General features: G+C 41.5%; 8 protein-coding genes across 12 annotated transcripts; all 8 read left to right on the top strand.

The window, feature by feature from the left end:
* Window positions 1-35,075: 35,075 nt before the first annotated feature.
* On the top strand, window positions 35,076-75,799 carry camkvl (CaM kinase-like vesicle-associated, like). 2 transcript variants are annotated; one of them, XM_079675430.1, is made up of 12 exons: window positions 35,076-35,370; window positions 52,142-52,174; window positions 65,977-66,083; window positions 67,289-67,420; window positions 67,746-67,820; window positions 68,623-68,761; window positions 69,819-69,939; window positions 70,661-70,736; window positions 70,914-71,050; window positions 71,297-71,375; window positions 71,470-71,557; window positions 73,126-75,799. In XM_079675430.1, exons 2-12 carry the CDS (start codon window positions 52,166-52,168, stop codon window positions 74,602-74,604), a joined length of 2,442 nt encoding a protein of 813 aa, XP_079531556.1. In that variant the 5' UTR covers window positions 35,076-35,370; window positions 52,142-52,165; the 3' UTR covers window positions 74,605-75,799. The 2 variants fall into 2 exon arrangements, with proteins under 2 accessions (XP_079531556.1, XP_079531557.1); XM_079675431.1 differs by lacking the exon at window positions 52,142-52,174.
* Window positions 75,800-76,299: 500 nt separating this feature from the next.
* uba1 (ubiquitin-like modifier activating enzyme 1) lies at window positions 76,300-92,481 on the top strand. Of its 4 annotated transcripts, none has more exons than XM_079679035.1 (26): window positions 76,300-76,454; window positions 79,606-79,722; window positions 79,805-79,863; window positions 79,951-80,119; window positions 81,423-81,557; window positions 81,655-81,761; window positions 81,853-81,943; window positions 82,061-82,193; window positions 82,269-82,366; window positions 82,608-82,754; window positions 83,031-83,207; window positions 83,435-83,545; window positions 83,640-83,720; window positions 84,351-84,503; window positions 85,027-85,192; window positions 85,305-85,501; window positions 85,764-85,828; window positions 86,217-86,412; window positions 87,356-87,430; window positions 87,524-87,728; window positions 87,862-87,947; window positions 88,074-88,166; window positions 88,268-88,459; window positions 90,888-90,989; window positions 91,078-91,178; window positions 91,266-92,481. In XM_079679035.1, the coding sequence occupies exons 2-26, from the start codon at window positions 79,606-79,608 to the stop codon at window positions 91,399-91,401; spliced, it is 3,192 nt and encodes a 1,063-aa protein (XP_079535161.1). In that variant the 5' UTR covers window positions 76,300-76,454; the 3' UTR covers window positions 91,402-92,481. The 4 variants fall into 4 exon arrangements, with proteins under 4 accessions (XP_079535161.1, XP_079535162.1, XP_079535160.1 ...); XM_079679036.1 differs by having other exon boundaries at window positions 76,337-76,357; XM_079679034.1 differs by lacking the exon at window positions 76,300-76,454 and adding an exon at window positions 77,907-78,150.
* A 437-nt stretch (window positions 92,482-92,918) lies between these two features.
* arhgef3l (Rho guanine nucleotide exchange factor (GEF) 3, like) lies at window positions 92,919-99,413 on the top strand. Its single transcript, XM_079679041.1, has 13 exons — window positions 92,919-93,125; window positions 93,365-93,413; window positions 93,530-93,580; window positions 94,156-94,212; window positions 94,382-94,489; window positions 94,576-94,734; window positions 95,073-95,135; window positions 95,552-95,648; window positions 96,158-96,234; window positions 96,454-96,711; window positions 97,719-97,889; window positions 98,222-98,414; window positions 98,887-99,413. Exons 1-13 carry the CDS (start codon window positions 93,088-93,090, stop codon window positions 99,132-99,134), a joined length of 1,569 nt encoding a protein of 522 aa, XP_079535167.1. The 5' UTR covers window positions 92,919-93,087; the 3' UTR covers window positions 99,135-99,413.
* Window positions 99,414-99,567: 154 nt separating this feature from the next.
* On the top strand, window positions 99,568-104,991 carry usp21 (ubiquitin specific peptidase 21). Its single transcript, XM_079679042.1, has 11 exons — window positions 99,568-100,489; window positions 100,943-100,999; window positions 101,110-101,227; window positions 101,317-101,431; window positions 101,675-101,794; window positions 101,890-101,954; window positions 102,053-102,240; window positions 103,004-103,082; window positions 103,183-103,290; window positions 103,584-103,698; window positions 104,294-104,991. Exons 1-11 carry the CDS (start codon window positions 100,334-100,336, stop codon window positions 104,382-104,384), a joined length of 1,212 nt encoding a protein of 403 aa, XP_079535168.1. The 5' UTR covers window positions 99,568-100,333; the 3' UTR covers window positions 104,385-104,991.
* Window positions 104,992-105,733: 742 nt separating this feature from the next.
* Window positions 105,734-109,798, top strand: LOC307036251 (rho-related GTP-binding protein RhoA-C-like). The gene is made up of 5 exons (XM_079676386.1): window positions 105,734-105,851; window positions 106,910-107,065; window positions 107,659-107,779; window positions 107,882-108,012; window positions 108,104-109,798. The coding sequence occupies exons 2-5, from the start codon at window positions 106,910-106,912 to the stop codon at window positions 108,275-108,277; spliced, it is 582 nt and encodes a 193-aa protein (XP_079532512.1). The 5' UTR covers window positions 105,734-105,851; the 3' UTR covers window positions 108,278-109,798.
* A 376-nt stretch (window positions 109,799-110,174) lies between these two features.
* On the top strand, window positions 110,175-125,597 carry rbm10 (RNA binding motif protein 10). Its single transcript, XM_079676384.1, has 23 exons — window positions 110,175-110,299; window positions 111,212-111,254; window positions 111,342-111,864; window positions 111,953-112,123; window positions 112,206-112,275; window positions 113,593-113,666; window positions 114,547-114,633; window positions 114,745-114,805; window positions 114,917-115,075; window positions 115,397-115,557; window positions 115,653-115,750; window positions 115,952-116,039; window positions 116,160-116,364; window positions 116,638-116,720; window positions 116,810-116,891; window positions 117,105-117,196; window positions 117,313-117,507; window positions 123,487-123,681; window positions 123,849-123,905; window positions 124,074-124,268; window positions 124,439-124,486; window positions 124,590-124,645; window positions 124,873-125,597. Exons 2-23 carry the CDS (start codon window positions 111,238-111,240, stop codon window positions 124,961-124,963), a joined length of 2,808 nt encoding a protein of 935 aa, XP_079532510.1. The 5' UTR covers window positions 110,175-110,299; window positions 111,212-111,237; the 3' UTR covers window positions 124,964-125,597.
* An 83-nt stretch (window positions 125,598-125,680) lies between these two features.
* On the top strand, window positions 125,681-133,429 carry lrrc23 (leucine rich repeat containing 23). The gene is made up of 8 exons (XM_079676385.1): window positions 125,681-126,963; window positions 131,243-131,352; window positions 131,479-131,599; window positions 131,694-131,835; window positions 131,979-132,109; window positions 132,223-132,359; window positions 132,967-133,171; window positions 133,268-133,429. The coding sequence occupies exons 1-8, from the start codon at window positions 126,877-126,879 to the stop codon at window positions 133,295-133,297; spliced, it is 963 nt and encodes a 320-aa protein (XP_079532511.1). The 5' UTR covers window positions 125,681-126,876; the 3' UTR covers window positions 133,298-133,429.
* Window positions 133,430-134,119: 690 nt separating this feature from the next.
* Window positions 134,120-142,036, top strand: tktb (transketolase b). The gene is made up of 14 exons (XM_079677006.1): window positions 134,120-134,376; window positions 136,858-136,975; window positions 137,083-137,196; window positions 137,312-137,409; window positions 138,447-138,638; window positions 138,995-139,122; window positions 139,212-139,408; window positions 139,547-139,711; window positions 139,946-140,102; window positions 140,181-140,311; window positions 140,404-140,487; window positions 140,597-140,693; window positions 140,854-140,973; window positions 141,132-142,036. The coding sequence occupies exons 1-14, from the start codon at window positions 134,270-134,272 to the stop codon at window positions 141,302-141,304; spliced, it is 1,881 nt and encodes a 626-aa protein (XP_079533132.1). The 5' UTR covers window positions 134,120-134,269; the 3' UTR covers window positions 141,305-142,036.
* Window positions 142,037-143,257: the final 1,221 nt, after the last annotated feature.

The raw sequence follows: 143,257 nt of genomic DNA, 5'->3' as shown, positions 1-143,257 counted from the left end.
GCTGGGCAACACGGACTTTCAACTCCCTCCAAAGATTTTCTATGGGGTTGAGATCTGGAGACTGGCTAGGCCACTCCAGGACCTTGAAATGCTTCTTACGAAGCCACTCCTTTGTTGCCCGGGCGGTGTGTTTGGGATCCTTGTCATGCTGAAAGACCCAGCCACGTTTCATCTTCAATGCCCTTGCTGATGGAAGGAGGTTGTCACTCAAAATCTCACGATACATGGCCCCATTCATTCTTTCCTTTACACGGATCAGTCCTCCTGGTCCCTTTGCAGAAAAACAGCCCCAAAGCATGATGTTTCCACCCCCATGTTTCACAGTAGGTATGGTGTTCTTTGGATGCAACTCAGCATTCTTTCTCCTCCAAACACGTCTAGTTGAGTTTTTACCAACAAGTTCTATTTTGGTTTCATCTGACCATATGACATTCTCCCAATCCTCTTCTGGATCATCTAAATGCTCTCTAACAAACTTCAGATGGGCCTGGACATGTACTGGCTTAAGCAAGGGGACACGTCTGGAACTGCAGGATTTGAGTCCCTGGCGGCGTAGTGTGTTACTGATGGTAGCCTTTGTTACTTTGGTCCCAGCTCTCTGCAGGTCATTGACTAGGTCCCCCCGTGTGGTTCTGGGATTTTTGCTCACCGTTCTTGTGATCATTTTGACCCCACGGGGTGAGATCTTGCGTGGAGCCCCAGATCGAGGGAGATTATCAGTGGTCTTGTATGTCTCCCATTTTCTAATAATTGCTCCCACAGTTGATTTCTTCACACCAAGCTTCTTACCTGTTGCAGATTCAGTCTTCCCAGCCTGGTGCAGGTCTACAAATTTGTTTCTGGTGTCCTTTGACAGCTCTTTGGTCTTGGCCAGTGTGACTGTTTGAGGTTGTGGACAGGTGTCTTTTATACTGATAACGAGTTCAAACAGGTGCCATTAATACAGTTAACAAGTGGAGGACAGAAGAGGCTCTTAAAGAAGAAGTAACAGGTCTGTGAGAGCCAGAAATCTTGTTTGTTTGTCGGTGACCAAATACTTATTTTCCACCATAATTTGCAAATAAATTCTTTAAAAATCAGACAATGTGATTTTCTGGATTTTTTTTTTTTTTGTCTGGAAAAAGTGGGAGGAGATTAGTCTGAATTGGGTTCCGGAGCTGTGCTCCACCTCATACATCGCACTCATTTGCTAGTCACGAGCGGTTCCAAGTCAGTGAGCGTCACATCCCCCGTGAGGCGCTGAAACTGCGCCACACAGTTTCTCCCTTTCTCCAGCTGTTTTCATTGTTTTCTTTCTTTCACATTAACTAGAAGCTTTTCTGCACGTAGCTCACAATATTTCAAATTGGAATATTCATGACAAAAGGAATGCACTTAAGTACATCTGGCTAATTGAATTGATGAACAATCCAGATCGAAAAAAGGGCAAATGTTGACTACAGCTAATTTAAGAGGGGCCTGTATTCTGTTTTTTTCAGTCTGCGCAGCAAAAAGACCTAGATTTAAAAATCACGTCTGTGGTAAGGTGGATGTTGTGTATCCTCATTTTTCTAAATACAAGTATGTACAAAAATATCAAAACATTTAAGAATTCATCATCATTTAAAATGTCTGGAAAAAGTGGGAGGAGAGTAGTCTGAATTGGGTTCTGGAGCTGTGCTTCACCTCATACATCGCACTCATTTGCTAGCCACGAGCGGTTCCAAGTCAGTGAGCCTCACATCCACAGTGAGGCGCTGAAACTGCGCCACACGATTTCTCCTGCTACAGCTGCTCACGTTGACCCATATTTGCTGTTCACTCGCTCACCCGCATCAGGTGATACCCTGCTAGGGTAACTATTTGGCTCTTGTCTCAGACCTTCCCCGAGGTGATTGGTGGAGTGACGAGCACTCAGCTTGTGACCTCTACAATGAGCTTCCAACCACAGAAGTACATGTTGCAGACATGTCGTAGAATAAAGCCTTAAATGTAAACACAAACTTTGTTGTGGTGCAAATTATACCGAATCAAGTAGAGCTATTTTCTTTACACCAGCGAGGCCGTCCGCAGCGTAAAAGTTAAGCGTGAATGTTGTCCAACTTTTACTTTTAAGCTGATGGAATTCAAAGTTCCGCTGTTGAAAAGTAGTATCAACACCAGTGGCATGCTGGGAAACAGAGCTCTTTTCATTGTTTTCTTTCTTTCACATTAACTAGAAGCTTTTCTGCACGTAGCTCACAATATTTCAAATTGGAATATTCATGACAAAAGGAATGCACTTAAGTACATCTGGCTAATTGAATTGATGAACAATCCAGATCGAAAAAAGGGCAAATGTTGACTACAGCTAATTTAAGAGGGGCCTGTATTCTGTTTTTTTCAGTCTGCGCAGCAAAAAGACCTAGATTTAAAAATCACGTCTGTGGTAAGGTGGTTGTTGTGTATCCTCATTTTTCTAAATACAAGTATGTACAAAAATATCAAAACATTTAAGAATTCATCATCATTTAAAATGTCTGGAAAAAGTGGGAGGAGAGTAGTCTGAATTGGGTTCTGGAGCTGTGCTCCACCTCATACATCGCACTCATTTGCTAGCCACGAGCGGTTCCAAGTCAGTGAGCCTCACATCCACAGTGAGGCGCTGAAACTGCGCCACACGGTTACTCCTGCTACAGCTGCTCACGTTGACCCATATTTGCTGTTCACTCGCTCACCCGCTTCAGGTGATACCCTGCTAGGGTAACTATTTGGCTCTTGTCTCAGACCTTCCCCGAGGTGATTGGTGGAGTGACGAGCACTCAGCATGTGACCTCTACAATGAGCTTCCAACCACAGAAGTACATGTTGCAGACATGTCGTAGAATAAAGCCTTAAATGTAAACACAAACTTTGTTGTGGTGCAAATTATACCGAATCAAGTAGAGCTATTTTCTTTACACCAGCGAGGCCGTCCGCAGCGTAAAAGTTAAGCGTGAATGTTGTCCAACTTTTACTTTTAAGCTGTTTGTATTCAAAGTTCCGCTGTTGAAAAGTAGTATCAACACCAGTGGCATGCTGGGAAACAGAGCTCTTTTCATTGTTTTCTTTCTTTCACATTAACTAGAAGCTTTTCTGCACGTAGCTCACAATATTTCAAATTGGAATATTCATGTCAAAAGGAATGCACTTAAGTACATCTGGCTAATTGAATTGATGAACAATCCAGATCGAAAAAAGGGCAAATGTTGGCTACAGCTAATTTAAGAGGGGCCTGTATTCTGTGTTTTTCAGTCTGCGCAGCAAAAAGACCTAGATTTAAAAAATCATGTCTGTGGTAAGGTGGTTGTTGTGTATCCTCATATTTCTAAATACAAGTATGTACAAAAATATCAAAACATTTAAGAATTCATCATCATTTAAAATGTCTGGAAAAAGTGGGAGGAGAGTAGTCTGAATTGGGTTCTGGAGCTGTGCTCCACCTCATACATCGAACTCATTTGCTAGCCACGAGCGGTTCCAAGTCAGTGAGCCTCACATCCACAGTGAGGCGCTGAAACTGCGCCACACGATTTCTCCTGCTACAGCTGCTCACGTTGACCCATATTTGCTGTTCACTCGCTCACCCGCATCAGGGTAACTATTTGGCTCTTGTCTCAGACCTTCCCCGAGGTGATTGGTGGAGTGACGAGCACTCAGCTTGTGACCTCTACAATGAGCTTCCAACCACAGAAGTAAATGTTGCAGACATGTCGTAGAATAAAGCCTTAAATGTAAACACAAACTTTGTTGTGGTGCAAATTATACCGAATCAAGTAGAGCTATTTTCTTTACACCAGCGAGGCCGTCCGCAGCGTAAAAGTTAAGCGTGAATGTTGTCCAACTTTTACTTTTAAGCTGTTTGTATTCAAAGTTCCGCTGTTGAAAAGTAGTATCAACACCAGTGGCATGCTGGGAAACAGAGCTCTTTTCATTGTTTTCTTTCTTTCACATTAACTAGAAGCTTTTCTGCACGTAGCTCACAATATTTCAAATTGGAATATTCATGACAAAAGGAATGCACTTAAGTACATCTGGCTAATTGAATTGATGAACAATCCAGATCGAAAAAAGGGCAAATGTTGACTACAGCTAATTTAAGAGGGGCCTGTATTCTGTTTTTTTCAGTCTGCGCAGCAAAAAGACCTAGATTTAAAAATCACGTCTGTGGTAAGGTGGATGTTGTGTATCCTCATTTTTCTAAATACAAGTATGTAAAAAAAATATCAAAACATTTAAGAATTCATCATCATTTAAAATGTCTGGAAAAAGTGGGAGGAGAGTAGTCTGAATTGGGTTCTGGAGCTGTGCTCCACCTCATACATCGCACTCATTTGCTAGCCACGAGCGGTTCCAAGTCAGTGAGCCTCACATCCACAGTGAGGCGCTGAAACTGCGCCACACGATTTCTCCTGCTACAGCTGCTCACGTTGACCCATATTTGCTGTTCACTCGCTCACCCGCATCAGGTGATACCCTGCTAGGGTAACTATTTGGCTCTTGTCTCAGACCTTCCCCGAGGTGATTGGTGGAGTGACGAGCACTCAGCTTGTGACCTCTACAATGAGCTTCCAACCACAGAAGTAAATGTTGCAGACATGTCGTAGAATAAAGCCTTAAATGTAAACACAAACTTTGTTGTGGTGCAAATTATACCGAATCAAGTAGAGCTATTTTCTTTACACCAGCGAGGCCGTCCGCAGCGTAAAAGTTAAGCGTGAATGTTGTCCAACTTTTACTTTTAAGCTGTTTGTATTCAAAGTTCCGCTGTTGAAAAGTAGTATCAACACCAGTGGCATGCTGGGAAACAGAGCTCTTTTCATTGTTTTCTTTCTTTCACATTAACTAGAAGCTTTTCTGCACGTAGCTCACAATATTTCAAATTGGAATATTCATGACAAAAGGAATGCACTTAAGTACATCTGGCTAATTGAATTGATGAACAATCCAGATCGAAAAAAGGGCAAATGTTGACTACAGCTAATTTAAGAGGGGCCTGTATTCTGTTTTTTTCCGTCTGCGCAGCAAAAAGACCTAGATTTAAAAATCACGTCTGTGGTAAGGTGGTTGTTGTGTATCCTCATTTTTCTAAATACAAGTATGTACAAAAATATCAAAACATTTAAGAATTCATCATCATTTAAAATGTCTGGAAAAAGTGGGAGGAGAGTAGTCTGAATTGGGTTCTGGAGCTGTGCTCCACCTCATACATCGCACTCATTTGCTAGCCACGAGCGGTTCCAAGTCAGTGAGCCTCACATCCACAGTGAGGCGCTGAAACTGCGCCACACGATTTCTCCTGCTACAGCTGCTCACGTTGACCCATATTTGCTGTTCACTCGCTCACCCGCATCAGGTGATACCCTGCTAGGGTAACTATTTGGCTCTTGTCTCAGACCTTCCCCGAGGTGATTGGTGGAGTGACGAGCACTCAGCTTGTGACCTCTACAATGAGCTTCCAACCACAGAAGTAAATGTTGCAGACATGTCGTAGAATAAAGCCTTAAATGTAAACACAAACTTTGTTGTGGTGCAAATTATACCGAATCAAGTAGAGCTATTTTCTTTACACCAGCGAGGCCGTCCGCAGCGTAAAAGTTAAGCGTGAATGTTGTCCAACTTTTACTTTTAAGCTGTTTGTATTCAAAGTTCCGCTGTTGAAAAGTAGTATCAACACCAGTGGCATGCTGGGAAACAGAGCTCTTTTCATTGTTTTCTTTCTTTCACATTAACTAGAAGCTTTTCTGCACGTAGCTCACAATATTTCAAATTGGAATATTCATGACAAAAGGAATGCACTTAAGTACATCTGGCTAATTGAATTGATGAACAATCCAGATCGAAAAAAGGGCAAATGTTGACTACAGCTAATTTAAGAGGGGCCTGTATTCTGTTTTTTTCCGTCTGCGCAGCAAAAAGACCTAGATTTAAAAATCACGTCTGTGGTAAGGTGGTTGTTGTGTATCCTCATTTTTCTAAATACAAGTATGTACAAAAATATCAAAACATTTAAGAATTCATCATCATTTAAAATGTCTGGAAAAAGTGGGAGGAGAGTAGTCTGAATTGGGTTCTGGAGCTGTGCTCCACCTCATACATCGCACTCATTTGCTAGCCACGAGCGGTTCCAAGTCAGTGAGCCTCACATCCACAGTGAGGCGCTGAAACTGCGCCACACGATTTCTCCTGCTACAGCTGCTCACGTTGATCCATATTTGCTGTTCACTCGCTCACCCGCATCAGGTGATACCCTGCTAGGGTAACTATTTGGCTCTTGTCTCAGACCTTCCCCGAGGTGATTGGTGGAGTGACGAGCACTCAGCTTGTGACCTCTACAATGAGCTTCCAACCACAGAAGTAAATGTTGCAGACATGTCGTAGAATAAAGCCTTAAATGTAAACACAAACTTTGTTGTGGTGCAAATTATACCGAATCAAGTAGAGCTATTTTCTTTACACCAGCGAGGCCGTCCGCAGCGTAAAAGTTAAGCGTGAATGTTGTCCAACTTTTACTTTTAAGCTGTTTGTATTCAAAGTTCCGCTGTTGAAAAGTAGTATCAACACCAGTGGCATGCTGGGAAACAGAGCTCTTTTCATTGTTTTCTTTCTTTCACATTAACTAGAAGCTTTTCTGCACGTAGCTCACAATATTTCAAATTGGAATATTCATGACAAAAGGAATGCACTTAAGTACATCTGGCTAATTGAATTGATGAACAATCCAGATCGAAAAAAGGGCAAATGTTGACTACAGCTAATTTAAGAGGGGCCTGTATTCTGTTTTTTTCAGTCTGCGCAGCAAAAAGACCTAGATTTAAAAATCACGTCTGTGGTAAGGTGGATGTTGTGTATCCTCATTTTTCTAAATACAAGTATGTAAAAAAAATATCAAAACATTTAAGAATTCATCATCATTTAAAATGTCTGGAAAAAGTGGGAGGAGAGTAGTCTGAATTGGGTTCTGGAGCTGTGCTCCACCTCATACATCGCACTCATTTGCTAGCCACGAGCGGTTCCAAGTCAGTGAGCCTCACATCCACAGTGAGGCGCTGAAACTGCGCCACACGATTTCTCCTGCTACAGCTGCTCACGTTGACCCATATTTGCTGTTCACTCGCTCACCCGCATCAGGTGATACCCTGCTAGGGTAACTATTTGGCTCTTGTCTCAGACCTTCCCCGAGGTGATTGGTGGAGTGACGAGCACTCAGCTTGTGACCTCTACAATGAGCTTCCAACCACAGAAGTAAATGTTGCAGACATGTCGTAGAATAAAGCCTTAAATGTAAACACAAACTTTGTTGTGGTGCAAATTATACCGAATCAAGTAGAGCTATTTTCTTTACACCAGCGAGGCCGTCCGCAGCGTAAAAGTTAAGCGTGAATGTTGTCCAACTTTTACTTTTAAGCTGTTTGTATTCAAAGTTCCGCTGTTGAAAAGTAGTATCAACACCAGTGGCATGCTGGGAAACAGAGCTCTTTTCATTGTTTTCTTTCTTTCACATTAACTAGAAGCTTTTCTGCACGTAGCTCACAATATTTCAAATTGGAATATTCATGACAAAAGGAATGCACTTAAGTACATCTGGCTAATTGAATTGATGAACAATCCAGATCGAAAAAAGGGCAAATGTTGACTACAGCTAATTTAAGAGGGGCCTGTATTCTGTTTTTTTCCGTCTGCGCAGCAAAAAGACCTAGATTTAAAAATCACGTCTGTGGTAAGGTGGTTGTTGTGTATCCTCATTTTTCTAAATACAAGTATGTACAAAAATATCAAAACATTTAAGAATTCATCATCATTTAAAATGTCTGGAAAAAGTGGGAGGAGAGTAGTCTGAATTGGGTTCTGGAGCTGTGCTCCACCTCATACATCGCACTCATTTGCTAGCCACGAGCGGTTCCAAGTCAGTGAGCCTCACATCCACAGTGAGGCGCTGAAACTGCGCCACACGATTTCTCCTGCTACAGCTGCTCACGTTGACCCATATTTGCTGTTCACTCGCTCACCCGCATCAGGTGATACCCTGCTAGGGTAACTATTTGGCTCTTGTCTCAGACCTTCCCCGAGGTGATTGGTGGAGTGACGAGCACTCAGCTTGTGACCTCTACAATGAGCTTCCAACCACAGAAGTAAATGTTGCAGACATGTCGTAGAATAAAGCCTTAAATGTAAACACAAACTTTGTTGTGGTGCAAATTATACCGAATCAAGTAGAGCTATTTTCTTTACACCAGCGAGGCCGTCCGCAGCGTAAAAGTTAAGCGTGAATGTTGTCCAACTTTTACTTTTAAGCTGTTTGTATTCAAAGTTCCGCTGTTGAAAAGTAGTATCAACACCAGTGGCATGCTGGGAAACAGAGCTCTTTTCATTGTTTTCTTTCTTTCACATTAACTAGAAGCTTTTCTGCACGTAGCTCACAATATTTCAAATTGGAATATTCATGACAAAAGGAATGCACTTAAGTACATCTGGCTAATTGAATTGATGAACAATCCAGATCGAAAAAAGGGCAAATGTTGACTACAGCTAATTTAAGAGGGGCCTGTATTCTGTTTTTTTCCGTCTGCGCAGCAAAAAGACCTAGATTTAAAAATCACGTCTGTGGTAAGGTGGTTGTTGTGTATCCTCATTTTTCTAAATACAAGTATGTACAAAAATATCAAAACATTTAAGAATTCATCATCATTTAAAATGTCTGGAAAAAGTGGGAGGAGAGTAGTCTGAATTGGGTTCTGGAGCTGTGCTCCACCTCATACATCGCACTCATTTGCTAGCCACGAGCGGTTCCAAGTCAGTGAGCCTCACATCCACAGTGAGGCGCTGAAACTGCGCCACACGATTTCTCCTGCTACAGCTGCTCACGTTGATCCATATTTGCTGTTCACTCGCTCACCCGCATCAGGTGATACCCTGCTAGGGTAACTATTTGGCTCTTGTCTCAGACCTTCCCCGAGGTGATTGGTGGAGTGACGAGCACTCAGCTTGTGACCTCTACAATGAGCTTCCAACCACAGAAGTAAATGTTGCAGACATGTCGTAGAATAAAGCCTTAAATGTAAACACAAACTTTGTTGTGGTGCAAATTATACCGAATCAAGTAGAGCTATTTTCTTTACACCAGCGAGGCCGTCCGCAGCGTAAAAGTTAAGCGTGAATGTTGTCCAACTTTTACTTTTAAGCTGTTTGTATTCAAAGTTCCGCTGTTGAAAAGTAGTATCAACACCAGTGGCATGCTGGGAAACAGAGCTCTTTTCATTGTTTTCTTTCTTTCACATTAACTAGAAGCTTTTCTGCACGTAGCTCACAATATTTCAAATTGGAATATTCATGTCAAAAGGAATGCACTTAAGTACATCTGGCTAATTGAATTGATGAACAATCCAGATCGAAAAAAGGGCAAATGTTGGCTACAGCTAATTTAAGAGGGGCCTGTATTCTGTGTTTTTCAGTCTGCGCAGCAAAAAGACCTAGATTTAAAAAATCATGTCTGTGGTAAGGTGGTTGTTGTGTATCCTCATATTTCTAAATACAAGTATGTACAAAAATATCAAAACATTTAAGAATTCATCATCATTTAAAATGTCTGGAAAAAGTGGGAGGAGAGTAGTCTGAATTGGGTTCTGGAGCTGTGCTCCACCTCATACATCGAACTCATTTGCTAGCCACGAGCGGTTCCAAGTCAGTGAGCCTCACATCCACAGTGAGGCGCTGAAACTGCGCCACACGATTTCTCCTGCTACAGCTGCTCACGTTGACCCATATTTGCTGTTCACTCGCTCACCCGCATCAGGGTAACTATTTGGCTCTTGTCTCAGACCTTCCCCGAGGTGATTGGTGGAGTGACGAGCACTCAGCTTGTGACCTCTACAATGAGCTTCCAACCACAGAAGTAAATGTTGCAGACATGTCGTAGAATAAAGCCTTAAATGTAAACACAAACTTTGTTGTGGTGCAAATTATACCGAATCAAGTAGAGCTATTTTCTTTACACCAGCGAGGCCGTCCGCAGCGTAAAAGTTAAGCGTGAATGTTGTCCAACTTTTACTTTTAAGCTGTTTGTATTCAAAGTTCCGCTGTTGAAAAGTAGTATCAACACCAGTGGCATGCTGGGAAACAGAGCTCTTTTCATTGTTTTCTTTCTTTCACATTAACTAGAAGCTTTTCTGCACGTAGCTCACAATATTTCAAATTGGAATATTCATGACAAAAGGAATGCACTTAAGTACATCTGGCTAATTGAATTGATGAACAATCCAGATCGAAAAAAGGGCAAATGTTGACTACAGCTAATTTAAGAGGGGCCTGTATTCTGTTTTTTTCAGTCTGCGCAGCAAAAAGACCTAGATTTAAAAATCACGTCTGTGGTAAGGTGGATGTTGTGTATCCTCATTTTTCTAAATACAAGTATGTAAAAAAAATATCAAAACATTTAAGAATTCATCATCATTTAAAATGTCTGGAAAAAGTGGGAGGAGAGTAGTCTGAATTGGGTTCTGGAGCTGTGCTCCACCTCATACATCGCACTCATTTGCTAGCCACGAGCGGTTCCAAGTCAGTGAGCCTCACATCCACAGTGAGGCGCTGAAACTGCGCCACACGATTTCTCCTGCTACAGCTGCTCACGTTGACCCATATTTGCTGTTCACTCGCTCACCCGCATCAGGTGATACCCTGCTAGGGTAACTATTTGGCTCTTGTCTCAGACCTTCCCCGAGGTGATTGGTGGAGTGACGAGCACTCAGCTTGTGACCTCTACAATGAGCTTCCAACCACAGAAGTAAATGTTGCAGACATGTCGTAGAATAAAGCCTTAAATGTAAACACAAACTTTGTTGTGGTGCAAATTATACCGAATCAAGTAGAGCTATTTTCTTTACACCAGCGAGGCCGTCCGCAGCGTAAAAGTTAAGCGTGAATGTTGTCCAACTTTTACTTTTAAGCTGTTTGTATTCAAAGTTCCGCTGTTGAAAAGTAGTATCAACACCAGTGGCATGCTGGGAAACAGAGCTCTTTTCATTGTTTTCTTTCTTTCACATTAACTAGAAGCTTTTCTGCACGTAGCTCACAATATTTCAAATTGGAATATTCATGACAAAAGGAATGCACTTAAGTACATCTGGCTAATTGAATTGATGAACAATCCAGATCGAAAAAAGGGCAAATGTTGACTACAGCTAATTTAAGAGGGGCCTGTATTCTGTTTTTTTCCGTCTGCGCAGCAAAAAGACCTAGATTTAAAAATCACGTCTGTGGTAAGGTGGTTGTTGTGTATCCTCATTTTTCTAAATACAAGTATGTACAAAAATATCAAAACATTTAAGAATTCATCATCATTTAAAATGTCTGGAAAAAGTGGGAGGAGAGTAGTCTGAATTGGGTTCTGGAGCTGTGCTCCACCTCATACATCGCACTCATTTGCTAGCCACGAGCGGTTCCAAGTCAGTGAGCCTCACATCCACAGTGAGGCGCTGAAACTGCGCCACACGATTTCTCCTGCTACAGCTGCTCACGTTGATCCATATTTGCTGTTCACTCGCTCACCCGCATCAGGTGATACCCTGCTAGGGTAACTATTTGGCTCTTGTCTCAGACCTTCCCCGAGGTGATTGGTGGAGTGACGAGCACTCAGCTTGTGACCTCTACAATGAGCTTCCAACCACAGAAGTAAATGTTGCAGACATGTCGTAGAATAAAGCCTTAAATGTAAACACAAACTTTGTTGTGGTGCAAATTATACCGAATCAAGTAGAGCTATTTTCTTTACACCAGCGAGGCCGTCCGCAGCGTAAAAGTTAAGCGTGAATGTTGTCCAACTTTTACTTTTAAGCTGTTTGTATTCAAAGTTCCGCTGTTGAAAAGTAGTATCAACACCAGTGGCATGCTGGGAAACAGAGCTCTTTTCATTGTTTTCTTTCTTTCACATTAACTAGAAGCTTTTCTGCACGTAGCTCACAATATTTCAAATTGGAATATTCATGACAAAAGGAATGCACTTAAGTACATCTGGCTAATTGAATTGATGAACAATCCAGATCGAAAAAAGGGCAAATGTTGACTACAGCTAATTTAAGAGGGGCCTGTATTCTGTTTTTTTCAGTCTGCGCAGCAAAAAGACCTAGATTTAAAAATCACGTCTGTGGTAAGGTGGTTGTTGTGTATCCTCATTTTTCTAAATACAAGTATGTACAAAAATATCAAAACATTTAAGAATTCATCATCATTTAAAATGTCTGGAAAAAGTGGGAGGAGAGTAGTCTGAATTGGGTTCTGGAGCTGTGCTCCACCTCATACATCGCACTCATTTGCTAGCCACGAGCGGTTCCAAGTCAGTGAGCCTCACATCCACAGTGAGGCGCTGAAACTGCGCCACACGATTTCTCCTGCTACAGCTGCTCACGTTGACCCATATTTGCTGTTCACTCGCTCACCCGCATCAGGTGATACCCTGCTAGGGTAACTATTTGGCTCTTGTCTCAGACCTTCCCCGAGGTGATTGGTGGAGTGACGAGCACTCAGCTTGTGACCTTTACAATGAGCTTCCAACCACAGAAGTAAATGTTGCAGACATGTCGTAGAATAAAGCCTTAAATGTAAACACAAACTTTGTTGTGGTGCAAATTATACCGAATCAAGTAGAGCTATTTTCTTTTCACCAGCGAGGCCGTCCGCAGCGTAAAAGTTAAGCGTGAATGTTGCCCAACTTTTACTTTTAAGCTGTTTGTATTCAAAGTTCCGCTGTTGAAAAGTAGTATCAACACCAGTGGCATGCTGGGAAACAGAGCTCTTTTCATTGTTTTCTTTCTTTCACATTAACTAGAAGCTTTTCTGCACGTAGCTCACAATATTTCAAATTGGAATATTCATGACAAAAGGAATGCACTTAAGTACATCTGGCTAATTGAATTGATGAACAATCCAGATCGAAAAAAGGGCAAATGTTGGCTACAGCTAATTTAAGAGGGGCCTGTATTCTGTGTTTTTCAGTCTGCGCAGCAAAAAGACCTAGATTTAAAAATCACGTCTGTGGTAAGGTGGTTGTTGTGTATCCTCATTTTTCTAAATACAAGTATTTACAAAAATATCAAAACATTTAAGAATTCATCATCATTTAAAATGTCTGGAAAAAGTGGGAGGAGAGTAGTCTGAATTGGGTTCTGGAGCTGTGCTCCACCTCATACATCGAACTCATTTGCTAGCCACGAGCGGTTCCAAGTCAGTGAGCCTCACATCCACAGTGAGGCGCTGAAACTGCGCCACACGATTTCTCCTGCTACAGCTGCTCACGTTGACCCATATTTGCTGTTCACTCGCTCACCCGCATCAGGTGATACCCTGCTAGGGTAACTATTTGGCTCTTGTCTCAGACCTTCCCCGAGGTGATTGGTGGAGTGACGAGCACTCAGCTTGTGACCTCTACAATGAGCTTCCAACCACAGAAGTACATGTTGCAGACATGTCGTAGAATAAAGCCTTAAATGTAAACACAAACTTTGTTGTGGTGCAAATTATACCGAATCAAGTAGAGCTATTTTCTTTACACCAGCGAGGCCGTCCGCAGCGTAAAAGTTAAGCGTGAATGTTGTCCAACTTTTACTTTTAAGCTGTTTGTATTCAAAGTTCCGCTGTTGAAAAGTAGTATCAACACCAGTGGCATGCTGGGAAACAGAGCTCTTTTCATTGTTTTCTTTCTTTCACATTAACTAGAAGCTTTTCTGCATGTAGCTCACAATATTTCAAATTGGAATATTCATGACAAAAGGAATGCACTTAAGTACATCTGGCTAATTGAATTGATGAACAATCCAGATCGAAAAAAGGGCAAATGTTGACTACAGCTAATTTAAGAGGGGCCTGTATTCTGTGTTTTTCAGTCTGCGCAGCAAAAAGACCTAGATTTAAAAATCACGTCTGTGGTAAGGTGGTTGTTGTGTATCCTCATTTTTCTAAATACAAGTATGTACAAAAATATCAAAACATTTAAGAATTCATCATCATTTAAAATGTCTGGAAAAAGTGGGAGGAGAGTAGTCTGAATTGGGTTCTGGAGCTGTGCTCCACCTCATACATCGCACTCATTTGCTAGCCACGAGCGGTTCCAAGTCAGTGAGCCTCACATCCACAGTGAGGCGCTGAAACTGCGCCACACGATTTCTCCTGCTACAGCTGCTCACGTTGACCCATATTTGCTGTTCACTCGCTCACCCGCATCAGGTGATACCCTGCTAGGGTAACTATTTGGCTCTTGTCTCAGACCTTCCCCGAGGTGATTGGTGGAGTGACGAGCACTCAGCTTGTGACCTCTACAATGAGCTTCCAACCACAGAAGTAAATGTTGCAGACATGTCGTAGAATAAAGCCTTAAATGTAAACACAAACTTTGTTGTGGTGCAAATTATACCGAATCAAGTAGAGCTATTTTCTTTTCACCAGCGAGGCCGTCCGCAGCGTAAAAGTTAAGCGTGAATGTTGCCCAACTTTTACTTTTAAGCTGTTTGTATTCAAAGTTCCGCTGTTGAAAAGTAGTATCAACACCAGTGGCATGCTGGGAAACAGAGCTCTTTTCATTGTTTTCTTTCTTTCACATTAACTAGAAGCTTTTCTGCACGTAGCTCACAATATTTCAAATTGGAATATTCATGACAAAAGGAATGCACTTAAGTACATCTGGCTAATTGAATTGATGAACAATCCAGATCGAAAAAAGGGCAAATGTTGGCTACAGCTAATTTAAGAGGGGCCTGTATTCTGTGTTTTTCAGTCTGCGCAGCAAAAAGACCTAGATTTAAAAATCACGTCTGTGGTAAGGTGGTTGTTGTGTATCCTCATTTTTCTAAATACAAGTATTTACAAAAATATCAAAACATTTAAGAATTCATCATCATTTAAAATGTCTGGAAAAAGTGGGAGGAGAGTAGTCTGAATTGGGTTCTGGAGCTGTGCTCCACCTCATACATCGAACTCATTTGCTAGCCACGAGCGGTTCCAAGTCAGTGAGCCTCACATCCACAGTGAGGCGCTGAAACTGCGCCACACGATTTCTCCTGCTACAGCTGCTCACGTTGACCCATATTTGCTGTTCACTCGCTCACCCGCATCAGGTGATACCCTGCTAGGGTAACTATTTGGCTCTTGTCTCAGACCTTCCCCGAGGTGATTGGTGGAGTGACGAGCACTCAGCTTGTGACCTCTACAATGAGCTTCCAACCACAGAAGTACATGTTGCAGACATGTCGTAGAATAAAGCCTTAAATGTAAACACAAACTTTGTTGTGGTGCAAATTATACCGAATCAAGTAGAGCTATTTTCTTTACACCAGCGAGGCCGTCCGCAGCGTAAAAGTTAAGCGTGAATGTTGTCCAACTTTTACTTTTAAGCTGTTTGTATTCAAAGTTCCGCTGTTGAAAAGTAGTATCAACACCAGTGGCATGCTGGGAAACAGAGCTCTTTTCATTGTTTTCTTTCTTTCACATTAACTAGAAGCTTTTCTGCATGTAGCTCACAATATTTCAAATTGGAATATTCATGACAAAAGGAATGCACTTAAGTACATCTGGCTAATTGAATTGATGAACAATCCAGATCGAAAAAAGGGCAAATGTTGACTACAGCTAATTTAAGAGGGGCCTGTATTCTGTGTTTTTCAGTCTGCGCAGCAAAAAGACCTAGATTTAAAAATCACGTCTGTGGTAAGGTGGTTGTTGTGTATCCTCATTTTTCTAAATACAAGTATGTACAAAAATATCAAAACATTTAAGAATTCATCATCATTTAAAATGTCTGGAAAAAGTGGGAGGAGAGTAGTCTGAATTGGGTTCTGGAGCTGTGCTCCACCTCATACATCGCACTCATTTGCTAGCCACGAGCGGTTCCAAGTCAGTGAGCCTCACATCCACAGTGAGGCGCTGAAACTGCGCCACACGATTTCTCCTGCTACAGCTGCTCACGTTGACCCATATTTGCTGTTCACTCGCTCACCCGCATCAGGTGATACCCTGCTAGGGTAACTATTTGGCTCTTGTCTCAGACCTTCCCCGAGGTGATTGGTGGATTGGTGGAGTGACGAGCACTCAGCTTGTGACCTCTACAATGAGCTTCCAACGACAGAAGTAAATGTTGCAGACATGTCGTAAAATAAAGCCTTAAATGTAAACACAAACTTTGTTGTGGTGCAAATTATACCGAATCAAGTAGAGCTATTTTCTTTTCACCAGCGAGGCCGTCCGCAGCGTAAAAGTTAAGCGTGAATGTTGTCCAACTTTTACTTTTAAGCTGTTTGTATTCAAAGTTCCGCTGTTGAAAAGTAGTATCAACACCAGTGGCATGCTGGGAAACAGAGCTCTTTTCATTGTTTTCTTTCTTTCACATTAACTAGAAGCTTTTCTGCACGTAGCTCACAATATTTCAAATTGGAATATTCATGACAAAAGGAATGCACTTAAGTACATCTGGCTAATTGAATTGATGAACAATCCAGATCGAAAAAAGGGCAAATGTTGACTACAGCTAATTTAAGAGGGGCCTGTATTCTGTTTTTTTCAGTCTGCGCAGCAAAAAGACCTAGATTTAAAAATCACGTCTGTGGTAAGGTGGTTGTTGTGTATCCTCATTTTTCTAAATACAAGTATGTACAAAAATATCAAAACATTTAAGAATTCATCATCATTTAAAATGTCTGGAAAAAGTGGGAGGAGAGTAGTCTGAATTGGGTTCTGGAGCTGTGCTCCACCTCATACATCGCACATCGCACATCGCACTCATTTGCTAGCCACGAGCGGTTCCAAGTCAGTGAGCCTCACATCCACAGTGAGGCGCTGAAACTGCGCCACACGATTTCTCCTGCTACAGCTGCTCACGTTGACCCATATTTGCTGTTCACTCGCTCACCCGCATCAGGTGATACCCTGCTAGGGTAACTATTTGGCTCTTGTCTCAGACCTTCCCCGAGGTGATTGGTGGAGTGACGAGCACTCAGCTTGTGACCTCTACAATGAGCTTCCAACCACAGAAGTACATGTTGCAGACATGTCGTAGAATAAAGCCTTAAATGTAAACACAAACTTTGTTGTGGTGCAAATTATACCGAATCAAGTAGAGCTATTTTCTTTACACCAGCGAGGCCGTCCGCAGCGTAAAAGTTAAGCGTGAATGTTGTCCAACTTTTACTTTTAAGCTGTTTGTATTCAAAGTTCCGCTGTTGAAAAGTAGTATCAACACCAGTGGCATGCTGGGAAACAGAGCTCTTTTCATTGTTTTCTTTCTTTCACATTAACTAGAAGCTTTTCTGCATGTAGCTCACAATATTTCAAATTGGAATATTCATGACAAAAGGAATGCACTTAAGTACATCTGGCTAATTGAATTGATGAACAATCCAGATCGAAAAAAGGGCAAATGTTGACTACAGCTAATTTAAGAGGGGCCTGTATTCTGTGTTTTTCAGTCTGCGCAGCAAAAAGACCTAGATTTAAAAATCACGTCTGTGGTAAGGTGGTTGTTGTGTATCCTCATTTTTCTAAATACAAGTATGTACAAAAATATCAAAACATTTAAGAATTCATCATCATTTAAAATGTCTGGAAAAAGTGGGAGGAGAGTAGTCTGAATTGGGTTCTGGAGCTGTGCTCCACCTCATACATCGCACTCATTTGCTAGCCACGAGCGGTTCCAAGTCAGTGAGCCTCACATCCACAGTGAGGCGCTGAAACTGCGCCACACGATTTCTCCTGCTACAGCTGCTCACGTTGACCCATATTTGCTGTTCACTCGCTCACCCGCATCAGGTGATACCCTGCTAGGGTAACTATTTGGCTCTTGTCTCAGACCTTCCCCGAGGTGATTGGTGGATTGGTGGAGTGACGAGCACTCAGCTTGTGACCTCTACAATGAGCTTCCAACGACAGAAGTAAATGTTGCAGACATGTCGTAAAATAAAGCCTTAAATGTAAACACAAACTTTGTTGTGGTGCAAATTATACCGAATCAAGTAGAGCTATTTTCTTTTCACCAGCGAGGCCGTCCGCAGCGTAAAAGTTAAGCGTGAATGTTGTCCAACTTTTACTTTTAAGCTGTTTGTATTCAAAGTTCCGCTGTTGAAAAGTAGTATCAACACCAGTGGCATGCTGGGAAACAGAGCTCTTTTCATTGTTTTCTTTCTTTCACATTAACTAGAAGCTTTTCTGCACGTAGCTCACAATATTTCAAATTGGAATATTCGTGACAAAAGGAATGCACTTAAGTACATCTGGCTAATTGAATTGATGAACAATCCAGATCGAAAAAAGGGCAAATGTTGACTACAGCTAATTTAAGAGGGGCCTGTATTCTGTTTTTTTCAGTCTGCGCAGCAAAAAGACCTAGATTTAAAAATCACGTCTGTGGTAAGGTGGTTGTTGTGTATCCTCATTTTTCTAAATACAAGTATGTACAAAAATATCAAAACATTTAAGAATTCATCATCATTTAAAATGTCTGGAAAAAGTGGGAGGAGAGTAGTCTGAATTGGGTTCTGGAGCTGTGCTCCACCTCATACATCGCACTCATTTGCTAGCCACGAGCGGTTCCAAGTCAGTGAGCCTCACATCCACAGTGAGGCGCTGAAACTGCGCCACACGATTTCTCCTGCTACAGCTGCTCACGTTGACCCATATTTGCTGTTCACTCGCTCACCCGCATCAGGTGATACCCTGCTAGGGTAACTATTTGGCTCTTGTCTCAGACCTTCCCCGAGGTGATTGGTGGAGTGACGAGCACTCAGCTTGTGACCTCTACAATGAGCTTCCAACCACAGAAGTAAATGTTGCAGACATGTCGTAGAATAAAGCCTTAAATGTAAACACAAACTTTGTTGTGGTGCAAATTATACCGAATCAAGTAGAGCTATTTTCTTTACACCAGCGAGGCCGTCCGCAGCGTAAAAGTTAAGCGTGAATGTTGTCCAACTTTTACTTTTAAGCTGTTTGTATTCAAAGTTCCGCTGTTGAAAAGTAGTATCAACACCAGTGGCATGCTGGGAAACAGAGCTCTTTTCATTGTTTTCTTTCTTTCACATTAACTAGAAGCTTTTCTGCATGTAGCTCACAATATTTCAAATTGGAATATTCATGACAAAAGGAATGCACTTAAGTACATCTGGCTAATTGAATTGATGAACAATCCAGATCGAAAAAAGGGCAAATGTTGGCTACAGCTAATTTAAGAGGGGCCTGTATTCTGTGTTTTTCAGTCTGCGCAGCAAAAAGACCTAGATTTAAAAATCACGTCTGTGGTAAGGTGGTTGTTGTGTATCCTCATTTTTCTAAATACAAGTATGTACAAAAATATCAAAACATTTAAGAATTCATCATCATTTGAAATGTCTGGAAAAAGTGGGAGGAGAGTAGTCTGAATTGGGTTCTGGAGCTGTGCTCCACCTCATACATCGCACATCGCACATCGCACATCGCACTCATTTGCTAGCCACGAGCGGTTCCAAGTCAGTGAGCCTCACATCCACAGTGAGGCGCTGAAACTGCGCCACACGATTTCTCCTGCTACAGCTGCTCACGTTGACCCATATTTGCTGTTCACTCGCTCACCCGCATCAGGTGATACCCTGCTAGGGTAACTATTTGGCTCTTGTCTCAGACCTTCCCCGAGGTGATTGGTGGAGTGACGAGCACTCAGCTTGTGACCTCTACAATGAGCTTCCAACCACAGAAGTAAATGTTGCAGACATGTCGTAGAATAAAGCCTTAAATGTAAACACAAACTTTGTTGTGGTGCAAATTATACCGAATCAAGTAGAGCTATTTTCTTTTCACCAGCGAGGCCGTCCGCAGCGTAAAAGTTAAGCGTGAATGTTGTCCAACTTTTACTTTTAAGCTGTTTGTATTCAAAGTTCCGCTGTTGAAAAGTAGTATCAACACCAGTGGCATGCTGGGAAACAGAGCTCTTTTCATTGTTTTCTTTCTTTCACATTAACTAGAAGCTTTTCTGCACGTAGCTCACAATATTTCAAATTGGAATATTCATGACAAAAGGAATGCACTTAAGTACATCTGGCTAATTGAATTGATGAACAATCCAGATCGAAAAAAGGGCAAATGTTGACTACAGCTAATTTAAGAGGGGCCTGTATTCTGTTTTTTTCAGTCTGCGCAGCAAAAAGACCTAGATTTAAAAATCACGTCTGTGGTAAGGTGGTTGTTGTGTATCCTCATTTTTCTAAATACAAGTATGTACAAAAATATCAAAACATTTAAGAATTCATCATCATTTAAAATGTCTGGAAAAAGTGGGAGGAGAGTAGTCTGAATTGGGTTCTGGAGCTGTGCTCCACCTCATACATCGCACTCATTTGCTAGCCACGAGCGGTTCCAAGTCAGTGAGCCTCACATCCACAGTGAGGCGCTGAAACTGCGCCACACGATTTCTCCTGCTACAGCTGCTCACGTTGACCCATATTTGCTGTTCACTCGCTCACCCGCATCAGGTGATACCCTGCTAGGGTAACTATTTGGCTCTTGTCTCAGACCTTCCCCGAGGTGATTGGTGGAGTGACGAGCACTCAGCTTGTGACCTCTACAATGAGCTTCCAACCACAGAAGTAAATGTTGCAGACATGTCGTAGAATAAAGCCTTAAATGTAAACACAAACTTTGTTGTGGTGCAAATTATACCGAATCAAGTAGAGCTATTTTCTTTTCACCAGCGAGGCCGTCCGCAGCGTAAAAGTTAAGCGTGAATGTTGTCCAACTTTTACTTTTAAGCTGTTTGTATTCAAAGTTCCGCTGTTGAAAAGTAGTATCAACACCAGTGGCATGCTGGGAAACAGAGCTCTTTTCATTGTTTTCTTTCTTTCACATTAACTAGAAGCTTTTCTGCATGTAGCTCACAATATTTCAAATTGGAATATTCATGACAAAAGGAATGCACTTAAGTACATCTGGCTAATTGAATTGATGAACAATCCAGATCGAAAAAAGGGCAAATGTTGACTACAGCTAATTTAAGAGGGGCCTGTATTCTGTGTTTTTCAGTCTGCGCAGCAAAAAGACCTAGATTTAAAAATCATGTCTGTGGTAAGGTGGTTGTTGTGTATCCTCATTTTTCTAAATACAAGTATTTACAAAAATATCAAAACATTTAAGAATTCATCATCATTTAAAATGTCTGGAAAAAGTGGGAGGAGAGTAGTCTGAATTGGGTTCTGGAGCTGTGCTCCACCTCATACATCGCACTCATTTGCTAGCCACGAGCGGTTCCAAGTCAGTGAGCCTCACATCCACAGTGAGGCGCTGAAACTGCGCCACACGATTTCTCCTGCTACAGCTGCTCACGTTGACCCATATTTGCTGTTCACTCGCTCACCCGCATCAGGTGATACCCTGCTAGGGTAACTATTTGGCTCTTGTCTCAGACCTTCTCCGAGGTGATTGGTGGAGTGACGAGCACTCAGCTTGTGACCTCTACAATGAGCTTCCAACCACAGAAGTACATGTTGCAGACATGTCGTATAATAAAGCCTTAAATGTAAACACAAACTTTGTTGTGGTGCAAATTATACCGAATCAAGTAGAGCTATTTTCTTTACACCAGCGAGGCCGTCCGCAGCGTAAAAGTTAAGCGTGAATGTTGTCCAACTTTTACTTTTAAGCTGATGGAATTCAAAGTTCCGCTGTTGAAAAGTAGTATCAACACCAGTGGCATGCTGGGAAACAGAGCTCTTTTCATTGTTTTCTTTCTTTCACATTAACTAGAAGCTTTTCTGCACGTAGCTCACAATATTTCAAATTGGAATATTTATGACAAAAGGAATGCACTTAAGTACATCTGGCTAATTGAATTGATGAACAATCCAGATCGAAAAAAGGGCAAATGTTGGCTACAGCTAATTTAAGAGGGGCCTGTATTCTGTGTTTTTCAGTCTGCGCAGCAAAAAGACCTAGATTTAAAAATCATGTCTGTGGTAAGGTGGTTGTTGTGTATCCTCATTTTTCTAAATACAAGTATTTACAAAAATATCAAAACATTTAAGAATTCATCATCATTTAAAATGTCTGGAAAAAGTGGGAGGAGAGTAGTCTGAATTGGGTTCTGGAGCTATGCTCCACCTCATACATCGCACTCATTTGCTAGCCACGAGCGGTTCCAAGTCAGTGAGCCTCACATCCACAGTGAGGCGCTGAAACTGCGCCACACGGTTTCTCCTGCTACAGCTGCTCACGTTGACCCATATTTGCTGTTCACTCGCTCACCCACATCAGGTGGTGATACCCTGCTAAGGTATCTATAGGTTACTTACGTAACCCCAGTTCTCAGAGTAACATGAAGTGAGATGTCTCACTATGGGATGCGCCTCATCGCGGAGCAAACAGAAGCATTAATCTCATTACGCCAATCCTGATTGGCTGGTGATCTTGACGTCAGCGTCAGGGAATCCACCCCCTATAAGTAGCTTGCGCTACGCCGCATGCGTCATTCAAAATAAGCACCTCTTCTCGCTTCACCATAGCAAGGAGGGCCGTCTGGTGAGACATCTCACTTCATGTTACTCTGAGAACTGGGGTTACCTAAGTAACCTATAGTTCTCATTCATAACACTCCGTTCGATGTCTCACTATGGGATATTGTAGCTCCCGAATTGCCAGACGAGCTTATCTCAAAAGTCACCAAGACCAACCAGAACTTAACAGTTAGAGCTGTAACTCAGCAGGGGGCCCAGCACTGCATGGGCCACACTGGGAGCAAAGACGTCTAATCTGTAAAAGCGGACAAAAGTGAGCGGCGAGGACCAGCTCGCTGCTGCACAAATGTCTTGGATGGAAACACCCCTGAACAAAGCCCAGGATGTAGCCAGACCACGAGTCGAATGAGCACGCAAACCCGAAGGTGCCTGCAGACCCTGACTCGTGTAAGCCAAAGCAATTGCCTCCACAATCCAGTGAGAGAGCCGTTGCTTAGTAACAGGCTTGCCCTTCTGAGGGTTAGCCCAGGACACAAAGAGTTGGTCATTATGACGAAACTCTTTTGATCTTTCCATATAAGTGCGTAAAGCACGGACTGGACATAGCAAATTCGGCTGCTGTTCCCCGGAGGGACACAGCGGCGGAGGAAATGCCTCAATGTCAAAGGGGGTACATGAACCAACCACCTTAGGTATAAAGGCAGGGTTGGGCTTCAGCAACACTCTCGTTAACCCTCGGGCGAACTGAGTGCATGAAGGATGTACAGATAGCGCATGAATGTCACTGACTCGCTTGGCGGATGCCAGCGTCAGTAACAGCACTGTCTTGAGTGACAGGTGCTTCATGTCAGCTTCTTCCAGGGGTTCAAATGGGGCTCGAGTGAGCCCATCTAAAACCACTGTCAAGTCCCATAAGGGCACCAGTGACCTGGAAACAGGAAGGAGCCTGCGAGCTCCCTTCATAAAACGGCAGACCAGAGGATGCTGGCCGGCCGTCTTACTCTCAAACCCCACATGGCATGCAGCAATAGCAGCCAGGTAGACTTCGATCGTGGAGAAAGCTCTGTGTTTATCAATTAGGTCCTGTAGAAATGATAAAATCACTCCCACAGGGCATTGAAAAGAGGTGTGCCCTTTTTGAAGGCACCAGTCCTCAAACACCCTCCACTTACAGTCATAAAGAGACCTAGTGGAGGAAGCAGGAGGACCGGAGGCCAAATGTGCGCGAGCGCGTCCACGCCTAATGGTGCGTTTTGATCGCGCATTGAAAAGAAAAGCTGACAGTGAGCATTTTCTTTTGATGCGAACAGATCTACCGCGGCTCGGCCGTAACTCACCCACAGCTGGCTCACAACCATTGGATGTAGAGTCAAGTCTGCATATAGTGGTACACCCCGGGACAGCAGGTCTGCCCCGAGGTTCATCACACCCGGTACGTGCGTCGCTCTCAGAGAGAGGAGACGGCCGCAGCTCCACAAGATCAGTTTGCGTGCCAGCATGTGTAACTGGAGAGAGCGCAAACCCCCTTGTCGGTTTATATACGATATTGTGGTCGTATTGTCCGTCCTCACAAGGACATGGTGTCCTCTGAGAAAAGGCAGAAAGCGTTTTAGGGTGAGGAACACCGCTAAAAGCTCCAGGTAATTTATGTGCGACCGCTGGAGGTCTCTGCTCCAGAGACCCCTCACCGGACGACCTTCGTAAATACCTCCCCAGCCTGTCAGACATGCGTCTGTGGTGACCACCTTCCGTGAAAGGACAGCACCCATAGGCACGCCCCGTACCAGAAAAGTCGGGTGCAGCCAGTGGCGCAGTGCCATTACGCATTTCACAGTAACCATCACTCTCCGTGCTCCGCGCGGGGTTTAGTTTTAGAGCGGCTACCCAGCGCTGAAACTCCCTCATGTGTAACCGTCCCAGCCATACAACCAGGATGGCTGACGCCATGAGCCCCAGTAACCGCAGGCATGATCTGAAAAGAACATGTTTGCGCAGCTGGAAATGAGCGAGGCAAGCTCTGAAAGCTTTCACTCTTTCCGCTGACAGGCGGGTGTGAACCCAGGAAGAGTACAGTCTGTGCCGGGCACAACATGCTCTTTTCTGTGTATATTATGAAACCCAGGTTGAGCAGGTGCTTTACGAGGACATTTGTCTGCGTAATAGCCTCCTGTTCCGACTGTGCGAGAAGCAGCCAGTCGTCTAGGTAGGTTGCCAGGCGAATACCCTGTTGTCTTAACGGGGCTATCGCGGCTACCGTACATCGTACAAACACTCTTGGACTGAGAGACAGACCGAAGGGAAGTACTCTGTATTCGTAAAAGTTCCCCTGAAATGCGAACCTCAGATATTTCCTGTGTGGGTAATATACTGGGATGTGGAAATACGCATCTTTCAGGTCGACTGATGTAAACCAGTCGTTTTGTCGCACGAGACGCAGCAGAGATGTGTGAGTGAGCATTCTGAATTTGTATCTTCTTAGATATTTGTTCAGAGCCCTCAAATCTAGTATTGGCCGAATTCCGTTCCCTCCCCGTTTGGGAACGAGGAAATACTTGGAATAAAAGCCGCTCTGACTCTGCTCGGCGGGTATTATAGATATAGCCTCCTTTTCTAGAAGTGAGAGAATCTCTCTTTCTAGAATGTGGGCTGACTCCCCTCGGGCCTGTGAATACAGAACGCCCGAGAAGCAAGGGGGGGTGACAGCGAATTGGAATCTGTAACCCTGTGTAACTGTCTTGAACACCCAAGCAGACGTTGTGAGCATCTTCCACTGTTCGCTCCTTAGAGCCAGCGGAGATGTCACGTCTTTTGCCCTCTGAGTCTCTATTTGTTGTGTTATGGGGCCCTCTAGTGTCTGAACACGGTGGTACCCCGATTTGACAGTCCCCACCGACACTGCGCATGCGCGTGACGGAGGTGCCTTCACAACCCCAGCCGGCACTGCGCCTGCACGTGACGGTGGTAGCCTCACAGCCCCAGTCGTTACTGCGCATGCGCGTGGCGGCGGTGCCTTCACAGACCCGTTCATCGTCCGCCTTTTGAGAGAGGCCGTAGCTGCTCTCAAAAGGGGAACAAATGGCGGGCTGTTTATTGGTTTTATTGTTTTCTCTTTCATTTTTCTGAGCTGCGCCCTCAGCCTGAGGCAAATGCTTTATCCGAGAAAACAGAGCAATATTGTGACATGTGTTTTGGTGCACTTGAGGATGGCTTTGAGGCATCTCTCGAGGCAGCGGGAACACATCTGGAGCTGGGGAACCTTCCAGCTCCGTCACCGAGGGAAGAAGAGGAGGCTGTCAGGCCGCCAGCTTCTTCTTCCTCGCCTGCTGGCCGAAATTCCGGGTTGGCTGCGCCTGGGCTGCAGCCGGAACCGGAGACTTTCTGGGCCAATTCGCCTTCGTCTCCTGCCTGGGCTGGGGACTCGGGGCGGGCCGTGACCTCTGCTGTTTCGGTACTTTAAACCGAGCAGCTGAGGTAGCTTGGGCGAGGGACTGCCGCTGTGAAGGCAGCGGCTGGACCCATCGAGGAAGACAGAGGTGGAGGGCCTCGTCTTCCTTCTTCTTGGACTCGCATCTCTTCTGCATAGAAGCGAGCGCAGATCCAAAAATCCCCTCGGGAACGATGGGCATGTCCAGCACATCCTCTCTTTCCCGGTCTGGGAGGTTGGTGAGATTGAGCCATCTAGCTCTTTCCTGCACCACCATAATTCCCATTGCCTTTCCCGTGGCCTGGACGGCGCAGCGTTGAACGCGGAGACAGATGTCCGTGATCGCGGCTATCTCGTCCAGTACTGCCGGTCCAGGATTACTCGATAGATCCTCGCAGAGCTCCGCTTGGTAAGCGGTTAGCAGCGAGGAAATGTTCAAAGCCCTGGCAGACAATGCTGCGGCTCTGTAGGACCGTTCAGTCATGGTTGACTGGAACCGGCCCGCCTTTGCCGGCAGCGTGGGGTTCCTGCTCGGTGTAGTCGCCATCCTCGGGAGGAGGTGAGCTGCCACCAGCGGTTCCATCGGCGGTATGCGGAGCAGGCCGAGCCTCTCCATACCGTCGCAGTCTAGGGGAGGAGGCACCCTGGATTGGGGCCTTGTTGTTGAAGGGCCGGTCTCTCCACGAGACCGACACCCCATCCAACATCTCCGGGAAGACCGGCAGGAGTTGCCTCTTTGTCCTCGTTGCTTGGGGCAAATGTTTCCCCTCGTAACGGGACCTGTAGGTCTCCTTGGCCATTTCGGGCCATGGGATGTCTAGTCTGGCTGCGGCACGCTGACACATGTAGTGGCAATTTCTTATGTTACTTTATATGGTAAAGCCGAATGATTATATTATGCTTAGAAATTGTATTGGAGCAACTCAACCTGTTGAACCACAAGGGAGCATCCCGCCAAGGTCGCCAAGGTCGTACCTGAAGAATGCGGTCCTCCCTATGGGAGGATTGTAAGATAACAGTTTTCTGTCAAAGTCTTTAACTTTATTACCTCCTGCACAGCATCAGTCCTCTATAAAACACACACACACATTATACCCTGTGTGCACTCCTGCAGACTACTCTATACTCTGTGAGACATGTACCTTTGAAGCGCTTCAAATAAAGAACCAACGAAAGACAACGCTGCCTGCTTTCACCAGTTTATTATTGATTACTCTCATTGTACATCTTTACAGTATTGAAGAGTTTAAAATATCCACGACACACACGGCCTGCAGGTCTATACTCAGACAGGGCGAAGCTGGTGTGCTATCGCCCGGGAGAGCAGCCATCGCTCCCGGCTTTGCAGCCTGAGCTGATGACACGAAGACATCATCGTCTTGCTCATCAGAGTCGGACAGGAGGAATCCAGAGGTTTCATCCTCTTCGTCCTCCATGTAGTCCAACTCCGGGACATCATCCGCGGGCGAGACCATGGTGAGGTCCAGTTGGGAGCCCCAACTTGACACAGCGCGGGGCTCCGCTCGCACGTCCCTCGCTGCCACCGAGTCCCAGCCTGACACGGCGCGGGACTCCGGTTCTGCAGCTGCCACTACTGATGAGCCCCAGACCGACACAGTGCGGGGCTCCATCTCTGTGGTGGGCGCCCCCGTGTCCTGATTTCCGTCCGGTAAATCAGAGGACATGAGGGAGTCCTGACCCGACAAGCTAGCTTGGCGTGCTAGCCGTCGGCGGAGGCTCTTGATGGTGAAGCGGGCACAATGTCCGCACGAGCCGGGGTTGTCGATAGCCTCCTGGGCGTGTTCCAGCCCGAGACAGGACGAGCAGACCTGGTGTGAGTCTGTGCCTGATATCTTCAACCCGCAGCCACAGAGCCGAGCCTCCGAGTCCCTGACTCCTCTGGTGTGAGGGAGAGAAGCGTCCATCTCGGTCGCCGTGGTGACGGCGTGGAGAGGACCCGCTCGTAACAGGTACGTTGCTGAGAAAAAATACTTCCCCAACTGTCGTTAATCCGGAGAAAAAACGACGGTGTAGAATTTTATTCTCAAAGAATATTAACTGGTGTGTTAATACCCTTTTTATCTTCCCCTCCTCTGGTGTGAGAGAGAAAAAGAAAAAACGTCCTCGCTACCGTGGTGTCGGTAGTGAGGGAAGACAAACTAGCAACACGTGTGTTGCTAGCTTGAAAAAATCAAAACCTTACCTTTATTCCCGAGGAGAAAACGGCGAGGTCGATTTGCAATACTAACTGGTGTGTTGGTATTAACAGTCTTCTTGCAGAAGTATATATAGAAGTAGCCGGCGAGCGCCCGTCGACCGAAGTTAGCTTGGATAGCTTGGTTCAGTCTGTGGACTGTTAAGCTAGCCCGGCTACCAATATAGAGATGTGCTCTGAAGCGAGAAGAGGTGTTTGAATGACGCATGCGACGTAGCGCAAGCTACTTATAGGGGGTGGATTCCCTGACGCTGACGTCAAGATCACCAGCCAATCAGGATTGGCGTAATGAGATTAATGCTTCTGTTTGCTCCGCGATGAGGCGCATCCCATAGTGAGACATCGAACGGAGTGTTATGAATGAGAACTATTTGGCTCTTGTCTCAGACCTTCCCCGAGGTGATTGGTGGAGTGACGAGCACTCAGCATGTGACCTCTACAATGAGCTTCCAACCGCAGAAGTAAATGTTGCAGACATGTCGTAGAATAAAGCCTTAAATCTAAACACAAACTTTGTTGTGGTGCAAATTATACCGAATCAAGTAGAGCTATTTTCTTTACACCAGCGAGGCCGTCCGCAGCGTAAAAGTTAAGCGTGAATGTTGTCCAACTTTTACTTTTAAGCTGTTTGTATTCAAAGTTCCGCTGTTGAAAAGTAGTATCAACACCAGTGGCATGCTGGGAAACAGAGCTCTTTTCATTGTTTTCTTTCTTTCACATTAACTAGAAGCTTTTCTGCACGTAGCTCACAATATTTCAAATTGGAATATTCATGACAAAAGGAATGCACTTAAGTACATCTGGCTAATTGAATTGATGAACAATCCAGATCGAAAAAAGGGCAAATGTTGGCTACAGCTAATTTAAGAGGGGCCTGTATTCTGTGTTTTTCAGTCTGCGCAGCAAAAAGACCTAGATTTAAAAATCATGTCTGTGGTAAGGTGGTTGTTGTGTATCCTCATTTTTCTAAATTCAAGTATGTACAAAAATATCAAAACATTGGCTCAGAATTCTTTTATTAATTAACACTCAAATAGGAACTCAAATGTTATTGTGGTGCAAATTATACCGAATCAATCAGGTGAATTTTTTATACCAGCGAGGGTGTTCGCAACATCAAAGCCTAAATGTTGTCCAACTTTTTGTTTCACAGGCTTTTTGTATTTTAAGTTTTGCTGTTGAAGAGTAGAATGAAAACCAGTGGCATGCTGGGAAACAGAGCCGATTTCATTGTTTTCTTTCTTTCACTTTACTCGAAGCATTTCTGCATGTAACTCACAATATTTCAAAAGTGAGTGAAAGAGATGCACTTTAGTGGGCTACATCTGAATTGAATTGGATTTAAATATTTTATTGAAAACTACAAACTTATTGCGACAGTGTTTTTGAAAGTAAACACTTTCTTACATTTGGTATAGTTCTTGATAATATAAATGATAACTTTATGGTGAATGCAATATTACATAGTCATAAAAAACATGAAAGCATTAACTCTAAAAACAGTCCTTCACAATAGTTAGGAGTTACAAATACCCCATGGGCGTCAGTTATTCTCCCATATCTCACATCCCATAACTCCCTACAGTGACTTAACTTGATCACTAGATGGCAGACAAACACAATCTCGAATTTAGTCTCCAGTTAGAATAGTGATGCTTGTGTGGATGCATCCATTGATATCATTACTTTGTTTTCCACAGGCATGTGTACTCTGAAAAGTGTAACTCACCTGAGCATAACAGTTAAATAATAATCCCAAGTAAAGTTCAGTGGTACAGGTGTAAAATGAACACAGCTAAATGTCACAACATTAATAAGCACAGCTTTGTGAACACGTGTACGACAGCTACGTGGGCGGCAGTAAAAATTCAGCTACCATGGTCATATAATAACCCTGTGGCCAAGGCAAGGTCCTTTTCACAGAGAGAGATACCACAAAGAAAGAGTGGATACATCTTTGAAAAAGGAAAGATCTATTGATATGAGATTTATAAAATTCCAAAGTGAAGCACTTTTAAGTCAGTTTTATGCTGATCCTTTCTCCCAACATCAGTTGCAAACATGTTTACGTACAAATTCAATTAGCCAGTGCTTCATTGGGATATCAGGCAGTTTACCATGTTCTTTCATCCAGGGTTACTGCTCCCTAAAAATAAAAGGCAGCCTATTTCATCTACGGAGAGAGATTTTTCTGGGACCATTTTTTCTTTTGAGTAACGTTGGTCCACCTCAGGAGGAGGAGGAAATAGTTTGACCCAAATGATTGGTGTCCTTGAAGACACTCTTATTAATAACCTCAGGAATCTGGAGACCACCTCTCCAATCCTCCCCCTCCTCACTGTAGTGATTTTCCCTTTCCTTTTTTCTACCTTCTTTTTTGTCCGTGCTCCTTCACTCTCATTCACACAGACCAGTTAGGCCCCCACAGGACCTAAAATCAATTGACAGATCGGACAGAGCTTAAAATAATCAGCCTAGTTGTGAGAAGAGGTCTTAACAGTAACATGTGTCGTAGCTTACTTCCTCACTTCCTCCTTGTACTGCTTGCCCTCCTTCTCTGAGTGTGAGGACTGCCAGCCATCTCAGGACTCGGTGGCAATTGTTTAATTTAAATATATATTTTTATACATGAGTGGGCAGACATGCATTTTAATCTATTTACCTTTTCTGACAGGATGTCTTTCGTTTGATTATGTTTTTCAATGGGGTAAAATGACTGTTAAAGAAGAACAAAGAACTAAATTACTCTTTGAACATTTTTTTTAAATAAGCCACTACCTATATGAATCCCTCAAAGGTGAAACAGGGTCAGCAACCTGTTTGACCCCCTTCATATCAGCTCTTCCATGAAAATAAGACAGATTACAAATTGACAAGTAATACTGTACTCTGTAATTACTACATTTGTATTCTGTTATTTAAACATTTCCTATGGAGTTTCCCCCTAAAACTGCCTATTTCCTGAATAATGATTTAAAAGTTAAAATAAAGGTTATTGTCACTTCTTAATTGGTGATCCCTCAGTAAATTGTGACCCCCAGAGAGCTGATGAAATATCATCGATATTCACCTGGGATAAGAATAGCATCTGGAAGCCTATGGCCAACGCTGAAAACATCCCAGTCTCACTCATTTGCGTAATTAACGACAACGTTCACAGTGATTCATCGAGCAGAAACTTCAAACAATCCCTTTCCCCTCTCTGTATCAACCTTTAACTAATGAGTTCTCCTGCCAGTTGCGCTGCCATGATGAGATAAACATTGGAAAACTAGCGTGACCCGTGTCTGATGTAAAAGACACATTTGATGAAAATAATCCATTCCAATTCTTGTTTTTTCCTCTGTGTTCTTTTATTCTTTTCATGCCACAGTAAGTCCATTCGTTCAAAATCTTCAGGATGCTATTGATTTTTAAAGGTATGCAAATGTTTCTGAACCCATTGCTAAAGTCAATGGATTGGGAAACATCAATAGTTTTCCTCAACTCAAATGTAGCTGCACCAATTAAGGACAACTTCATATGGTACATTAAGCATGTGAGATCAATCATTCTATATTATTCATCTCTCAATGTTGGATTGTGCAGACATGCACCTTGCCAATGGATGAAAGAAGCTGGAACCTCATTGAGAAACAGCACACTTTAAATCCTGCATGACTGTGATTGAGATTGTAGAGATAACAGAAAGGCATGTGTTAAAAAAAAAGAAAATGAATCAGAGGTTTTAGTTTAGTCCTTATAATAAACAATTGAGTCTGTTTTCCTTTTTCTTCATTCTATTTCTCTCTCTTTTCTCTCTTTCGCTATAGCTGTCAGAGGAGGAGAGGAGTAATTACATCCTGCCGCTGACCCACACTGGCCTGCAGCCCAACAAGGAGGACCTGTGGCGGGCCACACAAAAAATGAAGAATCAGAGAATAAAATATGTATTATTAGAAACATCAATATCAAAAATAGGAGGTAAAGTAGACGAAGAAATAGCAGAGGAGAAGAAAGGTAAGAGAGTTACAGAGAAAGAGAGTCTGAATGACAGAAAGAGGTAGAAGAAGAGAGGCGAGATTAAAGGATAGGGGGCAAGCCGGATGGCAGAGGGAGAAAGGGAGGGTAAGCTTCCGACAAAAGGAAGTTGGAGACAATCCAGTTAAACACATGGTGAGTAAGCGCATGTGCGTGTGTGTGTGTGTGTGTGTGTGTGTGTGTGTGTGTGTGTGTGTGTGTGTGTGTGTGTGTGTGTGTGTGTGTGTTTGCCTGGATTCTCGTACATGGAGCAACAACGTGTAAGGGAGTGCAAGCAGTTGATGGTCACAGCACTAATAGCATTAAATTACTTGATGCCAAATCTGAAATATACGCGAGAAGACTAGATTGCGGGCTGTTCTAAATTAAGCCTCCAAGGAGAAAATGTGCATGTAAATCCATGTAACAAATCATTACTGTGTGTATGCACAACAATTAAAAACATTGAAATCAGAGATTCAAGGCAACTGAGTGGATGCTACGACAGCTTGTAAGGATGAGCGCGCATGCACACACAAATTGAAGTGCGCTCAAGTCAGGATGATTATTATTAGAATACATCAATTGTTGTTACCCTCTATTCAAGCCAGTAAGGATTATAATAGTTCATGTGTTTTGAAACTCAGTAACATTTATCCACACACAGGCAAATTCACTGAATTATGGCCAAATGTGACAGAAAGGGAGAGCGGAGAAAGCAATGGATTGGAGATAAAACAGGGTTAGTTGAGAGAAAAAAGGGAAACAGAATAGGACAAAGACAGTGAAGGAGAGCCAGAGCTCTGAGCTCTCCTTCTACATGGCTCCTGGCCTGGAAGCATGCCGGCTCAGAATGGCACATTTGGCACAGGGATGTTTGCTCTGAGTCCTCAAAGCTACAATGCATTTTACTTTTATCCCAACAGCTGTGCTTCCTGCTTCGCTTTAATGGCACAATTTAGCTGACCTCTTCTCTCCGTCTTACTAGAACCCAGGCTCGGTGTAGTATTTGTCTTAAACAGCGAGTGTTTCTCGGGATACACCGACTCATAGTGATGAATCATAATCAAACAAAATGGTTAATCCCTCACCTTGGTGTCTTCTAGATAGGAGTTCTGATCTGATGCTTTAACGGCCAAACTCTGATTCTCGTGGAGAATTGAGAGTCGTCAATATCCTCTTGATGACCTCTTGATTTTATTTGACAATTTTAATATCAGTGGTCGAAAGTAACTGGGTACATTTACTCTAGTATTTTACTCGAGTATTTTCATTTTTCTGCAATTTTTTACTTTGGGGTTATTATTGTATTTTTGCTTCACTACATTTATTTTCAGATAAATGTTTTACATAAAAAAAAGACTACGGTTTGCCCTGTTACCTTTTACCAGAAAATGTTCTAGTCAATTTCTTGTCCTAGTGTATTGGTACTTTAACTTAAGTCAGCAATCTGAGAACTCCGTCTAGCACTGTCAAATACCCAGGAGGCAGACATGAAAAAAGGAACACCTGGCATTATAACACAATTGGATACACAGCCCTGGCCCTGCATATACATCATTTTTAAATATAGTATATATTTGGATACTGGCATTATTAATCCAACTTGTCTTAACATGCACCAGAAACACCACTGATAAGATTACAGGCTGATATTGCTATATTATCTGCATGCACACACACACACACACACACACACACACACACACACACACACACACACACACACACACACACACACACACACACACACACACACACACACACACACACACACACACACACACACACACACACACACACCTTTTTCATCAAATGGAAGCTGCAGAAGATTCAAGGTCTCTTGTGAATGTCTGTGGGAAAAAACTGTAAGCATCTGGATAAACAGTCATAACCGTATGTGTGTGTGTGTGTGTTTGTGTGTGTGTGTGTGTGTGTGTGTGTGTGTGTGTGTGTGTGTGTGTGTGTGTGTGCGTGTGTGAGAGAGAGAGAGATTTGGTAGGCTGATATAACAGAAAAGAGATAACTGTTGCCTCTGCATTCACCTCTCTCCCTCCCTCTCTCCGTCCCTCCTATCCTCCCATCACACATGCCCCCCCCCCCCCACACATGCACACAATCCCCTAACAAGCATGTGCACACCTCACAGACACATAGAAACCTATTGGTTAGCTCCTGCGTCATTACAGTAGCCATCTGTTAATATTCAGGCACACATACACCGACTTGGCTGTGTGTATGGATCCAATATGTAAACACACGCTCACATGCGCACACACACACACGCTCACACGTGCACACACACACACACACACACACACACACACACACACACACACACACACACACACACACACACACACACACATGGCATATCCACCAGCACACACATTTACCCAAGATATATCTCACCTTGGTGATCTTTACTGCCCTACACGCCCTGCTAGTAGTGTGAGGGATATTATTTAAAGCTTTATATTTACATGGATCAGTTGGGAGAAAAGTTTCCCCTCCCTATATTCTCCCCTTTATTGTCCTCTTTCTTTTTAATTTTCTCTCCATCCCAAGCCACATATATGTGTCTGTTTTTCGGCGTCTGCCAAAGACTGATGTCATTGTCCACCAGTGTACTTTCAGTGTGTGAGATGAAAGGATGAATGTTGAGGTATAATCCCACGGTTTAATCCCAACTACTCTCAATCCACTGCATGCACACTGGACAGCTGGAGAAAGTCCTCACTCTGACACACAGTTTTGTTAAAGCATACAAAAAAACATGATGGGTTTGGAAGGGGGAGTGGACGACACGCATTTTGGGCCTCCAACAGCCTTTAATAATGATCTCACATTATTCAAATATGCCCACCTGCTAGGCTAAAAGAGAGAGAGAGAGAGAGAGAGAGAGAGAGAGAGAGAGAGAGAGAGAGAGAGAGAGAGAGAGATGAAAGATTATATATTTCTCATGGGTGGGAGACAGTGAGTGAGTGAGTGAGTGTGAGTGGGAGGGAGGGCGGCAGTCAGAAACAAGCAAACTAATTCTCAGCGAAGAACAGACCGTCGTGCCCGAGCAGGAGCCGCAGATAGTTCACCTCTCTGACGCTCTTTGCACATCAACAAAGAAACGTTTTTAAGCGCTATTTCTCTTCTTCCTCTTCTTCTTCTTCTTCTTCTTCTTCTTCTTCTTCTTCTTCTTCGTGTCCAGATATCAAGTAGGACCAGAGTTTCCGTTTTGGATACGGGGCTGCAAACACACGCACCCACACTTCTTCAAGCAGCGACAACTCAAGGTAAGGCATTAACTCAACGTGAGGTGAATTACTTTTGCTTTAAGCACTTGGCGGTAGAAAAGCAGTCGATAAAGGGATAAAAGGGATGTTTTGTGCCGTGCTGCTCATGCTGTTCATGATACTCCCTTTGCGGAAACCGCGCGTTAAACAGCTGCAGTGTAATTCTCCCAACTGGCACAGAAAGCAGGAAAAGTGTCTGTCTGCTCATCGTGCCAGGATAAAGTTAAACGAGACACGGTCTGTATTATGTAGAAAACATCATTTTTTGAGTTTTGATACATGATTCTGCCTGTAGGCTACCCGATGCAAAGTGTCTATAAAGAGCGACTGCAAGGAATTTATTGTACTTTATTATTATTATTATATTCCTATAATGTTCAGGCGTGTTGTGCAGAATTACAGTAAACAATATAGTTTAATGAGGATAGACACCAACTTTGGTTGGTTAAGAAAGATACCGTATTTGACGCGCACAGTTACAGGTCTTCATCAGAGTAATTTCACAAAAGGTGGTCCTAGTCATTTTGTCCCCTAGTGAAGTTTTCCATGCAAAGATAATGGCTGTGTCTACAATAGTATTGAAGAAAACGAGTTCCTATCTGAAGTCAAAGTAATGCAAAGCGTTCACATGTTCCATCTCACACCCTTATCACTGCCTGCTTCTGTGAAACTGCATCCTTAGCTCTTCCAGTTATTCACTTGTTAATTATGCATTAAACAGTCCAGAAGCAAGCACTTTACTCTCCCCATACTAGCTCTGCGTATTGACTGCAGGCTTTTAAGTTTTAAGTGGGCATTTGAAATATCTGATAGCACAGTGAGCTCAAATGTTGAAAGAGAGGCTACTGTTTAATATATGGGCCACATCATTGCTTTGGTGGAAGAGGGGCAGCTGAGGTAAGTTTGAATAATTTCCCATAAACGCATCAACAGGGATTAAATGTTTATCAAAGCCACTACAGAGAGTATAATATCATATATCATTGTTTTGCTATGAAAGCAGAGTCCACCCCCTACTGGCCTCATTAACTTGCCTCATGTGAGCTTGGGCAATTTGATGAACGGGGAGAGCAGCAGAGAGGAGAGACAACATCACAGAAAATCTAGTGCAGGCTACTACACTACTGCACCCAAGAGAGAGACTAAAGGAGGTTGCTGAACTAAGAAAGTGAACAAAACGGCTGAGAGTGAGGCTGGGAATGACAAAAAGGGGGGAAGGCGACAGAAAAAGTGGGGGAAAAAATGTGGTCGCTCACATTTCGTCTGGTAAGAAAAGCTTGCTCTGATTTTATATAACAGAGTGCAAAGAACCTCTATCAGACAACATTTCTCTCACAGTTCACACCTGTCTGCTGAGCTGTCAGCCTCACAGTATGCACCGTCACATCATGGTTTCACCCGGATCAGACCATCTGTGTGTTACCTGTACAGCTATCTATCTATCTATCTATCTATCTATCTATCTATCTATCTATCTATCTATCTATCTATCTATCTATCTATCTATCTATATCTTCAAGTCTCCTTCCCCTCCTTTGTCCACGGTCCCTATAGAGCAAACCTGTAAACTGCAGTATTTTATGTTTGAGCTCGTCTCCTCATTTAGAGTTGGTGGAAAGGCTGCAGCCTAAAAGACAAAAGGCTTTTTAAATCATTGTGTACTTTTTCCTTGTGTACTGTACTGTTCATGGAAAAAGCAAATCTGCTGTCCTTGGATTTCAATGCACAAGCCAGATAACTGACAAGCCAACACACACATAACCAAACAGAGCTGGTTTCAGTGATACACTGTATGTTTGTGTTCATGGACTTTCTGCTTTGTGTACACCAACTTGATTTTTTGGTGAGAATGGAAGATGCCAGTCTGAGGTTAGAACCTTCACCTGCACGTTGGGCCTGCTGCCTTTCTAAAGTCTGGGGATTCATTTGAAGAGATTCTTTATCTGACTGACCTATGATGTGCACTCAGTAAGAAACATTTTGAGCATATCGGAAGGATGTTAACCGACCGAACGGATGGCTTTGTTAATCATCTTGCAAAGTTATAAAAGAGAACTTGGATGTAACAATTTGGAAGATTATAGCTTTGCATTTTAACATTTGAGTCACAATTTAAGTCTTGCTTTTGACGTGAATGATTCGATCCTGTTTGTTTAGTTGACTGCTTGTCGGATTTTAAGCAGGAAATCAGAACATGAAATACTTCTTTACACTTTTGGAGAATTTTGTGATGGGAATGGTTGTAGTTTCTTGTATTTTCAGCAGATCAAAATTAAGATAAAATACATTTTTTAATCATTTTCTGCATTAGGAATGATCTTTTGTGTAGAGATTAAGTTCCGGTATTCTGATTGGTTATGAAGTTGGACAAGTTGGACATCCTTAGTAGAATAATCTGCTGACTTCTCAGTGCTATAGTTTAACACCAGCAGGGTGGATTTATTCAGTTAACAGGAAAATGCTGACGTGGTCATATAATCAAAGAGCTATACATGCTTGAAATCTATAAGTATTTTCATTTGGTTTGAACTCAATTAAATGGAAGAGTGAGTTGACTGCACAGTGCACACACTAGCCTCCCTACATCACTATTATTGATTACAAAACACTTCATAGAGGCTGAACAATGTAGTTATTACATTACATGAGTTATTACAACACTGATCGAATGCCAGTAGCTCTGAAGTAATGTCGTTATGATGTAAAAGCATCAAAAAGGATGAGGATGTAAGAGACTATGTTCCTGTTTAGAGTAACATTTGTAGTATTGATCAACTCACATAAAGTATTCCTCCTTGTTGAATCACTGCAGACTGAACAGAGAGGTCAAAGGAAATGTATTATTTAAAAGAGAAAAATATGAAATAAAATATAAAAACCTCAACATTGATTATTGATACGATTGGTCAATGCTGAAGAGAGTGGGGGCAGTATATCTATAACAGTGGATTATGTATGCAGCGCAGAGATAGGACCTAAATGGAAAAAATAGGACGCGTTTATTTTATTGTGAAAAGCTTAAGCTCACAGGCTTAAATAAAGAGTCCAAGGCTGCAGCCGAATAGTACAAAACTCAGCTCCTATTGTCTCTATCCCTATTGTCTCTATCCCTATCATCTCTATCCCTATCGTATATCCTTATCATCTCTATCCCTATCGTTTATCCTTATTTTCTCTATCCCTATCGTCTATATCCCTATCGTCTCTATCCCTATCGTCTCTATCCTTATCGTCTCTATCCCTATCGTCTCTATCCCTATCGTCTCTATCCCTATCGCCTATCCTTATCGCCTATCATTATCGTCTCTATCCTTATCGCCTATCCTTATCGTCTCTATCCCTATTGTCTCTATCCCTATCGTCTCTATCCCTATCGTCTCTATCCCTATCGTCTATCCTTATCGTCTATCCTTATCGTCTCTATCCCTATCGTCTCTATCCCTATCGTCTCTATCCCTATCGTCTCTATCCTTATCGTCTCTATCCTTATCGCCTCTATCCTTATCGCCTATCCTTATCGTCTCTATCCCTATTGTCTCTATCCCTATCGTCTCTATCCCTATCGTCTCTATCCCTATCGTCTATCCTTATCGTCTATCCTTATCGTCTATCCTTATCGTCTCTATCCCTATCGTCTCTATCCCTATCGTCTCTATCCTTATCGTCTACCCTTATCGTCTCTATCCTTATCGTCTCTATCCCTATCGTCTCTATCCTTATCGCCAATCCTTATCGTCTCTATCCTTATCGTCTCTATCCTTATCGCCTATCCTTATCGTCTCTATCCCTTTTGTCTCTATCCGTATCGCCTATCCTTATCGTCTATCCTTATCGTCTCTCCCTATCGTCTCTCCCTATCGTCTCTCCCTATCTCCCTATCGTCTCTCCCTATCGTCTCTCCCTATCGTCTCTCCCTATCGTCTCTATCCCTATCGTCTCTATCCTTATTGTCTCTATCCCTATCGTCTCTATCCCTATCGTCCCTATCCTTATCGTCTCTATCCCTATCGTCTCTATCCCTATCGTCTCTATCGTCTCTATCCCTATCGTCTCTATCCATATCGTCTCTATCCTTATCGTCTCTATCCTTATCGTCTCTATCCATATCGTCTCTATCCTTATCGTCTCTATCCCTATCGTCTATCCCTATCGTCTATCCTTATCGTCTCTCCCTATCATCTCTCCCTATCGTCTCTCCCTATCGTCTCTCCCTATCCTTATCCTCTATCCTTATCGTCTCTATCCCTATCGTCTCTATCCTTATCGTCTCTATCCCTATCGTCTCTATCCTTATCGTCTCTATCCCTATCATCTCTATCCTTATCGTCTATCCTTATCGTCTATCCTTATCGTCTCTATCCCTATCGTCTCTATCCCTATCGTCTCTGTCCTTATTGTCTCTATCCTTATCGTCTCTATCCCTATCGTCTCTATCCTTATCGTCTCTATCCCTATCGTCTCTATCCTTATCGTCTCTATCCTTATCATCTCTATCCCTATCGTATATCCTTATCGTCTATCCTTATCGTCTATCCCTATCGTCTCTATCCCTATCGTCTCTATCCCTATCGTCTATCCTTATCGTCTCTATCCCTATCGTCTCTATCCTTATCGTCTCTATCCCTATCGTCTATCCTTATCGTCTCTATCACTATCGTCTCTATCCTTATCGTCTCTATCCCTATCGTCTCTATCCTTATCGTCTCTATCCCTATCGTCTATCCTTATCGTCTCTATCCATATCGTCTCTATCCTTATCGCCTATCCTTATCGTCTCTATCCTTATCGCCTATCCTTATCACCTATCCTTATCGCCTATCCTTATCGTCTCTATCCCTGTCGTCTCTATCCTTATCGCCTATCCTTATCGTCTATCCTTATAGTCTCTATCCCTATCGTCTCTATCCCTATTGTCTATCCTTATCTTCTCTATCCTTATCGTCTCTATTCTTATCGTCTCTATCCCTATCATCTCTATCCCTATCGTCTCTCCCTAATCGTCTCTCCCTAATCGTCTCTATCCTTATCGTCTATCCTTATCGTCTATCCCTATCGTCTCTATCCCTATCGTCTCTATCCCTATCGTCTCTATCCTTATCGTCTCTATCCCTATCGTCTCTATCCCTATCGTCTCTATCCCTATCGTCTCTATCCTTATCGTCTCTATCCTTATCGTCTCTGTCCTTATCGTCTCTCTCCCTATCGTCTAGCCTTATCGTCTCTATCCCTATCGTCTCTGTCCTTATCGTCTCTATCCCCATCGTCTCTATCCCTATCATCTCTATCCCTATCGTCTCTATCCTTATCGTCTCTATCCCTATCGTCTCGATCCCTATCGTCTCTGTCCTTATCGTCTCTATCCCTATATTCTCTATCCTTATCGTCTATCCTTATCGTCTATCCTTATCGTCTCTATCCCTATCGTCTCTATCCCTATCGTCTCTATCCCTATCGTCTATCCCCTATCCCAGGGGTCAGCAACCTGCGGCCCTTGAGCCGCATGCGGCCCTTTAAGCCCTCTGCTCTGGCTCCCTTGAGCTTAGACAAAAATAATAAGAAAATAAAAGTATTTGTAGTACTATTTATATTTTGTTGCACGGTTGAAAATGTTTCGTATCTTGTATTTTGAGGTGATACTGTGACACATAAATAAAAAACAAAACGGTTTTAATTAGGTCAACTAAAATATGCGTCACATCCTGCTAAGGTCCTTTCTTGGAGGCGCTCGCGCGGGGATCCCCGGCTCGATGAGCGAACTAATGGATAAATCAAAGAAAAGTACAGGAGGAACACAGGATTTAATTCTGTGTGGACAGAGTTATATGCTTTCACAGCAAACGATGCTGGTTTACCGGTATGTTTGATATGTAGAGAGAAGTTGTCAACGGTGCTGCAGCCTTTACGTATCGAGGAACAACAAGGGAGAGGAAGAAAGCTGACAATCTTCAGTCATAATTCAATGGGGTATGTAATTTATTTCAGAAAACACTTTTTTTTAATATTCCATGGAATGCTCTTAACGTCCCGATAGCAATGAATATATTAAATGCTTTGACAATAAATACATACAAAAATTAATCTCTGGAAGCCGTAGCGCTGTAAAAAGTACGACCAATAATTTTAGCCGACCCGGCTAAAATAACTGGATGGCCTACCTGCCTGTCAGCCTTCCATCTGTGCACAAACTTATCTCGTGGCCTCATTGATGATGCGCGTTCGTGTGTGTTGGAGGAGTGAATCTGTAAGAAAGTCTGAAGGAAGAGGCCTTTTTTTCCCGGTTGTGTATTTTCAAATTCTAGCACACACGAGCTGATTTCTCCATTCTTACCTACCCTACCTTTAACTCTTTTTAGGGTGCAGCTATATGTTTTATTTATTTCAAAGTGGGCCAATTTTAATAATATTTTTTTCCTTCAAATGTGCAGAGGACTCCCCAAGTGCTGTGTTTAATTTATTTTAAAGGAGGCCTGTGTATTTTTTGTAATTCTCCTTATAGGAGTTCTTTGTTTCTTATTAGAGGTTAACAGTTTTATATAATGTAATAAATAGCCTAATAAATGCAAAAAAACTGTAGTTTTTGTCTGATATAACAAGAAATACAACTTTATTAGCTATCAAGCTATGAAATATGTTTTGCGGATCCAGACAAAAAAATGTTGGGGAAAAAGGAGCAAAATTGCTCTTTTTGTCAAAAAGGTTGCAGACCCCTGCCCTATCCCTATCTAGACCCTCCAGAGAAACACGGGCAAAAATCCTTGATTATGTGGGCTAACATCCTTGATTATGCGATTAAACATGCAGTGTTTTTATGTGCTTTTATGCGTTGAAATTGCGGGAAGTTGCAAAATATGCGGAAAGTTGTGAAATATGCTAAATATATTTTTTTAAATATTGGGCTGTCTTATTTATTCTCTCACACACAACCTGCCACTAACGTTAAACCCCTTTACTATTCATTTAAGCAATTGGGCTATTTTAATCTCTCTCTCTCTCTCTCACACACACACACACACACACACACACACACACACACACACACACACACACACACACACACACACACACACACACACACACACACGTCTCCGTCTCATTCTGTTTTCATTTACTTGTTCATTATCTGACCAGCTTCAATCTTGTAGGCTACTCACCTCGTTTCTTGTAGCCCTCGAAAGCGTTTGGGGGGTTGATGCCTCGGTGAACGTGAGTTGTTTGGCTTTCTTGTCCGCAGCAGCAGAAAGCATTTTCAAATGTTTGAATGAATCAAAGTGGGTCGTCACCGTCGATTTTCTCTTATGCTCCAACACACAGTTGCACGCGGTGCAGAATAGTTTCCCCCCACTTTGCCCGGTCTTTAGTAGAAATGTTCGTCGGTAAATGAGATGGATCAGATTTTTTCATCTTGTTGTTTTCTCTCTCGTGTGAGTTCCACACGTTCACTCTACGGTGTTGTTTACATTCTGTGATGCGCGAGCTGATGACATCGCGTCATCATCATCACTACTTCACGTCAAGACGAGTTAACTTTTTTTTTTTTTTACTTTGTGTGGAAAAATGCAGGGATTATGCGCCCTTTTAATAAATATGCGCCCTTTTAAAAATCTGCGCCATTTTGCTGATTATGCGGTAAATTATGCGATCGCATAATCGCGTTTTTCTGAAGGGTCTACCTATCGTCTCTATCCCTATCGCCTCTATCCCTATCGTCTATCCCTTGACCTCTGTGTGAAACGTCACGGAGTTAAGGGATAGTGGATAAGAGAATTCAAAAGGATTTAGGAGAAGAGACTGCGGTGCTTTGAGAATCCGTCTGCACTTTCCCTATCTGACGTGTTTATGATGCGCCAGCGGACGTCATGAATGTGCGTCTGCTGGGGAAACTATGGAAACTACAGTTTCTATACAGCGGACTACAACATGGATGTTTAATAAGAAACACGGACTACTGTAAACTCATCTAGAGACTCTGCACCGTGCTCTGATGCTGTTGCTTTATGCTTTATGAACGTGGACAACAGAGACACATATTCTTCATGACCAAAGTTGGAATTTAAATAAAAAAGGAAGGGGAAACTTATGCTCGTCACCCTCTCCCTCCGGTCCACATTAATACAAATGATCCCAATACGTATGATTGTATGAAAAGATCTTAAAATCAATACAAATGTATTTATTATAAACGTTAGTCCTTAACATATGTGTATATCACCATTCAAACATCTTTTAAAAGTTGAACAGACCCCACACAGCTCAGTAAAGACTGTGAAATGTTGACTTTATTTGATAATTTCAGTAAAAACTAACGTTCATATTTCTCTTTTTGATTATATTACTGATGAAAGTTCAAAACAAAGCACTTTGGCAACTTACCACATACGTTTTAAAAAGCTTAATATGCACCGTAACTTTCATTATATAATTTCTCGGTTGTTTCCGTGAACGGCCGAATGTTGTGTCACGGCAAATGTTGCGGCCGCGAGGCATTGTGGGGCAGAATTTTCTCCTTTCCTTTCGTAATGGAAGGTCCAGTGTTTCCTACGCTAAAGGAGGTTATAAAGGAAGTTTCAAACCTCCTTTCCTATCATCTTGACTAGAGAATTCGAACGACTCTTATCATGGCAGCCACTGAGGTACTTCTGGGTCATTTCACTCCGTTAGGATGGTTCTTAAGCTAAACTGACAATTCGACCGCAGCCCAAGTTGAGTAACAGGTCTCACAGGCAGGTAAAAAACAGGTAGCAGACGGGCTGCATGAAACATTGCAATGATGACAAACTGGCAAGGAAGGAAGACATTTGGCTGTCACTGGTAGAGCTGGATCTAATTTGAGGGAATGGGAAGCAGGGTGAGATGGCCAGGCAGAGCTGATAAGGGAAGTGGGAACAGCTGTGAGAAAGATGTGTGTGGGGGTCAGGTGATTTGGAAAGGAGGAAAAGTCTGGCTGTTGAATCAACAGGAGTTCGGTAATAGTCTTGAGGAAGTGGATGAAGAGGGGAACAAAAGGCAGAATGTGAGATATGCGGCCCTCGCCCAGAAGACGTAAGCCATTCTTTTCACAGATTTATAATTTCATCAATATGAAATCTAATAGCATGGCTTGCCTAGATGGTGGTGCAATGCGGGCATCAATATCCCATTATAATGAAATGCCATAATGGCTTTTAATGGATGTAGTAAACACCCTCTGATTCTTCAGTGGTTGAATGTGAATGTTTCCCACTGAGACTCTGCGGCTGAGGCGCAGAGAAAAGAGTCCCCGGCTCTGCTGCAATCTGAAACCTCCGTGTCCACGACAACAGGGATTTCTCCTCACAGCAGCCAGCGTTGGTTACAGATGGTGATGGTAGAAGATTAAGAGGTGCATCTATCCATCAACATGACTTGTGGAACCCCCTGTGCAATGTGACACAGTGTTCGCTCCCTGCCACCAGATTTTGGTGGCACGTAACGGTCCTTAAGTGCCCCAGGGGCTTGGAGCTGTTTTTGACAAGGACATGGCAAACATAAGCCAAGCAGAAACTAAATTAAGGTGAAGAGGATGAACCGGCACACAATAGAGGTGGGAGCAAAAACCCTGGTTATTTCCCCCCCACCACCTATGTTACATAAACATGAGCTTGAAGCTGAACTGCAAACACAGCATATGTTTATTTTTCCCTTAACTGAGCCAGAGGTTTCTCATGTCATCTGCTTCATATCCTCCAGCTGAGCCTCTGTCCCCTGGTGAACCTCAAACTTATTCTTTTTTTTTTTTTAATCATATTTTTGATTTAAAAAGTGTTCTCTGGGAAACAATACTCTTGAGGAATATAGCCATATGGCTACATCTGCAAATATGTTTCTAAGCATAGGGCGCTTTGTGTGTTACATCATTGTACCATTTCCACGTATTAGTATGAAAGTACAACTGACTCCGATAATGTGATGTCACACCAATCGAGGTAAAAGCTTTAGTTAGCGTGTCATGTCATCTATTTTCCCAGAGGTATGCTATTGTAGTGCATTATGCAAAAGACAGAAAACATTAGTTAACCTACTCTCTTGTCATGCATATTTCAGAATGATCGGAACTGGTCACGCACCACCAACCAACCCACACACACACACACACACACACACACACACACACACACACACACACACACACACACACACACACACACACACACACACACACACATGCACACACTATTGAATAATCATATAAATATTACAGGAATACTTCCAGCAGCAGTGTGTTTATATGATCCTCACGCTCTCAAAGACTGCACATAATTGTACTTGTATCATAAAGGTGACACTAAATACAACATAAAGGCTTAAATATAGATATAAATATTATAGATTATAGAATAAAATAGATACAGGCAAAAACAAAGAAAAAGGCACAATTTAAATCCATCGGATATTTCAGCACCACGGACAGCGCCATGATTTCAACATTACACTGCACTGATATTTCAGAGCCACAGCTTTATTGTTTGGTGGAGAAAAAAAACAATATTTAATTGTATATTTGTCAGCCTACTTTTTTCCGGTTGTTACTCTTTCAAATTATTTTTTAAAATAATATGAGAGTTTAAGCAACACAATATTTAAAATGGCACCAATCCCAGATTGAGATCACTGCCAGAATTGTACCAACTGATCCACAGGCCAGGGATCTGTTCACCAAATTTCAGCCAAATTCATTTGTAATTCAGTATTACATGAGTTTTACCTTTACCCATGGATACACAATAAGAACGGATTATATGATTATATGAATACTTTCGTGACGTTTCGCTCTCTCAAAAGTTGGGCCATTTTGTCTTCATGCGCCAATGAACAACTCTCATAGGAATGAACGAGGCCCCGCCTCCCACGCTGTATCCAGGGTTGCGGTCGGATAGTTTAAAAATCAGCTACTAAGTTCTAACCCTATCTCCTATTCCTTGGCCTCTGAGTGAAACGTCACGGGGTTAAGGGATAGTGGATAGGAGAATTCAAAAGGACTTAGGAGAAGAGACTGCGGTACTTTAGAGAATCCGACTGCACTTTCACTATCCTACGTGTTTATGATGCGCCAGCGGACGTCATTTTGATTATTATACTGATGAACGTTCAAAACAAAGCACTTTGGCAACTTACCACATACGTTTTAAAATGCTTAATAAGCACTGTAACTTTCATGATATAATTTCTCCGTCATAATCGTTTGTTTCCGTGAACGGCCGACTGTTGTGTGACGGCAAATGCTGCGGCTGCAAGGCATTGTGGGGCAGCATTTTCTCCTCTCCTTTCGGTTAGGGAGGTCCAGTGGTTCCTAAGCTAAAGGAGGTTATAAAGGAAGTTTGACACCTCCTTTCCTATCATCTAGAGAATTCAAACGGCACTTATCATGGCTGCCACTGAGGGACTTCCGGGTCATTTCACTCCGTTAGGAAGGTTCCTAAGCGTAATGGACTATTCGACTTCAGCCCAGTTCTTATAGAGAGGCGAAGTCCCTCCTTTTCCGGGGGAGCTCCATGGGACCTTATTTCGGAAAAAGTATCTATTGAAGTCAATGGAGAAAGAAAATTTATCTTTCGATCCCGTTTGAATTGTGCCACAAATTACACATATGATGTTTGTCAATTTTGAAAGATAATTTTGCAAGTCAAAAAAATTAAAATGTGTCGTGAAACTGTGAAGTAACACTTTTTTTTTGGTGTGAAACCGCTCAATGAACTACATCTCCCGTCTCGCACCACACACCAAGACGGCCGTTGCGTTGGCACATTTCACCTCTTTATTTCAGAATGAGGCGAAAAGTATTAAAAGAGGTGAAAATCACTACAAGTCTGGGCGTGTCGAGAACTGTACATTACACACAAGGGGAGTTAGTCGGTTCCGTAAGAGCCAGCATGCGGGACCGGCTTTACCAGGTTTCGGTGAGTATCACAAGTGTAATGTGTAACATTAATGACATCACTTAGGCGACTCTGGGATTTGTATTCTTTCTAGTTGCGTATTTTTCATAGTCTAATATTTCAACAGTTTTACGACAAACTATGACTTACATGGAAATTATTTTTTAAGATTGAAAAACATCATATGTGTAATTTGTGGCACAATTCAAACGGGGTCGAAAGATAATCTTTCTCTCCCCATTGACTTCAATACATACTTTTTCGGAAATAAGGTCCCATGTGTCGGAAGTAGATGGACGGGACTTCGCCTCTCTATTATACATCCATGATATTGACAGACTGATATATCTTTTCCAAATTGGCACACTCCTTCAAGGCTCAAAGTCAAATGTTAACCATCTCTCTTTTAATATTTTATTTTGAATGCTAATTTTCTTATATTGTTATATTTCTTAAATCAATTTCAACAGTAGGTACATTTCAATATTGTCAAACCTAAACACACAATTAAAATAATTTTGGAATAAATGAATGTATTTTTATTGAAATACAAGTTTAAATGTTGTCATTTACAGCTGCTTAGCGATACTTTTGGTTCATTAAAAAATATCCTCATTCCCTGTAGTTTGTATTTTATTGCAGTGAGAGCATCTCCTTCAAACAACTGTGATTACTCAAGTGTCTTGTCAAAAACTCACACAGATAAAGGGTGTGTTTTTCCTATGCTTTGTCGTAGTATGCTGAATAAACCAGTATTTAAAGCCTCGTAAATACATATGTGAGGAGAACCCATGAATTAGTAAGGATTTATCCTTTCCCAATGGCACTGTAGTGTGAAAGAAAAAAAGAGAGAGGGACTGTAAGCAACACAGAAACAGAGGGGATTGAAAGGAAAGACAGATTAGGGGACAGAAGGGCAATGAAGATGGAGAGACAGAAAAGAGTACTTCATTAAAGTGGCATTCATTATCTGCGATCTGTATATGCTGTCCTCTCTTTCTTGACATCATCATCCGTCATTCTCCCTCTCCTCTTCCTGTCCCTGTTTTTCCTTTTTTGTGCCTCATATCTTATCCTCTTTCTCTGTCTGTCACATTTCTCTTTCCTCTTACTGTAGGTCATCTCTCACTTCCCTGTGCCTCTCTTGTCATCTTCGCACCTTGCCTTATTTATCTCGTCCATTCCAATCTTGTGTGAGTGACTGCCGTGGCCTTTTATAAGGAAGGCATTAGGAACAGAGAGAGGAGAAACAATCCTGGCGTGGTTTTCCTTCCTCTAAATAGCCTCTAACATACTCCACCTGGCCCAGTTTCCCCCTGTCTGTCCACTCACCTGTTAATTGGGGGTTTTCGTCTTGCTGGTCCAGACAGAACAGAGCTAAATTGGGAGCTTTTGGCTCTCTGTTTCTTTGAGTTCAGCAAAAAAATGGTCTAAAACTGGGCTAGAAACTGGGCCAGCAAACAGTAGCTAGGACACAGATCAAACAAAATGACTTAAAAGATACAAATGAAACCCACAAAACAACTGAATGTAATCCTGCTATCAATTCTACTGATTAGAAGAAAAGAAGGACATACGTAATTATAACTTTTGCACCAATCATTATGAGTAACAGTCACTTATTGCTCGCTCTTTATGGTCGTCATTAGGAATTTTTTATTTGTTTTTCTGCCACCATCCTCGGCTACATCGCCCCATTACGTAACACCCCAAGCTGTTGTAAAGATGCATCCAACAAGCCACTGCTTTATCAGACTGTGGCTCCCCCTTGGATCGTAACGATGGCTGCCAAAACAACTTCCCCTCAACTCCTGGTAGCCTTTCTCCTGAACAGCGATATTATGTAGCTAAGGCGAGCTAAGGACGGTTGCGGCACAGCACGTTTTTAATTGAAAACAATTACAGTAGGGACTTTGCACCAGAGGGAATGGTTAGTGTTGATGGAGACAGATACAGGCAATTAAACATACTGGGAAAATAAGGGACATTTAACATGCTTTTTTCATTGGATCAGCAGGGAGGAGATAAGTGGAAAGGGTCTCCACTCTCTCCACCTGTGTTAATTGCATGGATTGAGTCAAAAGTTCTCGTCCTTTCTGGTGAAGGCTGATACTAAACATAGAGACGGATAGGAATCAGGAGGAGTTGGCTGTGGAGAGTTCAGCAGCTGAAATAGCAGCTCCATAGCAGGGGAAAAGAAAAAGAGGTCAGAACTGATCCGGATTTATTGGCTCAGCTGGTCATAAAGGAGGCTTTATCCTCACATTGCATTATGCAAGACAAGATCTCTACGAGCTACAGGTGAAGGATGACTGCTCAGCAGACACAGATTCTCTCTCTCTCATTTTCCTCCTCCCGCATGCTCTCTGTATATTTTCTCTCTCTCCCTCTCAGGATGGATGAGTTTAATACTGAGGTGGTTGGAAGTGCATTCTTTACTCTGACTTGTGGAATTAATAGCAAGCTCTCCCCCTCTGATCCCCCCACATCTTCTCCATTACCTTGCCCTCTGGCCTTTGCCTTTTTTTCACTTCACCTCTTCTTCTCCCTGCTCTCTCGTTCTCAGTCTGTACCATTACTGAGGCATCACATTGATTTCTTAAATGGGTCTAGCCATCAATAAGAGATACCTTTTTAAAAGGTATTGATGCCTAGTCTGACTGTCGGTGTATCATTTCTTCACTCGTTCTCTCACTTTATGCCAGATGCTCGTACATGCAGTACCAGAGCAGCCTAGGCACCTCGGGCAGGATCTAAAAGGAGCTTCCAAAACAGGAGATATGGTCTTCTCTGTCTTTTAACAAAATACCAAAATAGATCTGGTGCAGCAGTGGATAATATTGTTGGTTTCGCTCATTCATGAAGCACAAACTCATGAGTTTACAGTTTCATTGAGGACAAACAACCAACTGCCATCTAATTGTATGATCAGTGTGCATGGTTTGTTCTTTCACTACAGTAAAATAAGTATTTGTCATTACGATATAATATGACCACACGCTTATATGCATTCAAGTAATTAAATATATCAGCATAACTAATGGATAATCTGCTCACAAAATACAAAAACCCTAGGAAAATGTACAGATGGTCTTAATGCTTTGAAGAGACATGTTACTGAGACTTTGGCAAACAAGTGTCGGTGGGGGTGCAAGGATGTGTGGGCTTTTAAGGAAATAACCACTCCAGTTTACCTCACCAAAAAGAAAGCTAGGAAAGCAATAGCAAGTAAAAATGGCGAGGAAAAAGCAACTCAATTGGAGAAAATCTAAGCATGCTCTGCCTTTGCTCTGACCTGGTTCCAGTTAATCCGCCTACTTTACACGATGAACATTACCTCCACACTGTATTTATAGAGCCTTTTGCTCTGTGTTTTTGTGTGTAAGCCGATGCGTATATGAATGTGATTTTGTACATGATTGTATAGTAAATGTATTAGGCCATGTCATTTAGGGGCATTTGAAACCCTTGTTTAATACAACCATCAATCCTTTAGGCTGCAATGTGTCACATATATACTGGTCCGAATTTAAAGGTCCTCTATTGTACTGTTTTTCATCAATATATTATAGTTCTCAGATATACACAAAATATGTCTCTGACGTGTTTGGCTCCAAACACCAAACAGATCATGCATTGTAGCATCCCATAATCCCCTCTGTTTCAGCCCTGTTTCAAAAGTGCTGATTCTCTGTCTGTTACTTCAGATGAAAATAAGAAGCCACTCCCCACGCCCCTCTGTGAGATATTTGGTTAAAAAAAACACAATGATGCTCTAGGAGGAGATTCAGGGGATAAGGTTTTTTATTTATTCAGTTTTGTTATATCACTTGGTTCTTCAAAAGGGGCTAGTGAGACACTCCAGCGGCAAATTATAATTGTATGAATAAAATAGTAGAGATTAAATGCTGACAACGATTTATGTAGATAAGGTGCCTCGGAATTGCACATTGCACCTTTTAAAGTTGGAGAAAACTGTTATTCACACAGCCATAAGTGGTTTGATCCATGAAAATAGAAATGACTTGCCAACATCTTTCTTGAAAAATAATGTAAATTATTTATGGCAAATGTGATTATTGCTAGCGAAAAGTTGATCCTTAAAGGGAAGTGAATGCTTTGGGACAGGCTGGCTTGATTGACAGGTGCCACCTTCATGGTTCAGTGTTGGCCCCTCAAAGAACCCAGTGAATGAAAGATTGTTTATTAGCCATGTTAGCAGCTCTGTAAGGCTATCCATTAAGGTGCTTTGAGCTAAATGCTTATGTCAGCATGTTAACAGCACCATAATATGACTAGGCCCAACTAAAGATGTGTTAAATGTTGTTAAAATTCATTGCGAGGCTGACAGGAAGTTTAATTGCAATCCATCCGGTAGTTCTGCAGTAGTCAAAACATATTACATTACATTACATGTCACTTGTTAGACGCTTTTAGCCAAAGCGACTTACATACTCAGTACTGTGGGCAATCCCCACAGGAGCAATTTGGGGTGAAGTGTCTTGCCCAGGGACACAACGACATGCTGACTGCAGTTTCATATTTCCCTTAAAAGTGGTAATGTACATCTCATAGTGAATGTTTGAGGCGATAGGATAGCCATAAGTATCTGTACAAAATGTTAAACCAGTCCATCAAATGGTTGCTGTGGAATTCCAGTCCGAAACAAAGTGACAACCCTATTGATAGAGCCACTTAGATTAAGTTATAAAGTGCAATAAACAAAATCTTACAACATAAATGGAACTCTTTTTGTGTTAAGTAATAACAACATGACGGTGTTAGGTAAATCAATGCAAATTGTATGTAAATTCAACATAACTGCGTTAAGAAAATACAACATAACTGTAAGATAACTTGTCTTTTTTCCATTTACTTAGCCTAGTTTCGTGCAACCGGTTGACATGACTAGAGTAAGTACATTTGACATTTCATTTCTTTGTGTGTATAGCCTCTTAACTAAGTTTGAGTGTTAGTCCAACAGCTAGATGTCTAAGTCCTGTTCTTCACTCCCTTCTCCTCAGCATCCTCCCTCAAACAGACAGCCATTACCTACATGTAGGACCTGCAATCAATAAAGCAAAATGTATCCTTAGAGGCATTAAAGACGCCCGCTCCTTAGAATCATGAACTTTAGTTACATGTGCACTTTTGACCCATAGAGAAAAGAACATTTCCATTCCAGCCTTTGATAAAACAGAGACTCTTGTGCTAAAACTGTACGCCAGGAGAACATTGTACACACGCTCACCTCCAGTCAGCTCCACAGGTGTACTGGATGCTATAAGGTGTGAGCAGTATACCCACACACTGTTTAAAAATAGAGGGGCCTGACATTCCTACACAAAGCTTCACAGCAGACACCTCTCTGTTGAAATGATCTCCATCCTTATGATTCTTATCCAAAACTTCAATCACCACTCCTTTCTTCTCCTCCTCCTCCTCCTCCTCCTCCTCCTCCTCCTCCTCCTCCTCCTCCTCCCTTCTCTTTCCTCCCTTTTCTCTCACCAGGGAAGGGATTTATCTTCTATAATTCTTCCATCATACTGAATATTTCACAATAGCATTTTTCCCATACACACATTCACATGCTGACTTTCTCATAGAAATGTTCTCAATTTCATTCCCTCACTGTCTTCACATCTGTCCTCTTCTTGCTTGTCTCTCTTTCATTCTTCCATCTTTTTGTCAATGTTATTCTTCTGAATGGTCCTCTTTGTCTGTCCTTAATGCTCACTATCCATTTGTAGATGCTCACTTGGTCTCACATTCAAACACACCTACTGCTTCCTCTTTGTTTGTAAACACAGGTTACTTATGGCGGCAAAGTTCACCACTATATAAACTGCAGCGTATTTATCACCAGACAGGTTGTCCTTAGCAATTTTTACATTTAACTTTTCAGATAGGTGCTAATGTTAAAAGAGTCAGCACATCAATGGAAATTGCGTGGGAATGGTACTCATCTATGAATCATTTGTGGTATGCAGCAGTAGTCTATTTCCTTGTGTGTGTGTGTGTGTGTGTGTGTGTGTGTGTGTGTGTGTGTGTGTGTGTGTGTGTGTGTGTGTGTGTGTGTGTGTGTGTGTGTGTGTGTGTGTGTGTGTGTGTGTGTGTGTGTGTGTGTGTGTGTGTGTGTGTGTGTGTGTGTGTGTGTGTGTGTGTGTGTGTGTGTGTGTGTGTGGTTCATTCAGCCCCCACAGTTTGGATAATATGCTTTTGGTCTCGAAAATAAGATTCTTCTTTTAATCATCATTGTTAATCAAAGCTTTCTCTCTGTGTGTTTTTTCCAATGCCTCTGAGGCTCTAATCCAGCCACAGAACAACAATGCCTGGGCGAACATGTCCCTTCTTCTCCTTCCCATTCATTGTCTTTCTGTGATTGCAATGACATTCACACAAGTCAGACGTTTTATATCTGGGAACACAATTTAATTGGAGACGTGTGATGTCTCATTAGAGGACCTGGTTGGCATTTCAAAGTTTGAAGCAACTACACAACAGCTCGGAGTGTGCCTTTGGCTACTAGAGTTTACAATTACTGCTCCTGAACATTTGAGAGTAATCAGAGATGCAGACTATATCTGGAGGTTATCCACCAGGATAGGGCTGCTCGATTATGGCAAAAATCATAATCTCGATTATTTGGGTCAGTAATTGATATCACGATTATCCATTTACTTTGAAAACATCAATTTATTGGATAATTTTTTTTTAACAGTATGTTTTTAACAGTTGATTACCCTGAACTTTAAGTATAATTCAACTGAAAAATCAACAAAAAAAATGTAACAATAATAATAAAAAAATAATCATTTTATTTGATTACGTTGTTTTCGTAATCGTTGCAAGCCATAATCGTAATTGCGATTAAAATACACCAGGCAGCACTGATACCTTAGTTATTATTCTGATGTGAAATCAGAATGTAACACCTCCACATCTTGACAGGATGATCTGCATTCATATGTAATACTTATGCTTGGAGGTTGTTTTGTTACTGTGATGTAAAACATGCACAGATTATTTATTATGGTATGTGGAACTTAACTCACAAAAACAGAAAAATTGAATAAATAACCACATCAATGGCCCCGAGTTTAAACAAACCATCAGTATATGTAAAGACAAATACAGCTAAATTACATACAGTCTATATTGACGGCATTGCATTTAAAGTGTTTATAATATTGGCTTACATTTGTCTGCCCTTAGGAATGCCAAAAGAAAGACAAAAAGGTGAAGACAATTACAAAAGTTTTAGGTATTGTTACATATTCATTTTGTGAAATCAGGACCCAGATATTTCCTCAACACAGATTTCAAAGCTGTTTCCATGCAATCCTTTCCCCCTGAGTTGTAATATCATCTTTGAGGGTCTTCTCACCTCAGATTGAAGTTAAAGCTCCACTCCTCCCTCGTCATGCATTTCTTTCTGCGACAGATGGAATTTAGCCATTGCTTTCTGGATGAAGGGTTTTGAAATTGGAAATCCTTGATAGGGCGCAGACATGAGTGGACCGCTAGTGCAAAACGATGTTTAGAAAGTAATTCTCTGACCTGTGTGTGTTTGTGCATGTGTGTGGGGAGGCTCCATCTGTGTGTGATTACGTGCTGCTCACATGCTCAAGCCGAATCATGCCCGACAGCCAATCTTTCATCATCATCATCCTCTTCCTCACTGATACTTCGTTCTTTTTCATGTTCGTCTTTCTTCTTTTGTCTTTTTTCTTAACCTTCTCTCTCTCTGTCTCTACCCCTCTAACTTTCCCACGAGAGCCACTGACCTCATTTTCATCTCCAGACTCGTGCTTGAGCAGGCTTGTTTTCATCTCTCATCACATATGCAAACGTGCAGTGGCGCAAGTGCAGATTTGTAGTTCAATTTGACAGTATGTGCAGATTATGATTATCTTTCTAAAAGCCTCTAGTAAAAATTGAGGTTGGCTTTTTTTGCTTTACACCCTGTGCAACAGCGGACCGGCATCTAAAGTCATCTGATATGACTTTTTCTGCCAGCTTTTCTATATGTAGCATCTACGTGTGTAATGGAAACATCTGTGTACTTAGTCCCTGTTATGCTTCCCTGTGTGTGTGTGTGTGTGTGTGTGTGTGTGTGTGTGTGTGTGTGTGTGTGTGTGTGTGTGTGTGTGTGTGTGTGTGTGTGTGTGTGTGTGTGTGTGTGTGTGTGTGTGTGTGTGTGTGTGTGTGTGTGTGTGTGTGTGTGTGTGTGTGTGTGTGTGTGTGTGTGTGTGTGTGTGTGTGTGTGTGTGTGTGTGTGTGTGTGTGTGTGTGTGTGTGTGTGTGTGTGTGTGTGTGCCTTCAGGGTTCAGATCACTGCAGATGTGACATGGGGGGAAAAAATGCACCTTCCACAAACTGAATAAAACCTCAAATAGCAGAGCTGTCACTTATTCCCCTGACACTGGAAGGCAACTCATGTAAAGGATCAAATGAGCAGCCAAATTATACATATATGAAAAAAGAACAAAGCTTATGAACACTAAACTAAACTCAATCTGGAGAGAATACATTTCTAGAATAGGGCAGAGTTGAATTAGTGATTGTTCTTAACATTTAATGATAATGTATTATGCAAAGCACTGTCGGCCATTCTATTTGACCAGTTATTCAGTCAGGTCAACTGAGAAAAGTTCACATGCACATTTACAGGCTTATGCTGTGCAACAGGTAGTAGTAGGGGGAAACGCATGTCACCGAAACACCTGACCATCTGTGCTAACTGTTTTATAAAACACAAAAAAGAGTCATGCAGTTCAAATCGTGTTTTTTTTTTTTTTTAAGTTGCGGTCATTGGTGCAATTCTGTTCTGTAGAAGTTTTTAATTGACTATGTATATAATAAGCTGTTCATAACTGTATAATCATACAGGTGTGTTGAAGGACATGCTAACTGTGGGACATTTTACTTTGGAGCTTTATGATCCTCATCTAGCATCTCAGCCAGTGTAGATGTAAAATGAGCTACGGAGAGGGAGGTTTATTGTGAGGTGAAAGTGGAGGAATGGAGTAAAAGTGAAGATGGTTGAGTTGTCTTTGTTGATGATGAGCTGACAGTCACTGTGTGTGTGTGTGTGTGTGTGTGTGTGTGTGTGTGTGTGTGTGTGTGTGTGTGTGTGTGTGTGTGTGTGTGTGTGTGTGTGTGTGTGTGTGTGTGTGTGTGTGTGTGTGTGTGTGTGTGTGTGTGTGTGTGTGTGTGTGTGTGTGTGTGTGTGTGTGTGTGTGTGTGTGTGTGTGTGTGTGTGTGTGTGTGTGTGTGTGTGTGTGTGTGTGCGCAAACTGAGGTGTGAATTAAGCCTCTCAATTGAAGTCTTTTATTTTATTTTTTAAGAGGCACTCTATGCGGTGTGTCTAAAGGGGCCATGTTTGGCCACAAAAGGATTGAATTAATGCAGTCGTGATCAATGAGAAGACACACACACAAACACACACACACAAACACAAACAAATAGATACTGGGAAAGAAGATGGATGCAGTATATTTGATTCCCCAGAAACAAACAAGGAAGTCCAGCAAGCAAATCCGTGGCTAGACACATGAACATGTAAATGTGTGTTTGTGTGCATTAGTGTCTGGTTGTGTTGACAAAAAGAATGAACAGTGTTGGTGTGTGTGTGTATTTGATATACACAAGTGTATCTCCAGCATCCAAAAGTGGATAGAGTGTCACGCACATTAGCGACGCTCCCTTCTTCACACTGTCCTTCTGTCTGTTCAGGGCGTTTACGTTGCACTCTGCGAGGTGCTCGTGTGTCGGCGCTGACACGAGTCTTGTTATTCACCATTTTTATGTTTGACACGTGAGCCATGTGCGACATGGTCGTGTCTGCCTGACAAAGCAAATTATTCTGCACCACAAACTTTTCGCATTAAGTCTATTTTTCACAACCTGCAAGCATGGGTGAAGCACGAAATATACATTTTTTTTTTTTATCTCTTACTTGTAAATGTTGTTTGTACCACAAGTAATTTTTACCATTCAGAGATATGGCATAGTTTTCCTCAAACTAAAATGTGCAATTTAGGTTCATAAGGATTAAAGGTGGGGTAGTTAATTTTGGAGAAACCAGCTCGAGTGGGCTAGAATTTGAAAATAAACCGCCGGAAGAAATCTGCTACTTCCTTACAGAGCCCCTCCTCCAACACACACGGACTCGCACATGACCAATGAGGGCAAGAAATAAGTTTGTGCACAGATGGAAGGCTGACAGGCAGGTAGGCCATCCAGTTATTTTAGCCGGACGGGCTAAAATGATTGGTCGTGCTTTTTACAGTACTACGACTATCGGGATGTTAAGAGCATTCCATGGAATATAACAAAAAGCCGAGCCCGTTTCTCAAACTCACCTACCCCACCTTTAAGGGTAAGCATTGTCTTTATTGTATTCCAACGCTCAGCTCAGTTGTAGCTAAGTAAAGTTCCTTTCTATTTCTCTTCTATGTTCTCAATCTGATTTGGGATTGATAGACAAAAACACTACCTCTTGTGTAAATAGTAGGGATGAAAATAGTTTCTGGGTTGCGATCGTTCACAATGTTTGAATTATACATTTGTCTCACAACCAAAACAGAAACTGACATACTAACTGACGCAGGTCACAGATCAGGGGCCAGGGCAAGTTGGTTGCTCCTTAACAGCGTTTGTGAGCGAGCATGCTATGGCTCATGTAAGGATGACAAGCTAACAAGTACATATCAGCATTTTCAAAAACCTTTTTCCCCGTCCTCATTGTAGAGCAAGTCCAGCTATAGCAAATCAACACAACTGAAATGGGAGAGTGTTTGTAAGAAATTTTATTTCCCGGGATAGAAAATGCCAGCTTGGTTTTTGATTGAAAGCTAAAATAAAGAAAACAATCTGTGTTTTTAATTTAAAAACAACATTATTGTTTACACAGATGAAAAGACAAGGCCAACACCTCAAACAGAAAACTGACTCCTTCAAGAGGCAGCACAGGTGCAACACTGCTTTACATAAGCAGTGAGAAGCATTCACCAAAACACAGAAATATGTGCTATGACCAGTCTATGGCTACGACACACTGGGCGTGACGCGAGCTTTCAAAGAATGGGACGTATTGATTTTAAATTGTATTAAATGCACTGTTGTGTCCTGGCAGTATGTATGTCCTTGCTCCACGGAGAAGCACACAATTCTCTGAAGGCACATGTTCTCACAGCTCAATAATGATTATTGTCGTTCCTATAAGGGATGTGGATGCAACGAATATAACAGCTTTACAATCTTGTACAATACGATAGCCCTACCGGTAGATTGTTAATCCGCTCTCTCTTAACTTTCAATTTGATATCGGTAAATGTACACCTTTTATAGCACATCTTAGCTATATACTTTAATGATGGACTCAAAACATCCAGTCTTTGACTCAGTATTTTAAAAAACTGAACATTAGAGGGGGGACATTTTGCAGATTGTTGTTGGATGGCATTACACTGCACAGGTGTTCATTTTGTTCCATTCACACCTCAGTGGTGAACACAAGTGTTTTTTATAGTTAAGTCAACCTGGAGCATTTTTTGCCACTTGTCAAACCAAACAGCTGTTAAATAGATTGTGGCGCAAGTATGAATCCTAAATCCAGGGATTAGTTAGTTTACATTCCCTCATCTCGAAGTCAACAGTTTTTTAACGTGTTTGTGGTTAAATGCTTTAAATAAGGGCAGTGGTTACCACAAGCTTAAGAGATTTTCAGGTTTTGTTACAATATAAAATAGGTGTTAGCGGCAATATGTTGTGTCTGTGAACACAGATTGTTTTTACTGCACAGCATAGAAAGTTTAAGACAGACCAGACGGTTCAAGTGATTGTAAGGAGAGACAGTGAGCAGACTCATGCTTTTGTACAGTCACATTTCTGTAAATTCTCTCAATGTGTAAATGTATCCCCGCTTATGATCCTGCACTCACCTCCCCATCACTCACTGTCTTGCTCGCTGTCATGGAGCTCTGATTTTATTTATCTTTTTGGATTTCACAAAACCCAGAGAGGCTTGTTCCTGCCTCTTTTTTTATGAGACTCTATATGTATGAATGTTTTTTTTTTTTACTTATCTGCACCTAGAAGTACACACACACACACACACACACACACACACACACACACACACACACACACACACACACACACACACACACACACACACACACACACACACACACACACACACACACACACACACACACACACACACGTATACACACACACACACTATCCATCATTCAGTGTGTGTTATACATGCATTGTCTGTGCCTCCTGGTCTTGCCTCTGGCTATTCTGGTGTCAGAAAGTGCAAGACTGTCAGCCAGAAATTCCATCATCACCATAAGCAACACACACACATATACACACATACGCAGACTTCTGTCAAAAACAACAACAAAAGGCCCTATGTGGCCCTTCTCCCTGGGGACACACTTACTGTGCAAGACCTGCACAGATCCACTCTCCTAATGAGGGGACAGGAAACAGAGGACACACAGGGGGAACAGCGAGGTGAGGAAGGAAGTATTTCTGACAGTTTAGAAACACATGAATTTTACTGTGTGTGTGTGTGTGTGTGTGTGTGTGTGTGTGTGTGTGTGTGTGTGTGTGTGTGTGTGTGTGTGTGTGTGTGTGTGTGTGTGTGTGTGTGTGTGTGTGTGTGTGTGTGTGTGTGTGTGTGTGTGTGTGTGTGTGTGTGTGTGTGTGTGTGTGTGTGTGTGTGTGTGTGTGTGTGTGTGTGTGTGTGTGTGTGTGTGTGTGTGTGTGAAGATCTTGGTATATTTCACACGTGACGTGTCTGCATTTGGAAATGGGTTTCTCTCACTTTCTTTTTCTGGGCATATGTTATGAATTTTCATTTGAGCATTTCCTTATTAAGCCTGTTTCACTCCTTGTGAATGCCTTCCAGTCACACACACACACACACACACACACACACACACACACACACACACACACACACACACACACACACACACACAAACCTTCAATGAGAGCCGTTCTGTGAGCAATAAAATAAGGGAAGTAGTGTTTATAACAAGCTTGAAGAAGACCCCATGCTTCGAACTCAGTAGAATACGCAAAAGTATGGGTATGGGTCTCGAACACACACAAATACCAGCCATTATGTGTTATACACACGCTTAAGTCTGTTGACTGTACATTTCTGTCAGTGTGACTGTGAGTCAGTGTGTATTAAGAATAATGATCCATTCATCCTTTATTTCACTCGTGTCCTGTAGTACACTCGATTTTAACAAGCACAGTAATTCCAATAATAATTGGCACTTCATATGCTTCTCCTTTGCCTCTGGCTCAGTTCTCCCCTCCTGTGTACTCTGTCGCGTCCTCCAAACCCTTTTATTTGTCCCACTTTCACTCCACAGCTTCCTGATCAGGCCTGGGACCAACCTCGGGCTGCAGCGTGCTCCACTCAATATCAAACACACTTGTGAACGCAGGCAATGAGCTTGGAAGGAATGATCAACAGTTTAATAACATTATATCTTAACGGAAATAAGTTTTAAAGGCCAACATTAATGACAATATTTAGTGTTAGCTGCGTCTACAATATTTATTGTCTAATTATCTCCTAATTATACTCACTGCAATTCTTAAACAAGGTTGTCAATCTTATTAGAAATTCCTCTAGGGAATTTAAACCGTAAGCACTATACAGATGCTGTCTATTTTGGCCATGTTTTCTTTCTGGGTTGAGTCAAGTAAATCATGAATGGTATTGATTGATCAATACAGAACAGGCTGCAACTGTCATGTCTTGTTATGCACACATAAAGACACACACAAGAAACACATCAATGTTTTTCAAAGCAGAGACCAAATATGCGGTAATCATCATTGCAAATCTTATTAAAACCTGATTGTAATGTTGGGCTTAATTACCCCTATGAGGGCTTTCTGGAGACAGAAAATACCGTTCATTAAATTGCAAGTGTTGTGCATGTGTGAGTGCCTCTTAAATGTATTTATTTCATTTTCTTGCTCACACGAAACATACACCAAGGGGCTAGTGCAGTAGGATTAGTGCTTGTAAGGTGCGGTAAAGGCAGACAAGTCCACAATCTTCCTCTCTGTTTTTCCCATTAGTGTAACAGTTAGAACATCAGGGGTTGCCACATCAGTCATAACCCCTGATGTTCGTATCCGCCACCTCGGTGAGGAATTGCCATGATTAAACCGTTCTCATCTGAACTCTACTAAAACAGGAATGGATGAAAGCAAACAATGAGATAAAAACCACGTAAAGGAAGTGAAAAGAAGAAAAAGGAAAAGCAGGAAGAGAGAAAGCAGGCAAGAACAAAGAGGAAGTGAAATTACCCCGCTGTCTCCTTGAAAGGATGAACACATTATTTTTGTGGTATACACACCTGTGTCCATGCTCCTGCTGTTAAGATTGGGTGACATGTCAAACACTAATGAGACACGTATATATTCAGTATGCTCCTCAGTCACATAAGGACTGACGTATAGTGACATGCACTGATCATGTATGTGCCTAACATACACGTTAAGATGTACACGTGTGGTGTACATCGCTAGTATTTGTGTGTGTGTGTGTGCTTGTGGTGAAACGTGTGTGCTTGTGTGCCTGTCATCTCTTGTTTACACAGGCGTAAGTAACATGAGGTCAGCAACAAGACCCTCTGCTACTCCAACTATTCTCCTGAGGCGAACATTGACATGCTTGTTATATATATTTTATGAACACACACTCACACACAGCCTGTTCATCTTATCGGACCGTAAATCTGTGTCACCTCTCAACAAAACTGATGCGACATGACTTAATCGCGTTGTGCAGATATCAGGATTTGTATGGTGGTGATGCTGATAATGTTTGTGATGTTGTTTAGTATTGCTGGGCATCTGCATGACACTGAGTGATGAGGACACACCCAAGCACTTGAATGATAAAATATAAAGACTGTGGGCAGCAGTTTTGCCATTTTCAATTATTCTCAGTTTACTGTAGAGACGCATTACAAGCCAAACTACAAACGGCAGCTTGTCACACATAACATAGCGCCTCTGTAAGAGACTGCTTCTACTTTTCTCATTCCTTTTTCCCCCTGCAGTTGGACTGAGCACACGCTTAATAGGAAAGAGAAGAGTGCCAGTAAATAGCAGATTTTCTTAGAATAACCTTGACACTGAGAACCTCTGAAACGCTTCCCCTCTGAGCTGATATAAAGAGATTCTATTCCTTTTGATTCATTTTTTTTTTGCCTTGCTGGAGCCTAAACACAACACTTGAGAAAAAGCACGAAGACACACTTATGCACAGAGACTTGCACAAGCAATTTGAGGCTGAAGATAACGTGTGATGCCTTGGTGTGCCTTCACACCTAAGCCTGTGTGTGCCTGTGTGTTAATGGGTGAGCAGTTCAAAGGTATATGCAAATTGTAAAACGAGTGAACTGTCAACAATTGCATGGTTTGATTAAGAACATGTATATGTTCTTGGATGATCAAGTTCACTTTTTTGACAAATCTGTAAAAATGGCACATTTATTATTTGGAGATAATTCATAATTTCAGAAAAATAATAAAACTACAGTTAAATTACCTGATCAGTTATTTACTTATGAACGAAACAACATAACAAACATGACACTGGATGTTCCCTCAATTTCGCAAGCCATGTACGGATAATTTTGTATGTATAGCTACAGAAATTATTTAATAGTATTTGAACACTTTAATAATTACTGCAGTGAAACGTCACAGCTCAATTTTAGTAATTCAAATCAGCCCCTGCTGCTGAGAGATCAGTAGTCTCTGTTTATGGTGGGAATGTTGCATTGCATTCCAATGCTTTCATTTCATCTCTGATATTGTGCTACTTCCATAGCAGATATTTAGAAAGTGTGCATATTTGTTTTGTGGACAGGTTTCCCATTCAGCGTACTTTGAAATGCTTCTCTGACTTTGGGGACAGCCCTTATACCCTGATAAAAATGGGTCACACTCCACATTATCAAACATAGCCTGTTGGCACATACCTACGCATTCACCCACCTGCACATACAGACAGATTCACCTGTGCAAACATTCACACTCACAAAGTTGTGAAGCTGTGAGGTGGAGAGGTACTCTCTATCTGCCTCTGCACTTTTACACTTTGTTCTCATGTACAGTCTTTTCTCTATCCTTTTCACTTAGTCACAGTATTTTCTTGCCTTTCTGTTCCTATCGTTTCTCATTTCTTTCTTCATCGCTTGTCTTTTTCTCTCTTACCTTCTCACCTCCTTTCTTCTCATATTTTCCCATATTCCCTCCTACTCTGTGTTAACTTCAATGTTCGTACTGACTGAGTATTCTGCAGGTATATGGTGTTTTTAAGGCATTTTAGTTTTTAGGGAAAGAAACAATCACCATGCAGTGGCACAAAAGAAGAAAAAAAAATCAAAAGAAAAGGCTAGATCATAAATTGGCTAGCTCCACATCAAACCACAAACAGCTAGCCAATATTCTGAGAACAGCTACCCTTCAATCCTTCAGGGAATACATATTGAAAAGGTCCTTTTAAGTTTCTACTAAAGTTGGACCCATTCTGACCCCAGAGGAAATTTTTTCAAGAACATTGATTCCTGGGTATAGATTTAAAATATGCACTCAAATATTTTTGCAGTATTTCCTAATAATAATAATTGGGAATGTGATGATGCTCTAACAAAATCAGAGAGAATTTCTATAAAGTGAGAGAGAATATGGTGGCCAATAGGGAGATTTTCTTTTTTTAGAGCAAGCAAAAAGCAGTGTAAACCAACAGTGTTCCAAAGTTAACATCTCAGAAAGTGATTGGCAAGCTCCTTTGCTGACATTTGTTGCTTGGCGGTTCTCACAATATTTCAATGGGGACATGTTGTTCCTACAGAGATGGACATGCTCCATTCACATCACGCCAGCATCACCTTCACCGCCCTGGCCATAACCATGGGAATGTTGTTGTGCTTACATAATCTTCTGGCGCGACTAGGCTTTTTCAATCCATCGCTAAATTCCCCCTCAGTTTCACTGGAGCATTACGCTCACACAAGGATGCACATATGGACACACATGAACACACACACAAAGACACACACCCTTCTGCTCAAACTCATATCTGCACATGTGACATATCCACATCAACCCTTGCTCTTTGCTCAGACACGCAGACTCGTGCATCCACACACATATACACAAACAGAGTATACCAGGGTACAGATTAGAGATTAGGGCCAGCAGTGGATTTACACAGTACTCTCCAGCCCCGCCTCCATCATAGATCACAGGCACCTCTGGCCCTATCATCTACTATGGCGATGCTTTACACACACACAGATGAAAGAGAAAGGGAGGATTTCTACATCAATGATAATCATTCCTTAATCCTAAATTAGCACCCGCGAAAAAGTCATTACCTTTGAGAATTTCTATTGTCTCCTGCTACTTAATACTCGTATCAAAATCCCAATGTTTCCATTGCCTTTCTTTCTCCATTTCTTTCCCTCACTTACACACACACCACAATCCTGCAGTCTCTACCATCACTAACATTAACCACAGCTCCCCCTCCTATCCTATCACATATTTCCTGAATAAGTCAATTCCATAAATGTGTCTTGACATTGTCCGAAGCGCCTAAGAGACATGAGGAAAACAATCTCCATTAAGGGAAAGTCAGGAGAAACATTAGAACATAATGATGGGAATTGGTTTTGTCAGGTATCTAGGGGAGGAGGAGGACCATGAATATAGATGGCTGAAGCTTCCAGGGAATCTGTCTCTTAGCAGATGGAGTGTTAAAGGATGTGGGTGAGGATTGCCTGAGGACTGTGGTGAGATGGTATATCGATTGCTGATTCACTATCTAGATCCTTGATTTACTACCTGGGCGTTTGGGACCTCCTGTGGGGTCACAAGCTATTTTAGGACGGACATGATAAGAGAGATGCGTTGGAAAAGTACATACTGTATGTACAGGTTATATATACTCGGTCATTGGAATGTATGCTGTTCAGTAGTGCAATCTTTCCGGCTCACAGCGAGAGTTACAGTAAGGTTAAAAGAGAAACTCAAAGCAAGTTTAAAAGGTCATGAACCACTGATCTAGATCAAAAGAGAAATCCAAACACACACCCACCCATAAACAGACGACAAACAAAAATCTAATGTTTCTGTCATTAAAAGCCAGTGCTCTCAATGTTACTCAGGGCACCATTGATTGCAAAGGAAGCCAGCTGCTGTAGGGACACAGGGACACTGCCCTTTTATAAATAAAGTTTAACTTGAACTTGACAGACGTTGCATAGAATCTGCAGACTTTAGCAGAGTAGAGAGAAGCTTAGTGGGTAGCTTAGTATCTGTTGACAAGGCTGGCACGCAACCAGGCTGCCAGAAGCGTTAGTATCCAGATTAGTTGAGAAATTGACTTGGCTGTATCTGTGCTTTTCCAATATACTGCATATTCTCAAGGCTAATAGTAAGGACACTCCCTTGGTGCCTCTGACTTCAACCACTGGAGGCTTTCATAATGTTTCATCAGTACCTCTTTTCCCCTTTAACATCCTTGTCTATGCTGCTTTCTGCATTCCTTTTATCTGTCTGTTACCTAAAGGTGTAACCAAATAATTAATGTTTAACTTACCCCTTTATAGTGCAATGATTGAAATGTCTTTTATTTTTTAGGTGAATGCCGTAATGCCATTTGGGTGCCTTGCCCTGCGAGATGGGCGGAATTACAATAGCCTGTCTGATGTCACGGACAAATATGAGATTGGACAGGTCCTTCGAGCGTGAGTACCATAACACTCTATGCATGCTCCTCTGTTGCCTTTTCCCCCATCTCTCCCTTGTAGAATTCATGGACACATTCCAGTATTCCCTAATAGTCTTTATTCCCTTCACGAATTATTTCAAATTGGATCATTTTCCCTGCAGATTTGGTTTGGCATATCAAACGTTTTCACTGAAGGAATGACAGAAGGTAAAGCATGAGGCGAGTGTGTAACAGTCACATTTATTCAAATTTTAGCCAGCCAATTGTCCATATATTTTTTGATCATGACAGATCGTGAAACACTGTAATTTATTCCATTTAAATATTCTGTGTCATGCCTAAAAAAAATATTTTTGGACATATTGTCAAAGCGCTGTGAAAATCATTGCCGCTTGACTGACCGAATACTGAAAGTTTACTTCTCATGAACACCTATCCTTGACACATTAAAGACACACACACACACACGCGCACACACACACACACACACACACACACACACACACACACACACACACACACACACACACACACACACACACACACACACACACACACACACACACACACACACACACACACACACACACACACACACACACACACACACACACACACACACACACACACACACACACCCCAATCAGTGTAAGAGGCCATATGGCAACATCAGCATCTGGCCTCTGAGATTTCTGCTCATCTTTTATATAACACACACAGACAGACACAAACATACACACATTAACTTCCCACATTTGCTGTACAAATTATGTTTACATTTTGAAATACTTGAATGTATAGGACTTTTCATAAATAATCTACATTAAATAAAAAAGAGAGGGAAGAAAGCGCCCTATTCGAATCTTCTCTGACTTCACTGTATTGAGCATAAAACATTAAATGTGTAATGTTGCAGTTTAGTTTTGCATCGCACAGCTTCATAAAATCCATTTAGCTGAAGCACTGCATGCCCCAAGGCTAAAAAACAGACGATGCCCAGCACATAGCAGCGAAAGACCTATTTAAGATGTGTTATTCATGACCCTTTATTCTAGTCAATGACTCTCTCCACCCAATTAAATTCTTTCCCTGTATTTCACAAAAACATTCAGTGTACTTTGTCTCCCTATTATGCTGTGCCTCTCTTTGGCATTATTCTAAGATGTGATCAATTCTACCTTTCTCTGACTATCTGTCTTTCTATTTTTCCTTCTTGTGTAGGAAGGAGTTCTGCGAGCTGTGCCTGGCTAAAGACAGACAGACAGACAAGGTGTTTGTCTGCAAGAAATTCCTCAAGAAAGACGGAAGGAAAGTCCGCAAAGCTGCCAAGAACGAAATCATGATCCTGAAATTGTAAGCAGTTGGTCTGTGAACAGATGGATGTATGATGCAGAGAGGCAGAGAGAGAGGGAGATTGAAAGACTGATTTGTTATTTTAAATTTCTGTTCATAATTCCAGTCACACAATCCATGCAATTACCATTATTAATAATGTAAGCCCAGGTGTTTGTAACTTCTTCAGCACTGTTTTTGAAGTATCTATCCAGCTAAAAAAGATATTCCCTTTATGTTGTTTTTATATAGAGCTATTTAAAAGCAAGAGAATGTTTAGCATCCTACAAATGCATGTGTGAAGCTTCATTCTTGTATGTGCACTTACTCCTTCCTGCTTTTCCAGGGTCAACCATCCAAACATCCTTCAGCTGATAGACACATTCGAGACCCGCAAAGAATACTTCATCATCCAGGAACTGTGAGTGTTTCGTTTACTGTTTCACTTAATATCTTTTTGTGTAACCATTTCCCGACGTAGTGTACTTAAGTGTGTATTTCTTAATTGTGTATTAACACACACAAATCCATCAGCTAGAGGGTAGGGGTCGAGTCTTTCCTTTTATTACTGTGTGCTCTGTTGCTCCCTCAGCAACAGAGGATGGTGTTAGTTTTATGAAGTATTTGCTCTTGGTAACACTCAACATTATTCATTACTCCTGAAGCCCTGCTTGGCAATAACAGGGTCTCTTCAGAGGGCTTCGGATCGATCTCCGTCACTTGTGACGAGTGCATTTTTTAACATTCGCAACTTTATTTGAAAGCAATAACATTAAATGGCGCTGAGTGGACAATTATTTCCCTTCTGTTGTTGTTATAAAGCAAAACAGACTCTCGAAGTGATGGCAGTCTGTTTATGAGTTGGTGACTGTTCACATCTTACAAGCCAACAGCCCTCCTGCTGAGGGCGATACGTGATGATCACACCCGTCATTTATACACACTCTGAAGTTAACCAAGTCTTTTAGAGAAATGACCAAGGCTCTAATTTTTAATTGCTCTGCAGCGCTTGCTTTTGGCCAATAGAAACAGATTGCCTTACTAATGAACAAAAAAAAAGAGCTCAGGGCTTTTGATAACTGTGTTACTGAACGCTTAAAGTGAATTATTTTGTTGCAACATGTGGAAAACAGTCACACCAACTTGCATTCATTTTTATTTGTTTTTTTGTCGATATGTGTTCTGATGTGTTCATGTGGGCATGTGTTTTTGACTCCACACAGTGCCACAGGGGGAGATGTATTTGACTGGATTCTGGACCAAGGGAATTACACAGAGAGAGACGCATCCAATGTCATCAGACAGGTCCTTGAGGCCGTGGCGTACTTACACTCTCTCAACATAGTGCACAGGAACCTGAAGGTACTTTCTTTAACAAAAGCCTTGTTTGAGTGCAAGGCACCTATTCACCACTCAAGGCATTTTATAGTGTATCTCTTTGGATACACATGAGAGCATTGCTATGCCATCTCTGTTAATGACTCAACATTTGATATCCTTTTAGCAAGGGAGTAAAGACTATCTTTATGGCTTAATGCAATAGTGATACATACATCGAGACAGATTAATGTCTTTAGCCACCATTATCAACCCATTAGGATGGAATTACATCATGTCTCGGCCTTCAGACTCCCCCCACTGGCAGAAGCTGGAATTTTGTTCAGGTTTATTGTATATACACTACATAGTCTGCACTCATTTATCTTCAGAACCCATTACATTTTATAAAAATGACTTTTTCAGATTAGTGCAAGAAATTACATATGGTTGTTTTTTAAGAAACTTTATGGGATCACCAACGATGATGATCCATTACTTCTCACTGGTGCATCATATACTTTTCTCATCTTGATTTGAACATGCTAGGCATGTAAAACCAAGACTTCAACTTTAACATAATAAATCCCATAGGAACATTTATTTTTCAGCAACCTAACTACAGAACAAGCTTAGATTTGAACATAAAAGATGATAAAATACATAAAACATACAGTTAAAAATATAAATCATATGCTAAAATATCCCACACAAGCTATTATAAAGCAATATACTGTATATCAGTAATTGCACAATATAAAACCTGGTGCACATTCAGAAATCATTATCTCTCCCAATCTCCATCCACCAATATGTAAGACTAATAACGAGTTGACTCAAGCCGCACATTTAATAATTTTATGCCAACATTTGTTCTGTTTGTTTGTTCTGTTACCTGTCAAGAGATTGTCAAGTAATAAGAGGAACGATAAGGGCCTCATGAGGTTGAACAATCATTGCTGAGTTTCTTTACAGATGGCAAAAGTATTATTTTTTAATGTCTGCTGATTAACAGTTGCTATAAGGATTGAACATGTTTTATAGTGTGTAGGGCTGCGTGTATTTGTGGGAAAACACCTAATTATGTTCTTCATTTGTTTAGCTGGAAAACCTGATGTATTACACAGAAAACAACCACAACAAAGTAGTTCTGCGGGATTTCTACCTGTCCAAGTTTGAGAATGGACCAATCACAGAGCCTTGTGGGACACCAGAATATCTGGGTAAGAGACTCACCTGCTTTTGTGGAGGGTTTTTTTCCCCCATGTGGTTCCCAGGATTTGAAGGTATTGTTGTTCATTATGAGGGAGAATGGAAGGACAGAGCATGGGCAGAAACTCACCTTCAATCTGGCATGATTCAATAACAAAACATCTTTATGATGACTGAACATCCCCTTTATTAATAAAGAGGTTTTCACAGTTAGTTATAATAATCAAATCAGGAAACATCTCCAGTCAATCCTCAGTCAGCCTCAAGATGTATTGAACATGTTTGGCTGGTGAAAGTCTTCTCAGATGCTCTGTTCCTGCCCACTGTCACTCATGGAGTTTTTTTTAATATATAACTTTACTTTGTTATGTTTCTCTGACTCTCATCTATGCATACTTCCTTGCTAACACACTTTACCATTTTCATGTCTTGACATATTTTTGAAAAACAGTCATGAGTTCCAGTTAAAGTACCTAACTCTCTCACTCTCTCTCAAGTTTATGTAAGGGCATTACACAACTATGCTTTGGCCTTGTTCTTTCCAGTGAAAGTTCAGGATAGTTATTCATAATGCTGAGCTTAATTAGACAAATAAAGAAAGAAAATGGAACAGAGGCCCGGGTGGTGTAGAGTTATGAATGCCGTCTGAAGGTTCATAAATGAAATTCCAGCCATATTAATCTCTCTTCACTCTCTCTCTCTATGTCTGCTTTTCTCTTTGCCGTCTCTCAGCTCCTGAAGTGGTGGCTCGTCACCGTTATGGTCGTCCTGTGGACTGCTGGGCTGTGGGTGTCATTATGTTCATACTGTGAGTCTCCATCAAAGCTATGATTCAACAACACGCCTGATTAACACTTAGCTGCAAATACATTTCATTAAAAAAAATGGCTTTGTTGTTTGTAATTCACATTTCCTGGAGTTATCTGCATGGTTTTAAAATAAATTCCCTTTCTCTGTCTCTTTATGCATGTTCTCCTTTTTGTAGCTTATCAGGTAACCCACCTTTTTATGATGAGACAGAGGAGGAGAACACAGATCTACATAATCGCATCATCTTCTGTCGCATCGTTGCTGGTGAATTTGAGTTTGATTCTCCATACTGGGATGACATTTCGCCTGCAGGTACATAGCTCCACCACACGATGGCAATAACAACCAGTGGAATTTTTAAAGGCATTGGATGTGTTGGTAGTCAGTAAATAATTGACTATTCTACCGCAGTCTACATTTAAATGGAGCTTTTAGTTGCAATTGTTTTTGTATGCCTTTTAATCAAAGATCTAATTGTCCCAATAACTACTTTTTGATTATTTCCGAACTTGTTAGTTGAAACCTTTAAATTGACTTTTTGTATTGTTTCTCTCTCAGCTAAGGAGCTCGTCTGTCGACTCATGGAGGTTGACCAGATGCTTAGAATCACAGCGCAGGATGCACTTTGGCATGAATGGTAATTGTTTGCACATAATCACAGAGCACACGTTTTGGCACATGTCCACCGGGTTAGTTCTCACTTGTAAGATGTTTTTTGTCACCTATGACAGGATTGCAGGGAATGGTGCATCCGAGAAGAATCTAAAGGATGGCGTGTGTGCCCAGTTTGAGAAGAACTTTGCAAAGGCCAAATGGCGGGTATGTATTCACTCTTACTCTCTTTCTATAGTAGTAAATAAATGTTGTGATAAAATAACCTAGTAAGCAGCAGAGGAAAAGGGGGGAACAAGATTAAGGCTAGGGCAAACAAATAAAGATGACTAGCATGAAGCATCAATGATTATGATTATAATTTATCTATTTTTCATGTTGATTGCACATGAGGTACTTTTAGCTCTGCATTCAACTCTGCAGAGGTATGTCTTACATTTGCAAATGATATGGCGGTGGTTATAAGAGGACATGGGGGTAGTAAATGCTGAGGACCAAGAAGAAGGAAGTCAAGATGGCAGCGCTGACCTAACAGCATAAGTAACAGTTATAACCCTCTTTTCTCTTTCCCCATGTGGTTCCCAGGATTTGAAGGTATTGTTGTTCATTATGAGGGAGAATGGAAGGACAGAGCATGGGCAGAAACTCACCTTCAATCTGGCATGATTCAATAACAAAACATCTTTATGATGACTGAACATCCCCTTTATTAATAAAGAGGTTTTCACAATTAGTTATAATAATCAAATCAGGAAACATCTCCAGTCAATCCTCAGTCAGCCTCAAGATGTATTGAACATGTTTGGCTGGTGAAAGTCTTCTCAGATGCTCTGTTCCTGCCCACTGTCACTCATGTCCTGTCCCAGAAGAGATCCATCCACTCTGTCCCACTTTTCTTCATTGGATTTAGACCAAGATGTTCAAAGTGGCTCGCTCTACTCCTTTCTTACTCCTCATCTGCACTAGTATATGAAACCAGATTGGTAAAAACAAGTTTATGTTCCACAATAGGGAAAGGGGTTTGCTCATTGTCGGTATTGTTTTTTTGTGTAGATAAGGAGAGGGAGAAATAGAAAGGATATAAGGGATGTAGGCCACTGTGGACTGTTGAACCGCAGTGATTTGATCTCTAAGGCCCTCTGTCATTCCTCTTACGTGAATCCTGGTTCATTGACCCATACTGTACCTCAGTGTTACATTCAAGTCATACTTGAAGCTGTACAAAAGCTTCTCAGTCAAACCATATTGTATTCAGTGATGTGTCTGTCCAAATGGCTTTTCACTTCCAGAGAATCGATTCCCTGGTTTAAACAACTTCTAAGCCTACACATTTTCTTTAACTCCTTAAGTGTTTGTAAATCATAATAAGTCAGATGGGTGTAACAGTGACTGAGATTTACACCCATCTTTTCACTTACCTTTTCCAGACAACAAGCAGTCAAGGAGTGGCTTGGAGTGAGTGAGTCTTGAGATTGTTTTAAACCAGGGTACAAATGTATCATAGCCTCCTGGAAGTAAACAAATGGCACCAATCTTACTGTCACATCTCACGCTTATTATGATACTGATAAATCATGGTGCCGTGACAGGCTTTTTGTCAAATACTTGTTTTCCAATCTTATGTTATTTGCATTGCCATAACCAAATATAGGATCAACGCTTTTCTTTTATTTAACCAATATGGGTGTCAATGAAAAAAAGCAACATACTGTAACTCTAATGCCTTTAACACCTATATCTTCCTCTCCTCTTTTTTTCATCTGTCTGTGTTGCAGAAAGCGATCCGTGTCACCACCTTCATGCAACGATTGAAGAATTCAGAGGCCCTGAATGACAGTTCAGCCGAGGCTCAGAGCACAGAGGAGGCAGGAGATAGTGAAAGAGTGTTGTCCCATGGGACAAGTGATGAGGGAGACAAAGGAACAAGTGATGAAGGAGTGACATCAAGCAGTGTGTCTTTAGAAGTTACGGTTGAAAATACACCGCTGGGTATAGAAAAGGATGAGGGGAGGAGTAAGGTTGCAGAAAATCAGGATGAGGCAAAGAAAAGTATAGGCCCATCAGTAGGAACTTCCCCCTCAGATGTTCAGGAGCCTCTCTGTCAGAAAAGCCAATCAAATGCAGCCCTCAAACTCGCACAGGAGGAGCTTGACAAGGTTGGTGCAAAGAAAGCAGCAGGTGATGGAACCAGGAAGATGGCTGCCAACTTGGGTCAAGGTAAAGTTGTTCCAGAATCAAAACCAACTCCCATGACGACGCCTGACCCCTCCAAGCTGTCAGACGGGTTTTCAGGGACTAACCTGAACAAAAAACACACCTCCGCCTCCCCTGATCCTAACAGTAAACGTAAGATGGCTGCAACGCTCCATGGCCCCACACCCAAAGCCTCTGCTGCTGGGACAGCCTCACCAGACAAGAGGCCAGCAATGCAGAAGGACCAGAGGGATGAGACTGATGGAAGCTGGTGTCAGACAGAGTTACCTGAGGCAGTGGCAGAGAGGTCAGTGGTAGTCGCTCAAACAGTGGCACCTGAAACTGGGGCTGATGCAGGACGAGGAGTTAGATTAAGGGGTGAGGATAGCCCCATGGTGAGAAGGGATAGGGATACTAGGGCAACAGACACATACAGCGCTGAGTTCAGCATGGCAAGGCCAGGTCCTGCAACAGGACAGGGTTGTTACACAGGCAGCTCTGCTAGTTTGGGCCGTCACGCCACTCCATACAACCCAGAAGTTGGGACTGTAGGAATGGGGATGGCAGGGAGCTATGGGAGTCCATACAGTTCCCTATATATGACTGGAGGAGGAATAGGGATGTATGGGACTGGGCTACCACATGGAGCAGGCGGGAGCAGCACTACAAGCGACTGGCAAATGGACAGTGTGATTGAGCAGATCGAAAAGCAAATGGCCGCCGTGCTTGAGAAGATTGAGGGAGACATGCCGTCGCTGCTGGAGCAAATCAGTGACTGCCCTGCAGAGCCGCTACGAGCCAGGAGCACACACGCCTCTCCTGCCACCTCCCGCGCCCGCTCCTCACAACATACCACGACTGCAAACTCTGCAACTCCACCGCCTCTTCCAACCTCTCCCAGGCCTGCGCTGCCATCTCTGCCTCACCTTACTATCCCTCCTCCCTCCTATCCCCCACCCTCCCCACCCCAGGCTATAGGAGAGCAAGAAATCAGGGAGGGACAGAGGGATGCTGCTTCTACCAACCAGTCCACTGGAGCTGGGATGGACAGAGGGCTATAAAACAGTTGTCCATGATACACAACCGATGGAACATTGGATTTATGGTTCAAATTTCAAGGGGTTTAGAGACACTGTCTCCCACCCAAGTATCATCCACTAACGCAAAAAGGAAAAGTAACCATGGACGGCTGTATGTTCCTTTTGAGAATACTGGTCTGAGAGAAAAATTAACTATGGCATTTAAATACACTCATGACTTGAGTGTAGGAGGAGTAGTACATCTCTCTGTATGAGAGCTGCAAAAAGAAAGATCATAAAAGCAAATCCAGATTGTGCACATCAAAATGCTTGCAACACAACCTTGTTATACTCAAATCTAAGCATTCAGCGCAGTTTGCAAATCCTAAATGTACACAAGTAAGATATTGTGGTACAATGATCAGCTTATAGTGCGAGTTATTTGGGAGGGGGAGTGTTATGTATAGTAATATTTCCATTATTCCTTACAAAGTGTAAATAAATACAAAGAACTTGGTTCCTGATTCCTGCTTTCATCCTATGTTGTAAACTTCCTCATAACTAAACTGACATTTACTTCTTTTTTAAGCAGCACATCCTATGTCATTATTTTCCATTCCTTTTTATTTATGTAGCTATTAATTAAACTAGTGAGGCTGCAAAATCATAAACTATCAGTCAAAGAGTTGTACGGAAGTTCGCCATTTCATTAGCTGCTGCAGATTGAGATTTGTTTTTATTATATAGCCTATAGTGTATTTAAACTTGAATTGTCACTCGAAGTGTTGTGAGTTGCTCCACACCTGTTTGAGAGCTTGATAAAAATTGAGATGCTAGTTTTCAAAGGCTTTCCAATAACACACACACACACACACACACGCATGCACACACACACACACACACACACACACGCATGCACACACACACATGCACACACACACACACACACACACACACACACACTTCATAATTCTCCACAGTTTTGTCCATGGAGTTTGTTTTGGTTTTTCTCCAGTTTTGTCATGCATTCAATTGTTACTGTTGATTTGATAATACTGTCTATATTTGCTCCTTTTTTAACATGTAAAAAAGTATTTATGGAAGTTCATTCTGCTTTTGGATCTATGTAATACCAGGTTCTGTGCTTTTCTCCTGAACAAGTCTTTAAATCCACTATCCTGTCTCTGTGTAAACTGTGCACTGTTTGCAAGTCTTTCAATAAAAAAAATATGCTTTATATCGTTCGTTTTTTCATTGATTAAAAGTTATTTGACAGGAGTTGATTCAACTCTAATAGCTGTTTTTAATATGAATAGCAGCATTATATAAATGGAATCACGTAAACGCTTTTTATTGCTAAAGCTGAAAGAACCGTTATCCAATGATTTAACAGAGGCATGATAAACGCCATGCCTACAACTCCCATCATGCCCTACGGGATTTTTGGATTAGTCTATACTTGTGGAAGCATGGGGGTGAAGGAAATAATTGTTAAAAGTTAACATGCGATCAAACAATGAACTAGTGTAACATTCAATATACTTGATTCTCTAAGTAGTGTGGAACAAGATTACAGAATAATAATTCAATGTACTTGTGATACATGTATTTAAATCAGTTATGGATGAACCCTCTTGAAGAGAATGGTGGTTGTGCCTGTAACGTGCACATGTTGCTGCTTTGCTTTGCTTTCAACTGAAATAGAGTGAGGGGAAACGGTTCTGGAACAGCCGGTCAGGCAGCCGTCCAGCGGAAAAACTCACACAGAGCCACATTTTTCACTTTGCAATCCGCGGTACTGTTAAATTGTCCCATTCTTTGTTAGTTTTTTTTTTTGCTTAAATACAAACCGATTTTAATACTGCAGATCAGGCCGAGTATTATCGGATGTGGTAAGTTCTGCACACTTGTGAAAGCTCTTTTCTTGATAGTGTTAGCCCCAGCTAGTTTGCTAACGTTAGCTAGTTAAGCTAACATAGCGGCTGGAAGTAGGAAAAAGTCGTTGGGTGGCTATATAGCTTTAAAGCTAGCTGCACATAAGCTAACAACTACGCAGTCGTTTGATCTGCGTTACTGGTTATCGTTTACGTTAGTTGTTGTCGGCTTTCTGGACAATTTCAGCGTTGCTCCTCTGCTTACCGTAGCATAGAAACTACTGGCACGTAACCGTTAACTACATATTGGAATTCGCACCTTTATGTGCACGAGACTGCTGTTTCAACTAATGTCCTGTGATGAATACCGTTAACAGTAGCTTGAAAGCTAGTTGGCTACAAACACCAGATGCTCGCAGTGTTCAGAAGCAGACACAAGCTAACTTGCACCACGCAGTGTTTGTAAGACCACACTGGCAACAATTCACCTTCTATATATGTATTTTTGATAACGTTACGATAGGAAGATAATTGATGCTACCACAGCAACTCATTATTGGAGAGGTCTCCTTTTAGCTTGCCAAGTTGGGATGTCTGTTAACATGACATTTATTATGTTCTTTGTTTTGAACTCTGTTGGAATGGTGGAAAATATTGTGTTTATCATTTCGCAGCATTGATGTGAGAATGGGGATCCCCTCGACATGTGTACCCGAGAATATGCGGCCCACTCTTTTCCTGGGCCTTTGTCATTTGCCAGGCACCCCCTCCCCCAATTCTCCTCCTCTGCAAGGAATGCTCACCCCCTAACCTCAATGTGACAGAGGGCCCAGACGATCAGCATCACTAGGGCTAGCAAGTATCCTACCTGATGTAATACCTGGCTCAGTTACCATTGGAGCAACATCAGACTTGACTTGAGTTGTGCTGAACTCTGATAAAGAACCACATCTCTAAACTACAATACTTCAATTGTCGTTCAATGAGTCTCCAATTTGGTATAGCGTTCAGATTATATTGTGTTTCATGGTGCATTTTGTCTTTTGTAAGTTGTGTATATGCAGTGTAGTTCCACAACGAGGCGACTTTTCAACACAAAGCCACAGTCACAAATATGCTGTTATTGTTGTTGGATTTCATTAATCAGGAATAGACTGGTCTACACTTTTTCAAAATGCTAAAGTATAGTCCGTGTAGGACCTTTGCTTTCTTTAATTTACGTCAGACATGCTCTGCTCGTTATTTCTGTAAGAATTGCAAGATTTTCCTTCCAATGATCGCTGGTGGTCCTGCAGTTCATTGTACAGTAACATACATGGCATGCGTCTTCTGGTTAAAGGGGCGGGATGGATGCACGTTGGCTTATGTTAGGCAGCCAATGAGCGGAGCTCCTGTCCGAGCAGCGTGCTCACAGCCTCCCTTTCCTGTTGAATATTTCAGCCCATGCGTCACAGCTCCTCCGCCCCTTTCTCCCATCTGCCATTTTGGTTTTGTTCCCGTATGCAGTCGCAAAGCCAGCAACGCAATTACATAGACGAGACTCTCAGCACAACGACATAGTGACTCGACAGTATACCGCAGACCCTCCTAATCCTACACCGCGTTTCTTTTCTTTGTTCGAATCGTCCAAATTACAACCATCGATTTTACTGACATCTAGATACTGCGGGAGAGGAGCGGGTTCGCATTGGGAAGGGACCGAGAAGGATTATTGGTAAGAAAAGAGAAATCAATGGAGCACGAGTGAAAAGGCTAGTCTTACATTCGCAAAATAATCTTATATTGGGCGATTAATTTGAATGCTGGTTTTTGTTGAGTGTTGGAAACACGATCGATATTAATAAAGGAGCTATGCTAGCTAGCTGACAAAATGAAACCGTTGCTGTATTTTGCGAGTAGGTTGCATATAGCTACAGCTGCTAGCTGGTAAAGTTGTGTTCCGCACTGGGGGAAATGCAGGCCTAGGCCAAGCTGCTAATGGATAGGCTGGCTGGTGTTTTCTTGCCTCTAAGTTATTTATGTTGCGACTGTGTTCACTTCGCCAAATCACTTAACTGATTAGTGGCAAGCAACGAACTTAATCGGTTTCCTCTTGTTTGTGTGTAGGGACATTCATGCACCGTGTTCTTCAACGTTAAAGGCTTGATTTCGTCAGTTAACATATTGTATTGCTCATTTGATTTGCTGTATCATTGTTTGCCTTCATTTTAGTTTAACAGTGACGGTTCAGTAAAATACAACGTTGGGTTTTGATTGGTTATATCGTTATTTATTTAACAACTTTGGTCAACTCCCTTCATTATGCTTATCTGTAAGGACGTAAATAAACGGTTACGTCTGACTTTCTCGACGCCTGTACCGTTAAGTTTAGCTGCATTGGATGCGGAAATTGTGTCCGATCATGAATGCCGTGCAGTGAGAGGATATGTTCGAGAGATCGCGGCCTGTTTCACTTCCTAAAGCGGCTGGGTTTGTCTCGATTGTTCCGTTTATCACAATGTACTTGGATGGCTTTTAAAGATAGACCTTTTTTTTTGTTGACGCCCTTTTCATATCGCCACACTGAGGATCGTTCAAACGGCATTGTATGGACCTTGTGTCCACACCTGCAGGCCGCCGTGAGGTGTTGCTCACTTTACCGCAGTGAAGTTGTAATGATTCAGCTCTTTTTGTTGAAACGATGTTGGCGGTCCTTAAATACCGGTATAATGGACAATAGAAGTACATAAACAGGCCAGCCCTGTCTCCGAGCATGAAAATAACTGATAATGCTGCTATTCATGTCTCTTCCCGGGCCCAGTTCGTTTTCTAGCAGATTTGTGTTTGGCCAGCAGCCAGCCCAGCTGCTCCCTAGACCAGAAATCCTCTTGAACATGAAGGGGATTGGGCAGCATTCGGCTTGGATACGGCTGATATAGAGCCGTAGCATTTAGATATATATTTTGCACTTATTTGAAAACCTCCATGAAATACAAACATGCTGACACTGAGTTTCTTCACTCTGTTTGATTTACATAATTGTTGAAACTGTTGACTTTACATTCGATACATAACAATTGTAAATTAATAAATAAAATCTTGTTCATTGGAAATTTTAAATGGCAACATTTTATTATCTTATCATGCTTCACAATAGGCTTTAACGGTTTGTGTTTGTTTTGATGTGCAGATGTCCAGCTCGCCGCTGTCCAAGAAGCGTCGCTTGTCAGGAACAGAGACGAAGACGGGATCCCATTGCTCCTCATCCAACTCTGTCAGAACTGATCTGTCCCATACACCTGCCAACGTGAGTACAAACACATACATACATTATACTGTTGGTAAAACATGTTACACAAACTGATGGCAATCCCTCTGTGTTTTTTCAGGGCATGGCTAAGAATGGCAATGATGCTGAGATCGATGAAGGCCTGTACTCCAGACAGCTGTAAGTCAACTGAAAAGTGAAATTGACAAACTGGAATGGTTGTTTAACTAAACAGTTGTTCTAATGGTGCCTTATCTCCTTCCGTAGTTACGTGTTGGGCCATGCTGCGATGAAGCGCATGCAGAACTCCAATGTCCTTATCTCTGGTATGAGAGGTCTTGGAGTAGAGATTGCCAAGAACGTAATCCTTGCAGGAGTGAGGAGTGTCACTGTGCATGACCAAGGAGTTGCAGAATGGAGAGACCTCGCCTCTCAGGTATGAAGAAGCGTGCACAGATATTATTTTGCAAAAATACACGGATGTTTCTTTTGAGAAATGTTTCCCATTTATGGTTTTCAGGCAGTCATTGGTTCACTCAGCCATTATACTTTATTGCAGATTCAGCAGTTGTGCCTTAGTCTTTGAGCCTGAATCCAAAGTACAGTTTGGTTCTATCAGTTATGAGTCACTTGGTTTGTAGTATTGTTGCCATCCAAAAAGAGTACTGCAGCCACCCCCACCCTTGCTAACCATAGGCTGACCCAGATTGATCAGTGCGTTGCCTCTCCCATGGTCAGCTAGAGTGAAGAGATTGTTTGTTATTCTGATCTGAGTTTTGATGTATTTATCCAAAGGCCATACAGGTCATTGTGAATTGGCTGGCAGAAGGTTATGGTTGCATATGTTTGTAATACCCGAGTTAACTCTTGTGCTCTCAAACATTTCTATTTCCGCCTGTGCCATTTGCCCCAGTTTCTTCTTCATTCTGGCTGAATTGCATAGCATATTTCTGTCATCTATTTAATCAACCACTTAATCTCTGGCCACGTCCACACTTGCTACACTTGAACAAAAAAAAACACATCCCCTCTGATGTATTCTTTTTCACAGTAGGAACATTCATTGGGCAACTAAAAAATGGAACTCTGCGTAGAAAATATCAGCCAGGTGAGTCTGACTGAGGCAGGGCTCCAGACTCACTTTATTCTGGAACAGTCCCGAAAAATCCTTTTAATTACAGTAAATGTAAACCATGCCTGAATCAAAATAAAAGCAATTCAGCTACATTGCATAAGTTGTAAGCTTCTTCATTGTTATAAATAGAGTCCAAAGAAATGTCAGGAGAGGAAATATTTTTATACCATTTCTCCTTATTACACAGTAAAATACATCCGTTAAAGACACTTCATTGAAATGAAACCGAAATAAAGTAAAGCGGTCGGTCAAGTCTTTCCACTGTTCCAACGCTCAAACTGTGGTTAAAATCCTTTCATGCAACCAGGTACTCGTCAAAAGTGATGACTCAGAAGGCTGCCTTTCCCCACTTTCTTTGCTCTGCCATTGAGGATACCAGCTGAGTGGCTCACATTGTTTGTATGCAGACCACTTAATAGGCTGTATTTTGAGCCCTAATTTGACAGCGAAATGAAAGAGAGGGAGTGATAGGAAAGCGTTCTTCCGCTTGAATTGGGTGACGAACCTTTCCAAAGATCTTGTATGCAAGTAATCATATTTGGCTTATTGAATATTTAACTTGGTATCAGTATTTCCCTGACGTTTTGTATATTATTGTTGCCAGTTTTACCTGCGGGAGGCAGACCTTGGGAAGAACAGGGCAGAGGTGAGTCGGCTGCGTTTGGCTGAGCTCAACAACTACGTTCCTGTGACTGCCTTCACCGAAACACTCACTGGAGACTTCATGACCGATTTCCAGGTATGACTTGGCTAGAACCTAGTGCCTAACTGATTCTCAGAGCCAGAAAGGAAAGAAAAATGGATGCTAACGGGTATTTTTCTTTTTTGTGTCCCAGGTCGTAGTGCTGACTGACTCAAATATAGAAGAGCAGCAGCAACTGGGAGAGTTCTGCCACGCCAAAGGGATCAAGCTGGTCATCGCAGACACACGTGGCCTGTTTGGGTAAGATTCTGACTTTTCTACTTCATATTCTTTCCTAATGCAGAGTATACATGTGTCACTGTCTAATGCTGTGTGATGTTGTGTTTTACAGCCAGCTTTTCTGTGACTTTGGTGAGGAGATGTCAGTGTTAGACACCAATGGAGAACAGCCACTTAGTTCCATGATTTCTATGATCACCAAGGTTAGTCTTTACATCTGGCCTAAATCATTTTTCCAGCTACTTGCTGCGCTTGACAATCAGAAAAAGCTTTACGTTTAACATGATTTGGACAATGTTCTTCATTCTTGGTTTCTCCAGGACAATCAAGCGGTTGTGACATGTCTGGATGAGACTCGCCATGGCTTTGAGAGCGGAGACTACGTCACCTTCACAGAGGTTCAGGGTATGACGGAGCTCAATGGCTGCTCGCCAGTGGAAATTAAAGTTCTGGGTAAGTCCTGTTTCTATGTGAGAGAACCACATGTTTTGGTTAATCTTACATTGACATGACTTCTTCCCTGTGCAGGACCCTATACCTTCAGCATCTGTGACACAACTGGCTTCATGGATTACATAAGAGGAGGAATCGTCTCCCAGGTCAAGATGCCCAAGAAGATTGCTTTTGTAAGTCACTTCCAATCTCCACACCTAATTATGTTTTCGTGACATGGTGATTTTACAGATTATTTTTCAATCATAGAACTTTTGGAGTTTCACTCTTATGTGCATTTCAAAGTCTGTCTTACATGTTTTGCTCCTGATCAGCAAAGGGGCTTCTAATTGCCAAATAAAACCCCTCATAATTTGCTAGTGGAACATTTTAACTAGTCTAACCTTACTCATCTCGTTTGTCTTTCTCGTGAAGAAATCCTTCTCTTCTTCCATGGCTGAGCCTGAGTTTGTGCTGACAGACTTTGCCAAGTTTGATCGCCCAGGACAGCTGCATGTGGGCTTCCAGGCTATCCACGCCTTCCAGAAGAAACACAACCACCTTCCTGCACCCTGGAACAAGGTAAATCCTACTCGTGTCTTTTATAAATACCACAGCTGCTTGAAGAATCTTAGATTTGGTTCACTTACTCAGTAGAAATCTCAACAATTTTAACCATGTTAACTATTATTGGATTCTAACGTTGTTTTTATTGTGAAAGTTGTTGTGAGAAATAATTAAATAACTTCATAACTAAGATAACGCAGAGTTTATTTGCAGCACTGCCTTTCAAAATATAATATCGGTCGGTGAGTTGTCTTAAGCCTTTTGTAACATGCAAATGTGTGTTTACTCTAGGCTGATGGTGAGGAGTTCTTGACATTGGCCAAGGAGGTCAACGCTGCCCAGACGGGGTCAGCTAAAGTGGAGCAGCTGGACGAAGCTCTTATCAAAAAGCTGTCGTTTGTCGCTGCTGGTGACCTGGCCCCTCTCAATGCCTTCATCGGAGGTCTGGCTGCACAGGAAGTGATGAAGGTCAGTTGCACACTGGGTTTAAATTGAGGTCGATTCGGTCCTGAAGTAGCCACTTTTGTTTTGTTTCAATCATGTTTTCAGTCTCTCGGTATGCTACGGTGTATGTTATTGAAATGCATTATCAGTCATTCAAACCCTTCTGAACATGTACTAACTAACCAGTTGAATTATTTGTTATCCATGATACATTCTTTAACTGTGCCCTTAAATGCTTGTTGTTCCTTCAGGCGTGCACAGGAAAGTTTATGCCTCTTATGCAGTGGCTGTACTTTGATGCCCTGGAGTGCCTGCCTGAACAGGAAGGAGGAGCCGAGCTCACAGAGGAAGAGTGTGCCCCTGTAAGTGTTCAGCTTCCCACACTTATACTGAGGAAGGATGCTCATGATGGTGGCAATAAATAATGGTGTTAACGAGCTCTGTCTTGTTTCCCAGAGGAACTGCCGATATGACGGGCAGATTGCAGTGTTCGGCACCAAGCTGCAGGAGATGCTTGGCAAACAGCGCTACTTCCTGGTGAGTCTGCCAAATAAAAACACTTTGCAGGACCACTTCTTACAAATTGTTGCTAAGAGAGTCTGGGGATATTTGATATTTTGTGTCAGAATCCCTTTATAAATCCAAAAAATGATCAAATCTGCTAACAAGTATTATCTCTATAGCCCAAAAAGAAATGTATTCAGCCTTTTATTCCAAAGCAGAGTACACATAGGTAGCTTTTCTCACTGAGAGGTTTTAAGCATTCCAGGTTGTTCTTTTTGTATCAAATTTAAAAAAACCCTGAAACAGTACTAAGTCACATAGCCTAGCAAAACCGATGAACCCTGGCTACTGCCATCTGCACACGTCACTTTATTGGCCGATGCAATAGGAGAAAATAAGGATGGTGTATATAGCTAATGCAGTAGTTGTTCTCCGATGATGATCTAGCCATGCTAATACTGATGCACCCTGGGTGTAACTGAGTGCTACTCTGCTTCTCACGCTGATGGTATCAGTGTGTGCTGAGGAGAATTTATAAATGGGTTTTAAATGGGACTTCTTGGTCATGCATTCTCAGCGATCATGTGGTATTCATTTATTATTAAATGTTCCTACTGTGAAAGAACGGATCAATCAAAGGGGATGTGGTTTTAATCATTCCAGGTTGGAGCCGGTGCCATTGGCTGTGAGCTGTTGAAAAACTTTGCCATGATTGGACTGGCATGCGGGAAGGGCGAGGTCATTGTGACGGACATGGACACCATCGAGAAGTCCAACCTCAACAGACAGTTCCTCTTCAGACCCTCCGACGTTACGGTCAGTACCATCTACGCCATATTGATCAACCGGTCTCTTGATAGATACGGAAATCTATCTATTGATTTAGAGTTCCAGGCAGTGCTGCATATGGGTTTCTTGTGTATTGTAGCTGCTCCTGAATGCACTTCCTTTAAATGCTGTTGATGGACAATATCCTGAGGAAACATTCAATGGAAAAAACCGACTACTTAATCGATCATTGTCGGTGTATTGTTTTAATCAATTGCCGGTACCTTTTTTAGTGACCGATAGGTATAAGAACACTATTATTGATAAGTGACTAGTCTTGTTTCAGTTTAGCCAAGGGTCATGTTACCAAAAAAGTTGTGGTTTGAGGAGCCTTAAAAAAACAAGTGCTGTAGGCCGTAACTGTTGTTGGAACGTTAGTACTGGTAGCAATGTAAAGATTTGTGTATGTTCCATAAGTCAGTAACGATTGAGTCATCGCTGTACTGGAAGACCTGCTAGTTGTCATTTTTCATGAAAGTGAAAGTAAATAAATGTTTTTATGTGGTTACAGAAAATGAAGAGTGACACAGCTGCAGCTGCAGTGAAGCAGATGAACCCCTCCATCAGGATCACAGGCCACCAGAACAGAGTGGGCCCCGACACAGAGAGGGTCTACGACGACGACTTCTTTGAGAGCCTTGATGGCGTGACAAATGCACTGGACAATGTTGACGCACGTAAGGAACACAACTCTATTTTAACTGCTTCCTTTTATATAAAATCAAACCAAAACATCGTCCTCTTTATTCATGCTGTTTCTTCTGCCTTGTGTTTGTGCCCGGCGTGTAGGTATGTACATGGATCGGAGGTGTGTGTACTACCGCAAACCCCTACTGGAGTCCGGTACTTTGGGTACCAAAGGCAATGTGCAGGTCGTGATCCCCTTCCTCACAGAGTCGTACAGCTCCAGCCAAGACCCACCTGAGAAGTCCATCCCCATCTGCACCCTCAAGAACTTCCCAAATGCCATTGAACACACACTGCAGGTCAGTAGAGCACAACGTATGAAATGTGTAAAGAAATATTGAATATACCGACATAGCTTTTGTAAATCATTATTTAATGATTAAACATGAGAACTGCAGTATTTCAAAAAAATTTCCCCAATATGATTAAATAGAAAAATAATTACAATGCTATGCCAGAGATGATAACACTACCTTAAAGAAACAGTTTCTTGTTTTACACTTGTACTGTAAATGTGATTTAATGAATTGAGTGGTAGAGTAATGTGTTCTCTCTGTGCAGTGGGCCCGCGATGAGTTCGAGGGACTATTCAAACAGCCAGCGGAGAACTCCATACAGTACCTCTCGTGAGTTAGCTTCCCCGTCATGTCAATATGATATCCCTGTAGTTACCTATGCATATGACCTGCTTTTTATCAAGAACGTTTTTTTTAATAATGTATCTTGCAGTACTAGTTTGAGCTGTGTTTGTTTTTTCTTATTGATGTCTTCAGTACTTGTAAAAGCTATCCTCATGACTGATCTACAACCTGTGAACGAGCTCAGCACAGTCCCCACAGTTTTTGACAAAATCCCACATTAACATTTATTTTTAAACTGATTGAAAGAATGTTACGCTGACAAAGTGTCATAGTTTTACCTCGTATACGTTCATGGGACAATTGAAATTGAACAGGTGCCTCTTACCTGGTTTGTAACCATCTTATGAGGGTTCTTGGTGACTTGTTTTTGCAGAGATCCTAAATTCATGGAGCGTACTCTGAAGCTCCCCGGAGCTCAGCCTGTGGAGGTGCTGGAGGCCGTTTACAAGAGCCTCGTCACAGACTGCCCCCACAGCTGGGCCGACTGCGTCGCCTGGGCACGCAACCACTGGCAGTGCCAATACAGCAACAACATCCGCCAGCTCCTGCACAACTTCCCCCCCGAGCAGGTACATATTCCGCTCTCTGCACGATGAATGTAACCGTTCAATTGGAATGCTTGTGTTCTGGTCCTGGGTTTCTCACCTCATTCATATGGACTCTAACATAGCTATATGCCCTGGTAATTTATGTTTATTTAAATTGCGTTCCACGAGTCTTAGTTATTTATTAGCTTTTTCCTCAATGTTATCAGCTTGTAAAATTGCCTTTGTTTTAGTCTCCTGAAAAGTCAAATCTGGTCTGTAAAGTTTCGTTTTTAAAACACTAATGTACCGACTGGGGACCCACGATTGCATTTTTCAGCCAGTACCGGTGTTTAGAATAACAATTTAGCAGATGTTTTATTGCTTAAGTTTTGTTTTTTATTCCCTTTTTGTGCTAGAGAAACAGAAAAATATAAAAAAATATATAAACTGCCTTTCAAGCCATCATCACGCAAACATTCTTAAAAAATAACTTGCAAAAGCTTCTTTAGTCTGCTATACAATTACCAACTTAAGGAGACGATTTTCAGTATTAAAAGTACTGTGTTTTACCAACCATAATCTATAACCTGTAATTGTTGTTATAAGTAAGGTTGATCGTTCTAATCCTTAAAAACGACACAGGGGTTTTTGTTATTTGTATAAAATAAAAAAAACCTCTGCAACAGTACTAAGTCAAATAGCCTAGCAAAACCGATGAACCCTGGCTACTGCCATCTGCACACGTCACTTTATTGGCCGATGCAATAGGAGAAAATAATGATGGTTTATAGCTAATGCAGTAGTTGTTCTCCGATGATGATCTAGCCATGCTAATACTGATGCACCCTGGGTGTAACTGAGTGCTACTCTGCTTCTCACGCTGATGGTATCAGTGTGTGCTGAGGAGAATTTATAAATGGGTTTTAAATGTGTGTGTGCATTCTCAGTGATCATGTGGTATTCATTTATTATTTTTGGCCTTCAGCTCACCAGCTCTGGTGCCCCCTTCTGGTCCGGCCCCAAGAGGTGCCCTCACGGCCTAGACTTCAGCACTAGCAATGTAAGTATGGTTTTCTATCGTCATTCTCTGAGATGTTCTGTTCTGAACTTATCTCTCCTCTCAAGATACTGACCAATGACCTTTGTTTAATAGGAGCTGCACCTGGATTATGTAGTGGCAGCAGCCAACCTGTTCGCCCAATCATACGGCTTGAAAGGCAGCGCTGATCGTGCAGGTGTGATCAAGATCTTGCAGGATGTCAAAGTGACCCCCTTCACTCCTCGTTCAGGGGTTAAAATCCACGTCTCTGATCAGGAGCTGCAGAACAGCAATTCCTCTGTTGGTAAGATGCACACATGTATGTACCAACAAATCATTTAAAGCATTACACTTTAAGATCTTCAGCCGAAGAGTTGTTTAGGCAAATCACTGGTGTTGTCGGGTCATTTTGAATGCATTGTGACACTTTCGCAACTGCTCTTTTTTCATAGATGACTCCAGACTGGACGACCTGAAGGTCCAGCTGCCTTCCCCCGAGGCTTCCACGTTCAAACTGTGCGCTGTTGACTTTGAGAAGGTAGACGTTCTTTTCACCTCTCTGTGTTTAGCTGGAATAACTTGCATGCTGTGAGTCCTCAATGCAAACATAACCTGCACTTATTTTAGCTCTATTGTTCTGACTGTCGTGCCTCCGTGTTAACAGGATGATGACGCCAACTTCCACATGGACTTCATCGTAGCATCATCCAACCTGAGAGCAGAGAACTACGACATTCCCCCTGCAGACAGACACAAGGTGGGGAACTGCTTTTCATACCTTTGAGTTTAACTTTTAGTTTCGTTGCAAATGAAGCTCCTTGAAACAGTAGTTTTAACTTTGTTCTTTCTCCAATACAGAGCAAACTGATCGCTGGCAAGATCATTCCTGCCATCGCCACGACCACGGCAGCTGTGGTCGGCCTGGTGTGCCTAGAGCTCATCAAGATTATCCAAGGACACAAGAAGCTGGAATCATTCAAGAATGGCTTCATGAACTTGGCTCTGCCTTTCTTCGCCTTCTCTGAGCCCATCGCTGCTCCCTCACACAAGGTAGGCACTGCATGTTTGGTTTGCCTTTCTGTACTCAATATGTAAAGTGGCATCTTTGAACCACTAATATACCAATTCAAACATAGTAAATAGATGTTTTAAACTCCAATGATGATCTAGCCATGCTAATACTGATGCACCTGCCTGGGTGTGATGAGTGTGACTTGCCTTCTCATGCTGATGGTTTCAGTGTGTGCTGAGGAGAATATGTATTATTAGTAGGGATGGGAGCGATTAATAGAATATTCAAAATTATTCAGGTATTCGATTACGAGTTATGAATATATATATTATTATTTTTTGGAGGGGTGCCCTAAGTTGATTACATATGATCAAATGGAATAATTCAATGTATACGACAGTGCCATAGCTAAGTGTGTTAGGCAGTGCATGACATTAAGGATTTTGGGAGATGGCCCTGTGGGCCATCTAAGCTAATTTACAGATGGCCCTGAGCCCAATAGAGATTGCCCTGAAAAATGCGCGCGGACGAAATGACGCACGAAGGGTTTGGGGGGCCTCCCCCTAGAACATTTAGATTTTTGCAGGTCTTAGATGCTGTCTGGTTTATTCTATAGACTAAATTATAAGATGAACCACCACAATATTACAATTTCAATTGTATTCTTCATTTCACTTGTTTGTGTTTGCTCGCTTGCATGCCCTGCATATCTATAATAAATACTTAAGTTGTTTGTCAAGACACTTTCCATCTGATGAAGGCAAATGCCTTCCCAGATGTAAAAAAGTAGAAAACATTAGATGCAGTTATAACTGCCAAAACAAACATTATTTACGCTATTATGGCCCCTGTTCAAAATGTTTGTAATGTTATCTACTGTAAGTTGGTCGAAGGAATGCCTCCTCATCCAGAAGCTGACCGAGCAGACCCGAGCAGCCGAGTGCATCCGCGAAGCACACACAATGGCGACGTCAGAGTTCCCGTTAGCAAGCAAATCTAAATCTCTTCGGTCAAAATGTCCGGTCAAAATAATTTCCCTTTAGCGCAATACCGCTTCAGTTGCGCCACTTATGTGACAGACAAGAAGAGTATGTGACAGACAAGAGTAGTCAATTCTAATGTGTAACACTTAATGTGGAGAAAGAGATGTCCTGTATGGGTTGATTGTGCGTTGATCTGTTGGTAATGCCTCGGTAATGTTCGGGTAGGCATGTAAACAAATGCATAATGCTGCGCTATACTTTGTGGCCTCACCCAGTTGCATAGCGACACTTATTGTTTAGGTCACGGTGTCTTTTAATAAGCAGGTAGTCATATCATTAGCTAGAACTAGCTGGATCTGATCGATATGGACATAAACGCGAGTGAAGTCTAATCTGACGGGAGAGAGAGATCAGCTGCTGCTGACGAGTCGACACGCAGCTCTGCATGATCATGCAGCGGTGAGCGGACAAAACACACACTTCAGGTTAGAATATCACACGTAGCTATTTTAATTACCTCTCAAACTACCTAAACTAGTTATAGCTTTGTTTAGTTTTACTGTCGGGTCACTCATTACTGGATCCGCGAGCTGCATGATACTGGTATAAGAGATTGCCCGATCGGGCAACCAGCAAGTGAGGCTTCATGGCCCGAGCTAAATACTAGATGGCCCCGGGCCATCGGGCAGCCCTTAATGTCGAGCCCTGGTGTTAGGTCTAAAGGTGTGTGTTGCTCCGCTCACCGGTCCCTCACAGCGGGCAGAGCTGCAGGGGCTGATCTCTCTCTCTCTCGTGTCCGGTTATACTTCACTCGCGTTTATGTCCAAATCCATCAGATCTAGCTAGTTCTAGCTAATGATATGGCTGCTGCCCCTCCCTACACGCAGACTCAAACCTCATCTTATGCCCAAATTCTAGCTGAGAGGGTCTTCTCTACAGCTGGCCTGATTGTGAATTGCCTCCACCTCTCCCCTGAGTAGACATGCTCATATTCTTAAACAAGGATGAGTATTGAATAGCTGCATTCTGTGTATAGGCCCTGTTATAGGTTGTTGATCTCTGTTGTGATAGGGTTACGTTACCCTAACCCGTTATGTTGTTCGTGTCTGATCCCTCTGTCATTTAAAAACCAAGTTATGTTTTAAGCATGAAAGCTGTTGGCCTATAGCTGTCAACTGTTCAAACTGTGATCACCAGTTCAATACATTTGACAAATTCCACTTGGTTTCTATACTTATTTGAACATGTTTTTATTTATTTTTCAAAATGTTATCTTTTTTTTATTTTTTATTCTAGGATATGTACATTTCGGGTTAATCGGTTCACCGTTTTTTTGGGGGTCGAATATTCAAATATACATTTGCTTTCAAATTCCCATCCCTAATTATTAGATGTTTGTATTGTGTCTTCTACCCCTCTAACTGGGTGCTGTTTGTGATGTGTCATGATTGGCCTTAACCCATTACTCTTGGTGTTCTTACAGTACTACGAAATTGATTGGACGTTGTGGGATCGCTTCGAGGTCACAGGATTGCCGCCCAACGGGGAGGAGATGACACTCAGACAGTTCCTGGATTACTTTAAAGTACGTCATCATCCAGTCCTCTTCACTTCACCACCTCGTGGTGTCTGTTGCACCCTTAATGAAACCTCTATGTTACTCTTCTTGTCAGACTGAGCACAAGTTGGAAATCACCATGCTTTCTCAGGGAGTGTCCATGCTGTATTCCTTCTTCATGCCTGCTGCCAAACTCAAAGAGAGACTGGACCTGCCGTGAGTATACTGTCTCGATGCACCTCAAGACAAGAAGCCCACATTGTGAGTGTTGTAGTCCTAATTGTTTTCTTCTGTGTCCTCTAGGATGACGGAGATTGTCACCAAGGTGTCCAAAAAGAAGCTGGGCAAGCACGTGAAAGCCCTTGTGTTTGAGCTGTGCTGCAACGACCTCACTGACGAAGACGTGGAAGTGCCCTATGTCAGATACACCATCCGCTGAGCTCCACACTGAACCCACCCACATGAGGGCGGTTGTTGCAGGGGGGGGGGGGGGGGAAGGGTGGGGTGGGTGTTCTAAGTGAGGAGAATGGGTGGTTGATCCAGGTCACCTCTATTGGATCAATCGGTTTGTTTTTTTGGGCCTGTGGTTTGTGTAAACCTGTGCCTGAGTGTACATAGCCCCAGTAAGCTGATTTATGGATACTTGTCTGTGTGTTAGGGATCCACTTGTTGCTCGGCTGCAGGATTAGGCGTCTCATTGGAGGAAAGGAGCATGTATACTGGACCTTTTTGATGTTTCTCAGTAGCAGAACCTCTCCGCTCAGTTCAATTCTAAGCCTTAGTGTTCTCTTGGTACTCCATAGCCCAGCTAGTGTCCCTGTGAAACATCCTCACACTCTTTAATAGCCTTCAGCACTAAAGGATGGCTCTTTTCATCCAGCCCACTGACAACCCCCCTCCACTCTACTTGCTCTCTTCCCTCCTCAAACCCCTGTCTTGTAGACCTGGTCCCAGGTTTCAGTTTTGTTCTTTTTAAAGATGCACCTCATTAAATAAAAGTTCAGCCAAGAATCCCTAAAATAGCAATTTGTGTTTTGAGAATCCATTTCCCCCCTGATCATATCACATGGCCATAGTTCTATCCGAGACCCTACATTTGAAACCCTAGAAGCACCTGAAGACACGGCTAAACCTGAGTCAACAGCCTCTCCTCTGGAGTCGGCAGAATAGGAACCTTTGTCGTTTAAGACGTCCCTACGCCACCTCATCTAGCACTCTGAGGCTCTTGCACATGACATCAGTTTTCTTCTTTTTTCTCTTTATCTTTCATGTGTTGTGTTCATTTTTATTATTATTTTTTGGGTTGGGGGGCGGGGGCGGGCGCAAACAACTTGTTGATCATTAATTGTCTTCTTTCTACTTTATTATCTCCAAAAGACATTACAGTATCAGAGCAAGGCAATGAGATGTATCTTGAAATGAGAGCACTTAGTGTGATAGTGAATAAACATGTACAAAAAAAAGGCTTTCTCTGGTTGTTTGTTTTTTTCTGAGGTTTAAATAAAAAAAATGCAATGCAGTGTGTGACGTGTCGGGTATTTATGTGTTTTTCCTGTGTGACCTGCTTCTGGCACTTTATCAGAAGTTTCACTACAGGTCATATCCCGGAAACGGCCCGCATCAGCTAAATGACTACCTGTGAATTTAAAATGAAAAACCATAATCATGTTTTCAATACACACATTTCTATAGAAAGACAAATAAAAAAATAACGTGTTTATAGTTCAACTTTTGAAAAAGAGCACTTCATATTTTCTGTTATGAGTTTGCTCGCTTCCTCTATTGTCAGTGAATGTTTTTGATTAAATCAGGTCCTTTGAACCACAAAGTGTTCTAAAAAATGTGATTTATTAGTTAATTAAATTAAATGATATTCAATAAGTCACATTTTAAACAATGTGACGAGCCGGTGCATGAAAATGAGCAGCCCTAAAGGATGTGGTTGGGTGCGAGATGAGGAAGAAAGTGAAGAGGAAGGAGTGCAGTTGACTCTGACAAGCTTCCTGCAAACAACTCGCTGAGTTACACAAACGTAGAAGAGACCGGAGTGCATTTGGATTATTTGAACCTCTCATTTTGGGAATGTGTAATGTTTCTGTGAAGATGCATTGAAGACTAAGACAAGATGGAAGTGGAGGAGACAGTTGAAACGAGGACTTCCTGGTATGATACCTTTTGACAGTCGCCTTTATCTGTGGTTTCAAATCTTAACCCGTTGATATTGTTCAGTTAACTTTCTTTCAATGTCTTTTGATATAACTTGTAGCACATATCTGCCAAATAAATCAAGTAGGCATGTGACACTGACTTCCTCAGCTATTTAGTGTTGTGTGTTAGTGATGAGATGTATCTCAGGTAAAAGAAGGTAGCTGAGTGGCTGTTTGGTTCTGCCCTTTTTTAAGGTCCACCGCACAAGGGGAGGCACACTCTATCCCCTGTGACCATGCCGGGGTAAGTCACCCAACATCTCATTCATTTTTTTAAGGCCATTATTTCATTCTAAACCCAGATGTGCACTCTTCTTAAAACCAATAATATTCATTTAACATACATTCCTGCTTTTATAGAAAAAGAGAAAACAAGACCCGGCACCTGGACCTGCGATCAGAATCAACGAGGTGAGGCATATCTGACACGCACCATTTAAACTGCCTCTTCTTCATCTTACATCTCTTCTGAAGTCTCTCTGTAGCGGAAGTTAGTCAACCTTACCTTTGTGACCACAATACTGAGAGCTGACAGAGTTATGATTCAGAACATGTTCAGCTGTGCGGTTGAGAAGAGGAGGTTCTCTGAATTCCATTTAATGTTGATTATAGGACGTATGTTACATTTCAGCAACTGTTATTTTGCTTTTTTTTATCAGAAGACGCTTTTGATGTAATCTTTATCTTGCATATAATAAGCACACAAAGAGATACATTCTTTACTGAAGGTATTTTAATCCATCTCAGTCTGACACTTGAGTGAATTTACAGCTGATGTGGTTAGTGTGGCAAAAACAGGCAGACATCTTGTATTTACTATAGAAGCACAGCTTCAACCTTCTTCCTCTTTGAAAGAGTCACACAGGAAATGAGAGATCTGCACCATGCAACATCTCACCCCTCTTGAAATCTCTCTCCTTCCTGAACACCGTCATGTCTTTCTCAATTCACTTTGAGCCTTTGTGTGACCTGTTATGCATTATCAGGATGAAGAGGAAGATGAGGATGATGAGATGATGTCCGAGCACATGAGGGATTCAGAGGTAAGGTGTTTTTCCTGTGCATGTGCCAGATGTGTGTTACGTGATTTTAAATTAATCAAATGTACAACCTGTAAAGGTTTGAATAATGGCACTGTGATAAGCTTGTGGACCATTTTGTCTAAATATTAAAAGCTGGAAATGTATGTTTTTAATGTTGATTTCACTTTAGGAGCCCAGTAATAAAAGGGTGAAACCTGTGGTGAAGTCAAATAGCCTAACAGGCGTCATAACCCCGGTGAAGACCCCTGCTCTGAAACGCATAGGACAGTCCATTTCGGTAACAATGCACAAACACATTCATATACCTGTTGTTATACAAAAACAAAAGCTAACGGTGTTAACGTTCACTGCTCTTTTCAACAGCGGTCTATTAGCTTTCGTACAGAGGCTCGACCTTTGCCCCCGGCTGCCATGCGCCCTCGCACAAAAGCCTCGTCTTTTCCACGCCGACGCAACAGCCAATGCTGGAGCGACACTGTGGAGAGCCATGACCTCACTGCAAAGGAGATCAAAAGACAAGAGGTGCGAAGGCCAGTGGGTTTGACCTTAGATCAGCTGCAGAAACTAAACTAGCACAGGTCTTATTATTGCAATGTTTTTGCGGGGTATGTGGGTCGCGCAGGGGAAATGGGGTTGCAGTGTGCCACTAGTGAGCCCTATATGAAGCAGCGCTACCCAACACGATGATTATGAAAGAGGATGTGAGCTGGCACTCCAGGCTCAACTTCCTTTTTAGAACAATCAGCTGTGAGATTTCATACTGTCCGTCTGTAATTTCACATCACATGCAAGTGTGTGTTTGCATGTGTGAATTATCTGTACTTACATCCACATGTTGGTTTTTCACGTGTGTTCTGCAGGTGATCTATGAGCTGACTCAGGGGGAGAGACAACTCATTGATGATCTCAGTCTGGTCAAGAAGGTACGTGTGCACTAAATAAAAGCATATTTTACCCCTGGAATTATTACTACACAGGCCCTGACACAATATGTAAAGGGAAAGAGACTAGACAGACTAATAAGAGGTACGAGCCGCCCCCCCCCCCCCTTTGAAAAATGACCAGAAAAAATCTAAAACAGCTAAAAAGAAACACAAAATGATGAAAAGAGGCACTGAACCACTACAAAAAGATGACCACAAAGAAATTGCAAGGAGACACAAAACCACCACAAAGCATGTGTACGAGGCGCCTATAGGACCATTGAGTCATAATCCGCCCCTGCTATTACTTTATATCAGAACACATTCTGCTGATTTCACCCTTTGAACCGCTTTAGGCTGCTGCATTAACCCTCTCCTTTAGGTACCTTTGCTTACTGTTCTCTGTGTGATACAAGGTGTACTATGAGCCCATGCTGAAGTTGGACATCCTGACAGAGAGTGAGCGTGGACAGATCTTTGGTACGCTGGACTCTCTCATTCCTCTCCATCAAGGTAAACCGTGTTTCTGCTTTGAACTCTCCATTATCAGCCTCTTAGTTTCCTAATCATGTATAAGGCATTCAGAGCTAAATACAAAATCTGGGTTAATATTGTCGCTTGTTGGATTTCATTGTTTCATTATTGTATCTGTTAACTTCACACCCTGTATATTCAAATATTATAGTTTTTCTTTCATAAAATGCATGACAGTGGACCAACACTGAATTGAACACTGTCACAATAGATTTAGCAAATATGTCCCAGATGTCGACATACAGTACATTTTGTGAATGTGGTGACATTGATGTGTTGAAAAAGACCTACAAGAAAAGCCTCTAAAGGATTACTTTATTTAATTCACGATGCCTGGCATAACTGAGTGAGAGATTGCTGATTATGCTTTTTTAGGTAAAGGAACAGGAAGAAGTTTAATGTTCATCTCTCTCCGAGCTGTACTTACCCTGGTATTCATTTGGCAAATATCAATACAACAGTTTGAGTGTATTTTTATTTCCTCCCAGATCTTCTGAGTCGCCTTGAGCGGCTGCGGGGATCAGAGAAGACAGTCGGGCAGGTGGGGCCTACTCTAATGGACTGGGTGAGTATTTCCATGGTTACCAAGGACTGATAGAGAATAAGAGAAAATGGCACAGCCTCCTTCACTCTCTCTAGTTCCTGTATTTACTCTATCATGTTCTTCTCTAAACCGGAGCCACAGAGTTCAGTCTGGTTTTTTAACTCACCGCATGTTTCTTCTCATTGCTCATCACACTTCCCCTCCTCCCCTCTTCCCCTCCTCCCCTCTTCCTCTCTGCAGTTTCCTTGCCTTGAGGCCTATGTTACGTACTGCTGTAACCAGGTGGGCGCTAAAGCCCTGTTGGACCAGAAGAAGCAGGAAAAGCCGGTGGAGCACTTCCTGCGCCTTTGCCAGGAGTCCTCGTTCAGCAGGAAACTGGACCTCTGGAACTTCCTGGATCTCCCTCGGAGCCGCTTGGTGAAATACCCCCTGCTGTTGAAAGAGATACTGAAGTGCACGCCTCCAGAGCACCCGGATGAGGACTCATTGCCTGATGCTGTGAGTTAGAGATACACAAATTCATGTCCATTTTTTCTAAAAGGATCTATATTGTCTATACTTTGGCTTTTAAGACAAGATGTGTGCTGCTTTAAATATACCAGTGTTTTCTTGAAATTTGCTGAAATGTTGTTTTTACATACCCAAAAATACTCTTATTGCCTATTTCATTATATTCACAATTACTATAATAATAATAATAATAATAATAATAATACGTGTATTTATTATAGCACCTTTCACAGAAATACAATTCTCAAAGTGCTTCACACAGTCATACTCAAAAACAAAACACAGACCACGTAGAGTCCCGAAAGTAACAAACATAAAAACATAACACATCACACACATGTTCACACAAACAAAAGCCAAAGTAAAAAGATGGGTCTTCAGTTGTTTTTTTAAAAGCTTCTCCAGAGACTGCAGAGCGGATGTCTATAGTGGTTAAAATGTCTGTATTAGTAGCACTAGACACGACATTTGTCTGGCTGACTGTGGACACACTTACACAAATTATTAAGACCGAAGACTGTAAATCAGTCAATAAAAAAATATTATTTTGCATTTAGGCTTTGTAACCTTTAGGTTTTTTCTCCTATAATGAAATCCATGAGACTGAAAATTGTGAAGTCCAGGCATTCGGCTTTAGCTAGTAGTTCCTTCATAATGTAAAACACTTTGCACATTGGCGCCTCCAAATGGTAGCAAAATATATTGTTTTCTGAAACATGACCTGAGGTGATCCTGTGATGTGACATAGTTCAAAAATAAAATGGTCTGTATCTGTATTTATTGAGGGATGATACGTTTAAAAAATATGTTAAGTAGACAGTTTTTGATTGAATGCCTTTAGTATTATTCTGTGGACATTAAAGGCTCACAAACAGGATTTTACTATTGTAAACATATCTTCCTTTGCTGAAATATACATGGCTTAATCGAACCCATATCTCAACTCAAAATGTATACCTTAAATACATTCATTTAAGACTATCTGTTGTGTTCAGTTGGACATAATCCAGAGCATCGTGGCTGAGGTCAACAAGAAGACCGGAGAGGCGGAGTGCCAGTTCTACAGGAGGGGTCTCGCATACATTGAAGACAGCCAGAGACTACAAGAGATTCAGCTGTCCCGCTTCCTCTACTGCCACGGAGAGCTCAAGAACAACAAGGGCCAGGTAGCACCTCTATTTATAGACCTTTGGTTATCCTGAGGTTGTTGTTTGCACCTAAACATAACTTACTCTGTATACAGACCTTTGCTTCTCTCTGCCTCACTTAAGGTTGTTATCTTTTGCTCTTAATACAAACCTTGTATACAAACCTTGTACCTTACCCTTTATTCTTGCACTGTGTATGGTCTGCTTTTGTTACCTGGCCCAAGATATGACATTATATCTCATTAATAGATGCATTTTGACCTACATTTTGTTTATAGCTGTTCAAATATGGTAGTAAATATTTCCGTTAGGCCATACCTCTGACTTTGCATATGTGTGTCCTCTGTCAGCGGCTGCATGTATTCCTGTTTGAGCTGGCCCTGGTGCTATCCAGGCCGACGGAGGACAAAGATGGAGGTCAGGTGTTTCATGTCTACAGACAGCCTCTGCCCAATTACTTGATAAACCTGGAGGAGATCCCAGATGGGGAGCCTGGTGGAGGGGGGCCCTTCAGGGGAGCCTTTACTGGAGGAAATGACAAAGGTAACATACTTATAAGATAGATCAATATTTATATATTTATGGATAAACTATACATGAAAAAAGGTCAGTTTCAAGTTCACATTCACAAAGTAACATTGAGTTTCTTTGTTCAAAACCCGCAGATATTAAATATATAAAGATATACCACAAAAGCATTAAGTGGTCTTTATTTAGAATCTATGACCAGCAAATAGTTTGTATCAGTGATGAATGACCAAAGTCAAAACGATTTTTGTTCTATTGATAGAATGATCAATTGTTTCAGCAATTATTTGAGCTGTTATTTTCATATTGATTATTATTATTATACGTTTTGCCATGTTTCTGGCAAAATGAGTATTACATATTCAATTTTGTCTACAACAAAGCCCATAGATACAGAGAAATCAATGCCACATTTCTTGAAGTGAAACCGACAAATGTACTTCCACTTAATTTACTCCCTCCTCTCCTCCGTCTCTCTATCTCCCAGTGAAGAACTGTTTCCGTGTGAGCAGCAGGGGGCGCTCCAAAGCTCACCCTTACAGCCTGCAGGCCAACGACTCCTTCAGCAAGCAGCAGTGGATCACCTGTCTGCGGCGGGCCATCGTCCAGTCCCGGGACAGGACCACTCTGAGCAACCAGTCACAGCTCTGCCTCCCCCCCGACCCCATCCTGTGTCACATAGCCGACCTCAGCCTCAGCTCGGACACAGACATGGCCGACCATAACAGTCGCTGAAGACCAGGAGGCCCGGGGAGTGTCTTTCTATCTGTACATTGACATTGGAGAGAATCAAATATGGACTGTTAGTGAAAGATCATTGTGCTTGGACAGACATATAGAATTTCCTGCATGGATTTTGTATTTTCTTTCATTTGCTGAAGTATTGTGTATTTGTGGTGATGATAACTGTACAGCTTGAGAACAGTATTTTCTGAATGTGAATTTACAGCGTAAAACTTTTCCATAGATTCTTTCTGTTTAATTTTTTACTAAATAAACTGACACTTGAATGTTTTTCTGAAGTACACATGGCAAAGTCTGCATACACTTATCTAAGTATAGCCAACAAGATCCACAAAGAAAAGATTAGTGATGATTATCCTCCCTCTCTTTCTCCCTCTTCCTTTCTCTCCCCCTCTCTCTCTGACACCGGTGACAGGGCAGGACAGAGGTAGACTTTCAGTTCTAGCCTTCAATACACAGTGAAACAGTAGCCGTGCCCTTATGCATTTTTAACAGCTCAGCAGGTGATGGGAACAGTTTGGTTGGGACAGTTTGTCCACAGATAGAGTGACCAAATAAACAGGTGAGTCAAAACGGCTTTTATGATTTTACTAATGCTGCCATGTTTGTCAGAAATGATTTTCACACTTACTTTGTTTACAAGATTGTACCATTTATCTACGCCTAACAACAATGACTTGGCTAGCTGCGACAGCGGATCAAAACATAACTTTGTTGTGAGATTCTGCATATTCTGTTTCATGTTGTATATTCTTAAGGTAATGTGCACTTGATGGGAGTTCTCTAGAATTGACCTCTCTTTGTAAAGATGTGCCCTGAACCTGATATGTTTATATCTGGCTGCATTGAGGTGTCTGTCAGACCTTGACTTTCCTAGCTGTTCTGCAAGCTGTAAATATGAGAGGGAATTGCAAGATAGATCTATTCAAAATAAGGATTTACCTTTAAGGGATTCTCGTTCACAAATCAACCCTGTTCTTTCCCCCTCAGCTGTTAATGACACTCCTTGTCATTTCCCTGGAAAAAAAGAGGACTTTCTTTTGAACTACAATCACAGTCTGCTCACCTTTAACACTGCCTGCGAATAAACAGAGGTGGTGAAAACCGCCTGGCGTTTTTCATTTTGGGAAGCCCTTCTTTATGTCCTAGAAGACACAATACACGCTTCCAAAGTGTAGTAGTAAAATAGGATGCCCGGAGCTAGTGGTGTCAATGCTGAGGGGTCTTGTGAGGCCCTGTGTCGAACCCTTGTCTCCCAGAAGGGCCTGCAGCGAGAGACGGCTGACATCTCCCATTCTGTCCTCTACACCTCACTGATGGGCCTGCTTCTGGTCACCGACAACGAGGTGAGAAACACAACAAAGCATAAACCCTTGATGTATGGTAAAACCTTTAAGTCTTGCACTTAAAGGTCGAATTCGGGACACTGGAGAGAAAAACATAAACAGATCGAGATTGTGAAAAATAATTAATGGAGAGTACACGCTGACACACACGTGTTTAAGCAGCTGTCAGCACTCCTTGGTCTCTAATAGGATGAATGCTTCAGGCTGACCTCCTTTTAGCCTCTCTTGTTATGCTGTTGGGATAAGGAGGCTAAATCTGTTCTACCAATGTTGTACATTCACTGACACGGCAGGGTTAAGAGAGAGAAAAGTAGCATGGTTTACAGACACAGCCAGGGGTGAAATAACAGGACAAATATGCACCTGAACACACGTGTACAAAAATGTAAATAGGGTGTATACTTGATGACAAAGTTTGGGTCAATAGCTTCTTGTGTTGTCATTTTTTCCCAGAAAGAGAAGCTCACCGTAGGAAATGGAAGAGTTGGCCTTAAAAACATAGGAAATACAGTGAGTGCTTAGTAATGCATTGTGGCCTTAATTAAAGTCCTTTATGGCTAACTAATAATACACTTTGCCATAACAAGCTCACTTTCCCTTTTGCTTTGTCTTCAATTTAGTGCTTCCTGAACGCAGTAATCCAATGCTTGTCTCACACGCATGGCCTTCGGGACTACAGCCTCCTCAAGTCCTACAAGGATGACAAGTTCTCCAAAGAGGAGACTAAACTCATGGAAGGTAGGTTCCTCTCTCCTGTCGTTGCCTCCTCTTCCTGCTATGTTTTCATTTGTACTCATTTGTTATTGCTCTTTGTCTCCCTGTGCCAGCCTTCTCTCAGGTGCTGTCAGGCCTTTGGGATGTAAATGAAGGGGACAGAGTCGTAAACCCACGACAGTTTTACAACATTTTTAAAGACGCGGTGCCTTACTTCAGTGGATACAGGTGAGATTAAAGATGATGTTTCTCTTTCCCTCAAGGTTGTCTTTCCATTAGACTTACATGCAATACAATATCCATGTGTGCATCAGCACAACTGTTTCAAGGACAAGACAAGAACAGTAAAACAATTCAATTCAATGTTTACTCTTCTACAACGTGTATAGATTGGATTTGAAGCAGAGTTCATATAGAAATAGCTTCCTTAATTAGTGACAATAAGGAGTATTTCCTCTGTGTTTAACCCAGTCAACAGGATGCACAGGAGTTCCTCAGGTTCCTATTGGACAAGCTGCACACAGAAATCAATCGCAGACCCTATGTTCGAAGAACAGGAAAGGAGCCTGAGCAAACATTTGCCAGATTTAGGTTTGTATAATTATGTGGGAAAGATTCTGTCCTTAAAACTTTGAATTATTCATGTGATCACATCTCTTTTTCACGCATGTCTTGTTAACCTTTAGGATTTCAGAAGAGGCCGCTGCCATGTGGAAGAAACACTTGGAGAGAGATGACAGCAGAATAGTAGGTAAGGAGAGCAATGCAGTCATCGTTGTCCATCAGAATACATTTAATTAAATTAAATTAAGGCAACCCTCTGGTAATTCCTCACCCCCCTCCTCATAGACCTGTTTTCGGGCCAGCTGAGGAGCTCGCTGCATTGCTCCGTGTGCTCCCACTCCTCCAACACATTCGACGTGTTCTGTGATCTGTCGCTGCCCATCCCCAAGAGGAGCTCCTCTGCGCAGGTCACACTGAGGGAGTGCCTGGAGCTCTTCTCTCAGGAGGAGAAACTGGACAAGGACAATTCCCCTGTAGGTTAACACAAAGTAATGGATTACAATTGATTGAAGTGTCTCACATTTCGGGGTGAAAGGTCAATGAATAAGGCACTGTAACCTGGGAATGGTTTGTTCCAAAACTGAATTTGTGTCCATCTGTAGCCTACACCTTTTGTACTCTTATCTATATAAATCATTGTTCTTACTTTTATCCTTATTTATTTTTATTTATATTTGCACATGAAGCCAAAGAGCTTATGCTGTGTCAACGGAAAAACAAAGCAAACAAAAACGTACTAAGATGGGTAAAGGAAATATAAATGTGTGAACCCCGGTCAAATGGAAATATAAAACAAAAAAAGTACTGTAGACATACAATTAAGTAATTTTTTATTTGATTTCAAACTGTTGCATTTCATGATATATTGATATTTAAAATGATTACAGTTAGATGATTTAAAAACCTTTTCAAAGACCAGAGTTTGAATGAAGGTCTGAGAACAAATGCATATTTGAAAAGTATTAAAAAATACTTCAACTTTCTAAACAGATTGACAAAGTTAGGACTAACTAGTACTACCTAACCTATATTGCTTTACTTACCTCACTACTGTATCAATAAAAGAGTAATGCAAATAAGAAGTCAAATAACAGTACTGGGGAAAAAAAAAAAAATACTTTCATCAATATTCCAGATAATTTTTATTAACTTTTTTAAACAAATAGCTTATGACAATGGACCTTGTGTATTTTGAAATGTTTTAAAATGTTGAGGTGTTTGTTTTTGTGATTTCAGATGTGTGAAAGGTGTAACAGGCACACTGAGTGCACCAAGCGGCTTTCCATCCAGAGGTTTCCGCAGGTTATTGTGATACGTATCCTTGACCACAGCTCTTACTCAGTGTATTAAGCTTGTTATAAGCAAGTGATGATTTAGTACATGACTTTATGATGGTACTTAACAGTCTCGATCAGATCTGAACCGTTTCACCACATCTCGCTGGTCTATCAGTAAAAGCACAGTGTATGTGTCCTTCCCTCTCACTAACCTGGACCTCGGACGCTACGGGCCTGTCGACTGTGGTAACCAAACAAAACCTTTCTTTAGATTATCCTTGTTAATGTCTAATGTATTCAACCATATTAATTACTTCCTTTTACATGCAATCATGAATGTTACTGTTAAATGGTAATAAGGACATAATCAGCATGTATTCAACATCTTATCCAGTCATCTTGTGTTACTCTTTGTTTGATAATTAAGTTCTAGACTATTTGTAACAATAAGTAGACGTTTTCATTGTTTACATAATTGAAACTGATCAGTTCTCATAAATGGAATAGATAGGTCATATTATCTCTGTATGTCCCCACAGGTCCAGTTCTGTATGATTTATATGCAATATGTAACCATGCTGGTACAGTGAACATGGGCCACTACACAGCCTGCTGTTCGGATGAAAATGGTTGGTGCTTCTACAACGACTCCAGGTGAGAAACGTCCTGCACACAAATAATTTTGTTTTATAATGCCCTGCAAACAGCATTGTCTATATGTACAAGAGCCTGCTGTGTCAGTAGGTCATCTGTATTGAGACATCTCAAGTGCTAGTAGAAGTACTGGGATGTTTTACTTATTGTCATACAAATAAAGAACCACAAGTAAATATATTTGTCATGCATATTGGCCCTTTTAAAAGTCATACATTAAGTTACTTGATTAAGTATATTATTGCATTAATCAGTTCATCTCAGCTGGTAAAGGTGGAGCTAATTTTAATTGTGTATATACTGCTGCTGGGTACATGTTTATTTATTAGTTGATTTGTATTTTGTATTGGCTAATTATGTGTATCTGTAAGGTAACTAGTACCTGAAGCTGTGAGAAAAATGTACAAAAGGTACATTATTGTCCTACAAAATGTAGTGATATAAAGTAGCATACAATGAAAATATTTAGGTAAAGTACAAATACCCTCAAATCGTACTTAAATAAAGTAAATTAACTTCATTGCATTACACTACCGTTTACTAATATAAACCTGGAACTGTTTCTCATGATTTATTTCCATCTTCCCAACTACAGTGTTACTCCAGTCTCAGAGAACCAGCTTCAGACCAATCAAGCCTATGTGCTGTTCTACCAGCGCAGCAACAGTACCACCATCAGGAAATAGACCCGACACTGGCTGAGCCAAGCAGCCAATCAGAGCAACCTCCAGTGTCCATAGAAACAAATAAGCAGCAGTGCTGGCATCTATGGGCAGCTCAATCTCAATGAGCATGCCCTCAAATAATCTCTAAGGAGGATGAGGGAGATGCCATGCTCACTTTAAAGAGAGCTTGACGAGGCAATCTCCCCTCCTGAATCATGGAGATGCTTTTGAAGAGTCTCAGTGAGAGACAGAGGCAGCTCAGACACACTTCAGCCTTAAGAGTGTCTGCCCTACTTCTCAGGCAGGAGTGAGCGGTGAACTTGCACACAATACATAGCTCCTGATGTTAAATAATTATGATTCATGCTTGTGATACACCCGAATAAACAAAAATACATATTTGGTAGAATACAAATAGGCAACAAGTGATGACCCAATATAATTGCATTTCATTTAAATGTGTGATAATAAAGGGCACATGACTCAAAATGAAAAGGTCTGTAGTGTATGTTTCCTCTGACAGTTAACCCTGAAACTTGAAAACATTGTGGACTGTTTTTCCCTCCAATAGAATTATAATTTCTATGTTTATATAAATGTATGTATATATTTTTTTTACATTTGTGCCTCAAATGACACAATTGAATGTAATGCATAATTGATTTTTGAAACATCAATAAAAGATCACTGAAAGCATCTGAGCAATCAATTACAATTAAAGAAACACCCAGATTTCCAGGGGACAGTGTACAAAGCTAAAGCACATTAATTATTCACACAAATATTTTAAAGAAGGTGCGCCAATTAATTGTTTTTGTAGGAACAATTATCTTTTAGGAGTTGCTAGGTTTATTTACCAATACAAATATATATATATACTGTTATGAATATGAGATTAAATAAATAATTTAATTATAAATAAATATTAGGTTATTAACACAGGCCCAATATGCTTTGCCGTTATTGTCATTCAATTAATTGTAAGCAAACAGAACTAGGGACAGTAAGACGCTGTATTTGGTTCCGAAACATTATTTATTAGAAAAATGTAATGTGTTTGTTTGATAGTTACGGTTTTAATTTGCGAAACAAAAATGAACTGGTTTATTAGGTAGTGTTTTATATTTGCAAACCACACGGTGTCTGCTAGTGAATCATAGGGCATTTGTAAAACATTGTTTGTGGACTGTGGAGTTATGGCAGGAAATTGGCTCCATGGGAGAGTCAATCTCAACAAAAATAATACTCCATAACACTTGGTTCATTGAAATATAAAGAAAACAGGGATAAAATACACATATGGTTTTGATTGCCTTCTTGTTTTTAAAATGTTTAATAGTGGTGCCATGTTGTTGTATCTTCAAGTTGGAAAAAGGTGCCACAGCCTACCGACAAATGACGTACTTGTGCACATGCGCGCAGTAGCAGTGGGCGGAGTTTTCCAGTCGGTCAGGAAGAGGAGAAAGGCGGACACAGAAACATCAAGCGGTAATCTTACTCAGTTATAGCTTTTAAACTTTAATGCCGATTCTTGTTTCACTCAGAGAACTATCACAGCGGTGCAATGAATGCTGAAGATATGATTTCAGAGAGAAAACCTTTAATGACAGTGATCCTAACCACGGGAAACACCGTTAGCTTTCTTGCTAGCTAATGTTAGCTGGTTTGACAGGCCCGGACTGCACAGTCTTTCATCAGGAATGGGAACACAGCACGGAAATGTCTCATGTTTACACCCTCAGCCTCCCTGTGTGCTAGTCGGGTCGTTTTAAGTTGGATGTACCTTGTGAATCAGGGTATTTTAGTGAAACTCTGAGATAAGGAGACCGGTGTTCTAGCGTTGCTAACGTTGACTGAGCTGTTACTTCTCACGTTATATGGCAACCATGGTCAGAGGTGGGAGAAATACTCAGATCTTGTAAAAGTAGAAGTTCCAGACGGTAGGAATTCTCTGTTACAATTAAGAGTCCTGCATTCAATGTGTTATTTAAGTTAAAGTACAAAAGTATTAGCATCAAAGTACCACAAGTAAAAGTACTCCTTTATGCAGATAGGCCCATTTCAAAATAATGCATTTTTTTTGTTCTGATTATAATTATTGATGCATGAATGTGTTTATCAGCTAGTTTTAATGACTTTGTATACTGCAGGGTAGCTAGGTAATGTTACTCCAGGTGTAACTAAAGTCTTGTTTAAGTGTTGTTTATATTTTAAATCATTAATCCAAATCTGCAAGGTAACTGAAGATAACAGTACATTATTAATCTCTGAATTGTAGTGGGGTAGAAGAAGAAAGTAGAACATTTTGAAATACTCAAGTAAAGTCCCCTCAAAATGGTTGTACAGTACTTAAGTTAATGTACTTTACCCCACTGACTATGGTGAACTGTTGATAAAACATAGGAAGCATTATAATTGTAACGTTGTGTTTAAAGTTCTTATTCATCATGATCTTGAATCATTGCTCATTTTGTAAAGGTACGTTTGGGTTTTATTATTGCTACATTTTATTAAAGTATGTCCTTGTTTTGTACTGTTTTGAACAGATGGCTGCTATCAGGAAGAAGTTGGTGATAGTTGGGGATGGAGCGTGTGGAAAGACCTGCCTGCTCATCGTCTTCAGTAAGGACCAGTTCCCCGAGGTCTACGTCCCCACTGTGTTCGAGAACTATGTGGCCGACATTGAAGTGGATGGGAAACAGGTGAGACACAAAACACTGAGGACACTAGGATCTGTGGCGTCCAAAGGGCCCTTGAACATTTTGTAATACTTAATTGAACTTAATTATCACATTCAGGATTTTTTAATACAGTTTTGTCTTCATTTAAATGTTAACCAGTTAGGGGGAAAACTAACTATTCAAAACTATCAAATGTCCAAAACAGGTCAAAATCATAATTTCCACATTCTCACTTTTGAAAGCATCAAATGTTTGGAATATTTGCTGGAAAAATGATTTAATAATTGATTAATTATTAGAATAGTGGCTGATTAGTTTTCTGTAAGTTTCGTTTCAGTTCTACTTTAAATTGGATTGTGTGTCCTATTATTAGTACAAGAACCAAAGACTTTCAGTTCACTATTATTCAAGACTAAGATACACAGCAAATATTGATCATTATTTATGAATATTTATTTATTACCTGAATATGCTTTCTATTTTATTCTTTTGGCTGTCTTACTATTTAAAGTATAAGTCATATATCATTATATTGTAACTTAAATGTTGAAACTGCCTTTTTTACTTTTTCATGATTCATTTATGTCCTCAAATGTATCTCTCTCTCTTCTCAGGTGGAGCTAGCACTTTGGGACACAGCCGGTCAGGAAGACTATGACAGGCTGAGGCCTCTCTCCTACCCCGACACTGATGTTATTCTCATGTGCTTCTCTGTAGACAGCCCGGACAGTTTAGGTATTGTCTCTGCTAGTTACACCACAATGTATCAAACACCTTGTTGTTATGAAATTGATATATGTTGTTAATTACTGTATTCTTTCCTTCCGCCTACTGTAGAGAATATTCCAGAGAAGTGGACACCTGAAGTGAAACACTTCTGCCCAAATGTTCCTATCATCCTCGTGGGTAACAAAAAAGATCTGCGCAATGACGACCACACCAGAAGAGAGCTTGCCAAAATGAAACAGGTCAGTTACTTTGTCTAAAACTGCTGGTAGGTGCACATTTGTTGGTATAAATGTCCAAAATGTAAACCTTCTCTCCGGCTTATGTCTCCAGGAACCAGTTAAATTCGAAGATGGCAAAGAGATGGCGAACCGCATCAGTGCCTATGGCTACCAAGAGTGTTCTGCCAAAACCAAAGATGGTGTGAGGGAAGTCTTTGAGATGGCAACTAGGGCAGCACTGCAGGCCAAGAAACGTGGCAGGAAGAACACCTGCCTTCTGTTATAGGCTCTGGAAGAGGAGGAAGCTGCCGTCAAGCACAGATGGAATGGGCAGCTTTCATTGAGATTTGACACGGGAGAAAATTGGGGTGGGCCCAGAAAATATTTGCGTGTGCTCAATTTCTTATCACCTAATTATCCTTAACAAATTAAAACAGGTCTCAAATTATTTGAAAGGCTTTTACACCTTGGTCTATACATTAGAAAATGTGCCATTTTGCTTCAGCCTATCAAAAACTTCTAAAGGTCTGTAGAGCAGGACGTGGGGGGGTGATTTGAAGTTGAGTAGATCTAAACGGGGTTAAAATGTGCCATGATGGGAATGAAGAGAGAAAAAGGTCCTTACCAGGCCAAAGAAAATAGGGACATGACAAAGAAAGACGGAGAAAAGACATAAATATTAAATAGGTTTGAATTAAGACCATGTCTAAGTGGATTTTACACAGTATCGCCTACATGTAGTGCCTTGAGAGCAATGGTAAAAAAACGTAAGTTGTGGGGTAGGGATTCATAACTTAGATAGGGTATTATTTTGTCATTTGTAGTTTTCACACATCACATTTGTGAATGCTTATTCCCTGTCATTGGCTTTGCTCCTTCAGGCCCATATTCTGACTCAGGCGCTATGCAGGGGTATGCCTAAACTAGATTGTATGAGTTGATTTCCCATACTGAATTACTTACCTGTACTTAAGAGTGTGTGAGTGTGTGTGTGTGTGCAACTGTATGGTGGTTTGTTTTCTCCAGTGCAGTTCTGCATGCAGTGAATGTGTGTATATTTGTGTGGGTGTGTATTAACATGTGTCTATGTACTGTATGCATGGAAAGGCCTTCTGCGTCACTGACCTAACCCCTTATTTCCATGCCAAAGTTACCCCTGATGGCCACATTTTATGGCTCAGATGGGTAATGGAATTAACAGCTACTCAGAGTGACATAGAAACTTTCACTTTACTGGAAGACATTGTACTTTACCTAGAAGCACAATCAGGTTAAACATATGAGTTTTTAGGACCTTTTTTGTGTATACCAGAGATTCATTTGATTGTGTTAATCGGTGGGTCAAATCACGAGTGGTGTAGTTGATAAGTTGAATATTCTTTCAGATAGATGATAGGCTTATCTTATTACTATAATGTCCATTGTGTACTGTATGTCTTACAAGGCTTTGTAAGGACATGTTAATGATGTGTATTTCAAGTTTGCCTTTTTCTCCATTCTCCCCATCCCTCCTTTAATGACATTGTCATTATTGTACTATAACTTTTTATTGTTGATGTCTCTAAATTTCTTAGCATATTTTAATCATTTTACATAATCCTGCTGTTTTGATCAGCTTATGTCAGTTAAATGATCAATTGTAACCGTAATATTGTTTTGTTTAGTTAATTGAAGGTAAAGCTTGGGGTGCAAGGCTGGAAGGTTTTGGGGATGGGCTCCTTTCTTTTTTTTTCTTTGCTTTTTGTACTGTGACATATTATGGTTTTTGTTTCTGGATTTTTTCCAAATAAAAGCTGATATTAGGGTTTCTGTTGTAAGGTGTTTATGTGTTCTTTACATTTATTCACTATTAATTGCAACAATTTCACTTATATTCCTGGCATTAATTCACTTTTTTCTTAAATAAAATACGCATAACTCTTCAAAAACTGATTCTATGATTTGATATACATCTACACTTCTGATAATGGAAAAAATTAATTTAATATTGTGTGACTTTCACCGCTGTAGGATAAATAAAGGACTAAAGATTCAGATTTGAAGCACAAACGCATCTAATAATACCATGCAGTGTAGGGGGCTACTAGTTAGAGTTGTCCTGGCTGTCTCGTCCAATCATCGTCGACATTAATGTGTTCGCTCTCGCAGAACCAATAGCACACCAGAGTCAGGTATTGGTAACCGCCTATTCTCAAATGTTTTCTTGCTGTGGCCATTTTACACTTGGTTCTGTGAAAAATAAAACACTCTTCTCACCTGAGCTTCGTCGTGACATTTAAAGAACTATCGTTAGTTACATGTGACACTGGTAAGTTTTTCACTATTTTAAATAAAACTGCGGTTGGTTCGTTTGCAACGGCTGACACACGTTTTTTGGCTGCAGCGTCTCTGCTTGCACCAGTTAGCCAACCTCAGGCTAAAATAGTTAGCTTGCATGACCGCCACACGTCATTGTTAAAGACTCCTTTTTGGGTAGTAAGGTTGGGCATGTGCATTGCGCACACTTGTTAATGAGTGATGTACCCTCATGTATTTGTTTGTACATGTATGGCTTTTGCTAAGTAGTTTTATAAGGCAGTGATATGAGTTAAAGTTAGAGAAGTCTGCAGTCTTTTTTTTTTAAATGCAGCTGCCTGGAGAAAAAACTAAAAATGATGCTACCTGCCTCCAGTGCACGCACAGCTTGCACATCACTGACGTTACCATGCACAGCACAGGAGGCCCTGCTTGTAAATTATTTTGTAATTTAAAGTAGTTACTTGCCACCTAAACACAACACTGTTACTTTTTGTGTCGGTTACTTTACTTAGTACTACGTCTTCACCTCTGTGCATATCTATAGCCTATATGTATTACTTCTCGTAATTTTTTCCTTTCAACATTCCTTTGCAAAACTGTCTACCTCACGCTTCTTTTAGTATATTTTATGTCTATATTTTAGACCTTTTATTTGATCCTGCAATATCTAATGTCATGCGTGAAAATAGCTTTTTTTGTATACATATTTAAAGAGCATTTTTGGAGATTCTTGTCGCCACAGACTGCTTTGCTGTTAGTGATGTGCATATGGTAATTAACAGCGTGAAACTTGAGCTATTGATTTTCAACTTAGTTTCTAAAAGACAGTCAGTCTAGTTATGGTTCTTCATATTATTGCTTCTGATTCAAAAGAGTAAATGGCTGACCTGTTTCTATGGTTTCCAATCCCATAATCAAACAGAAAAAGGACAGAGTCAGGGGATCAGCATGGACTATGAGCGGAGGTGAGTTCAACTTTCTTCTTTAGCCTTTCTTCCCTAAAGAGTTGATGTGTCCGACACATTTCTCACACTGTTTTTCATGGTCAACAGGGGTGGGCGAGGTGATCGCACTGGTCGCTATGACAACACCCACAACGATCACAACTTTCGGGACATGGATTACCGAGGCTATGACCAAGAGGACGAGGAGGTGGGAACAGGATATGATGTCAGAGCAGATGGGGACGGACCGTACGGCCACGAAGAGCCATCACTGGGTGACTTCTCGTCAGGTCGCCTGCAAGACCGCCGGGGGGGGTTTCACCCGAGAGGAGATGGGCGAGGGGACATTGGGAGAGAGGGGAAAGGGCTCCTGTGGACCCCTCAGTCTGACTCAGCACTTCCCATGCTCCAGAGAGAGGATGATGGCTCCAGGCGGGAGTTTGAACATATTTTGACTGGCCCGCAGGAAAGAGGTCGTGGAAGAGGTTTTCCTGATAACAGTGCTTCTCGTTCAGGGGGCAGGGAGGGCAACTGGGGCCACGGTGGGGGTGCACATCCAGAACAGATGGAATACAATACAGTGAGACAGAGAGAGGAGGATAGGTTCTCTCGTGCGGCGGTGAAGAGGAGGGTAAGCCATAACAAGTCCTTCAACAACAACATAGAACTGCTACAACATTATTTCGTTTTGACATTGGTTTCACATTTGCTCTATGCAGGCTTTTGTAGTGGGGGCAGAGGAGCTGAGCTCTGGGAGTGCTGGTCCTGAGTTGTCCCTTGAGGAGATGGAGCAGAGGGACCAGGACTACCGTGCAGATCTGGACCACAACCAGAGGCCAAGCAACATCATAATGCTTCGCATGCTGCCACCCAATGCCAGTGCCAATGAGGTAAGTGTATGCAAGCGGTCTTATAAAGCATTGGAATGGTTTTATCTGGCCTTAATGTCACTAATGTCCCTTTTGATCATAGATACGGGCACAACTTCAGGAGCAGGGGATCCAGCCAAGAGAGGTTCGCCTCATGAGAAACAAATCGTCAGGTGAGAACTTGTCCATTGCCCCGAATGTTTTTTTTAAATGAACTCTCCCTTTGTGACACACTCCATTACCCACTCTTTCACTTCATTGCTGTCTCAGGTGCCTTTCCTCTGCTCAGTGGTTTGTTTCTTATTAATAAGCTGATAAGCCTCCTTTTCCTTTTCCTCTTCTCTTACCCTTTTTTTCATACTGTGACAGTGAGATAGATGGCAAAGAATGCATATTTATATACTTATATATCGGCTTCTGCTAAGATTCCTGCTCTGATTTCTTTGGTCTGCTGGTGTCCGACTTCTGGCTAGTGCTCGCAGGGCAACAAAACAACCATGCATGCTTTGATGGAAGACTCCATCAACATTTGTTTTTCAATCAAGAATGCATGCCATATATGTAATAGATCTGCATTGCATTCATTTTTCCTTTTTGGCTTGGCTCTCTTATTATCTTTACCATTTCATGATTCTGCCTTATTCAACCTAATGTGAGATGTGTCCGAGTTGACAAACTAACACTGTCAAATGAGAAATGATCAGCAGAATGAAGAAGAATGCTTTTAATGGTGTTTGTCGTTGGAGCTAATTATGAAAGTGTGAATGTAAGTGTTGCAGCTTCCTCTCAGCCACTGAGTGTCATCCATACCACTCAGAAAAGCTTGTCTTTTTCTAAAGGTCCATTAAGGTCATGTCTCACTGGCCTCCCCCTTTGCTAACGCACTGGTTTCCTGTAAGCTGTGCCTATCTGACTCCGGCACACTTACAGTCCCCCGCACTGCTCTTTCTCTCTCACCCCTACATCTATGTCTGTTTTAAGGATAAATCACTCTCAATTTAAATGTTTAAATAATGATATTTTGTGATTGCCCTCCAATATTATACTATATATATAGTGCTGTGAAACGATTATTTGTATGATGTGTAGATGTTGAATCAGAATCTTACTCAGACTAGCAGAGGTGTGTGTGTCTGTGTGTGATTGTATGTGCGAGATGTGTTGATGCCTGGGTGCTTCACTATTCAAAGCCAAAGAGCTCAGACTGGAACTGATGAGTGGGTAGGGTTCTCCCTCTCTCTCCCTCTTTTCTTGACCCTGTTGAGAGACTTGACATTGCGTCCTCCCACCCTTGCAGAGAATTTGACAGTAGCACTCCAACTGGCTGTCAGGTGTGTTATTTCCAAGGGAGAGAGGAAGCAATGATTTATTTGATTAGTGCTGATACAGGGTCTCTCTCTCCTCTGGACATAAAGCACTAACCCCTCACTGCGTTGTTGTTATGTTGTTGTTGTTGTTGTTCGGTTACCATGGCGCTGGGCGGTGTCCAGGTCAGAGCCGAGGATTCGCCTTCGTCGAGTTTAATGTCATACAGGAGGCCACGCGCTGGATGGAGACCAACCAGGTCACTCTCCTCTACACAGACACACATACACATGTATACAAATGCATTCGTTATGGGACATGGGTTAGTATCAGGACAACATAATGTCAGGTGCACACGAGGCATTCCAGTGTAGAAATAATTGTTGTCCTTGAGGTAGGTAGGTCTTTTTTATTTAATGGGAAACTTCATCTTTTCTTTCTTTGTATACAGTATTCCACAAACAGACCAATTGATGTTGCATCATACTGTCGTCTATGCAAAACACATATATATTGTGACTAGTCTCTGCCAGGCACATTTGCTCATCATTTGCCCTACACAAACTCCTCTATTATAGGGTCCTACTCTTTCTTCACTGACATGATCTCACTCTCTCTCTCCAGTCTACTATAGTACCACCTCTGTGACAGTGTAGAGTAGGAACTTTATCTCTCATATGGTCTGTATATAATACTTCATTTCTTGTTTTTGAACCTTTCATATCTGGGTCATGCACCATTACTACATCTTTAGTGCGGAGCTATTGTCTCTATAGGGGCTGAAGGTGGCGACAGTGGGATAGTATGTGTGGAAAACTGTGAAAAGGTTTCCCCTTAAGGGGGGAGGGATGACACATTGAACAAAACATATTTTGTCCTTAAAAATGGACACCCATGCACACACTACACATACACCATCTCAGTCCGTCCCAATTTCCTAAAGCTGAAGGTTGCAATTCTCTGGTGTCCTCTTTCTTTCAGCCTCAGTTCTACTCTCTGTCTCTCTGTCCCCCTCTCCCTCTCGTCCCTTTCACTCTCTCTCATCTCTTGTGAGATGAGGCCTTTCTCTGGCATGTGTGGCCTAATTATCACTGATAATCATTCTTTGTTCCCCCTCCCTCTCTTTCTTTTTCTTTCAGTCGGTGTTGTTGATTCTGGGACAAAGAGTGTCGATGCACTACAGCGACCCAAAACCGCGTGCCAACGAGGACTGGCTCTGCAACAAGGTTGTGTCTGCATTGTGTGGCATATGGAAATACATTTAATTTGTGAAATGTATGCATATATATGTCACTGGGTTCGCTTATGTTTTTAACAGTTATGTCACATTTCAACAGTGTGGTGTGCAAAACTTTAAAAGGAGAGAGAAGTGCTTCAAATGCAGTGTGCCAAAATCAGGTAAAGTTAAACCAAGCTACGGTAAATATCCCATTTATATTCCCTTTAACAATAGCACAAGCGCTCAGACATCCTATAATAACACATGAATAATGTCTTGTATTTGTCCAGAGGCTGAGCTGAAGTTGCCTCAGTTGCAGAGGGATTTGTCTGTTGGGCTTCAAAAGGAGGGAACCCAAGGTTTGTTGCCCCTGCCGGCCCCCTACCACTCCTCTGGCCCTGCTGTGAGCCCGGGACAGGCCACACAACAGGCGGACGTTGCCAATGACAGTAAGCCCATCCCTTAACATCTTTCCCATCAAGGCAGTCTGTTCTTCTATTCAGAAAGAAAAACCTTTGTGTAGACTTTGTATTATGTAATCCATATTTGTTTTATTAATCAATTGATCTAAGTGTACTTTTGAAAAAACAAAGTATATAACATTTATACTGGCTTATAATTGCATTTTTATGTTTTGAATAATTCTATTTATATATCTATGGCTTGTGAAACAGAAGAGGGCCTCATGAGATACTTGCTTTTGCAATGCTGAATTCTATCTGGTACCAGAGTTAAGTCCTGTCTTATTCTCTCATCCTCTCCCACAACAGCTCTGATACTAAGAAACCTTGGCCCGCATACTTCAGTGGAAACCATCTTATCTGCTCTGGCTCCATTTGCCACTCTCTCCCCTTCCAACGTCCGCCTAATCAAGGACAAGCACACCCATCTCAACAGGGGCTTTGCCTTTCTACAGCTCTCTACCATAGTGGTGAGGAAATTGACAGGTTTTCTGTCTATTCTTCTGTTCTGATGATTTTAAAATAATACATTTAACTGGCATGTTTCTGTATGTTTTATCAACAGGAGGCATCTCAGCTGCTCCAGATCTTGCAGGCTCTCCAGCCGGCTCTCTCTATTGATGGGAAGGCCATCGTGGTGGAGTTTGCCAAAGGCTCCAAACGGTAAACAGACACACACCCAAACCTCCATGCAACCAAACCACAAGAGCCTTGCACACTATTGCCAATGCAGAAATAATAATATTGCGTGGCAGCTATTACCAAACCGAATGTAAACTCAAATGTGTCTTGTGAATAAAGTTGATTTAGAAATAGTAGCCTTATAATGTGGACACATTTGTAAATGTTGTCTTTCTATGGCAGTGATGTGTTCCTGACGGATGGCAGCAGAGTGAGTGCTGCTACTGTAGCCAGCACAGCTATAGCTGCTGCTCAGTGGTCCGTCACACAGGTAACATGAAGGATTTATCATTACATAAAGGAAAACATGAGGTGTAACACATCTTTATTTATAAATTGTATTACTATGTTTCTTCTTATGTTTGGTTATAAAAATCTTCATCATTCTCAGACTCCTCAGAATGGATCGGGGGGAGGCCAGACGACAGATACAGCCGTGTATCAGCAGGGGGCAGCAGTAACGTACAATCAGGAAGGAGCAGAGTACTCTGGGCTCGATGGCACACATTTCAAATCCCAGGGAGATGGCAGGGCTTCTGCTTTACCCGGTGCAAGAACAGCCCTGATGGGGGCATACACAGGAGGAGCAGCTGCAGGTTAGTATTGCACATGTTCAATACACAAGGCCTGATACCTCTATGATTGTATATAGCTGTATACATTGGAATTGAACTTGAGTTAACTGAATCCCCCTTTCACATTTTGAGATTTGACGGAGCAGGGTGTACTTTTACTTTTATTAGAGATGTGTCTGTTGTCTGTGTTTGTTTTTAGAGTGTGTCAGGATAGATCCCTTGTCTTTTTATCTGCAAACTAAATCTACCTACGGGTACAAATCCAGAACCTGATCCCCCTGTTTATGTTTGCAGAGGCTGTGACCTCTGGATCAGTGCTGCTGCAGCACACACAGAGTGCTCTCATCACCACAGCTAGCACTACACCAGTCACACAGGTACAACTTCACTGTTTGCTTCTCTTCTTGCCTCTTGCTTTATTTCATCCCATTACTTTATTGTTTTAAAGAGCTTTGTCTCTCCTCAGGTTGAGATAGTAGGAAAACCACAACCAGCTGCTCCAAGCCAACCTGCTACACCAGGCACTGAACACGAGCTCCAGCAATACCGTAAGGCTTTTGAGAAAAAATAAACAACAACATCTTCAATTATAACTGTAAATATCTGTCTTTGGTGGTAACTTTGAGGTGCTATTCTGGGGTTTATCTGAATGTTTATTTAGCTTGATGATGATGCTGATAACAGTCAAGCTGACTTTTTATGATCATGAAAGGATTTGAAATGTGAAATCTGACCCTGGTGTCCTGTGTCTTTGATTGCAGCTGTGCCAGATGTGTCCACATATCACTATGATGAAAGCTCTGGCTACTATTACGACCCACTCACAGGCCTCTACTATGACCCCAACTCCCAGGTAAAGAGTTGTGAATGTACTGCACTCTAATGTCCATCCAGCACTCTCTGAAAGACTTTTCTGAATGTATCGCTGTCCTCTGCATTTCAGTCTGGTTACTCGTTGTCTCGTTACAGTACTACTTCAACCCTCACACTCAGCAGTACATGTACTGGGATGGAGAGAAGCACACCTACATTCCTGCTGCTGACGGTCAGTCAAACTCAGAAGGCGCTCCCACCAGCCTTGGCGCAGCCCCTTCAGACTCACCGTTTGGAACCCCTGGCAGCAAGGAGAAGAAAGACAAACCCAAGAGTAAAACTGCTCAACAGGTACTCCCCACACTGGATACTGGTAGCATACTGACAGACGTGAACCAGGGTTTCCGCTAGGATTTTTTCTTGCCAGTCAAATGTCTGGACAGAATTTATTTTACCGGACAAATTTGAAACGTACCGGTCATGTTTCAATAATAATAATAATCATTGTGTAGCAGAGTTTCCGTTAGCAGGCAATTACCGGATATGCTGATGTTTAAAACTCAGTTAATGGGGCTCGTTTTTAATTGCTTCAGTTTATAATCGTAACAGATCGAAAAGTTCAGATTAATTTTCAATAAATTATGCGCTTCCACAAACAACAAACAACAAACAACATAATAAAACGGGAGGAACGGATCCTCTCTTTTCCCCTCTCCCTCTCTCCTGACTGCCGGTCAGTTTCTCATGCAGCTCGCTAAACAATGGGCGGGGCTTCAGGTGATCATGCAGAGCTGCGTGTCTCCGTCAGACTCAGCAGCTGATCTGATCTCTCTCTCTCGTCCGGTTATACTTCACTCGCGTTTATGTCCATATCAATCAGATCCAGCTCTCCTGATCAGCCTTTCTGAGAGCACAGATCAAACTATTAAGAGTGAATATCGGCCGATAATGACCGGCGGCCGATCGACCGGACATTTTGACCGGCAGGTTTTGAATTTACCGGTTTTTAATACATTTGACCAGCTAAAAACCGGTAATTACCAGCTAACGGAAACCCTGACGTGAACATAAAACTAATAAACCTTTAGATTTTTATTTAAAACTCCACCATGAAGCTTTTTACTCTTTGTTTTTTATTAGAAATCTGTAAACAAAAATGTAAACATCTGTTAACTTTCAATTTGGGAAGTGAAAGTGAGTGACAAATCTCACAGTATGAAACAGTTCAATTCATAATGAACTATGCTATTCTGCTGTATGGCCAAATTCACCAAAGGTTTTTAAAACCTTACATATTCTGGAAATGTTACTCTTAACAAGGTAGTTATCAGAGGTGTGGACTCGAGTCACATGACTTGGACTCGAGTCAGACTCGAGTCATCAATTTGATGACTTGAGACTCGACTTGACAAAATCACAAAACACTTGCGACTCGACTTGAACTTGAACACCAATGACTTGGGACTTGACTTGGACTTGAGCCTTCTGACTTGAGGTGACTTGATAATTTAATTCAGGGCTCTCCAACACGCCGATCGCGAGATGCCGCTGGAAGAGCAGACTCCCGACGGGGAGAGCAGAATCTCCAACCGCTTCTACTCTTGCTGAGAATCCTTGCAGGCAGGGGCGGGACTTTATTTAGCTGGGCCAACATGCGGCCAATCATATGCGAGGACACACTAGGATCATACCATTATGTGAAAGAAGGGTGGGGGGCACAGCAGGTGTAGTGGTACAGGCCAGCTGCACAGAGCGACGGGAGCCGGATTTAACACTAGAACCGCCAACGGGTAAATTTTACCCGCAGCTGTTTTTTGATTGTATGTAACTTTTGTTCAATAACATATTAAAGTCTCCCATTCCGTGACTTTTCCTGAAAGTGTGTTATGTAGCATCCTCTGTTGTTAACAATTGTCAATATGAAGTCAGATTGAAAAAGTCGCCAAAAAAAATGCCATTTATACCTATATCCGCCAGCGGGTAATATTTACCTCATAGAAAATGCAGCGTAAACATGACGTGTTGCTATAGCAACGCCTTTTGTCAACTGCGGTTCCTTATAGATGGAGAGATATATTTAGATTAGAGATGTTAAGATTAACCGATTCGCATCGGTGCCCCGGCATAAAGATTCAAGATGCGAGTGCACCGGTTGAAAGAGTGCACATCGGCTACAGTTTGGGTTGAACCGGGTTGAACTCGCAATGCATCGATTGCGTAGCGTCTTTGCATCGGTAAAAAAACGATTCATTCATATAAAATCCCCTCATCTTGTCAACGCTCAGCAGAGACGATCTTTGATATTTGCTTTGCCACTACGGAGGCCGAGAGTCTCAGTTATCAACACACACGGAAGTTGAGGAGAAAGAGAAACACAGCGCACTGAAAAATACCTACAAACCAAACGTTTGGCAACACTTTGGATTGTTCAAGAAAGACGGTGTAATAGTCCTTTATGCTATATAGTTGACCGCAGGTCATGGAGAGTAATAAGGTATCCGTAGACCTTTGTATGAGGTATCTTTATTACTTAACAGGTCTACAGCCATGATACATAGATCCGTCCTAGATGCGGACTTGCATACACACAGTATCACTCTGCAGCCGCACCCCATCAGTAACGTCCTGATGGTATATGTGCGCGGCACTATATACTACAGACGGCCACCTTGAAAAATCGCTCGCAAATTGTTAACAATGCCGAGCCGCTTTAAAGTACACAAGTAGTTCGAGGAACTTAGCGACGCACATAAAGAGGCGACATGGGGTCTGCGGCTGAAAAGAGAAACCTGAAAGTTAGACATATGAGTTAAATCACTCAGTGAGGTGTTCTGTCAGAGATAGGTGTTTAGTTTACAGCAGCCTGTGACGGACAATAATAGTTTAAATGTCTTCTTTACTGTAAGCAGTTATGAAATACCTGTTTGTGAAAGGTTATTTGTTTTCTTTATTGTTCAGATAGAAACCACTGCTTTCTGCTCACTGGTGAGTTAGCCTATGAATGAGTGTTAAGCACATCAGGCTGGCAGCTGTATGGGCATTGCACTATGGTAGCTGTTATTTGCACATTGTTAATCATGAGCAATGCATCCTTACATTGTCTAACTGTGAGGTGTTATACAATTGTACTCTGGAGAGCTTTTAAAGGTAAAAAAATAAACGGCATGATGGGATGTGCAGTACCAAATATGTAAAGCACTTTTTTGTTAATGTATGATTTGCTGCATATAAGGAATAAAACAAAAATCCTCTGTTGTACCATATTGAAGTATCATTATTTTTGCATCGTGTTGAATCGCATCGTATCGCCCCGAATCGCATAATGTTGAATCAAATCGTATCGAACTGTATCGCAACAGGGGTGAATCGTATCGTATCGCATCGCCTGGTGTTTCAAAGGTATCGTTAATGTATCGTATCGTGGCAACGTATCGAGATGCGCATCGCATCGGCTTCAGTGATGGAGATGCACATCCCTAATTTAGATAGATAGATAGATAGATATATATATTGATAGATGGATAAAGAGAGAGATAGACAGATAGTTATAGATAGTGTAACATCTTGGAGAATACAAGATCTTGGATGACTGAGCTCACGTTGAGGACGTAATGCATGTGTGCAGGTTACGTGCCGGTTGAAGAAAGATGGACACTCGGAATGAGAGAAGTAGTCCGCGTCGTCTATTTATGTAGACCAGTGGTCGCCAACCATGTGGTGCTGGTAGATCGCGGACCGTTAAAAAAAAAAGTAACAAAAGAAAGACAAATTAAATTAAAATAATAATGTTTGAAAAATACATTTTTAGATGTAAACCTATCATCCACCACCCCGTTAGCAGGTGCCACTTGATTGACGTATATTTGAGACACCTCAATAATATAATACATTAACCGTGCTTTACGTGAACCTCATCATGACACAAGAGACAACGGCAGGACTGTAATTTCCCGTGTTCAGTGAACGCAACAGAGGCAAGACACCAGACCAGAGATTGCATGGAAATACACGTGTGCTTGTGTCATTCAAGCTCGGCTCTGTGTGTGTGTGGCAATAGCGCATTTAGTGTGATAGAGAGGGAGGGAGAGAGGGAGAGAGAGAGGGAGAGAGAGAGAGAGAGGGAGGGAGGGAGGGAGAGAGAGAGGGAGAGAGGGAGAGAGGGAGAGAGGGAGGGAGAGAGAGAGAGAGGGAGAGAGAGGGAGAGAGAGGGAGAGAGAGAGAGAGAGAGATATATATATATATATGTTAGCATCTGGTTAGCTAGCTGCACTAACGGACATAAGGAGCTGTTTCCACAACAAGCTGGAGGAGAGTCCTCTCCTGTCAGACTGAGGGGCTCAGGTGAGCTAAAGGAGTGTTTAGAACAGTTTTGTCACAAATTATTCAAAAGATTATTTCCGCGGCACACCTTCATATGATCATTATAGTTATACAAACAATAAGAGAATAAATGAAAAACAGGTATGAAATAGCCTACTATATGTCAGTAAAACAAGAATACAGTTTAAAAGTAATGTAATGTAGGCCTAATGTAAAAAGGGGAGTGATTTATAAAATATCCAAAAAGAAAATCTGTTTACAGTTCTGTTTTCATATGGGTGCTGAGAGAGGTATCCATAGATCTCTTCATGTTGCTCTCAAAGTCCACCAGATTGATGCTTTCAACTTCAATATTTAAAAAAAAATCTTCCCGGGGGAACATCCCCCCGGACCCCCCTAGAGGAGGTGAGGTCCGCCCCCCAATAACACTTTACCCCTGCCTATATGCCGTGAGCTGATTATGGAGCCTTCATTGTAACAGTAATTCAGATGCAATTAGCCTATTTAAAAGGCCTCAAATTGGAAGCATTGTCTGGGCCGTCTTTTTCACTCAATTCTGCAATAGGTAGATCTCGCCTTTCACCTAGGCCGAGGTCGGTGATCTTGGGCTTAAAAAGGTTGGTGACCACTGATGTAGACAATTATATGTTCATAGAACAGAACATTACAGATATATCGATAGAGAGAGATAGAGAGATTTGTACCTAAACAAAACACAAGTCTAACACCAAGCGTTTAAATCAGCACTCTTAGCGATATTTTAAACTTCATGCTATCTGCACAACCTATATCATATTAAAAGCTGAGAGTCCACAGATTCTATTGTTATAAGTTTCATCCCTGTGTGATCAAAACTCACTGTTCTGTATGATAAATAAAAGAACATTGTACCTTGAAAATCTATAGCGGGTACATTTTACCCGTTGGCGGTTTTAGGTATACAGTGACCTCTGGCGGTTCTAGTGTTAAATGCAAGCGCGTCGGACAAAGTCAAGAAATTAGAGAAAACCGAAAAAATAAGCAGCATTTGGCTGCATTTCAATGATATTGGAGAAAGCAAAGCTGAGTGCAGGATTTGTAAAATGAAAATAACCTTCAGAGCAGTTGTTTTTTTTTGCACTCAGGATTTATTGTCAGAGGTGGGAGAAGTTTAGATTGAGCCAAAGTACCAGAGTGTAATACTCGGTTACAATAAAAAGTCCTGCATTCAAAATGTTACAAGTAAAAGTACAAAAGTATTAGCATCAAAATATACTAAAAGTACCAACTGCAGAGGGATCTAGATTCAGGTGTTCTTTTCCCCATAGAGACCGCCTCGCTGCACATTATCCCTTGCATAAAGATAGATTGTGGGTCCCTTATAACATGTTGTACACAGTGGAAATAAACATTCTGGTCACCTCAACATCAGGGATCTTGCACATTAAACTCCTTCTGAATCAAACCGTCACGGTAGCCTTACCTTACTGATCCCTCTTAAATTTGAAAAAAACACGTTACTTTACCAGCAGAGAGAAAATTGATTATTAAATTATTAATGTGACTAATAAAGAGCAGTTGGATTATTAAGTATTATTCTGTTGATCGATGTCATTACATTTGGTGAAAAGCACATAATGACTTGTTTATGACTCGTTTTGTCAAAGTTTAGGACTTGGACTTGACTTGAACTTGCCCATCCTGACTTGAGTGCAAAGAGTTGAGACTTGACTCGGACTTGAGCGCAAAGACTTGAGACTTGACTCGGACTTGAGCACAAAGACTTGAGAATTCACTCGGACTTGAGCGCAAAGACTTGAGACTTGACTCGGACTTGAGCGCAAAGACTTGAGACTTGACTCGGACTTGCAAAACAATGACTTGGTCCCAGCTCTGGTAATTATTCATGGGCTACTGAGTTAGGTTGTTATGCTCATGTTTTATTGAACACACTGATTTTCAATGTTTTAATCTTCCTCTGTTCAATCCTTTTACATGGCTAACTTGGATCTCTTGATTTCATATGAACAGATTGCCAAAGACATGGAGCGCTGGGCTAAAAGTCTAAACAGACACAAGGAGAACATGCGTTCTGTGTCCTCCTCCCCTGCCGTCGGCACCACAGCGCTCCCCCCGGGTTACGCTCGAGCCCCTGGCCACAGTCGCCTAGATGACCGCAGAGAATCTGCCAGTGCTGATGCGGGCTATGCTGTTCTGGAGAAAAAGGTACATGACCCTTTCACAGACACGCATGCCTAGCTGCAAACACCTGGGCAGCAGGGCGTCATAGTGAATGGGGAGTGTGTGCATCAAGCAGAGGACTCAGTAATAAGACAACGTTTGCACAGTCTTTTTAACTGACCTGGTAATTATTCTCTCTCTCTGTCCTGCAGGGTGCACTGTCTGAACGGCCTCAGATCTTTCTGGATCAGATCCGACAAAGTACTGAAGTAAGGACATGGACACAGTCATCATATTTGCCTGTGTTTGTCTGATGTCCTCTTAGCTTTTCTATAGGATGCTTCAAAATGTGTTTTATTATTCCAAGCATAGATTTCTATCATTACTTCTGTGTCTAGTTGTCCCTCAGTTATTGATCTTGCATCCTATTTCTGTAGCGTTCCCCTCCTCAGCAGCAGGGTCTGGTCCCAGCCTACAGTGGAGAAACTGACAGTGACGAAGAAGGAGGGGACAAAGATGAGAAGGAAGGCAGAATGACCGACTGGGTTAAACTGGCCTGTCTGCTGTGTAGGAGGCAGTTTCCCAGCAAGGAGGCACTCATCAGGCACCAACAGCTCTCTGAGCTACACAAGGTTTCAATCTCATTTAACACAATAGCAAACAATGCATAAATGATGATTTAGGAATAAGTGTAGACTCACTTGTTAAATTGTTGTCTCGTATATTCTTTTGTATTGTTATTTAAAGTGTTTATAATAAATGACATGTCTAAACTTTCACCTGTTTGTCTGTATGCCCGCAGCAAAACTTGGAGCAGAGAAGAGCCCTGCAGGATTCTGCAGGAAAAGAGGTTGGTCCAGCCCCAGGGACTATAGGAGTGCGACAACATTGCTGTTTGTTGCTGAATGTGTGCAGTTGGTATTGATTTCATTGTCTTTTTGTATTGCCTGCAGAGACTTGCAGATGGACCGGAACTTCCTGATCCTAAGAGGAGAAAGTTTAACCCCATGTAAGCAACAGTGAATTACCAAACAGACCCACATGCTGTGGTCATTTATCAAATACTAGCTAGATACTCTCATGCATTTTTCCTCTTTTACAGTCCAAGTCAGGCTTTATGTTATGTATGATATTATTTTTGCAATTGGTCTGTACTTAATAATATTGCAAGGCCTGTTGCTTACTCCATACCGTGTCTGCACACTTATAAGTTACTTTATTCTCTTCTCTCTTCAGTGATGGGATCACAGGCACCAGTCTTGGTGCCAGGATGCTGCAGGGAGGAATGAAAAAAGGTTTTCTACTGCGAAACATGCAAGTGGAGTGAGCCCTAAACCTGACATTTCAATTTCCTGACCCAGGCGGGACATGGACAAACCTAGCACGCAACACTTCACCATTAACATCATCTAGATATCTATAGATAAAGCTCTTAATTTTGGTTTAATTACCATTACCTCAACTGTGGTAATACACTCGTGAACTGATCCTGTAGCAGTGTATGTCAGGATATTGCACAGAATGCACTTTTTTGCTTTCTTCCTGAATGATGCAGTTTTTAGTTCTCACTTGCTTTAAAGCTTGTGTGTGATGATCAAGTTTTATGTGGTTGGGAAAGATTTTCTGTTGGAAAGTGAAAGATCAGTATAGATCTAAAGGCAACGAATGGGATTTTCTAATATTACTGTCTATGCACCATAGATTTTTTTATTTAATGCTAAATGCCTCGTCATTCAGTGAATGACTGATCTAGGCAAACCTGTGTATACATTTTAGAAGAGACTGTGTGGCCTCATTAACTGGACGTTGTCACACTAAAAACAAGTGTGTAGATGAAAAGTGTGTAGATATAAATTCACAATGTAATACATCATTATTTCTGAAGGAAGCTATTCTGTATTTCTTTATTGGTTTAATATTGTGACTGTTTTATCAAACTCATGTAAATTAATTCACAATAACACGTTTTCATTTGTAGCAATGATTGATGTCTTGTGTGGGCAAGCCGGTCGCTGATGTTTGGACATTTTAACCTGACGTTTCTGCAAACTGGTGGTTTAAAAAAAAAGAGGAATACCATGCAACATCTAACCTGCAGAAATTATTTCGCAGCACAAAATGTCTGTTCCTGATTTTTGTCTTTAACCAGTGGTGTAAAACAATTCAGTAGATTTACTCAATTACTACACTCCACTCCCTCAGTGCTTCTCAGAGTGTGGCCCCCTAGTGGTCCGTGAGTATATTGGTAACATTTTACATTAAAATAAATAAATACATTTAAGTTTTCCGCACTCTCGCGGGAATTTCTCCGCAATAGAGAGAGCTTAAGTTTCACTTTCGATTGCATGATATAGCCCAGTTAAACAACTTCTTCACACATGTGGCCACTTGTTTGTACGATTTTCAGGCAATTTGTAAAAAACAATGTGTTTTTGGATATTTGTGGAGTTAGGTGGTCCGCGAGTGTTTTTTTATTGGTTAAGTGGTCCTTGGTATGAAAAAGTTTGAGAAACACTGCACTACATCCATTTAATACCTTTAGTTAGTTTGCAGATTTGCATTACAGATGTTAAATATAAATAAGACTTAGTTACTCCTGGAGTAACATTCACAAGCTACCCTGCAGCTTACACAGTCATTAAATTAGCTGCACATTTAACAGCTTTGATAACACTAATGCATACATAATTATAATCGGAACATAAAATGATTGTGAAATTGGCCGATGTTGTGCAGAATGGATACGTTTACTGTTGGTACTTTAAGTATATTTTGATGCAGATACTTATGTACTTTTACTTGAGTAACATTTTGATTGCAGGACTTTTACTTTGTATTTCTATTTTTACGTAAGTAGAAGATCGGAGTACTTTTCCACCTCTGTCTTTAACCCACCTGTGCGTATGGCTGTTGAGTTTCCATGGTAACAACAACAGACGCTATACTTTATCCGCTGCAGTTAGCTTTATCAAGTAAAACCAGCTAACTTACCTCTATTTTATTTGTTACGTTTTTCTTTATTATTTTTTTTGTAATGTAAAGTTACTAAGCTTAACTAAATGTAACGGTTTAGCTACTATAACTTTGTCATGGAAAGTAGGCCCACTAGTTGAGCTAAATCCGTCGTTTGTTCATTGGCTAAACTCAGTGCAGTTGGACCTAGTTAAACGCCTGATATCTACTTACTGATAAGCGGCACTGACAAGCTGCACATTGTTAAAAGAGGAGAAATTGACAAGGATGTCTGAGATAGATGAAGATGCAGTCCTGTCAGATGCAGAGGGAGAGGAAGAAACACAACCAGAAGCAACCGAAGAAGAAGAGAAGGTAATCGTGACCTGAGAGATAACTGGAGAAACGCAGACACACGCCATTAACTAGTTTTGCAGAAAGTTAACCTGGAAGTTGGAACATATTGTATGATTCTACATATATTTCGTCTTTTACTTAACGAGCTTTATATAGATGCCAATACTTGTGTATTTTTACTTTAGTAACATTTTAAGTACAGGACTTTTACTTGTAACAGACAGAGTATTCCTACGCTTTGGTATTTCTACTTTTACTTAAAGGCCATGTAATGCATCTAACACAGGTGTTTTTTAACATGTAGTTTAGATATCACCAGAATAAAAATAAATAAAAATGTTTAAAGTTTCGTCATAATTAAATGACATATACGTTAAAAACCGATGTTGGTTCCGAAGTTTGCCGAGTACGCCCCCGATCCCTCCCGAACGAGCGGTGACGTCACACGTGGCAAACATTGCCATTTGATCAAATCAGTCCAAATGGCAAGCAACGCGATAACTTCAGACAGCGACAGCGACAGCGATCATTCAAGCTCAGATTCGGTGGGTTATCTGGATTCAGTTACAGAAGTAGAGAGTGAACCAGCTAGCCTTTCACTTCAAGGCATCTTGCCTTATAAGTAGGCCTACGAGCCTCCTGCCCAGCAATCGAACAACGAGGCAGAAACTTGTGAAAGAGAAGCGGATTCCGCAGCCGGCGAGACTCGAATCGGCAATACTGAATGGTAAATTCTGTTTTATTTAATTTGACCTGCACTAAATGTCGATCTTAATTTGTCATCTGTTCCTCACACGTCCGGCAGATATTGTTTTGTTTTTTAATGTTATGTACAATATTCAGGTGTACATGTCAATGCTGTGAAAGCATGCCCACTGCAGATGAATGTGTATGCTGCAGAGAGATCTGGCAGGTGATGGAACAAATAGACAGTTTGCAACCTACTGACCAGATAGCAGAGTCCTGCATCGGGTCGGGTATCCGCGGGTACCCGACGGGTGACCCGCAAAAAAGGTGATTTGCGGGTGGTATTTTTTCAAACGCTTTTTTCCGGGTTCGCTTCTGGGTAAAACAAAGATGATGCGGGTCCGGTTGCGGGTGTTGCATAATAAATATATTTAAACAATAATAATTTAGTTTAATGTTTAAATCCTCAGACCTCTCCTCCGCGGTACCGAGCAGGCTAATCATAACCTCTGCAGTGCATCTATCTGCTGCTGAGCGCACCACATTCTGAATGGCTGAGGTGAAGCTCTCTATAGCGGAGAATACAGCATTTTCAATAATTCTTCCTCAAGAGCGAAATCCAACGTCTGGGAGGCTTTTGGTGTCATCCTAGATGGAGAAAATAAACAACATCCCAGGCTTTTTGAGCCAAATATGCAACTGCGTGTGTTAATAATTGCACGTTGTCACTGCTTATATATATGCGGGTTCGGGTCGGGTTGCGGATCATGTGCCGGCGGGTCGGGTCGGGTTGCGGAACTAATTGGCAATATGTGCGGGTAGCGGGGCGGGTTCGGTACTGCACGTCACGGGTGCGGGGCGGGAGCGGGTCTTGAAAATCAGACCCGTGCAGGACTCTGCCAGATAGAAGACACCGACGAGAAACCAAGGTGCATTATTAGCCACCCAGGCTTTAGAGAAGGCTGTCTCAGTGTTTGGACACTGAAAATAGCGTATCTTCAATACAAACAACAATACAGAGCAGTTGATGGCCCACTACACCAGTAAGTAAATATTGATTGACCCAACTGCCTATTGCAGCTTTGCTTTCATATAATACTTTTAGTCGCTACAGATATGGTACACTTTTAAAGATACCATTAAACTCTTTCAAGCAGTCAAAAACAGCTTGGCTTTTATTTTTTCTGTGTATGCAAGTTCAATGTATGCTTGGGAAAAGAAACAACTACACATGTGAGGAAATATATAAGAGGTCTATGATTCTGTCAAGCAGTCATGTATAACCTCATATTTATTTTGTACAAGTAAAATACAAATATCATGTTATAAGCCAATTTGTAACCATTGCTACATAATAGTACTACATAACATTTTATTTTTCTCCAAATATATTTATAATCTGTAGCCTATACTTTTTTTTCATTAGGAAGTATCGATATACAGCTTATCGACAGTTTGTACGTTGGTGCTGGGGTGTAAGCCTACTCGGCCCAAAAATCAGAGTCCCGCTGCCTGCATGTGCTGTAACCGAGATACGGAAGACTTACCCTGAACCGGGAGGCCGCTATCAGGGATTTCAATGGCCAAATCTGTAATTTGACATAAGTCATGCAGCTGAACTGGTTAAAATGGTTTCGCATGATGTAAATAATTTACAAAGTACATCATTTACAATATTATTTTTCCAAAGAAACATGTAAATATAACAACATTTTCCAAATCGCAAATTTGTAAGATTGTATTAATTTACTGTTTGATAAATAAAAAAGGGTTCTTTTGTTAATTTTTCACTTGTAACATTTTATCTTTATTGCAGTGTACATTAGTCTATTTTGGTATATGTGCGAGCCCACAAATAATTAAAAGTGGTAAAAATAATAAAGATATTCAGACGTAATTCATTTTTGGCCTTACTTATTTCACTTCAACTTTTATATATTTCAGTCACTAGGCAAGTTCACTGTACTCTGGTGACATTTAGCTCAAGCTGGCATAACACCTGTAGTAACTTAATTCTGACCCGAGTTTTGTGCACAATCTTCCAGCACCCATGATCAATGTTTATAGCAATCAGGAAACATTCACAGCTCACAACTACACATCGCTTCCCCATCATGAATTGTTAGATAAAAAAAGTTTAGCGAGGTCCGGTTACACATATGTTGAGCGAAAATAGCGGAAGGATACAAAACAAACAATCCAGACGAGGCTGGTGTTTGCCACGTGTGACGTCACACAGCTGGGTTAATGGCTGGCAAGCTTTTCGCTACCGGAGCGGAATAACACGGGAAAGTGGCACACATTTCATGTTATTTGGGGGGTATTTATGGAAAGAATCATTGATGTTGATATGTCAAATGAAACAGTGGAAAGTGATGAAGCGATTTATTAACACAGAATAACATTTATTTTGGACATTACATGGACTTTAAGTACAAGATCTGACTGAGTACTTCTTCCAACTCTGATTACAAGAAAGCTTAACATTGCCAGGATGCTGGTTTAAACGATAGGTGGAGTATCATGCAATATCATTCCATCTCTGACCTGCTCCAATAAGAAAATCCAAGGCTTAATCCCCATACTCCTTTATCCAATGCCTCAGAAGTTGCCATCATGTTACAGAATGCATTACACTGTTTTAGGAGTGTGAGTAGGCCTACCTTTTAACCCACGACACCAAATGAATGGATGTTATCTAATCATTAATCCCACTAAATGCCATAAGGTAAATAACAAGTTGGCCCAAGTAGCCTAATGCATGACTCATTAAATAATGCTGGCGTTCCAAAAACACCTGTTGCCCACCCTTAACAAAATCATTTCTGACCAATGTATTTTTTATTTTTTAAAGCAGAACATAACCTATTCTCATTGAAATATTAAGCTATGTTTCCTATCCTGTCCATTCAATGTATTAATTGGCACCTGTAGATCATTTTTGGTTCAATCAAATTGTATTTATATTGTCAAATATCACAAATGACACATTTGGTTGTAGCGATATATTCTTTACAATGCTTATCTCCAACTTAAACAAAAACACTCTATAATACTCATGTAATATTGAAAATAACAACTCAACATTCCAACCCCTATTATAAATGTGGCAACTGAAAGCGTTTTGGGCAAACAAACTTCATATTTGTAGGAGAAAGATTTTCAACATAATTACTCTGTAGCTATGTTGACAATAAAGGACCTTGAACCTTGAACAGTTCATATGCTGCTGAGCAAAAACATGGTAATGTAGCTAGCAATTAGTGTATTCAATAATTGTGAAGTAACATTCATTATTTTGGGATATATTAAGTGTGAACTATACACAAGTCACAGTGACTTGATCATTTGTTGAGCAACGTGAATCCATGAAACAGCCTGCCATGAAATTCTAATGAGTCATGCATCAATAAAGCATAACTTAAGTATATAGTGTACCCCCCTTATTAAAAAGAGTTACAGCATTATTTGTAAATAAATCACATGAATGTCTACATGGTAGGCTTTATTTATGGCAAAAAGTTTCATTAGTTTCTCTGAAGCTCTATCATGAAGAGGAGCTTGTGTCTGGGCTGAATCACATACAAACATTTGGTATTTCCTCTCACAGGTACAAGTTTGCCATTTGACAAAAGAAGCCATTGGTCAGGGGCTCTCATTGCTTTGCCGAACAGGAAATGGACTTGGACATGCATTCGTCAAAGTGGACCTAATAGACAAGTAAGGGAACAAAAATACAGAGCTAAATGGGTTGCCTTTGCTTGACTGGTAATTCTAATTTTCAGTTTATCATTGTTCATCTGTGGCTATTTTTTTGATTTTATTCAATTTTTTGTCACTCCACAGAGGACTGAATGACATTGCTTCAATCGGAAGTTTTATCCACCTACGTTTTGTGGATGTATCCAACAACCAGCTGACTGATCTTTCTCATCTGGAATCTCTGAACCATCTGCTCTGGCTGAAGGCAAGGACTCGTCTTCTGTATTCATTCGGATCTCTGGGGCCTGTAGTACAATTCATTCAAAGTTATGGAAAATCTTTAATTCAATGTTCTATAGGTTGACAATAATGCTGTTGCAAGCTTCAAAGGGCAACCTTTTGCTCAGTTGACCTACCTGCAGCGGCTGAGTATGGCAGGGAACAGAATAACAGAACTGGATGGCCTGGTTGGCCCTGCCTTGGAGAGCCTCAATCTTACAGGTTGGTCTGTTGGTTTTATGTCAGAATATGTGATGTTTCTATTCTATAATGGTGGGCTTTCATTTAGTCTATTGATGCAAGACAATCTTACCATCTGCATGATATAAAACAGATATCTTGACATTTTGTGAACTCTCTGGCAGGTAATGGCATTCAGAGATTGAACGGTTTTCAGAGTGGCTGTTTTGCCAACTTGGTCATTCTGGAGCTGAGGGGAAACCAGTTGGATACCACTGATGGCATTAACCTTCCCAACTTGCAGGAATTATATCTGGTAATAAAAAAACTACCATTTGATAAATATAACAAACACATTTGATGAGGTTAAGCCATTAACACAAATCTCAGTCAGCCGACTGCCTGTAACTTGTCTTACTTTCCATTCAGGCCCAAAATGTTATCAAGCATCTGGAGGGTTTAGAGAGGATGGAACGCCTCACCACACTTCACCTTCGAGACAACCAGCTAGAAACTCTGGACGGCCTCAGTACCAACATGAAGTGTCTCCAATACCTCAATGTCAGGTACACATGTGAACAACATAGACTGTCATCAAGGCAGTAAAACAACTGTTGTAGCAGCTTTAAAATCAGTTGTGGTCTAGAGAGAATAATCAGTAAGGTAACAAACGTGCAGCAACACCATATTCGTATTAAAAGCAATAAGGATCTTTATACTTGCAAGTATGACTTCTCCTCCAAAGAGCACATACTGTTCTGAGTGAAACAGTCTGTCCTTTATAGGAGGACATCAAAGCTTAGTTACATTACAAACAACATTTGGTTAGGCCAGCTGAGACCCCCTGGCACTGTATGCAAAACTCACACCCTACACAGAGCAAAAGGGATACAGATAACACCTTATCCTAACTTCCTTCCCCTCATCCTTCCTGTAGTGTCATAAAACCCCCTTGCAAAAACATCTGTTGATCACTCACACACATTCAAAGGTCACTCCAGGGATTTGACCTAATCAGTCAAATCGTTGACATGACATTTTCAGAATACAGCAGTTTACATTTCATTAGGTTTACACTGTATTAAGCTTTAGTACCATCATTTCCATCACACACCGAAGAAATCTATATATCCAAGATTGTTTATCCTAAATGCTTCCGTCTCTCTCCCTTAGAGGCAATGCAATATTAGAAGAGAATGCCCTGAAAAGCCTCGCACTTGTGTCAAAAACTCTGCGAGCTTTGGTGCTTACTGATAATCCTCTGGTGGAATCGACAGACTACAGGCTGAGTGTACTGATGCTCCTGACACAGCTGGAGCGAATTGACAAAGATCCTGTCTCCCCTGAGGAGATGGCTGAGGCCAAGGAGAGATTCAAGGTAAAGCTAAGAAACACCTTATTTCTCTATTTGGCATGGTCAGGCATACATTTCTGCTCTATTATTTGTTTTCTTACTGCATCTATTTCATTCCAGGAACTGAAAGAGGAAATGTCTGAGCCATAAGATTGCAATGAGGAAGTGTTTTACCTTGAAAACACTGGGTTGGTGTTTGTGTTGAAACGTATTGTAGTATACTGTATATTATTTTGTCATGTTCTAACAGCCTATTTATTTTTTCAATAATAAACATTTGAAAACGTTTATTTCTGTGGTGTTTATTGACATAAAGTGAGAAAATGCTGACAGTGACAAAGCAACCTTTCAGTGACTAGGCAGAGAAAAAGAGTGTATTTGAACCTTGTGCTGCCTGCGGGCCATACTCTCCTTTCTTTCCCTGAGTAAGGATGAGAGGGCAAAATCCACCACCATATTCCTTTTGGCAGCCATCCAGCTTCAGCGTTAAAGAGACAGGCACATGCAATGGATATGTGTGGAAATCCTTTCTTATGTTGTCTACACTGAGCTAAACTGTTATACAAATACATAATATGCACATTATTTCTGATAATACAATCTTTCTAATAAAGTTAATGTTGCCACACATTAACATAGTAGCCTACTGTTGCCGTAACCATGAAGTCCCCCCAATTTTATTTCTTCAAAGTGGTGGATGCAATTTCAGTCGTTCATGATAATTTCAAAAACAAAGCCATAACTACTCAACTGTCTTTTACATTGTGTCTATCTGTATTAATACTCGTGTTTCACGTCCACAGTGATTTGCTCATTGAAAAGGAAATGAAAAGCTATCAACACATGTGTGTAACTTTAATGGGCTGAACATGAGTCCTGAAAGAAACGTCTCGTGCGTAACTAGCCCCATACTGTTCCTCCAATGACTGGGTCAGGTGGGCGTGTCTAAGAGAGGAGACATAAGTCCCGTCCTCTCTTCCCTTCCTCCTCCTCGGTTGTACTTAGGCAGCTAGCAGCGGCGTGGCGCAGCTTTGAACCTACAAATCCGGCAAGTACCTGTGTGATTAACAACATACAAACTTAATTTAGCAAGCTCTGTTTTCAAGAAACAATCCAGCAACCATGACTAGCTACCACAAACCCGATGAGAAAACCCTGCAGGGACTGAAAGACATCGCTAACAAGCTCAGGATCAACTCCATCAAGGCGACATGCGCCTCCAACTCTGGGTAAGTCACTCAAAGTTAATGACTTGTTTGTTAATATTACGTTACACATGAGAAACGTATTCAGTTAGTGTAGCGTTACTGTAGTTCACTTTACCTGCGGGGTCTACACGTGCAGCGGATTATCTTCACGCGGTGTAGACCGTGCAAAGTGTGGCCAAAGCAGACAGCTAGCAAGTACTTATGCTAACTGTTTCATAAACATGTTAAGCTCCTTTTTGAGCTAAATGTGTATTTCGTCAATGCTTAGGCTAGCATAAGCTAACAGTTTGTGCCATAAATGAAACCAAATGGCAGGGTCTGTATCAATAATAAGGTTGGATACAGTAGTCTTCTGTGCTATTGAGCTGATAATTTATTCTCTTTTATAACTCTGTAATGCTCCTAACAAGGTTGCTAGATGAATTATGTCGTTATAGCACCAGCCTGCTTCTAGCTAACAAGAAACCACATGATCATGCAGGGGGAATCTCGTGGTCAGTTTCACACTTTAATTTAAAGCAGCTGCGTGTTAAAATGCAAGAGATGCATATACACACACAATAGTTGCAACTTCTTTCAAGGGAATCTGTCGAGTATGATAGACACGCACGTCAAATGGTCACCTGTAGTTTTGACCTGAATTCGCAGAAGCTTTTGTCCTCCTGCAGTCCTCCTCCCATTGTCACTATGGAGTGAACCTAATCCGCATGCGGGAACAGTTTCCAGGGTTTCCTTATTGGCAGGGGTGTAACTAATACTGAGATTATGAAGGCTGCCCTTTGCCCCATAGTATTCAGTGTGTTCGGCATATTCTACACCCAGAACATTCCAACTGCAATCTACTCTTTCACAATGCATCAAAACTGCCTGTAATTGACATAATGCGTTTTGGAAGACTCTCAATTGACACACATTAGCTGGCTGTCACATGTACCATACTATCATGTTCATCTGTTAAACCTCTGTATGCAGGAAGGTTTTTAACTATATAATTGTTGTCTTACTATTTAGCTTTTTACAGAAAATAATTTTCTTTATGTAACACTTCTATAGTTTATTTCATTCTTTGTGTTTTGTTTATTAGCATCCAGTACACAAAAGGAAAAAATAAGCCACATGTTCCAATTGTTCTTTAAGCACCAAACCTTTTCTTTCATCACGTTAAATGGATATACAAATATACTGTTTTAAAGTATCGCGCAGAATTTAAGACAAAACCAAATAATGTATGAAGCATGAACCTTTTGACATCCAGTTAAAACACACATGTTCTCAAACAGATTACATGTTTGAAAACACTGGGTTTTATCATTAAAGAGGAAATCTTTCTATGAAATATTTAAATTTGTTAAAAGAATATTCTGTAATTGTCTACAAGTCTTTAGTTGTTTCTAATGACTAGGTCTTGTGCGTTGTTTGTTCCTGAAAATGGTATATTCACTTTGCTGTATGATTACTACTCATTTTATTTATTTGAAACTTGATTTCAAAGATTGTAAAGTTTGATAAAAGTCAAATGTATCCTCTGACTATCACCTGGCCATGTTCATCACGTTTAGAGTTCTCCATAGTATCATTAAAAGGATTAATTGTATTTGTTCTGCATTCTCCAAAAAAAAACAGAATTGTGTAATTTCCCATTCATTTACTTGTGCAACTTAAACCTTCAGAAATGAAATGTTTGTTGGTGAACCTGTTTTTGGTACTTCCTTGTATCAACTGACAAAGAAAGGGAAGAACTGTTACCTGAACGTCCGGACAATGAGGAAACTGAAGATGTGATTCTGTTTCCCTCAACAAAGATTCTTTTGACTTTCGACATCCAACACTCAACACCTGTTGTCATAATTTTATTGATATGGAACATTAAACACGAGTATCTGATTGCTTTGATAACAGTATTTAATTAATTTACTTAAGTCTATTTCTCAGCAGGTCGTTATCACTCAACAAAAGGAAATTGGGTAAACGGAGCACTGGGTTTTTGATTGTGAAATATAACAACGATCATCATGTGTGTTTGATAAAGATAACCGTGTGTTCCAGCATGAACAAAATGGCATTTGTGATTCAACCCACTTAGGGAAGTAAAGATGCTTTTGAGAAATGTGGGATTTCTAAACATGTCGCTTACAATACTTGAACCACTATGCTGCAACTAACAGTTTCTCGAATGTGCTTTTAAAAAAAAAAAAATTATAATTGCACTAGAGTGTGAAAATATATAAGTGTTATCATGTTAAGAGATTAACATTATATTTTCATACGTGGCTCTAATACCAAAATATCTGAGGTTTTGAACATTTGTAAATAATTGCTTGTTAAATGTATCAGTTTGAATGCCTTTTCAGAAATGACCGTTAATGTCAAACTAAAACCAAGTGTGCGGTTTCCTGAATGTAGCAACACATGCATGTGTATATGCACGATTTGGATTTGGATCTAAATAATCGTATTTTTCATGTGAGGTTTTATTTAAAGTACATGTTCTCCTCTCCCCAGGCACCCCACATCCTGCTGCAGTGCAGCAGAGCTCATGTCTGTGCTCTTCTTCAACACCATGCACTATAAAGCCGAAGACCCTCGTAACCAGTGCAACGACCGCTTTGTGCTCTCAAAGGTTGGTTATTTTTTTCTTCTTATGAGAGACTGATATTCTTAACTTGGCCAGAACAAATTACCTTTGGTAATGCTATTGTCTTCAAAGACTATCCTCTCTGTTTCTAGGGCCATGCTGCACCCATCCTGTACGCTGCCTGGGCCGAGGCCGGCTACGTGAAGGAGTCTGATCTCCTCAACCTGCGCAAGATCGACTCTGACCTGGAGGGCCACCCCACCCCAGTAAGTCACCAATCCGGTAATTTATGGTATTCATGTTTAATTGGGAAACAGAATATAGTCTAGAAGTAAATTTTATATATAAAGTATAACTTTCTCCCCCGTTGCTATTCACCAGAAACTGGCCTTTGTGGACGTGGCTACAGGATCTCTGGGACAGGGTCTCGGGGCTTCCTGCGGGATGGCCTACACTGGCAAATACTTTGACAAATCAAGGTATATATCTATTAACATCAAAGGTTTAAACGACTTGCAATAATTCTTATCCTGCTTTTTAAACTGGTTTATAGTGATCTGAAACAGTCAGTTTTCAGCATTAGTCAAACCGCAACCTTTTTATCACCCTTAGGGTAGGTAATTTTTGCAGAAACCACCTCGAGTGCTAGAATTTGAAAGTACACAACCCGAAAAAAATCTGCCCCTTCCTTCAGACTTCCTTACAGAGCCCCTCCTCCAACACACACGAACGTGCACATGAACAATTAGGGCACAAGAGAAGTTTGTGCACGAGATGGAAGGCTGACAGAAATATTTGTGTATATTTATTGTCAAAGCATTTAATTTATTCATTGCTATCAGGATGTTAAGAGTATTCCATGGAATATAACAAAGTGTTTCTGAAGACAATTACCTACCCCACCTTTAAGTTCGAAGTAGATGTGCAGGGGTTCTCTATAACTTTATACTGCAACTAGACTCTTTCTGGAATTCTTTAAATGTCATACATGTGCCTAGACTTGCAGGCAGGGATCCGTTTCCTTTTTAAGTTGTCCCTGTGCTGCTCTGTGATCAGGTTAACAGAGAAAACCTGTAGTAGTGACAGGAGCCTGCAGTTAAGCCATCAGTATTATACTCCAAATTAGCAAACATTTTACTGAGTGATTTATGTCCCTGAGACTAACACCTTATTTATCTTATTTGCTCCAAATGTAAGAGCTCCAGTTCAATAGTTTCTTTTAATTCATTGGTGACAATCAAGATGCAAATCTGTTTGTCTGGGTTTTGATAGATAATAGGATGCAACTGTTACTTTTCAACTTTAGTGTAAAGATGGTATGAATTGCTTCTTCCAATTTAAGTTTGTCAGACTTGTATCTTATGTAATATCACTCAAGACCACTTTCATTCTGAACTGGGTTAGAACTTCTGCAGTAATCTTAACTCGACAAACCTTTCCAGTAGCTTCCTTGTTATGGTTAACTGTTACATTAGTTAAATCACACTAATATTCCGGTTTATACATTGTGTTGCAGTTACCGCGTATACTGCATGATGGGAGATGGAGAGTGCTCAGAGGGCTCAGTGTGGGAGGCCATGGCCTTCGCCTCTTACTACAAGCTGGACAACCTGGTGGCCATCATGGATGTCAACCGACTCGGTCAGAGCGAGGCCGCTCCCCTGAAGCACGACATGGAGGTCTACCGCAAGCGCTGCGAAGCCTTCGGGTCAGTGCCAAAACTCCACTAAGTTCATAGGAAACATTATGATATGAAAGCCTTTTATTTAAAAATGCCTCTTAATATACTATCAAATGTAACCTTTGTCATATTTGTATAGTGTATCCATCTGTGTGGAAGCTGGTTTTTATATTGATTTGTGAAACTTCTATATCTCTCAAATTGCGTTTTCACATGCTTGCTGGACTTTCTAAACCCTCCCATGTCCTCTATGCCTCTTTTTTTTAAATCTCTGCTTACCAGTTAATAAGCGCTCATACAAAGTCATTCCAAAGTTCATACATCCTTGTTTTTTGGGTTAATAATTGCTGCGGTGATTTTAAAGCTATGCCCTCTTTTTGCAGATGGAACACGTATGTTGTGGATGGACACGATGTGGAGGAGCTGTGCAAAGCTTTCTGGCAGGCTAAGCAGGTCAAAGACAAACCCACCTGCATTGTTGCCAAAACATTCAAGGGCAAAGGACTCAAAAGTGAGTGTGGCTTTCATATGAGAATTATTTTTGCTATTTTATTTTAGTCTCCGACGTACATTTGAGGCTTGTTCATTCCTTGGCTGTAGATATTGAGGATCTTGACAACTGGCATGGAAAGCCCATCCCTAAGGACAAGGTGGACGGCCTCCTGAAGGAGCTGAAGGCTCAGATCCAGGTCCCCAACAAGACCCTGTGCCCTGAGCTGCCCAAAGAAGACACTGAACCCGCGGACCTCAGCCCCATCGCCCTGCTTTCCCCCCCGGCATACAAGAAGGGAGAAAAGGTACCTAAACACCGTTCAATTGCGTTCCTTTTTTTATGCTGGCTAGTGTGAGCAGACTAGATTGTTTTTGAAACACCTGAAGTACATATGGTTTTGTCTCTGTCTTTGCTTCCACTCATTTCCTTCCTTCTCCGTCAGATGGCAACAAGGCGTGCATATGGCGTGGCACTTGCCAAACTGGGCGAGGCAAGCAAGAGAGTGGTGGCCCTGGATGGAGACACTAAAAACTCCACCTTCTCAGAAACCTTCAAGAAGGCCTTCCCTGACCGCTACATTGAGTGCTTCATCGCTGAGCAGAACATGGTACGCAATATTTACGTCTTCACGGGGGATTTTTAGGCGTTTTTGCATTTGCTAAGTGACCAAAAGATTAACTCCAATTTATGAAAAGGGATAAATATAGTTCAGGTTTAACTCTTTACTCTCATAATCTGCTAAACTAGTCTAATCTGTTTCTATTCATTCTCTAGCATGATAATCCCATCCTCTCACTTCCGTAAGGGTAACGCTAACTGATGTCTTAACTTGCTGCTGCAGGTGGGAGTGGCCATTGGCTGCGCCACCCGGGACCGCACGGTTGCATTTGCCAGCACGTTTGCCGCCTTCTTCTCCAGAGGCTATGACCAGATCCGTATGGGAGCCATCTCCCAGTCCAATGTGAACCTGGTCGGATCCCACTGCGGAGTCTCCATCGGTAAGCTGAAGAGTCATTTGATTTGTCACAGGGCAAAGTGAGTGTTCCCTGTACCTGACTGATCTTCTCTGCCTTCAGGGGAGGACGGTCCTTCCCAGATGGCCCTGGAGGACTTGGCAATATTCCGTGCTATCCCAACATGCACTGTGTTTTACCCCAGTGATGCCGTTTCCACAGAGAGAGCTGTTGAGCTCTCAGCCAACACAAAGGTGGGTAGGCCACCTTGTGGTAGAACATGGTGTCCAATATGTTGTCTTAACATTGCTGGAGTATCATTCTTATCATCTCTCTACATTTCCAGGGTATCTGTTTCATCCGTACCAGCAGACCAGACAATGCAGTCATCTACTCTCCAGATGAGAAGTTTGAAGTGGGCATAGCCAAGGTGATGATCAATACAATTATTTTACACTCCATTATTATATGTAGCTTTTAGCAACAAAAAAGCAATTCGAATGGACACCAGAGCATTAATGTATATGTCTGCCTAACAGGTGGTGCGCCAGTCTGACAGTGATTGCGTTACTGTGATTGGAGCTGGTGTGACTCTGCATGAGGCCCTTGCTGCTGCAGACATGCTGGCCAGTGAAGGTGAACACACACTGCCCTCTGGTGGATAGATGTAGGCATTAAGCCTGACATTTATAAGCACTACACCTAACTGTTATGTTTATTATACTATACCAGCTAACCAGCTGATGACCTGCATCCCCTTAATAACAAAGTATCGATTTGCTCATGAACTTTATAGGGAAGAACATCCGTGTGATCGACCCGTTCACCATTAAGCCTCTGGATGCCGCTACTATTGTGGCAAGTGCCAGAGCCACAAAGGGACAGATCATCACTGTGGAGGACCACTACAAGGAGGGTGGGTTGATTTCTGTTTCTATATGCCCTTTTTACATATTGAAATAATTCAATATAATATGTATCAGTGATGGTGTTTTGTGCAAAGTTATTCCTCAATCTACCAGGGTCCATTAGTAGATCATCATCATGTTGTGATGGTATGTCTCCTCTGTCCAGGTGGTCTTGGTGAAGCCGTTCTGTCAGCTGTGGGCGGGGAGCCCGGCATTGTTGTGACCCGGCTTGCAGTTTCCGGTGTTCCCCGCAGCGGGAAGTCCACAGAGCTGCTCGACATGTTCGGCATCAGCGCCAAGCACATTGCTAACGCCGTGCGGCAGACCTTTGCTAACTAAGGACTGCACCTTGTCTCCTGTGCTGTAATCTCACAACAAAACATATGCCTCATCTTGCAGCTACCCAAGTGCTATCTTTGTGGCTTTGGCTTGAGCGAAGTGTGTGCTAAACCTGTATTGTTATTACTGTCACAGATGGAGAGTAATGGGAATAGGAGGGCAGTGTTATCGAAGCCTGTAGTGTAATATTACTCCCTCTTAAGCACCATCTAAAACCCTTTTCTCCCATTGGCTCTCGCAACATTCCTTTAGTTGTATTATGTTTTCAAAACACTGTCTTCACCGTAGCTCTGACATCACTTAATACTGTAAACCCGATATCTTTACAGATTTAAAAACCTAAGTAGTCGCCCAGGTTCTGATCCATTGTGAACCGTCATGGCTTCTATTCTGTATTGCCATTTACATTTTTCACATTCCTTACAACCATGCATCATGTCTTTTCTCTTGACTGGCCTCCTTTTTTTGTTTCTTAAGCACTGTTACTGTTTGTCTTAAATCTAATGTTCTAGACCAGTTTTACGGTTGTGTTCGTTCACAGCTTTTGAAGCTTAGCTGTGTTGGAGAACACTTCTTTCAGATCCAGTGTGAAATTGTTAACCAATTTTTAGTTTTAAACCGTTTGAGCATTCCTCTAAAGATTCCTGGCTTCATGGGCCCACACAATGTTACAGGTCACTGGTGTCATTCCATTATACATGTGCTGTGCTGAATAAAAAAGAATTAACCCAATGACGTTGTGTTAGTATTTTTAACCGCCCCTCTAGCGAAGTGGTTCAATGGGTGACAAAGTGAAAGTCCACCAAATCGGGCCAGACTTGAGTATCAACTATTGCAGTGCAATTTTGTACAGATATTCCATTAGTTTGGAGAATATCACTTAACCTGTTAAGCCCTGGAGCCGCCACAGGGGGGCCACCAAACGTTTTTTTTGGGAGACTGTCTCACGGCTTCTTAACATTTATGAAACTATTGATGTATAGCACCAGATTAACCAATCTCAGCTAACTGAAGATATATTTTTTTTTTTACCAAAACACAAGTCTCATAAATGACCCCTAAGTGAAAAAATGCAAACTGACTCAAGAACTCAAGATAAAGATACCCTTATTACTTATTGTAACTGCACATACAGATATCCGATTAAAACTGAGACTCCACGGATTATATAGGTATAGTATCATCACTGAGCAATCCGAACTCACGACAGGGGAAGCAAACAGAAATCACAACATGTACCTTTATGGAGCTTTTACGGAAGATCGTCTCACCGTAGCTGTCAATCTGATCAAAAGACACGTTCAATGGCATTAAAACTAGAAAAAACGCGGCTGAATCAGTTAATGTGTCTGTCGCTTTGAAAAAATTATTTATAATCCATAATTCCATTTTTATGTAAAAATCTGAGGAAAAAAGTAGCCACCAGTGTATGCAGCTTCCGGTTTTGGCTATGCGTCACTCTCACTCCTTATTTGGTAACGTGTTTGTGTGTGTGTAGAACTTTCCCTCAATTCCATTGGCTCTAGCGGTTATAAAGAGATTTCATTCGTCAAAATCGACCAAGGGGTGCCAGAGATATGGAAAATCAACCCAAATGACCCCAGAAGTATGTTTTTTTTTTTTGTTGCTAAATCTCTCAAAAGGCAATCTTGATACAGGATACTTATTATGTTGTACTTTGCATTCCGAAAGCTTTTAGTCTTCCAACCCATCATCCAAGGGTAGTTTTCACAATAAGTAAAAAATAATTTCTGGATGGACACTATAATTTAGTGTTCAATCTGAATTTTCTTTAAAATAAAAAAACTTCTATATTGATTCTGACTTTTCTACATCCAACTCACAGGTTTATCGTTACTTTGAGAATAAAGATTATTAATTTAACCCTTTTAGAAGGGAAGATATGGTCATTTGTTCTGGGAATGTCATTTTCGAGCCTGAGACCTGAAAAAC

The sequence above is a fragment of the Notothenia rossii genome, assembly GCF_949606895.1.
Source record: "Notothenia rossii genome assembly, chromosome: 4".
Taxonomy (NCBI): Eukaryota; Metazoa; Chordata; class Actinopteri; order Perciformes; family Nototheniidae; genus Notothenia; species Notothenia rossii.
The sequence above is the reverse complement of the archived record's forward strand: the minus strand, read 5'-3'. Positions and strand labels throughout refer to the sequence as shown.

Coding starts and splice junctions, on each gene's coding strand:
- usp21 (XM_079679042.1), top strand. CDS start 100,334: ATGCCCGGAGCTAGTGGTGTCAATGCTGAGGGGTCTTGTGAGGCCCTG. Junction 101,432..101,674: donor CCTTACTTCAGTGGATACAG/GTGAGATTAAAG, acceptor TGTTTAACCCAG/TCAACAGGATGCACAGGAGT. Junction 103,699..104,293: donor TGCTTCTACAACGACTCCAG/GTGAGAAACGTC, acceptor TCCCAACTACAG/TGTTACTCCAGTCTCAGAGA.
- rbm10 (XM_079676384.1), top strand. Junction 112,124..112,205: donor CCAATGCCAGTGCCAATGAG/GTAAGTGTATGC, acceptor TTTTGATCATAG/ATACGGGCACAACTTCAGGA. Junction 116,721..116,809: donor GCACTACACCAGTCACACAG/GTACAACTTCAC, acceptor GTCTCTCCTCAG/GTTGAGATAGTAGGAAAACC.
- LOC307036251 (XM_079676386.1), top strand. CDS start 106,910: ATGGCTGCTATCAGGAAGAAGTTGGTGATAGTTGGGGATGGAGCGTGT. Junction 107,066..107,658: donor TTGAAGTGGATGGGAAACAG/GTGAGACACAAA, acceptor CTCTCTTCTCAG/GTGGAGCTAGCACTTTGGGA. Junction 107,780..107,881: donor AGACAGCCCGGACAGTTTAG/GTATTGTCTCTG, acceptor CGCCTACTGTAG/AGAATATTCCAGAGAAGTGG.
- arhgef3l (XM_079679041.1), top strand. CDS start 93,088: ATGGAAGTGGAGGAGACAGTTGAAACGAGGACTTCCTG. Junction 93,414..93,529: donor TCCCCTGTGACCATGCCGGG/GTAAGTCACCCA, acceptor CTGCTTTTATAG/AAAAAGAGAAAACAAGACCC. Junction 98,415..98,886: donor TACTGGAGGAAATGACAAAG/GTAACATACTTA, acceptor TCTATCTCCCAG/TGAAGAACTGTTTCCGTGTG.
- tktb (XM_079677006.1), top strand. CDS start 134,270: ATGACTAGCTACCACAAACCCGATGAGAAAACCCTGCAGGGACTGAAA. Junction 137,197..137,311: donor TGGAGGGCCACCCCACCCCA/GTAAGTCACCAA, acceptor GCTATTCACCAG/AAACTGGCCTTTGTGGACGT. Junction 140,312..140,403: donor AGCTCTCAGCCAACACAAAG/GTGGGTAGGCCA, acceptor CTACATTTCCAG/GGTATCTGTTTCATCCGTAC.
- camkvl (XM_079675430.1), top strand. Junction 71,051..71,296: donor GGATGACATTTCGCCTGCAG/GTACATAGCTCC, acceptor TTTCTCTCTCAG/CTAAGGAGCTCGTCTGTCGA. Junction 71,376..71,469: donor GATGCACTTTGGCATGAATG/GTAATTGTTTGC, acceptor CACCTATGACAG/GATTGCAGGGAATGGTGCAT.
- lrrc23 (XM_079676385.1), top strand. CDS start 126,877: ATGTCTGAGATAGATGAAGATGCAGTCCTGTCAGATGCAGAGGGAGAG. Junction 131,353..131,478: donor AAAGTGGACCTAATAGACAA/GTAAGGGAACAA, acceptor GTCACTCCACAG/AGGACTGAATGACATTGCTT. Junction 132,360..132,966: donor CTCCAATACCTCAATGTCAG/GTACACATGTGA, acceptor TCTCTCCCTTAG/AGGCAATGCAATATTAGAAG.
- uba1 (XM_079679035.1), top strand. CDS start 79,606: ATGTCCAGCTCGCCGCTGTCCAAGAAGCGTCGCTTGTCAGGAACAGAG. Junction 82,194..82,268: donor AGTGGAAATTAAAGTTCTGG/GTAAGTCCTGTT, acceptor TTCCCTGTGCAG/GACCCTATACCTTCAGCATC. Junction 85,193..85,304: donor ACTGGACAATGTTGACGCAC/GTAAGGAACACA, acceptor CCCGGCGTGTAG/GTATGTACATGGATCGGAGG.